At 30.7% G+C, this 121,075-nt stretch overlaps 9 protein-coding genes and 2 long non-coding RNA genes across 21 annotated transcripts in view; 6 read left to right on the forward strand and 5 right to left on the reverse strand.

Moving 5' to 3' along the window:
• Nucleotides 1-7,810, forward strand: part of LOC149887381 (uncharacterized) — a 9,168-nt gene extending 1,358 nt beyond the window's left edge. The window contains exons 2-3 of the mRNA XM_090090642.1: nucleotides 5,400-5,564; nucleotides 5,653-7,810. Coding sequence (XP_089946768.1) covers nucleotides 5,400-5,564; nucleotides 5,653-5,990 — 503 coding nt within the window. The 3' untranslated portion in view covers nucleotides 5,991-7,810. The remainder of the gene's footprint in view (nucleotides 1-5,399; nucleotides 5,565-5,652) is intronic.
• A 463-nt stretch (nucleotides 7,811-8,273) lies between these two features.
• Nucleotides 8,274-15,939, reverse strand: LOC149887382 (uncharacterized). Its single transcript, XM_090090641.1, has 3 exons — nucleotides 15,539-15,939; nucleotides 15,412-15,453; nucleotides 8,274-10,335 (listed from the first exon to the last, which is right to left on the reverse strand). Exons 1-3 carry the CDS (start codon nucleotides 15,608-15,610, stop codon nucleotides 8,614-8,616), a joined length of 1,836 nt encoding a protein of 611 aa, XP_089946767.1. The 5' UTR covers nucleotides 15,611-15,939; the 3' UTR covers nucleotides 8,274-8,613.
• LOC149887383 (uncharacterized) lies at nucleotides 12,150-16,234 on the forward strand. The gene is made up of 2 exons (XM_090090644.1): nucleotides 12,150-14,346; nucleotides 14,389-16,234. The coding sequence occupies exon 1, from the start codon at nucleotides 13,106-13,108 to the stop codon at nucleotides 13,445-13,447; it is 342 nt and encodes a 113-aa protein (XP_089946770.1). The 5' UTR covers nucleotides 12,150-13,105; the 3' UTR covers nucleotides 13,448-14,346; nucleotides 14,389-16,234.
• LOC149887384 (uncharacterized) lies at nucleotides 16,024-34,457 on the forward strand. Its single transcript, XM_090090640.1, has 2 exons — nucleotides 16,024-16,310; nucleotides 29,207-34,457. The coding sequence occupies exon 2, from the start codon at nucleotides 29,216-29,218 to the stop codon at nucleotides 33,494-33,496; it is 4,281 nt and encodes a 1,426-aa protein (XP_089946766.1). The 5' UTR covers nucleotides 16,024-16,310; nucleotides 29,207-29,215; the 3' UTR covers nucleotides 33,497-34,457.
• A 13,728-nt stretch (nucleotides 34,458-48,185) lies between these two features.
• LOC145180789 (uncharacterized) lies at nucleotides 48,186-59,563 on the forward strand. 2 transcript variants are annotated; one of them, XM_090090327.1, is made up of 18 exons: nucleotides 48,186-50,602; nucleotides 51,613-51,667; nucleotides 51,979-52,851; nucleotides 52,955-52,993; nucleotides 53,257-53,301; nucleotides 53,452-53,505; nucleotides 53,787-53,883; nucleotides 53,994-54,159; nucleotides 54,255-54,447; nucleotides 54,562-54,600; nucleotides 55,062-55,211; nucleotides 55,668-55,730; nucleotides 55,889-55,954; nucleotides 56,039-56,083; nucleotides 56,302-56,373; nucleotides 56,557-56,613; nucleotides 56,718-57,797; nucleotides 59,392-59,563. In XM_090090327.1, the coding sequence occupies exons 2-17, from the start codon at nucleotides 51,656-51,658 to the stop codon at nucleotides 57,462-57,464; spliced, it is 2,718 nt and encodes a 905-aa protein (XP_089946453.1). In that variant the 5' UTR covers nucleotides 48,186-50,602; nucleotides 51,613-51,655; the 3' UTR covers nucleotides 57,465-57,797; nucleotides 59,392-59,563. The 2 variants fall into 2 exon arrangements, with proteins under 2 accessions (XP_089946453.1, XP_089946454.1); XM_090090328.1 differs by lacking the exons at nucleotides 48,186-50,602; nucleotides 56,039-56,083; nucleotides 59,392-59,563 and having other exon boundaries at nucleotides 51,501-51,667; nucleotides 56,557-56,721.
• Nucleotides 52,123-64,638, reverse strand: LOC149887385 (uncharacterized). 10 transcript variants are annotated; one of them, XR_016453337.1, is made up of 9 exons: nucleotides 60,998-61,048; nucleotides 59,684-60,025; nucleotides 59,385-59,474; nucleotides 57,719-57,788; nucleotides 57,331-57,382; nucleotides 56,532-56,599; nucleotides 53,101-53,143; nucleotides 52,798-52,846; nucleotides 52,123-52,720 (listed from the first exon to the last, which is right to left on the reverse strand). It is a non-coding gene; the product is annotated as an uncharacterized LOC149887385 (long non-coding RNA). The 10 variants fall into 10 exon arrangements; XR_016453335.1 differs by lacking the exons at nucleotides 57,331-57,382; nucleotides 57,719-57,788 and adding exons at nucleotides 61,976-63,851; nucleotides 64,051-64,638 and having other exon boundaries at nucleotides 59,385-59,726; nucleotides 60,998-61,043; XR_016453329.1 differs by having other exon boundaries at nucleotides 59,385-60,025.
• LOC149887386 (uncharacterized) lies at nucleotides 59,523-61,979 on the forward strand. Its single transcript, XM_090090329.1, has 5 exons — nucleotides 59,523-59,934; nucleotides 60,084-60,221; nucleotides 60,660-60,719; nucleotides 61,329-61,415; nucleotides 61,750-61,979. Exons 1-5 carry the CDS (start codon nucleotides 59,523-59,525, stop codon nucleotides 61,887-61,889), a joined length of 837 nt encoding a protein of 278 aa, XP_089946455.1. The 3' UTR covers nucleotides 61,890-61,979.
• Nucleotides 64,639-75,261: 10,623 nt separating the features above from the next.
• LOC149887387 (uncharacterized) lies at nucleotides 75,262-103,152 on the forward strand. Its single transcript, XR_016453299.1, has 4 exons — nucleotides 75,262-75,326; nucleotides 79,856-79,950; nucleotides 80,755-83,844; nucleotides 102,333-103,152. It is a non-coding gene; the product is annotated as an uncharacterized LOC149887387 (long non-coding RNA).
• LOC149887388 (uncharacterized) lies at nucleotides 80,531-86,970 on the reverse strand. Its single transcript, XM_090090213.1, has 5 exons — nucleotides 86,918-86,970; nucleotides 81,740-84,559; nucleotides 81,441-81,506; nucleotides 81,125-81,181; nucleotides 80,531-80,962 (listed from the first exon to the last, which is right to left on the reverse strand). Exons 2-5 carry the CDS (start codon nucleotides 84,528-84,530, stop codon nucleotides 80,643-80,645), a joined length of 3,234 nt encoding a protein of 1,077 aa, XP_089946339.1. The 5' UTR covers nucleotides 84,531-84,559; nucleotides 86,918-86,970; the 3' UTR covers nucleotides 80,531-80,642.
• Nucleotides 98,002-106,094, reverse strand: LOC149887389 (uncharacterized). The gene is made up of 5 exons (XM_090090211.1): nucleotides 106,023-106,094; nucleotides 100,027-103,047; nucleotides 99,705-99,770; nucleotides 99,387-99,443; nucleotides 98,002-99,229 (listed from the first exon to the last, which is right to left on the reverse strand). Exons 2-5 carry the CDS (start codon nucleotides 103,016-103,018, stop codon nucleotides 98,910-98,912), a joined length of 3,435 nt encoding a protein of 1,144 aa, XP_089946337.1. The 5' UTR covers nucleotides 103,019-103,047; nucleotides 106,023-106,094; the 3' UTR covers nucleotides 98,002-98,909.
• Nucleotides 106,095-118,485: 12,391 nt separating this feature from the next.
• LOC149887390 (uncharacterized) lies at nucleotides 118,486-120,999 on the reverse strand. The gene is made up of 4 exons (XM_090091047.1): nucleotides 119,636-120,999; nucleotides 119,313-119,378; nucleotides 118,995-119,051; nucleotides 118,486-118,838 (listed from the first exon to the last, which is right to left on the reverse strand). The coding sequence occupies exons 1-4, from the start codon at nucleotides 120,987-120,989 to the stop codon at nucleotides 118,519-118,521; spliced, it is 1,797 nt and encodes a 598-aa protein (XP_089947173.1). The 5' UTR covers nucleotides 120,990-120,999; the 3' UTR covers nucleotides 118,486-118,518.
• Nucleotides 121,000-121,075: the final 76 nt, after the last annotated feature.

Consider the following 121,075-nt stretch of genomic DNA (forward strand, 5'->3'; position numbering starts at 1 on the left):
GGGTAAAACTTAAAGATAATATTTACAATTTTATCATTTTCCCTCACAATACTTATTAAACTAAAGTAATGTATTTTAAAAAAATATTTAACAAAGGAACGTTGTTACGTAGAGGTTGTATTTCTTCTTTGCCGACAAATTTTCTCAATCGCTCTTCGTTTTTGACACGAAAATTTTCGACGAACACCTTGATCGCTTTGCAATAAGATAGAAATGTTCCTGTTGCTAAACGTGTTTTTGAAAAGCGATACACTCTTTAAAAATCTTTTGCATTAATTTTTTAAACCTTTATCATCCTTCGGGAACAGAAGGATTAATTTGCTCCACGGACAACATGCCCATTTTGTTTCGAGCATTTAATTCTATTGCTTGATATTGTTCAAAAATGAAACTCTTTCGGCAGAGGGATTTCCTTTGCGTAACTTTTTTTCAACTCTGAAAAACATCAAATGGTTTTTGATAATCCGAAATTCCGAAATAATTTTTATTGAAATTAAGTTGGTACCTCCCTACTGAAATCTAACTTTTAATCTACAACTACTAAAAGCTTGATATCAATTTTTTATATTTGGAAACTCTATTAAAACTAAAAGATAAATGAAAATTGCATGTTTTCTTGCTAAGTCAGCATAACTTCTATAAAATCTCACCTTTACATTCAAACTATCTTTTTTGAACTTGAAGACAAAAGATTTAACAAAACTGAAGATATTTACGTTTTCGTAAGTAAAATACATTAAAACTTGATGGTCATAAAAATTGCCTCTAAAAAAAAATTTAAAAAGAAAAGGTTTTTTTTGTTAAACGTTGCTATGAAGTTGCTGAGGAGTAAGAAATTGCATTAACCAAAGTTATGGCTTTTTTTTTCTTTCTTTTAACTTTTAAAGCAAATATTAGTCAAAGAATAATACGGACTTTGTATTTCAATGGTTGAAATAAAAAAATTCCGAAAAAAAAAAATCCTTTTTTTATTTGATTTTTAAAGGCGATGGTGCCACCTTAAGCAAATTGATGACAAAATGTGTTAAAGCCTGTTATACTGCCGCATGTGGCAACATCAAGTTCTGATTTGACATTCATGTTTAAATATTTACGCAATTTTTTTTAGTCCTTATTTGTAATCCAAATTATTTTTTATGTATTTTTTATCTATCTAATTTTTTAAGCTGAAAGTTTTTTTTTACGTTCAAAATAAATTGTTCATTTTTCTATTAAAGTAAAAATGAATTAAAACAATATCTGGAATCTTTTTTGCTTCTCATGAAACAAATTATTGCTTTTTCTATTGAAAATAAAAAAAGTTAAAAAGCTGTCTCTTGTATCTTTCTTATTTCTCCATCTTTTTTGTATTTTACGGAAAAAATCTTTATTTGATGAAAAAAATGAAGTTAGTCAATTTGCTGAGTCACAACTTTGGAAAGTTTCATCAACTGCCTCATTAAATTTTTAGCTGCCATCTTTTTTGCAATTCTGCTCAGTCTTACTTTTCTTTGTGAATTTACGTTTTTCTGCTTAGCGAAGTCTTTCTTTTAAGAAGTGTCTGTTAAAAATAATGTTTTGCTTTTTTTGCATTATGAGTTCTTTGAAGTTGGAACTTGAAGTTTCAATACCCTGTTATAATAGAGTCTTTTGATTTTGGGCTTTGAAATCAACTTTGCATAATTCAAATGGATGATTAGTGACAAAAAAGCCCAAACAGTCTTCATCACTAAAAACTATAGAACTCAATGGAAAAATCCCTGTAAATCGAAATCCTGACACTCTACTTTTAGGAGTAAATGCTAAAGGGGAAGCAATACCAACCAAGTATAAAATGTCATAAATTGTTTTAGGTTTACCTGGATTGTTCAATAGAGAAGGATTTAAATGGTTCATAGACAGTTCTGTCCTAAAGTTGTTGCTTGTGGCTGGAGTGAGGTGGCACAGTCATCATGATAACCTTTTTTTTCTTTTGCTAGATAAAGCGTCTCAATAGAAAGTGTGGGTCATGATTGTCCAGAATTATTAAGACTGGCTGCTCCTTTGAACATTTTGTTGATGTAATAAAGTGTTTCATAAATAAGTATAAGCTATCAGCTGTCATCCAGCCTCACACACAAGCTGTCCCGACAGTTCCAGGTGAAGCACCGTGTACCATTGAGTCTTTGGAATGCACTCTAGGAAACACCATAAATGGAGGAAATGCATTTCCTACAGCATTTACTGCAGCAAGCGTTGTAATCAGATTACCCCTCTCTGCTGATGTAATTTTTCCTACTTATTACTCTATTTTACAGGCAATGACTTTTATATTTCCTTCATTCTGTACTGTAAAATAACCTGTCTCATTTGCGTTATTGATATCATAAGGATGAAAATTATACTTTCTAAGTATTTCTTCCAGATTTTTTTAAAAGTTCTGAAATATTTTTTTTATTAAAACTTGTTTCACGTGACAAACTGGCTGCTTCTGGTCTGCAAAAAGAAAGATCTTTAAATCTATTCATAAAACCATACAGCCGTCTACTCCAGCAGTCAGGTTTTTTTATCCATGATTGAGGAAAAATTTTCCTGTTGAGTCAGCAAAGTCAAAAGCTAATTTTTTTAAGTGAGTAAAGATAATACCCTAACCCTAACCCTAACCCTAACCCTAACCCTAACCCTAACCCTAACCCTAACCCTAACGTAATATGTCCTGGAGACCTTCACAATCTAATCTTTTAACAATGTTTCTTCTTCGTTAGTGAAAACCTGTCCGCATTTGGCAGTTTTGTGTGTACTTTATTTAATCAAGACCATATTGTTTAGCTTTTTCCAGATACCGACATAAATTCCAAAACGCAATTTTATTTTATGTTTGCTTACAGCAGAAATGCTTTGCCCTTTCTTAAGTACCATACGCACTACATATTTACAGAACTTGTGTTACCGATTTTTTTTCAATCCATTTTCGATTTCTGACCATATTGACTAAAACAAATACAACATAAACAACCATTATTGTTTATAATGAATTTGTGTGGGTATTACTTTGTTAAACTATTTTTTCAGAATAATATACACATTGAATATTATAAAACGATAATGAAATTAAACTTAATTCAAAATTTTTTACTTCATGAAATTAAAAAAAGCTATTCAAAATACATTTTTTATCTATTATATTCATATATTTAAAAGTTGTTAAAATACAAAATAATAATAACACAATTCCTCATAACCTGAAACTATTATATATATACATATATATATATATATATATATATATATATATATATATATATATATATATATATATATATATATATATATATATATATATATATATATATATAATGTACATATATATACATAATGTAAATATGATTTAAGACAAATCTCTGTGCAGTATAATATATTATACAATTCAATATAAAATAAACAATCCTTATTTATTGTCTAAAAAAAAAAGAGAAAAATATATTTTTGTATTTATCTGGAGCAGGTTTAAGCCTGTAACCTCAAAGTTCTAAAATAGTGTTTTTGTAAAGTAACTTAATCATAAAATCATATCCTGTATTTGTGAAGATTCACTTAATAAAAGAAGTTCTAGGTCCTGCAGATACATTCTGTATATTGCTTCAACTTTAGCAAAACCAGGTATATAAAGCAGAACTTTCCAGTAAATTTTTCTAAGTCTTTTTTAAGTTTAAAATTTATGTGAAACAATTTAATTCACAGATTTAAAAATGTTGCAACGAGCCCCGACATGGGGTTGGATTGCAAACAATGGTACCACCACCAGCTTATATTGGCAATACCTTACCACGAGAAATATGGGAGCATAAAAACAGAGGAAGAACAATCTTAATCCTGGGGGCTAAGGTTGATCTTGCTCTGCTTATAAATTCTCATTTGATAACCATGGCTCTAAATAGCTATCTATTGCTCATCGAGGCTTAGCTTATACAACTCATAATTCAGATTTTTTCGGCCACATCTTTTAAACCCCTTTTGTCTGAATTTCTTTTTCCGACTGGCCTCCAGAGTATAGTTCATTTTTGTTCACAGACTAACAAACTTGGCAAAGAAAAGCCCTTTACAATTAGCTTTGAACTTGCCAACGGCCTTTTTGCTTTCCAGGCTGTAATAGGGATTATCCTAAGGGTACTCGCTGAAATCATAATCGTCTGAGAGTGCCTACAAGTCTTCGTAGTCATCTTCATTCTCAAACTTTAACAACAAGCTCTCGTTATTGCTATATAACAAACTAGCCTCGTCGCCAACCTACCCGTAAGATTGCTGTTGCTAAATTCACTTATCAAGAATTAAGATAAGTTAAAAATGCTCAGGATGATATGTATTTGCCTATTCAGATTGAGCTTTTGTTACTACAAACTACTAACAGGTCTCCATTGAATATTTCGTGCAACAGCTAAGCCGGGTCTGCAACGAGGCGACCCATGCTATCTCTTTCATAACCACGGACAAACTCAATCCAATTGCGCTTGCGCTGAATTTCCACAATTTACCTAAAGGCTGCATTTTTTATTATCTTAAACATATCCCCTTTAAATATTAGGCCCTTAATCATCATTCAGCTGAATATTGCGATGCCATTTAGGCCGCCCACCTGAGCTTGACCGCACATTGGATTTTTGTAACATGCATACCATGAGTTTTGGTAATGTACGACAATTCAGGACCAGCTTCCTGTTACTAACTCTAAATGTTTCAGTTCCAGTAGGTAATCACTAAGTGCGTTGTGTTGTGTTCAGGATATTCGATATTAGTCTCAATAATGTATCCATATTCGTCATCGTCAGGAGGAGCCAAAACCTCTACTATATATCTATATTCTGTATCTTCGGAAGTGGCAAACTTCTCGTTAATGGTAAGCCCATTCAGCAATTTTGACCCAGAGAAACCCTCCAGGTTATTAGTACACACTGAGAAGATCCGAAAATTACTAATCCCAAAAACTATCATTGGCGTCCGAGAGAGTAAACTGCTTTTAAAGTTTGTGCTTTTAATTGTAAATGTAAAAAAAAAAATAAGAGATGTTGACGGCTTTTTCTTTTCATAGCTCATTTTAATATCATGTATAGAAAAAGTTCTAAAATATTGCTTTCCATTAAGAAAGCAAAGAAAATAGTTTAAAATTTTTTCTTCTAGAACTAAAGTTTTACAGTATTATTACGGTATTGTAGATTAAACTCTTACGGCAAAAACTTTTTGAAACTTGATGTCAAAAAATTAAAAAGTATGTGGTTAATTGTGTAACAAATTAAAGTAGATAAATATTCTCGAAAAGAGCGCATTTTATTTAGTTTATTATGAAAAAAATTTTTGAAACTTTATTCTTAACAAATTACAAAAAGTTCTAGAGAAAAAATATGTGAAATGCTTTTCCGTTATTGGTCGAAGTATTTTTCATGTAGGTACAAAAACTACTCTAAACAACAACTTGGTGGAAGCCACAACAAAAGACAGAGTTGCCGCTAAAGTAGTTACTATGTTAGACATTGATTCATCTGTTGCTTCTACACATGGAACATTAGGGTTTAAACAAGCACAAGGAGGAAGCCCATTTCCAATCCTTTCAGGTGAATAATATCTTTGTTAGATGATTTTGACTTTTTATTATTTTAGTAAATTAGACAATGTTTCTAAAATTCGCTACTTTACTTGCAGGTTCCGCTAAGTTTGAACACCTCTTACTAGAAAAAGATTACCTAGCAGCTGAGGACATTGGAAAAGTTCACGTGAACACTGGCCTTTCAGATTCTACAGATCAAAAACTTGTTTTTACCTTCAACAATGTGTCACAGACACGAAGTGTAAAAAAAAAAGTTGCACCTAACTTTCAATCTTTCGGGAAACAACTTGCTTCTAAACTTGCACACACTGAAATTATTATTTCCTCAGAAAACAAGTCAACAGCACCAAAAGCAGCTGCACACTACATTTGTGCAAATTCACTTCTTGAACAAACCCATCTCAAACGAGAAGTTTATAAGATCATTTTGTAAAGTTTGCAATTGATAGAGAAGTTGTTATGCACAAAATCAACTTTGGTATCATTGGTTTGCAACAACTTAGCTTAACTGGTCACAAGAAAGCTGCTGACCTTAAAGGATTCATCCATAAACTTTCAGCTTTTGCTTGCTGTTATCGAGAAACTTCCAGAAACCAATGAGAATCTCAAAACCATCTTAGAACTTGTTTATGTGCACCAAATCCGTTTCTCCTTGTGATTTGAAACTTGCAAACTTTAAATATAGAATTCAGTCCCATTTTAGTTCTCACCCTAGAGTTTGTTTTTTTGTTCAAGCAAAGAACATTTCAAGGTATGGAGATTTTAAAAGATTTAAGAAAGTTTATGAAGCCTTTGTCTTCTCTGGTTTAAAATGCCAAAAATCAAAAAGTGCTTCAATACTGTCCATTTTTCATTTATAAAAATGCCTGATGATTTTCTTCTTTTTGATCTTATTCATCCAATTCTCATTATCTTATTCACTCCATCTGCCATTATGAGTTGTGAACCATCTGCTTAAACCACTCAAAGATACATAGCTTAATACTGAAAAGTGGCTGGTTGCACTTTATATTCAAATCAAGCCATGCCACGGTGGTCAGTTGGAAGGACCAAATTGCAGAATGCAGTTAAAGAACAAGACTTGCTTCAACAGTTATCTGAAAGACAATCTGCATTCCAAGTTTTTGGCTTCATTGGCAAATTCGATATTATGTGCCATGGTATTAATCGCAAAAGTTTTAAACGCAACCTTCTTTTCTGAACGCCAATGATTGGTTTTGGAATTTTTTTTTTTTTTGATCCTTAAGGTATGTACTATCAATCGTCCTAAGCGTTTTTCTGAGTGAAAAAGGGTAGTATAAGTTCAATTTTTGGAACAAGGGTACAATACTTACAAAGTCTAATTATCAAGCTTTGAGCTGTCCACAATTCAGGCACTGTGGATTGTTTGCTTTAGCAACACATTAGCGAGTAGTATGACATCAATCTTCAATTATATGTTGAGTAATCACCAACCTCTTTGCAACGGAACGCATTCCAGTATCCATGATTCCAACACCGAGCCTGTAAAGTCTCCCATCACATATATAACAGTGCTGAGCATTATTGAACGCTATTTGGTCAACTTTTGTGATGATCATATCTTTTTGAAGACTCTACGAATCTTTTCCGATTCAACTAGGATAGAATTCAAGTAGTGTTCCACAGCATTTTCACTACGGTACGGTTCAATAGTGACTTTTCATTCTTTCTATCGCTGTAGATTACTATATGTTTAGAGCTGCATGGAACTAGCTTAAAACTATGACAAGTAGTAAACCAAGATGATGAATTTTTGTTTAAACATTAAAATCAAGACATGTGGTATTCACTTTCAATTTCCTGATTTTCTTTTTACGTTTTTGTTTGGCTAAACCTAATCAATGTTAATTCTTCGGTTTCAGCCGCAGTTTTCTTTGGCTTATTCTTCTTCGCTTAAACCGTTATACTCTTCACTGTATGCTTTTGTGGCTTCCAGATATTTTGCTTTAGGAGTTTGTCTTGCTTCACATTGTCAGCATATTGAACTTTAGCTTTTAAAAAATGAACAAGTTGTTAATCTTCCCAATTTGTATTTTAGTTTACAGCTGGAGTTATTGGCTACCCAGAATGCAATAAAATGCGATTGAAAGCTCTCAGGTATGACCGCCACTGACAAATTAAGTCGATGCGGATTGAGTTTCCATGATCAATTACTCCTGCCAACAATTTTAAATTTTTTTTAAAAAAAATAACGCAGTCAAAGCATTTGAAATAGCTTATCAGTATTTGAAATAGCTTATCTTTCTTCTGCAGCGGATGTGTATAAAAAATTGTGTAAAATAACATAACGCAAAAAAAAAAGTTTAAACTTAATTTTCAGTATTAAAAATTTTAAAGTAAAATTTTTTAATACTGAAAAAAAAAAAAAAAAAAAAAAAAAAGAACAAAAAAAACAAACTGCTTTGCAGAAAAGTTTTAAGGCGGTGGACTAAGTTCTAAAACCAAAAGGTTATTTGTTATAAAAAGACCGTTACAATTCAAGTAAAACTAAATTTCAGTGCAGATAAACAAACGTTTCTTCATAAGTCTTGTTCCACGGGTTGGCACTTTTAGATTAAAGATTTTCTTTTTTACAAGAGGATTGTGAAACTGAAAAATGTCACAGAGCATTCATTAAAATGGTCTACTTATCATAAGTTTAGTATTTCTAATATCATTTGTCTCTATGAGTTGGTCAGGAAATAAATGAAAATTAACATAAACAAATTTATTTTCTACTTAACTTAAAAAAGATATATAAAAAAGAATAACATGAGTGTTACCACAAAGTGTGAGATAATAAAGTTAAGCTTGATTAGAAAAACACGAAAGGGAAATATTAAACTAAAGGTGTTAAAATAAATAAACTCTCTTAAAGTGACAAAAACGTGAACAAAGAAATTTTAAAAAACGTCAAGTTTAAGCATTCAGTTGAAATTAACTTATTTAAAAACAAAAGAATGAAGTAAAAAATAAAATCGGATTCAAATATGCGGTTTTAACTATCTTTTTCATATCTGTTTATATCAATTTTTAAATCTTTGCTTTTAAATTCCTTAAGAATAATTCGGTGCTTTCAGATTTATGATTTTAATTGTTTCTTGGATATATTTTCCAGAATGATTAAGACTGTATAATGCATTTATCGTATTTTCAATATCGGCGCAACTCAAGTTGCTTAAGGATTGATTTTTTTTCATTTCAACCTCCAAATATTTAACTTCCTCTTTGTAAGACTCAAGACTTTTTTTCAATGAGAGAAGTTTGTTAACACTTTGCTCGCCATTGAGATTATTTGTTTCTTCTTCTTTAACCAAATAGCTCATGTATTCTACTACTTCATTGTTATAAGGGGCAAGCGCATGGTCTTTTAGGAAAGTAGCGAACTTAATGCTTGCTTTTTCAAGTTCTTGAAGTTCTTGAGTGAAGGTTTCAAGTAAAGTTTGTTTCTTTTTAATCATTTCTTCTTTTAATGTTAATGCAGAGTTTTCGCTTGAAAAACGCTTTTCTATATCTTTATCCACAATAGTTTCAAGAACGGTATACGTTTCGTAATAAATATGCTTGTGTTCCTTATAACTGTGTTGACAACTACCATTAGTACACTGATTGTTTGCCATGCAAGCGCATGATTTTAATCCTTCATCGCCAATAGTCTCCATAGAAACATTGCTTAAATAGCAATGATCATGACAAGCATTATATTGAATTTCATTACCAAAAGTTTTTTTGCAACTTGCGTTTGTGCACACAGTTTTGGGATATGGAATTTCATTTCTTTTCAACACTACTTGCTCACTTTTAAGTTTTTGTTTTAAACTTTCTAAATTAGCTGTTGTAGATTTTAGATCATTGATGCTCTCAGTCATTAGAGTACTGTTACGGAGCATATTATCGCTTACATCTGCTATCGGCCGAATTAGTTTAAAAATCATATCTCTTGCATTATTTAGGGTTAGAGTGCTTCTAACAACATGGGGTTGTAAATTAGAAATATACGTTATCAATCTCCGAGTTTCCTTTGTAGCCTTGTCCCAACTTTCTAAAAAGTTGCTCTTTTCTTTTTCTTCAAAATGCATGGGGTTATGTTTGTTTTTAATAGCAGCTAGATACCTGAAAGACTCACTGTCGAAACAATAAACGGTGTTTTTTTCAAATGTAAACTTAAAATGCATGTTTTGAGAAAAAAATTCTTTTAAGCATTTTAAAGTGGCTCCTGGCTTATAAAAGTTTTCCCTTGAATTCGTAAAACAATAAATAATGTTTTTGCCTGCTTCCTGATGTAAGTGTGTAAGCAACTCTTTTATGCAATATTTAAACATAGCATTTAACCTAGATTCGTTTGCTTTAAACAAAATACAAATACCATGTAACTCTTGAAAGTTAGATATTTCTTCAAGTATATGTTTCATGTTTATTTTGTCTTGATTAATTCCTCTTACGTCGCCAATACCAGGTGTATCAATCAATGTAACCTGAAAATTTTCAAACGGAAACTTATAAGACTTGCACTTTTGAGTTGAAGACTGTCCTATATTATAATTTTCATTAACGTCTTCCCCAGTACACACAGTATATTCATTATAATCATCATCTAACAATGTGAATTTAGTAGGTATGAAAGAGATTAGCTCGTTATATTCTGCTTCCTTCAAGGTTGAATAGCTTAAGTAGTTTATGAATCCATTAATCCATGTAGATTTTCCCACTCCAGTTGCTCCAAGAATCAAAATGTTCAATTCTTTAGAAGCTGTGGGTGTTGTTGAAGCTGCAGTTACCTTACCAAACAAAGTAAAAGAAAAAAATATTTTTATTGGATGTTAAATAACAACAATAATTTGTTAACAAACATAATTGAAAAAACTCGACGTATTTTTGTAATGTTTACAAATTTTAATTATAATATAACAAATTTTACCATATAAATACAACAAATGTAAGGATGACAGGCGTTTGTGACTAACTGTATAATTTTAATCACCGCCTTACATATACGCTTCGCGTATGTTTTAACTAATTTACCTTGAAGTAGCATTAAATTTACAAATAGCTTAACCCTTTCTTGCACTGGGTTGTTGTAGAGCAACAAATTGAAAGTTGATGTTTTTAAGGTGGAAAACCCCTGAAATTTATTTTGAGTAAATGCCAATATTTTATAAACTTAACTTCATATACATAAAGCAAATAACGAAATTAACTGAGAAAAACAAAAAAAAAAATTTTTGGGTAGGATGGTAGCTGTAGCAGGTGCCAAAAATACCAAAATATTGAAAGACTCCGGCCAATGTATCTTAAGATGTACACAATTTTAACAAAATCTTTTTTGCATACTTGTTCTAACAAGGTAGTTCTCTGATATGAACGAAGCAGATTTTTCATAATAATGTTTAATAGGCTAATATATTGGTCCAAAGTACATGTAAAAAGTTTGACCGACTTTTATGACTGTTGACCGATTTAAGGACTGGATTCAATTTTTAAAAAAATCTGTCAGGTTTAAATCCCAGAAGACAGTCAAACAAATTCATACTTAAAATTTTAGCTTAACACAACTTTTAGTTATTTAGCTATGCTGGCCGGCGTCTTAAAAACTCTTCATCTGAGAAAAACAGCTTTTAAAAATGCTAACATAAAAAATTTCAAAATAGTGTAAATAAATATGCAAATCTGTATATAATAGAAAAAGTTAAATCTTAAACTGCACCAGTTTGATATGGGTTTTGCTCTTTTTTAAGAGATTTGTTATATCGACTCTTCTTTTTTCCACGAATTACTTGTCTGCGTTTCTTTGCTCGCTCTGTGTTCTTATATATGGCTAAGTATAATCGCTTTTGATTAATTTTCCAACATCCTTTTAACAAATACTTTCCAGGTCTTAAATTCATTTTTTCTAAAACTAAAACACTAGCTTGTCTACCAATGTTAAAATGGACAACTGCATCAAAAGTGCAACATCAATAACATTGGCCGTTAATTCTTGAGCAGCATCCATCATAGTGTCTTCAGCTACAGATTTTACTGCATTAGTTTTATAACAATTTAAATTATAAATATTAGTAGTCATTGGTTTAGGCATGTCCATTAATGATATAAATCTTTAGAATCCAGAATAGCCTTGACCACATGATCTCATAGTATATACAGCCCTGGTATCAATATCAAAACATTTTTGTATATTCAATGTTGAGGTATAAAATTCTCTTGAATAATCACATAAAAGCAGTTAACATAAAGATAAGACGCTAAACCTTTTCTCTTGTTTTCATTTTCAGAGAGAAACAACTTAGATGACATACATTCCGGACATCTAAGGGTAGAAACTGCAGAATTTAGTATTTCTAAATCTATAAAACGGTATCTAGCAATTATAAACTAGATAATTTTGCTCTTGATGACGACATTTTTTTAATTTTTCTAGCAAAAGCACATAATTCATCAGAATTAAGAAAGTTAAAATCAACTGGTTTCCCCATATTTACATTTACTTCTTCAACACTTGTAGAAACATTTATGTTCATATCTACAATATTCGGTTCCATATTTACATCCATATCAACATTATTTATAACTAAGTTCTTTTTTACATTAAATATTTTTTTCCTTTTATTATTTTTAGCTTTTGTTTAACTCTGCAAGCCTTAGCCATTATACAAGATTTATGATATATTTATCAGCTTTCCAGTAACTATTTTTATACTCAAGCTGTTTTGAACAATTGAAAATACAATTTACTTGATGAGATATATTTTCATATAAAAAAAATAGGATTTTGGACTATTTTTTAGTAAAAGCAAAAAATAGTGCCGTTGTTATAGCGGTTGTTAAGGAAGCATAAAATACTAAGGTTCATTAAAATCTATTTTAATGAAGATCTATAGCGAATTTTCAAAAATGCTTTTCAAATGGTGAATCTCTGATAAATTTTGTACAAAACAAGAAAACAATATTTTTTTTCAAAAATTTCTTATTTCTGAGGGGTTTTCACCTTAAGCAACGCGCATATGAAAAAGCAATGGGTTTTGGTTTATTTGTGTGTATTTTAAAAAACAAAACAAACTTAAACTTGAAATTACATGTGTTTCTAAATGGCGGTTAGAGTTATGAAAATATAGGCTAATTTGGTGTGTAAGGTCCTTACTTTTCTCCGACTAAAATGAGTAAATATCTGGCGCAATATAGTCAAACAGAAAATTTTTAAATCATCTTTAAACTGAATTTTAATCATTGTATAATTTGTATAAGCTTTTGCATAAAAAGTAGCCTAGATAAATGAGTGGAATAAATGAGTTGTATAACTAAAATGCTCTTTAAGGATCATCGATTTTTGAGAATATCAGTAATTATAAAATTATGCTTAAGAGCTACTACTAACTGATTTTGATGTTCTCTTACTGTTATTCTTTTTTTATTTCTATTTTATAAGCACTATTTTACTTTTATATACACTTTACCGATTCAATAAGCATGTGAAAACATATTTAGATATGTTTTTTGAAAAAAAGTAATAATGCAAAAATTGGTATTGCAATTCTTTTTAGGCTAAATGAAATGATTCCTTTTAGAAAACTCTATTGCTCTGCATCCAATAAATTAACAGAATTTAGTAATAGTGATATTTCTGATGTTAATGTTAATGAAAACTTTATACCTAAATTTTTTATTGATAAAGATTGTGACTATGGTGTTTATGAATCAGCTGATAGTAAAAACGATGATTCATGTAAAATTAATGTAAATCAAAATGAAGATAATAAAAAAAGAAAACAAAACCATACTAAAAACATGTCAGGCCATGAGTGTAAGTGGCATAAAGTTACACCTAGTAAAATAAATATTGAGCTTCTTGGGGATCCTTTTCCAGCTCTTACTTTATTTTTCTATTTCCATTAACGGGAATTGTTGTTCAGCAACAATAAATGAAAATCAATTAGAAAGTAATTTTTAACAATGTGGATTATAAATTTTTGTCAAAGTAAGTATTCAAAGTATTTTTATTCTTATGATTAAACGTGATTCAGATTGAGAAACATCTTCATATTAAATTTAGTGTGCGTAAAAATTAATTAGAGTGGTTTGCAAAAATATAGAGTCAGTTGATTTTTAATATGATTTTTTAAATATTTTTTTAAAATTAAAAGCAAAGAAAGCAATTTAGTAATTTACATTTTTTAAATTTTGTTAACAGTGGTTTTATGAATAAAATAAGAAAAATAATTTTTTGAAAAAAAGTAATTTAATATACTTTCTTATGAGAAATATATACAACTGTTAAAAAAAACAAACAAAAAGACAGAGCAAAAATATAGAGTCAGGGTGCATTTTAGTATTTTGTATGCGCACCACGAACTTTCACACATGCACGAATACTTCTAGGCATAGATTTAACTAGTGGATGCATAATTCTCTTGGAAATTCTTTCCAAAGCTTTCCTAAGGTCTGCTGCAATTGCGCAACACTAGCTATGCTCTCTTTGACCCATCTCTTGTCTATCCAAACCTAAATGTCCTCGATGGGATTAAGATCTGGAGAACGAGCTGGCCAATGCATGATCTTAATATTTTTCAGATCAAGCCAGTCTTTAACCGAGATTGCAGTGTGAGCCGTTGCGCCATCGTGCTGAAAAATCCATTGTTGTCGTCTTCCGTAAAAACCTCTGGCTGTTGGCAAAAGTTTACGTTCGAGGGTCTCTTTGTAGTTTTACTGGTTAACTCTGCCGTTACAAATGTTGTATGACCCTGTTTCTTTATGGGAGAAGCATCCCCATTTTTCCACTGATCCTCCTCCGCATTGTATCCTTGGTACACAAAAACGCTCTATGAACTTTTCACGAGCCAGCCTCTTTGTGATTGATCTTGACTTCCAATTTATTACCTCAAAATTGGATTCGTCGCTGAAAATGACTTCTGCCCTGTCATCTGCAGACCAGTAAGTCTTTCTCTACACCACTTTAATTTTTTTAGGCGATCTGAGACACGCGAAAGTGGTTTTTGAGCAGAGACATAGCAATCTAAACCTTTTATATTTAGGCATCTTCGTACAGTCCATCCACTAACATTACCATACCAGGCGTATTTGTGAAATCCTTCAGCAAGTTCGCGTTAAGAAATTTTAGGGTCTTGTCTAACCTTCCGATAGATATAACTTTGGTTTCTTGAAGTTTGCTTTAAAAGCCTACTAAGTCTTAGTAAATCTTTGACACCATTATGTAGCTCGTGGTTTTTCAACGTTGTTTGTACACATTTAACCGAAAAATTGCACACTGGAGCTATTTCTGGTTGGCTTTTTGTTTTATCTTTTAGCAGATCTACAATTTGTCATCGTACAATGTCTGAAGCAGCTTTTCTGCCCATTTTTATCATTTTACTTTACCAAATAATTACCAATGCGAACAGCTCAAGATATAATAATAATAGCTTAATTTTATTTTCAAAAGAACGTTTACATAGTTCGGAAGAAATCAACCACGAAATTTTAGATCGCTCGGATAACATTTCGTTGAGATATTTCAAGTTAAGTGTTAAATTTGAGTTGACTCTTTATTTTTTCTACATTAGAAATACCGGTACGTTCTAATTGCATTAATAATTACTCAAGACTGGTTAACCTAACGAGTTCGAATTATTTACCATTTGATAGAGAATCAATTAATTAAGACATTTAATACGCTTTTAATCGTATTAATTAGTTGCTTTCAAAGATAATTTTGAAAAAAAACAAAATTTCATGCAAAAAAAGTAGTGACTCTATATTTATGCAACCCATTGTACTTTTACTATTTAAATATAAAAGTTATTTTATTGCTGTGATAGGTGTACCATAATGATATCTACATAAGATAAAAGAATTATCTTTACCTTTCTTCCTTGGTACATTCCCAAAGATAGTTGATCACTTATCTAAAGTAAAAATATAAAAGTCCTTTTATTGCTGTGGTAGGTGTACCATAATGATATCTACATAAGATATAAGAATTATCTTTACCTTTTTTCCTAGGTACAATCCAAAAGGTAGTTGATCACTTTTCTTAGCCAGTTGTTCATACATTGAATGCATATTGGTTTTATTTTGAAAACCTTATAAAAAGTTTCACCATTAGCGGTTGTTTCTTGAAGCTCTTATGTTTATATAATCGATATAAGCTCAATTTACTTGCTGACTATGTTTGCAAACTACTATAGTATAGCAACTGAAAGTTTTGACTAACTTAAAGCTTTTATTTTAAACTTGGAGCATAATCTTTATATTATACTCTTCCAATGGCGGCTTTTATCCCAGAATTGTTTTACCACTCCTGCAATTATTTTATTGTTTGTTTGCAGCCATTGTCTTCCACCGAAAAAATGCTTGTGTAACCTTGTAGTTACGTCTAACTGAAAGTATTTTCTTAACCAACAATAATTAGTTTCGATGACTAATCTTTAGAAAATTTCATTTGAGTTTTCAGATAATGCCAAATATTTTAAATTACTTTTAGAGGATTATCTCCATCGAAGCTCGTTAATTTTTTTTGTATGATTGAGGCAGTTTGTATCAGTTAAAAGTGTCTCTAGATATATAGATTCTGTTGGTAAACATTTGGGAAAATAAAAGTTATTTACGCTATCTTTCCAATAAAAAACCATTTCTTAGGGGATCTATTCTGAAGGTTATGAGTTTGATACTTATGTGATTAAAAATCAAAGGGTGGTGTTTTTTAGAAACGTTTGATTGAATAAGAATACATGGAGATATTTGGCTTCCTAAACAGTAAAAGGTGAGATAATAAAAAAATTTATTTATAAATATATATATATATATATATATATATATATATATATATATATATATATATATATATATATATATATATATATATATATATATATATATATATATATATATATGTAATATCACGAGCAGTAATGTTTTATATTTGTTCAATGTTCATTCTTGTCATCAACATGATCTAAAGAATAACTTTATGATAACAATCATGGAAACATACCAGATATTTTTCTTTTTCCGATAAAAGAATGGGGAACCTTACATAACCGGCCCTCAATTTATCTTAAGTTTTAGTAGCTTAATTAAATATGAAGTTTCAATCTCATTTTATTTTCGTAATACACTAGTATGCATATTGAGCAAAGGATGAACAAAACCTAACATTGACTTTCAATTTAAACAAAAGTAAAAAAAAAAATGTTTAAACTAAATAATGTAAGCAAGAAATTATGAACACATTGTATGAGCAAATTATTACATGTAAGCAAATTTTATAAAAAGATATTATTAAACTTAATAAATCAAAGAACTAATTTTAAAAAAGCGACTTAATATAAGAAGAATTTAGATAAATTAATGTAATAAAGTTACCTAAAATGATAAATATTACCTAATAAATTTTAATTTACTTTACGTAACTTATTTACATTGGTTTATCTGAAATAATTACTTACGTTTAGTCATTTATTTTGATAATAATTTATTACAACAAACTTCATGTTAATGAATCAATTTGAATAAATTATTGTAAATAAGGTGAGACAGATAACATAAAACAATCAAATTAGCATAACTAAACCAATATAAATAATTTTTTATGAATAACTAAATGTAACTAAATATATATATCTTCAGTCTTTTAGTAAACAATCTCTATAAGTAAACTTATGTTTATATATTGTTTTTAAGTAATACTTTCAAATTATAAATAATTTGAAGGCGTGTTTTTCTTTTTGAAAGCAGTTAATTTCTAACAATCGCAAAAGCTAATACTTTCTATTCCTAAAAATTGCCTTCAGGCGGTAGGGATGTGAAATGACTATTATCTGCGAATCATTATTATAACCCTTTTTAGTTTAACAAAACTATAAAATACAGTTAATGAAGAAATTTCCGTAACGAAAGCTTTTTTTCTTTTTTTAATATAAATTCTATAATGGCGGAAAAAGTGTGAATTTTAACTATTAAATATGATACTTTTGAAGTAGTGATAAGAAATTAGATTTTTATGTAAAATTTATTATTTTTCAAAAGTATCAGATCAGCATAAACATAATTTTAAATTATTAAGTCTTGTGTTCAATTCTTTCTCCAGTTATCATGTTTTGAGTTAAAGTATCCATAAATTTTACACGGAGAATAATGGAAAACGAAAACAAAATGTTCAAAGTATAAGTTATCTGCTTAGTAAGCACCAGTTTTATATGGATCTACAAACTTTATTATTTTCAATTTATTAACAACTTCTCCTATTCCCTGTCGTCAAATCGCGAGTTTAGAATTATTTTGTTCTATCTCCAATTTTAAACGTTGAGAGAAAGTTTTTGATTTTATTTTTAAAAGTAAAAATTACTTAAAATTTTAGCTTTAATTTTCGAAGAAACAATAACTTATGCTTTATATAATCTATGCTGAAACAAATTATTTAGAAGAAAATTTAAATGGTAAAGCGTATTTTAAAAGTAATCATTACTTACAAAAATTAATAACTTATTTTCTCCCAACCTTTTAAAATGGGAGAGAGAACAAAATAATTCTAACCTCGCCAAATACAACTTTTGTTTAAATTGAGCATTTGACTTTATTTAGGGCCTCGTTTGCATTTCTGAGTTTTTCCATGTAATGATTTAGTTAACAAATCCTCAGCCATTATGTCCTCAAAAATGGGTTGAAGTAGACTCTTTATCGAAAGGGTAAATGTGTTGGAGGGTTTGTGATCATTTTTGTCCTTAGACCAGTATTTGCAGCAGCTATTAGTTTCTCGAAGGTAAAAGTTATAACGCTCAAGCAGACCATTTGTGTTTGTGAAATGAAAGAGTATTGCGTGTATGGCCTTTTTCATAGAACAACCATTCGAAAGCTTTGATCTTATTGCCTACCATAACAACTCTGCATAGAAGCAATCCATTTATTAGTAAGTTGAACTTTTCCAGAAGCAATATTTTTTGCTCGTTTGTAAGATTTAACAAGTTTGCATTATCGGGTTCCTAAGCGTTTCTGCGCAAGTTCAATGCATTCAAGCTTTACATAACGTTGTTGTCCCAAGCAAACCACTTATATCAAAATAATTTAGGCAAATTGCTAATGTCCAAAATTTACAAAATAATGCCTATATTAAAAAAAAAAAAGCTAAGTTATATTAAAAATTGCTTAATGATATTTTACAAGATTATGGAAGTCACAGAGATTTTTGGATGATTATATTATATTGACAAAATAAAGTTTTTCGAATGTCCAATAAAGCTTAGTTTTTTGGACTTACTCGTTTTGCTTGTGACAACGACAATAATTTTTTTTGAAAATGCATTTCAAAGGTAAAAAATGCTGTTCAAAATAACTAGGCTTACCGAGAAAACTATCTTTATTGTAGTTTCTTTTAAATTTTACATTTAGACCGCGTGTATTGTTGTAGTTAGTGCATCAGATAAAAACGTAATTTGATATAGCGCTAAGATTGACATCATCGCTGGGGTTCTGATGGGATTCACAGGCTGCAAATATAAATCCAGCTTCAAAATATAATTTAATGATCCTTGAAATGGAATGAAAAGTTTCAATAATTATAGGAAGGTCGTATAAAAAAAACAATCGGTCAAAAGGCAACTGAATGTTCATAACGAGAATTTTAGAGAACTTTCTCTAACGTTTATCAAATCAGAAAAAAAAAAGACTTTTAAAGCTTGGTCACGGCTAAGTTGCGCTTATTGTTACACTTATTGTCTTTAACCGCTATGTTATTGTTTTTCTGTTTTAAGTTTTGAGCTTTTATTATCGGTTTTCAAATAGCCATATTTTAGTTTTAAAATAGCCGAAAAAAGTGGCACGTTTGTTTACTCATTTCAAATGTAACCTGTTTGAAAATAGTCTTAAAAACACGTTGTGTAAATATGATATAAATTCAATCACAGGTTATCTCTTCATCATTTTAGTATTATCTAAACTTCAACTTGCGTGCAAAAAAAAAATTAAGTTCCTTATTAATAGCTATTGTACTCAATTTCTAATTTGAGCTTAATTTGATTATTAGTTAAATTATTTTCTATAACACAGTCAAAGTATGTTGTTTGGTCAAACAGCATTTTAACAAATTATATTACATAATCTATAATACCTGCTTATTTACCACCTGAGATTCCTTAATTTTTCCCGATACTTTTATTCAAATTAAAATTATATGCCCTTAATTTAGCTTCTTGTTTTAAAGAATTGACATGACGGGTTTTAATGCAAGACTTATGTTATTAGATCTTTCTTAGTAACTTTACTAAGATTCCTGCTTTTTAATAATGTTATTAAGGCGTCTGTTTTCAAAATCAGCTTTGCGTCTGAAATATTTATTACTGCCTCTACAGCAGCATTAGCTATTATCACTAGTACAAGTAATTATAAAAATAAAAATAATAGTTTTCCCCACAAGGTTTTACATTTACTCCGGAAACGAAATTGAGAACCTGAAGGTACATCAATTCGCGCTTTCAATAGTGAACAGTATTTAGGTAACTAAAATATCATTTACCAAAAACAAATATAGGCTCATTTGTTAACGCTTTATTAGTAGATCAGGTAACGCTACAGGGTATAGACATTAATAACATTTATTCATAATTTCTGCGCACTTTGATATCATTATAATATCTTTCTCTAGAAATAAACCTCCTCAACCTTTAGAGGTTAATTTAGATAAACATTGCGGTAATTAGCTGATTGTCATTCTTATCTTGAGAATTACAATCAGCTAAATACCGCAACAAAAACAAAATTAATTTAGAAACAAAGTTGAATATTTTATAAAACATAGCCTCACATTTACGAGGCACTAAATTGTGGATATTTAAAAAACCAGCGAGAAACTCTCGAAATACTAAGAAATGTTGCCACCCTTATGGGTGAAGCTTACACATCAGGTTATTTTGCTATGTTGTTGAGTGATGATTCTACATCAGTGCGTCGATGAAAAACATCTGCATAGTAAATACCACTCCTTATAACTTCATGACAATTTGTGAAAATAAAGCCTATGACCACACCAAGCTCTAAATAAAGTTTCAGATGAATTGGTTTACTAGTTCAGGATTTATGGCAGTTTCAGTTAAGTTTTTTCTTCATTTTTTGACATTTCCGCCTTTAAATGTTTCCGATTATTGTCATTTCTGACCACTATTTTGAACAATTGGGTTTCATGAGGCTTCTACTAGGTTATTGCAAAACTTTTGATTAATATTGTTTTTTTGCTACTTGTTCGATTTTCATTCAATAAGGCAAAATAATGATTCCGCTATTCAGAGCATCATTAGACTTGCCTTTCCCATAATTCCAAAATCTCAGGATTTTCTAAGGTGTAAGCTATTGACAAAATACATTAATATCCACAAAAATGGTTTACAAGCTAGACAAAGGGGTTCCAACAAGAAAACCATATTTTGGAGTCCTTATATACAGCTTTTTGACACTCGAAACCCACTGAAGTACCTAAATCTGCAAAAAATAAGATAACAAAGCTATAGTTTAACTGCTTATTTTGTTCTATTTCTGTGAAGGAGCATTCTCTGATAACATATAAGCTTATATTCTTTAATTTTCTTAAAAAATGTCCTTGGTTTTTGACATGTGTGTCACTCTTTTAGCAGAAATGCTCTGAAACTCTCTTTCTAGCTCTAATTTCTCAATACCTATTTATTTAAAATAAAAAAAATAGCTTTTAAGGATTCAAATGTCTTAATAACTTATGCTAATCTCAAATAAAGAAGGTTCTGCAAGCAGTTGATTAAATATGCATAATATTCAGGTTGGTCAAGCAGCTCAAATATCTTGCTTTGAACTCTGGATGATTTTTTCCTTCTTGCAACTTGGCAAATATTGATAAAAATGTTAATGTGCTGTTTCAATGGATTGTTCAATATAGGGTCCAAAGGAGGATTATTTATGGCTAAGGAAATCCTTGAGGTCGTAGAAGACAGTATGAGTTTTGGGTGTTACGCTTGCACAATCAAATTATCAATTACCATCTCTTTGAAGGTTCGATTATTCCAGAATAATCCGGCTGAAGCAAGCCTTGATAAATGGAATCATGATTGAATACTTCAATCAAGAAAAACATGTTTAGGGACCAAAATTGTCTTAGCAAGTTGCAGTAGAACTTCCATATTGTTTAAAAGCTTTCTGCATTCATTTTCCTCAAACTGACCCCCATGATAGGAGCTCAGTTGAATGTGTGGTTCTGCTAACCACTTCTCAACTTGAAATGATTATTTACAATTCCTAAAAGGAGATGCAACTTCGTTCGTGGGATGATTTACAGAATTAGAGTATAGTCGGGTACGCTGATGATTGGCTTTCGAGTTGAATTGCGTAACTTTTATGAATGTATTTTTGCATCAGCAACATTGATCAAGAGACTGGAGACTAGATTTGATTGAGTGCAGTGTTCGCAAGTTTCCAAAGTGGGCAAGACTTTTGCAGTCTATATCATACCATGCGAATGAGTGCATACTTGAGTGGGTTTGCAGATCACACATTACATTTTCAATCTAAATGTCACAAGCCAAAATCAGTTTAAGTCCATTTGAATTGATCAATGACCAGACTTGATCAATATAAGAGTGTGTTCGTAACAAATCTTCTGATACTACTACGAGAATTTGTGTCTTGACCCTAGTGTCTTCGCCATCCTTTGAGTCAAATGTTGTTTTTGTGGCCCACAAGTTTCTTTTTAAGTATTTTCAATGCTTAAACAAAACTTGAGAGAACATTTGCCCCTGTCGATACCCAAGTTTTCCAAATAACCACCGGAAATCTTACGAAATCGAACGACGTGTGCAACGACTCGAACTGTGCCAGAATTTCCTTTTCCATCTGATATTGTCAAGTTATTATAGATAAAGGTATCATTTAATGTTGACTTGCCTTTAAGAACTTCAGGTAACACTTTGGCTCCACTATCTTGCCGGGTGTGAATAAAATTGGAAGCCCACCGGTTGCACTAGTAGGCACAGCAGTTCTTTGAGGGGATGAGTCCTTGTTGGCTATCAATTGAGATACTGTTTGATCTGCTGCTTTGGTACATTTTGCCGCGAAGGATTGAAGATTTTCTCTTTAAAAGGGGTAGCGCACTTCCAATTTTCTTCATAAGCCCTTCCTTGATTTGGTATTTTGCCAATAAAATCCAAATATAGAATGGGAAACGTAACCAATAACGGATAATTATTTGATTACTTTGCCTCTTACATACAGAAAAGAAAGATATGTACACTAGGAGCGATTCAACTATGTAAACTAGGAATGAGAAAACAAGATATTAACTATGGTAGCAACAAATAGCATCAACACCTCTTAAAAGATATTTATTTTTAAAAAAATTACCCATTTTTTATTATTGTAATGCACTTCATGTATGCCACTTTTTTTTTTTTTTTAATAAGAAATTGTCTAGGAAGTCAACATAATGTAAACTTACTTAGAGTGTTAAGTGAGTTTTCATTATGTTGACTTCCTAGACAATTTCTAATTAAAAGCAATCTGTTTTAATCAAAATTGACAAACTTATTTAATTAAAAGTGATTGCACCTTTAGATAATTTTTATGAAAATTTTCTGTAAACTTTTTTCTTCTTCGACTCTTTTAATTAATTTTGACTAAAAAACTGTTCTTTGAGAATAGAATTTTATTATGGTTGTAGAAAGGGGAGGCAAAAAAATAGTTTAGCTTACAAAAAGGTAATTATAAAACGCAATTGTAATCTCTCAGGTACCTATCCTAACCATCTGTAAGCCCTTAAGTTTTTCAGTTCATACCCTCATGAGTGATTTATATAGGAAAACTATGAAACCAAAGCCGAACTAGTTGTTAAAACAGAGCTTAATTCTCTATCATTCATAATAGTGATAAAAACTGAATGTAAAATAGTAAGTGAGGGTGTTCATTTGTACTTATTCTTGTTGATTGTTGTAAATATAGTATATTGCATAGCTTCTGTTTCATTTTCAGGCCTGAAACCGAAAAAAAGCCAAAACATTCAATTTTCTCGAGTGACGTCATTATAAAGAGGCTTTGGTCAACAGAAAAATTGTTTTGCCAATAAACCTTAACCACTTTATTTAGCAACTTTAAACGACCATTATATCTGGAAATAGTGAAAGGGAATCAATTGAAAATTTATACAGTTTTAAATGACCATAGGCTACACTAGTAGCAACTTTTATTGTTTTGTATGGCGTAATATTTATGTAATTGTTTGGTTTTAGAGCCGATAATCTTTACTTTTCAATTAGAGCAAAAAAACACTCAACTCGAACCTTAAAAAATGAATTTTTGATCTGCGGACGTAATTAAATGATTTCAAAATTTGAAGCACAATGTTTGCTAGGTTGGTCCTATTGGAATCCGTGATATCAGCAACCTGCTATAATATGGGAACAAAATCATTAAAAAACAAGTTCATAAACAGATTTTGTCTAAAATTTAACAAACCTATTTTTTTATTCAAAACTTTTAAAGTTTTAGTTAAAAAATAGACTTTTTTAACTTTTAAATAATAGTAAGCAATAACAGTTTTAAAAACTCACCACGTCTTTTTTATAATTAATATCCTTTGATGACATTTTATCCTTACATTCACCTGAGCTATAACTTCATAAAACATTTGTTAAATAATGCGAATTTAATTACAAAATATGATCATAATTGGTAGTAAGCACTACTTGAAGATCTACCATAGCGTTTTGCTTGTAATTTCCCTTTTCATCTTCTCCACAGCTATCTGTTTTTACTCTTTTAAAATTCTTTTTAATTTGCTCCTTTGCCATCCTTTTTCAATTGTTCTCTTTAAAACGACTTCTTTGGATGATATAAGATAGTAACATTTTGATAACTTGCAGTTTAAGAGGCAACAACGAAAGAATTGAACGTTTTTCACAAAATATTGGTTCAAAAATTAACATTCGCAAAGTAAACACTATTTGAAGAACTTTTTGTGAACAGATTTTAGCTTTTGATTTTTGTTGGGATCAATAAATTTTGGATGTTCTTATTCTTTTTTACTATTTCCAGACTATATTAACAAGTAAAGCATAACTTGAAAAAATAATTGAAGTCGGATACTTTCCTGCAACGTCTCCCAAATTGCGAAAGTGTCTTTTATTTTTTTATCATTCAGCGTCAATAACACGTTACTCAGCATATTCAAAGTATCAGAATCTGCTGCTATAGTTTATTAACTTAAGTTTATCTGTACGATATGTAAACAATAATGCGTTTTTACAATTAAATGTTTGCCTTATTAGGATGATACACGTGATATGTGTATCATCCTAATAAGGCAAACATTTAATTGTAAAATGAGGTATAATATATATCTTTAAATTAAAAGTCCCCGTTTGGACAGATAGAAATATGAATATAAAGATTGAAATGCAGAGAGTTTAATCATAACAAATAATTTTTAAATGAGTACATTATCTTTGAATTACATTAAATCACTTTAGAAATAGTTATATTTGAAATGATTTTATAATATACGATATGTGTTATATGCATATATATATATATATATATATTATTACTATAATACAAACTAAATAATTAGCTTGGTTTATATTACATTACTTAAAGTTTCACGCAATAGCGATCATCAGATGTTATAAACCGTAAAAAGACGTAACGACAAAAAATACGAAAAAAATACGAAAAAAGTGCTATGGAGTGTCTGCTATGATGGCATTAAAGTTTTTTATTAAAAATTTATTTTCATGGCGGCACTTTGATGTTAACTCGCTTCTTTTATTGAGCAAGCCTAGTTTCGACGTAATGATGTGGAACTTTTCAGTCAAGCACAAATTACAGTGATTGCCACCAGGTTTAAATGGTTCTGCCTGATCGAGAATGTTCCACGTAAGGATGGGTTCTAAACCTTTACTTTTACACTCCCATACAAATTTAGAAAGTTCCGTGGAGTTTGCTTTACTTTCATAACGAAAAGAATTCCTATGCTTATACCATCTGTCTTTAAAAGTTTTTTCAGTTAGACCAATGTAATAATGCCCCTTTTCTTGCTGCTGGGTTTTTACATTGCAAATATAAATAAGGTTTTTCTTAAGGCATTTTCCATTTAGTGGGCATGTAGCGGTTTCTCGGCAATTGCATGATTGGCTATTATTGTCAATAGTATAAGATAGTATTCTTTTGTTATGAGCAGTAATAATTTTCTTAACATTTGGGAGGCAGCTGTAACTAACTTTTACGGTGTTCCGGTTAAAAAGTTTGTGGAATTTATGTTCTTTTGGAAAGCATTTATCAATTAAACCCAAAAATGTCTTTGCTACGTTTGTTCTAACGTTCAGTGAGAACGGAGGGTTAAACCAAATAACGTTTCGTTTTCGAGATCTTGCACCACGTTTTGGCATGTTTTGATTGAAAAAAATTTTTTCTTTAAATCCGCAGGAATTGAGAGCGTTGTTATAAAACGGTGCGGCTCCATTAAAAACCTCTTTGTTTGAAGATATATTGCTGATGCGGTTAGAAATCATTTTCGGTATTGATTTGATGATATTAGGTGGGTGATTGGAGTTGACGTTAATATATATAGGGTTATCTCCTGGTTTTCTGTAAGGTTGAAAAGTGCTGTCAAGGAGATTGAGTGTGGTATCGAGGAAGTTTACAATTTTTAAATTAGATCTAATAGTGATAGTAAGGTTGAATTTATCTTTAAAAATGTTAACAAAATTTTTCTTTATTTTTTCTGACTGAGGGCCGCTGATATTATAGAAGCAGCAGAGACCATCATCTCTATATAGTCCTGTGGTGTTGAGCCCGTATTCTCTGGCAATAGTATATAATATGAATAGGCCTACTAACTCGCACAGTTCGGCTCCGTCAAAACTTCCCATTGTAACGTCAAAATCAGGGTCGCCTGATTTTTTACTCCACATATTATTTCCTGTGAAAAGTAAAGTTTTCCTAGTATGGTAGATGATATTGATTGATTCATCAGGAATTATGGTGAACTTCTTAGCGTGTGTTAAAGAATCTTGAAGTAATTGTTTTGAAATAGAAGGGTAAAACTCATTAATGTCGTATTGAATAAAAGTACATAGCTTTTTGTCTGGTATGGACTTGAACCACTCTATTACTTCTCTTGTGTTATGCCATTGGTGCACGAGGGTGGCTTTTCTCACTCTGCTATTAATATCATCTAATAACACTTTGCTAATTTTCCCGAGTTCTGGTTTAGCGGGGTTTATTAAACGGCACTGAGGATTATTGACAAAATTTTCCTTGTGGTCTTTTAGGGTAATAAATGCTGTGTTCATGGCTAGACATTCTATTCTATCGTCTATGTCCAAATTTTTCGCAATTTTTTTAGCCTCAATATTAATACTGTTATACTGTGTTATATCAGACTTTTTGTATGTTTTAGTAATGTTTTCAGTATAAAGCTTCTGATACGAAGGTTTATCTAGCTCATATATGTTTCTAGTTTTATCTGCAAAGACGAACAAGTTATTTGAAGATTTTACTTTTGCAATGTCGTGATGCAATTGTCTTTGAAAATCATTTTGAATATTAGTAAATGAGATATTCTTTATTAGCTTTAGCAAATCATTTTCAAAACTTACGAGATCAGGGTGCTGTGGTGGGGATTTTCTTGATTTGAGATCATAATGGTAAACAGGCTTCTGGTTAGGATCATTTTCGCACATCAAAGCTTTCCATCTCATACGTTTTATAAGTAATTCGACTTTCTCCGTAAAATATTTTAAGTATTGCTTTTTGGATGGTACTGGTACGTTCTTCATCGAATAGTTGAAATAATGTTTCTTCATAATTTATAATTATTTAATGTAACCGAATATATTAGAGAGTGCTCAACTTGAAGGAGCGATAATATAGATTTACTCTTACTGGAAGTATTAACATAATTTCTACAATACTATATATATATATATATATATATATATATATATATATATATATATATATATATATATATATATATATATATATATATATATATATTGCACTACTAATTTAAATGATTTGTAATGTTTTTTAAAACTACGAAATTAAAAATCTTATTTTGTTTTTGTTATTGTCACAAGTTAGAGAATGTTCATTGTTACAAATTACATTGTTATAAATATCGGGAAAAACTGAACAAAATACTGCAATAACTGGGGCTGTATTATTATCAGCTTGTCAGATATTTCAGAAACTATAGTTTGCGATAACTTACAGGTGAATGGTCCATTTAGCCACAAATATTTAGGTCGCCATTGAACACCAATACAAAATGATTGCATGCAGTCTTATAAAAAACCAGTAATCATCCCAAAACTCAACTCTGTCTTAGGTGAATCCCAAAATGATAGGGAGGATCTCTTCTTTGAATCATCCAGATCTCTTCTTTGAAAAAAAAAATTGAATCAGCTCTGTTCGAAGATATAATTTATCTGGGTGTATGATCTTATGACAATATTCTCCGATGCTGTATGCAATACATCCTAAAACAGGCCAGAGACCAGCCTTTAAATTGTTAAATAAAGAATACCATCAATGTTCATATGTAATGTTAGTTGACATATATCAGCCAACCTTTGAGATTCTTTAGTCAATTTTGAAACCAGTACTTTATTCCAAAAAAATGCAAAAGTGTCCTTGCTTCTTTAGGAACATCTAAACCATTTTTTTGCAAAATATTGAGAAGTCCTGTTATAATGCTTTGAGAAACATTGTAATTTGTAGCCCATTTAACAAGGTCATCTTGAATACTAGTAATTCGTTTGCTTCCTCATTAGAAACTTTAAAAGATTCGTTTTCATTCTCTTTATCGGAATCAAAGTAACGATACACCCATTCACAACATTTATCTAACTCCAGACCAGCAAAATTGTAATCCTCTTTCATAGATTCAAAATTAACATTTATATATGTTTTATTAAAACTTTTTGAATCAGCAGTCGACGCTTCAACAACAATAGTTGGACTTTCATCACTTAAAGAAGTAAAAAAATTATCAAAATGAGTTTGAAAATAATCAATAATATTTGCAAAATTGTTTTCTTCATTTATATCAAATGATGCTGATGATGTAAAGTTGTTACTTGATAATTTAATACCGCTAATTTCTTCATTACTTTTGTATTTACTTTTAAGGGAAGTCATCTTTTAACATTAAATAGAAATGGCTTGCGAAGAACACCACATTTGCCTTGTAAAGTATTTTTATAAATTTAATGCATGCACATCATAAGCTTTTATTATAATAAATCGGTTTCACCGATTGGGTCCCTGGTTGAACCCCCTCTAAAATCCGTCTGCAACCCAACCCTATTTCCCAGATAAAAAACACGCGGGTCCCTATAGGTTGTGTTTACTGGAAAGACCTTAACAAACTTATTAAATTCCAAAAGCAAATCTAACTAAGCTATTAAAACCAAGAACCAGAAAGCTAAAAGCTTACAAACGCTGGATTAACAATAGTTAGGTTATAACATTTAAGGGTCAATAATAGTTTAATAAAAGAAAAGCCGATATATTTAGCGTCATCTTAAAATAGTTAAATTATTTAAGCTATTAACATCTTAAAGTATAGATATTTGAACAAAAAGATGATGATTTTCCTTTTTGAACAATTTTCATAAAGGTAATTTACTTTCCTAATTTTAAAAATAGATTAGCTAAATGGACCACCAATCTGACAGTCAAAAAAATGAGCGGAGAGAGAGCAATACAGATGCACCTCATGCAAAAGAAACAAATGTTGAGCAATCAATTATTTATCAGCAAACCACACCAGTTTTAAATGAAAAAGAGTTGACCATTCTAATTCTTAGCGAATCTGGTGCAGGAAAATCGGCTTGGATTAATGGAACTTTGAAGTATGTAAGCTTAATAAATGAAAGGTCAAGTAATCCCGGTGACAAATCTACAATTATTGTAATGGACGACACTAATAAATTGTTTTCTCAACTTTCGATGAACGCTGAGAATTGTTCAAAAGAGGATCAGCGAAAAGGGGAGCATTTTAAATGGAATTTTTTATACAAAAGTTACGCTATTACGTTGGTTGACACGCCCACACTTTGTACTGAAAGTGGCATAGAGCAGTACCAAAAAAATTTAGTGAAAACTCTTAGCACAGCATCAAACAGCATTAAACAGATAAATGGTGTTTGCATTTTTTTGAAGACAAATGGTTCACGACTTGTTAACAAAATTCATGATGTCATTAAGAAAATCTCTAGTTCTCTACAAAATGATTTCACTAAAAATATTGCGTTTTGCTTAGCGAAGACAAGAACTTATTTTTATGGTCTAGGAAATTTCAAAAAGAGTTTAATAGATGTTTTAAATACTCCACAAATGAATATTCCACTTGACGAAAGTAGAGTGTATTGCTTTGAAAACGAATGGATTAAGCTTCTTCACGCTACTAATGAAAAAAATAATCAAGAGCGAATTCCAAAAGATAGGGAATCAATCTATTTGTATAGCTTTCAGAAGTCAGTAGCTGAGATTGACAGATTGTTCAAAGATATTTCTGAAATGCAACCTTTTTTGATGCAATTTGCTCTTGATCAAAAGGATTGCAGTTATAACGAAGTTGTGTGTGGTAATATCAACAATGACTCCGCAAAACCTAAGCATTTTGCAAAGAGTAAAATTAGAATGTCACCTACATACATAAGCTCAGATAACAGAGCATTTTTATCAATTGCTTGCCCTAGTGAACTTTGCGCTCAAACTTCTAAAGCAAGCGGCAATATGAAACTTCCAACAGACACTGAGCACCAATGGTTTTGTCCAAACTGCGAAGAAAAAGTTCAATTTGGATTTGACGGTAATTTTTATTGTCTCTGTGGTAGCGCTTTAATTGATACTTACAAATTTAAGTGTCCGTACAGTGATCACAATAAATATGAAGAACATTACAACCTAAAAGAATTATTGAGAAAGCTTATCCCTTTTGAGAAGATAAATATTTTGATTCTTAGTGAGTCTGGTGTGGGAAAATCAGTATGGATAAATGGATTTGTTAACTACCTCACTTACTTCAGCATAAAAGAACATGAGTTAGGTTCACCCAACAATGTGAAACCATTTTTTATCAACTTAACGGATAAAGAAGTCAATGAAATAGCCGTAAATATTCAAACAGAAACAAGCAATAAACAAAAATCAGAACAATCTTCATATCAAATTTGCAAGCCCTATAGTTTCCCATTCAACAACAATTTAATAAGCTTGATTGATGCTCCAAAAGCCTTGGAGAAAAAAGATATTAGAAGAAAGCAGTATATAACCAGAATTCTAAATATAATTACAACTCTTAAAAAGGTAAATGGTATCTGCTTTTTAATGAAGCCGAAAAAATCCAACCTGATTAACGAAGTGCATAATATCGTTACGGAGCTGCAAAAAGCATTTTCAGATGACCTCTGCAAAAATGTAATGTTTTGTTTTACAAATTCAAGGACTTATTTTTACAGTTCTGAAAACTACGCGAAGTATTTAAAAGAAAATTTTTCAAAATACCCTACTAATAACATACCAATTGAAAAAAGTACTGTATATGACTTTGAAAATGAGGCTTATAGGTTTCTTGAAGCAATCAGAAATGAAAAAGACCGAGCACAGTTTCCTAATGAATTGAAAGCTAATTTTTATTTAAGTTTGGAGAAGTCATTAACAGAGACTCATAGAATGATTGAACACGTTTTTGAACTGAAACCTTGTAGATACAATTTTATGAAATATACATTTTACAACTGGAGCAATTTTTTAAATGCAAATGTATATGTGGGCAATATCAAATCAAAAGTTGGTTCAGTATGGGAAATTCTTAAAGGTATTGGTTCCAACTTATGTCCTATAGAAATTAACATTCTGCTAATTGGTGAATCTGGTGAGGTAGAATCATCTTGGATTGACGCAGTTAAAAACTATTTCCAAAACGCAAGTTCAGAATATAACAAATCAAACGGTTGCTGGAAAATAGACCATATAGTAGAAACTAAATCCAGTAACGAAAAGAAAATGGACGGAGATCAAGAATCACAGGTTGTAAAATGTAAAATTTACAGCTTTCAAAACATTTCTTGGGCAATTAACTTGATTTACACGCCTGCAACTTTATACTATAGAGAAGTTGAGCATATCAAAAGAATTATTGAAAACATTTTCAAAAAACTTTCACCTTTCAGAAATATACATAGTATTTGTTTTTTACTGACATCTAAAGAGTCAAGTTTGATATCCAAAGTTCAACCCATTATTGAAGTGCTTAAAAAATTGGAACAAAATGTTAGCAAAAATATAACGTTTTGTTATACAGACATTAGTTTTGAAAAAAAAAGCGAAGATGCTTTAAAATTAGTTCTTACAAAAAATCAAATTAGTGACCTTGAATTGGCAAACAACACGTTTTGGTTTAATGGGGTCTCAAAGAATTATCAATATGAAAGAAAAGAAATGATTTCGAGAAACTTTTCTCAGGAGGCACGAAGAATGTTTAAATATATTTCCGAATTGCAGCCGATCACTTTAATAAGTGCTGCTAGCAAAAAAATAGGATTGTTAAGTCATCTTGCAAGAAGTAAGTCTGAAATGGTAACAACAGGCTCAAAACCTGTTCAGATAACATATTTATTTATCAACTGCATAGATAAAAACTGCTTTCCAGGTACTAAAGTTCAATGGTTTTGTTCAAAATGTACTGTCAAAATTCTATATGGATTTGACAACATGTTTTATTGCGATTGCGGATACGCTGCGGTCGACACATACGAGTTTATGTGTCTGGGAAATGGTCACGGCCAGGAATATAAAGAATATGCCAACCTAAATGAATTTCTTTCAATACTAGAACCGCTAAAAAAAATGAATATCCTGATTATTGGAGAAACTGGAGTGGGAAAATCTACATGGGTAAACGGGTTTAAAAATTTTAGTGCGTATTCAAGCTTAGAAGATGCTGAGTCAAATGTTCTCCTTAACCTAATACACTGCAAATTTACATTAACGGATAATGATTCTAATGAGATTACAGTATTGACCGGGCACGATTCGAATGAAATCCAACTGTCAGGACAGTCATCAACTCAAATATGTAAAACTTATTGCTTTCCATACGAACGTTACTTCATTACACTGATCGATACCCCTGGTTACGGTGATTCGAGAGGTGTAGATCAAGATATTAAAAACTTTAAAAACATTTTTGATATGCTTTCAAGTTTTGAAGAACTAAGTGCGATTTGTATTTTATTGAAACCAAACAACCGAAGACTTGATATTATATTCAGATACAGTTTAAAGGAGCTTTTGACCTATTTTCATCGCGATGCTGCCAGAAATATCTTGTTCTGTTTTACAAACTCTAGAGGAACAAATTATAAGCCAGGAGACACCTTACCAACCCTCAGAAGTTTCCTTTCGGATTGTCTTCAAGGATTGATAAAATTAGATAAAGCAACCTTGTATTGCTTCGACAGCGAGCCTTACAGGTATCTTGCAGCAAAACAAAATGAAATCCAGCCAGTACAGTTTTCAGAAAAAGAAAAAGCCATTTATTCAGAAAGTTGGATGAAGTCAGTAACAGAGACTCAAAGATTTATAAACTATATCTCTGAAATTGCACCTCATCATGTTCAGAAAACTAAGGAAGTAATTGCAAATAAATATAAGTTTTTAGAACTTAAAAAGGAAATATTTGAATTTCAGGCCCAGCATGAGAGTATCATCAGGAATAAAAATGAAAGAAAAGATGAAGAAAATGTTTCAAGTGAAACTTTACAAACCAAAAGCTCAGATAAAGTATTGAAAGAACTTGCAAAAGAATTAGAAGCTACATGTGATTATCTTCGTAAAAATGCGATTGCAACTTACAACGATGAAGAAACTGAGTTTAAGGAGCACTATCGAGATATTGAAGATGGCACTAAAGGTGAAAGTAATACTTAAAAACATTAAAATTTGCCAATTTGTTGTGATTCTATAGAAAATAGAGTTTCTGGTTTGAGCAAAAATTAATCATGGTAGAAACAAGACAAACACTGCAGTAATGATGAAATTTTTTTAAATAGTAATATTTCATCTTTGTTTTAAGTATGTTAGAGATATATTAGGGAGAAAGGGCGACAAAGTTTTCTTCTGATAAACACATTCTTACATTTTTTTTGTGTGATGATTTGACCTGATAAAAAAACTTCCAACGGACATTGATTTATTATAGCACGAAAAGGCTTACTATCATTTAAATTAGATGCTGGATGGATTTAATCGTTTTTAGTTTTTTTATGTAGACGCTTTTCTGATGGCAGTATACAATCCATGTGTGTTACACTTATTAATAAGAAAAACAATCAATATAAACGATCAATATATTTGCTGCTAATACCTGTGTTTTTAAATCTCTCTAAAATACCAACAATAAAAATGGTGCTAACAATTACAATAATAGCTTGATTAGAAGTTTCTATTATAAGTTTCACAACAATCACTACTACGTGTATGGTGACAATAATACCGGAAATTTTTTGTTTTTATGCATATGTTTAGCTTAACTAGAGCTCAAGAAAGCCAATTCCCGTAGTTCTTGTTAGCTTGGGTATTCGCTGTTTTGAAAGAAATTGTTTTGAAACTAAGGGGATTGAAACCCAAGTAACTTCAGAAACTCATGCTTTGGGGTTAAAAAATAGCCAAAAAAACTATTGGTTAGGCTTAACGGTGTGAAGAAGAGCAATATCGTATAATAAAGTTTTTGAACTTAGCAGTGATGTTTCGAATTAGGCGAACAACACGTTTTCTGGCCACATGGATAATAATTTAATAACAGAAAGTTTATTTAAAGTTTTTTTTTTATTCGGAATAGTAAAGGATATAACAGTATATGTTTAAGGTCGTTGCAACTTTAAAAAAGAAAAAAAAACAAGAACCTTTAGTTGAAACCATCATAAAAAATCTCTTCGACATAAAGAAATGTATCAACAAGCAGGAAATAATTGATTAAACTCATCCGCCAGAAACGAGATGTTTTAATCATCTGGTTGTGCTAGTAAATTATATTAGCATCGGGTAGAGGTTGAAGCTGTTTTTGATTAAAACGAAAACTCTGCGGCGTTCTATAGATTATAAACAACTGTATTGGGAGTAACGTTTTTGATTTCAAAAAGTTTGAACTTTCTTAGTTTCTAGAGTTAAACATTATGCTGCCTTTATTGTTAATTCCTAATAGTTTATCACAAGGTTTTCCGCGGCATTAAAAAAAAGAAAATACAGCATTTTTTCATTTATACCTGATTGGTTTACAACAATTGTACTTTGAACTTGTGTGTGTGTGTTAGGAATGTAATGGTATATAAATCTATCACTTGGTTACAATTTTTATCAAAGATATTGTCATCCATATGCTAGCTATGCCTAAAGAGGCATATTGACCTTTGATTATGTGATGCGCAACGATCGGAGAATTAAAGTGCTCAATATTAGACTTTTTATGTTTTTGTGTAAAAGACATACAGTCAAACGAATAGCTTGTATTACAGTTATTCATTTGACTGTATGTCTTTTACAGCAAACATACAAAAGTTTTCAAGATAATTTCTTTTTTACAGATATGATTATGAACAAAATAAAAAGAATTACAAAACAAAGGGAAACAATGAAAACAACATAAAGTTTATGAAGAAAAAACACTCAATGTTATAAGAACCGAGTTTAATATATATTGAATGACTTTAAAAAGGTTTAATCAAAAAAAGAAGCTCAATCCAAACTAATCATTAAAGTCTAACTGCAACAATAAACAAGTTTTTACGGTAGAAGATGAAAAAAATTTATCAAGTTATTTACTACTTACATTTAAAATGAACTATGGTATTTCAACTAAGCCAACACCTTTATTGGCATTTGATATTGCTTTGAAAAACAATTTGACCGTAAGGATTAGGTTTTGGGTTAGGCTTAAGATTAGATTTTAATCAACAGATCATGTAGCTATAGAAGCGTAACTAGAAGGATTTTAACGAAATCTTTTGGATTCGGATAATTGAGGTTTAAAATTTTTTATGCCCCTTTTTGATCACCAGTTATGTTCAATTCCGTTGTTTCTAGATCTTTGTTTGTCGGTTTCCCAGTGGCTCTGTCCTTTTTTTTGATCTCGGGGTTAGGATTTTGGGATCATTTTGAGATATGTTAATGACAGTTTTTGTTCAAAAAAACAGCTATCGGTTTTATGTTTTTTTTTCCTCAGTGTTAAAAAGTGGAACCAACACATCTTTGCAAAATTCCATCTTTTTTTTTTTAATGAGTATTTAAATCTTAGCTGGCTAAGGGTTTAATGAAGACACATGTTTTATGACACTTTATGGAGCAGCTGTTCGTCTGCACTGCCGTGGAAAGAAATTAACTTTAAACCACTGGGCTTAACATTTCAAAACAGCATGTAGACAATATTTTTGGGGGCTAGATTTAATTTAAGGCAATTATTTCTTAAAACTTAGAGAACGGATGATTTAGCCACACAAACTTTCGAAAAGCATTTGTCTGTTGACAAAGACAGCAATATCCGATGATACTGGTCATAAAACTAAACCTAAAGAACAAAACACCTTAAAACAAATATGAAGACTCTGTCAAAGTTTAAAATATAAATAGAGATTATTGTTACGTATTCCTAGGGAACGAGTTTCACTTAGGATTATCAAAGGACAATATTGGGGAAAATATTGACGAATGGCTATAGGACTATTTATGAAAAATAGTTCCGGAAATTGCATCTGGGAATTGAAAAGGATATTCTTCAAGCTTGCGTTAACGGCTAATTTCTGTCATTTCAAACACATTTAAAAAAATTAAACTGAGCCTAATCTTGGTCTAGCTTGCGAACCAAAAGGATTTTATCTTTCTTAGTTAGTTAGTATAAAATGTTTTTGTAATAGTGCATTAGTCAATACAAAACGGCTAACATTGATCAAACTTTCAGAGCTGTCGGATAAAATGCTACCTTTTTAGCAACCTTATAAAGGTAGAGTGAAATTTACAAAAAAAATGAGGCAGGGGAGAGTTGCCGATTGCAGACCACCTCTTTAATTGGACTTGTTAACTTTATTCCGAAAATAAAACATCTTATACTTTTATGGTATTTTATGAGGACTAATTTTCTTTATGTTTTTTAAACTTTCTAATAGAGTATGTTAAAAGTATAAACTTTAGTGATCAAAATTGTTTCTTTTTTAAAGTTTTTTTATGCGCGATGCAACTTTGTCTTCACATTTAAACTAGTACAGAAGGCAAACAATAGAAGGTTTGATAAATGAATTTTTTAGATAACAAATATGAGGAGTCAACATCTATATTATATAAATTGCTGGCATTGTAAGTTGTTGATTGAACAGAATATTTTGCTGCAACACCATGGTCCTATGTTGAAACAATATTAAAACTTTGTTATTTTAAAACTGTACTACTTGATGTCCGAATTATAAAACATTTGTTCAAAACTGTATCGATAATTAGACATTACTGTTTGTTTTGTCAAAATTGGTATTTAGACTTGTTTTAAGCTATAAAATAATTTACGCAACTTGTTTTGTGGTTTAAAATATGTGAATGTAAAAACTGATCAGAAACATTTGTATTTCTTTTAAACTATAAAGTGTATTTTTTAACGAATAATTGGAAAATAAGATTAGTGGGTTAAGTATGAAGTTTAAAAAATAAGCACAAAGGACAAAGCTAGCAGTCTAATCAATTTAATTAGTTAATCATACGCAATTAACTCAATAAATTTAATTAGTCTACTCTAATGTCTTAACGGTAGACTTTTTTTTATTTTGCTTAAGATGTAAAGACTGCGTAATTATGGTTAATGGAAAGTTGGAAACCTAAAAAGGTCTGTTGAAGAAATAAAAAAAAAAAGAAGCAAAATAAGGTAAAATGAAGCGTCTTATAAATATAGTATTCCAACAACGACATTTATAATACTTGTAAATAAAAAGAACAAGACTGCCATGGCAAATTAAAAACTTCATATTCGAGTTACCAGGTTGCCTTAGTTATTGAACCAGAATTAACTTACCATTCTATGAATTAATGTACTTTAGGTTTATTTGCTTTTTTTGGTTTGTAGCCTACCTTCTCGGTAAGGTTCAGATCTCCCAGGACCCCGGCCACGAATCCAGGGCGATTCACCAGGCCTTACGGCACGGGTCGGCAAAGGTATCGGTCTAACTCGACCAAGCGGTGCGGGTTGGAAGGTCTCCGGTAGCGGTCCACACGGTGCAAACTGATAGAGGTGGTTCCACGGATCGAGCGGCAAGAGTTGACCGGAGACCAGCCGCGAGCCACAAACTGCAAATTTTCCGTAGCAGCTACACCAAACTGAACGCGGTATGGATGGCCGGAAACCAGTCGGGAACCACAAAGTGCAAATTGTCCGAAGCGGTTCGCCAAGCCGAACGATGAGGATTCTACCGGAGCAACCGACCAGAACTGCAAAGTGCAAATTATCCGAAGCAGTTCCCCAGACCAAGGAGCGAGAGTCGACCGGGAACAACGCAATGAGCCGCAAAGTGCAAATTATCCGTAGCAGCTCGCCCAGCCGCTCGGCGAGGACGGTCAGGCATCCAGGATCACATCCCAAAGACCATTGAAGTTCGACTACTCAGGTGGAACGCATACGGCCGTGGAAGCCCAAGTGGAAAGAGAAGGAAGGAACTCGGTTAGATCTAGTGTTAGTGTAGCTTTATTAAAAAATCAAAAACGGACAGGTGTCCAGGGAGAGGTTTATTATGAAGAGAAAGTGTTGGGAGGGATCGAGTACGGACTGTTGGCAAAAAACATCAGGTGATAGAGAATGGGGGAGGTGCGCGTAGGAGCGTGCAAAGGTGCAGGGTGTAGAGTGCTGGGGGTGACTGCGCAGTCAGTGTGGGGGGAGGTGGATGCTCGCGTGGTGCGGGGGGATTAAAGGGAAAGTTCGGACGCTGGTGTAGATCTAGAGATGAGATTTTAGGGTTTTGGTGTATTTTTTATTTATTATTTAATTTTTTTATTATTATTTCTCGTATTTATTGTTTTTTTAGTTTTTATAGTTTATCGCTTATTACTTTTTATTTTGTTGTTATTTGTTATCATTCGTTATATTTATTTTATATGTAATCAATTATTAGTTATTGTAGTATATCGTTTATTATTAGGTATATTATTTTTTATTTGGTATATTGTTAATTATTTGTTATATTATTTTTTATTAGGTATATTGTTTTTATGATTATTGGTTGTGGTTGTTTACTTTTATTATTGTATATTATCTATTGTATATGTGTATGCTATTTTTATTATTATGTATTATCTATTGCTTATTGTGTATGTGTTATGCTGTTATTTGTTACTCATTACATATTGTTATTGTTGTTATATGTAGTATATTATTACTGTTATGTTATTCTTTGTTGTGTGCATACATTGGAATGCAAAAAAAGCTGCGTTTTGCGTTTGCGTTCCGAAATAAAAACTCACACGCAAACTCAAACGCATTTGAAGCAATTTATTGCGTTTAATTACGTAAACGTAAACGCAATTTACGCAAATAACTGCGTTTACGCACGCATTTAATACGCAACTTACTCATATAAAATGCGTTTAAAAACGTAACTCAAACGCAACTTACGCGTATAAATGCGTTTACAAACGGAACTCAAACGGAACGTACGCATATATATATATATATATATATATATATATATATATATATATATATATATATATATATATATATATATATATATATATAAGAGCAGTTTACGTCTACACGAAATGTGAAAGTTTGCTATATTAGGTCTACATATAACTAAGGGCGACATATTTCGTGTAGACCTTAATTCAAGCATAATTTTTCTGACTAATTTTTTTTAGCTGATACTTTTTTCACAATCTGCGTGGTTTTCTTTGATCATTTATAGAGTTTCCATTTAATATTTTTGTTTTTTATTTAAAATTTCGCTAAAAACCAGCGTTTTATTATTAAGCATGTATATCGTACAAATCCTTAAAAGTGAAGATTAGGCCTACACGAATATTTATAACAATTATTTATGTTATTTAAGTCTATATCAAAAAAGTAAAAACTGTTTAATAAAGACTTTTAGAATACTTATTTAAAAAATATTTTGTTTTGTCTTGAAAACGAGTGTGTATCGAAATAAACAAGATATACATTTTCTTACGCCAAAAAAAATTCAATTTGGCACGGAATCAAAGTTACGTCATTTCATAATTTAAAAGTAATGCGTAGATTTTTAAGTAATGAAAATCTTTTTTAAATTAGTTTTTTTAAACAATATTATGCTATATCAATGTAAACAATATTAGTTATACCAATTCAATAACTATCAAGGTTTCTATATAAATCTATCCACATCATCATAGTTTCTTTACATTTTTACCGCGCTTAACAAGAAATGATGCTTGCAATGGACACTTCCTTGTATACTTAAAAACTGTGTTTAACTTAACACCAACCTGTTATTTCTCAACAAAATAATGCAATAACTTCATCCAATGCTACATATTTGTTCTATTGTACTTCAATAAGAATATAATGCTGCGATATCGATATTATTTTGCAATGATGTCGCCTTAAACTGCATATAATTTCGAATACTTCAAATTTGAGATTAGGCTACTAATATACATTCGATTAGATAGTCGAAATTTTTGATGAATGAAAAGTAATATATATAAATAAAACATGATGAATAATAGATAAATTACAATAGGAATAAATAATAAATATAGAATAAATATATTGAATATACTATGTAAAAATATATGCACAATATGCAAAATGGTAAGAAGTATAAATTTATAAAATACGATATATGTATGCAAATCATAATGAATACATGATGTATATCATCAATACAAATCAAATAAATATATATATTACGAATATAAAACAATTAAAAAAAAAATGTTAAAAATTGGAGATTAGGTCTACACGGAACTAACAATATTTTACAGCGTGTCGCCTTAAACTGCATATATACTTTCGAGTATCTAATATTGCAGATTAGGTCTACACGAAATCATTTGAACAACTTACATACTTTCAAGTAATTATTTGAAAGAAATAAAAGAAAAAGTATAAATAAAATACAATAAACAATAAATAAAGTATAATAAATAAAGTATAATGAATACATATAACAAATGATAAATATAGTAAATGATAAAAAAATATGATGAAAACTCAAAGAAAAATAATATAATATAGAAATATATAATAAATATGCCATATAAAAACAAATTATTTTGTGAATTAAATTAGATGCAAATAATTATACTATATGCTATATATTATAGACACAAATCAAATAAAAATGTATATTACGAACATAAAACAATTTAAAAAAAAAAGTTTAAAATTGAAGATTAGGTCTACACGGAACTAACAAATTATTTACAGCTTGTCGCCTTAAACTGCATACATACTTTCGAGTACTTAAAAATGGAGATAAGGTCTACACGAATTTTATACATTTTACAGCGTGTCGCCTTAAACTGCATATATACTTTCGAGTATCTAATATTGCAGATTAGGTCTACACGAAATCAATTGAACAACTTATATATTTTCAAGTAATTATTCGAAAGAAATAAAAGATAAAGTATAAATAAAATACAATAAACAATATATAAAGTTAGGGTGGCCTTCGATTTTTTTCAAAAAAAAACGGGAAAATTGGCAAAAAATACGGGATTTTTGCTAAAAATACGGGACATTAGCTAAAAAAATTTTATTGTAAATATATTGAAGCAAAAAGTAGTTTTTAATTTGTTTTTCAAAATATTTTAAATTTTGTAGTTATTTTTAAAAAGTTCCTCAACATTTTCAGATATAATTTATTTCTTAATGAATGACAAAAGTGCGTTTAAGTAAAAAAAATTGAGAATGCAATCTCAAGTACAACGTTATTGTGCTGCAAAAAAAATTTTTTTTTGTCTAATTTAAAATTTAATTTAATGGCTGAGAAATTCAATAATAACTGTGAGATATTTTTTCAAATAAATTAAGTTTTAAAAATAAATTTACTTTTACTTTATATATTTTTCTTTTGAAATAACATTATTAAGGAAGGAAACATTTCCCTTAATTAGATTATGAAAATGTAAGCATTTTAATTTAGATTTGTAATTAATTGTTGTCAATGAATCAACTGTCTAATATCAAGTCGATTTTTACATTTGCTACTTTGATACAACATCAAAACTGTTCCTTGACTAATTTATTTGATGAAAACATTATTTTAGTGAGACAAAAGAAGTTTAATTTATAAAACAATATTTTGATTTAATAAAATGACAAATTTAGTTTTTCAAATAGAAATGTTTGACAACATCATTATTTGCAAATTGATTTTAAAAAAAAACGTTAAAATTTTCATTAAAAATTCAAAAGTGAAATTTGTACTAATTAATTTAAAAATACGGGACAAATGTGGTCAAATAAAGGACACGGGACATTTTGTAAAAATACGAGACTGTCCTGGCTAAATACTGTGAGGAAGCTAATTCTAAGTAAAACAAGATGTCGTTAATAAAAATAAAACCACCTAAAGCCATTAATTAATAATTTACACAATAACGAATAAAAAATGAAAAGACGCCAACGCCCGAAGCATTGGAACCAATACAAAAAGGGAGATACAAAACAGAAGAATGAGTTGGAGTAGGAATCAGAGAAGAATTAGTTGGGTTTAGTCGGTAAATGAGAGTCAGTCAGTGGTCAGTCAGGAGTTAGTTAAGAGATACGTAAGGAGGGGATACAAGACTCAACTTCAAGAATTACGAAGAGAAGAGTTGGTACAAAGTTTTAGGTTCTTCGGAATATAAGTAGACCGGAGGTTTGATTTTATAAAAGGAGTTTAGAAGAATAAGTATTTATATAATTTTCAAGTGTAGAGATTTCAATAACGATTACGGTATATTAAAGAAAAAGGACTGTTATTATTAGAGTTAAAATAAAAGTTTGCACGTAAAGAAAAGTACGCGTGTTAACAAGAATAAGTCAGAGTGCTACACAGAACCAAGAGGCTTCCCCATATCCCCACACATTTTTAACCCGAACCTCCTAACCTATGCGAAATACCAAAACCCCATCCCCATTCCCTAAAATATACCCATAAGTAAATTATAAAAAGCCCCACCTCACAATACTCGCAGATGGCCACCCTAAATAATGTATAATAAATAAAGTATAATAAATACAAATATAATAAATGATAAATAAATATAAGGAAAACTCAATGAAAAATCTAATATAGAAATATATAATAAATATACTATATATATAAACAAGCATATTTTATGGATTAAATTAGATGTAAGTAAATATACCATATATTATACATTATAATTACTAATGAAATAAAGATATACAATCCGAATATAATACAATAAAAAAAATGTTTAAAATTGGAGATTAGATCTACACGGAACTAACAATATTTTACAGCTTGTCGCCTTAAACTGCATATATATACTTTCGAGTACTTAAAAATATAAGGTCTACACGAATTTTGTAAATTTTTACACGGTGTTGTCTTCAAAAGCATATACACTTTTGAGCAATTGAAATTGGAGATTAACGTCACACAATATAAATAAAATTTTAAAGCGACTCGTCCTTAAATTGCATATATATTTTGAGCGTTTCAAGTTGCAGATAAGGGCTACACGAAATGAGTTTGTAATATCCTACAGCGATATTCGAAATAATTTCTTAGCTGACTTTAAATAAGAAATGATAAAATCAATCTAAATTTAAAGAATCACGCATATTAACAAACGAAACAAAACCACATGAAAAACTCATCGAAAACAAAGACATTTTTATATGCTAGGTTTTATGTGGAAAACTGAATCAGAGCTAAGGCTAATCTCATTAGATAAATGGTGGATCCGAAATGTATTCATACTCAGTATTAGAAATATGCTCACAATTTAAATTTTTGAAAATTTTTTACTATTAATTATATTTATAATGATGATGGGATTTATTTAACTGTTCTATTTTTTAATGGTGTTCTAAAAATTTTCAAACTGCGAAACATTTTATAAAATTCCACTCTAAAGTAGCTAGCTACTTAAAAAAATAATAAAAAAAATATCGTTGTTATTGTAAAGGAAGGAAACTTAATCATAATGAGATTTCGAAAAAAAAACTTCGAATGAACTAAGAATGAAATTACCTTTTGAAGTTTTATTGAAACACTTTTGTAATCATTTGTTCCGATAAGATATTTATGTTCTAATTTTCATTATTAATCTGTATTTTTTTAGAAGAGTATAGTTTATTTTTTTAGTAGTAATCTGCGCACTGATGTACAATGATGCAATTACAGAAGATACTGAATTTCAGTAATGCAATTACAGATGACAAAGAAAAGGCAATTTCGTTAATTTATTATTATATACAAAATATAGTGTAATTTCGGTGAACTATATAGAGAATGTCAAGTTATAAATGGCGTCTTTTTTTATAAATAATATCCGTTTGTAAATATTATTTAATTTAAATTGGTACAAATACGTGCAGAAAGTGTTTTTAGACTCCAAATGTAGAAAGTCTATAACGAAACAAAATCACGACAAATTTCAAACGAAAACTTTTCTTATAAATCAAGTTAAAAAATCTATAATTTCCAATAAGAAAGGACAATTTATAATTTTCAAAAACAAGTGACGGGAATTACACTAAAATATTCTTTAATGCGAAAAAATAATTTTAAACTTAATCATGAAGATGTTATCAAACCTGTTTCAGAAATTTGCAATACTTAAGGCGCAACTGTTGCACTTAGTATTCAATACATAAATGTTACTAAATATAATTATACCTCGGTAAAAAATATTCTAGAGAAAGAAAGAGTTTTAGACAATTTAGTGAAACATGGAAAACTTATTTTCAGAAACTATTTCATAAGGGATAGTATTTCAGTTTTTTAGTTGAATACATTTTGAATAGATTTGAATTATAATGTAGTAGCAGCTGCATTATAAAAAAAATCTATTCTAATAAAGAAAAAACAATAAAGCTATCATTTTATTTTTATCAAGAAAAATTTAAAAAGTAAAGCAGAATGTCAAGCTTGAAATTATGCTGTGGATAAAAATGTAATATCAAATGTGAAAACAAGGCGTTCAGTTGAACATAACAACTTTAACCCTCTCTCTCTCTCTCTCTCTCTCTCTCTCATGAGTTCTTAAATAGATTTAGATAAATTGCGCGTTCAAATGAACAAACCCAAAAACGTAGCATTTTTATGATGAGTTTTTTATATTTAAGTTTTACTTTTCACAATAAAAAAAAACTAAGTTTTATTTTGTTTAAAGCCGTAATAGTTTAAATGAATACTTTTATACATTTAGCTATGCTAAATTTTTATCAATATTCCATCAGAATTGATTAGAGCGGCTTCCACACATAGAGATTTCCAGGTTTATTAAATTTTTATTTTTACGGGAAGCTAATTTCCTCTTACAGTAGTTTTTACTTATGTATAGAAAAAGCTAACTATCAATTCCAGGATTTTATTTGCTTCTGTATAAGCAACTATGCTTTTTCGTGTCGCGCTTCAACTTCTATGAGTATTATTATTTAATTAATGTTTTCATTCTCTCCCTACCTGCCCCCGTGTTTTAAGACAATCAAAAAAATGAGAGTGTAAATGATAAGCTGAATGGCGAAACATAGAGTTCACACGAAAATAGAGTTCACGCGAAATATAGAGTTCACACGAAAAATAATAATTATGAATATATGGAAAATCACGTAGTTATTAAACATCTCCGTAATAGAGAAGTTTAAAATCCATAGTTACAATGTCAAGTTCAAGGTAAAAAGAATTGGGAAACAGCTACCTGGAATATGTTACTTATGAATGCTAACATGGGCGCCAGCAGGATTTTTTACAAGGGGGGGGGGGGGGCAAAACAAAATTTAACAGTGATATTTCAAAAACTACATAAATGTATCAATTTATCAAGTCATTTTATAAGACCAGTGACAACAAAAAATTAAAGAAAATATAAAAATAAAAACACAAGAATTAAATCATTGTTATTCAGTAAATAGAAATTGTAGTCGTCTGCGTTCACTTCCAAACTTATTTACAATTTGTTCCATAAATTCAGATTTTCTGGAGCGTATTTTTTCACAATGCACGCTCATCATGCAAAGGCCAGACAAACGCTCAGATTGCTAATAAAGCTAAATTATACCTAATAATGCTAAATTTTATAATAATATAATGATTAGTTAAAAAACATTAAATGATTTATTACATACAAATTAGACATTCCAAAAAACAAAACAAAAATTAAAATACGCAGGTTAATGCAAGTTAATCAAATTAAATATATATAATTATAATAATCAACATTTAGCAAGCAAAAAACACAAGGTAATAGTATTATTAAAATGAATATAGCACAATAAATTGGAAAAAATAAATAAATAGAAATACAATACAAACAAGAAACATTTTGCCAACAAACAAAAAAACAACAGCATAAAAAAGTAAATGAAACTGACACATTGACATCTTTCTTCGTTAGTTCGAAGTTTATTTGTTTGTGTAAGAACTTTGTTATTGTAATTCGATTTCTTTTTATTATTATTATTATTTCCTATATTTTCCTTTATTTTTCTTCCTCTCTTTTTTTTGTTTTCTATACTTCTCCTTTATCTATTGTTTTTTCTATTTATTCCTTTTTTATTTTTCTATGATCTTTTTCTATCATATATTTTTTTAAACTTTCATTCAAATATCTTTTTTTTAAAACATAAAATATGCCTTTATAAAAAAGCTTCCGCCATCGTGGAAGTCATTGCATTTGATAGTAATATTTGATTTTAAACGGTAGTAGTTTACATTAAAATGTGTAAACTATAAATGAGTTAAATTGATGAGATATCGAAATAAAATCTTCTAACAGTTAAAAGAAATTTTATGAATATTAAGTTTGTTATTTTGTTTTTTCAGGAGGGGGCAACTGCCCCCTCTTGCCCTTGCCTGCCGGCGCCCATGAATGCTAACTTCAATATATTCTATTATCTTTCGAAAAGACATTAAGAGAAAAAAATAACGGTATCTGTAATATACTCCCTAAAATGGACTCAAAATCATGCTAAGCTTCAAAAAAAGAAGGAAAAAAATTTATTTTAATGTTTCCATATTTCTTATAGCTAAAAAATTTAAGTTTTCCAGAGTTTACAATACACTTAACAAAACTCTTAGATAAATTAAATCACTAAAACGTCATTAACAAATTAATGTTGTTTTGTTATGAGTAGTGTGTTTTGTCATGAGTATTATGCTATGTTATAACGCTGATAATTAATGTAATAATAATAATAATAATAATAATAATAATAATAATAATAATAATAATAATAATAATAATAATAATAATAATAATAATAATAATAATAATAATAACAATAATAATAATAATAATAACAACAATAATAATAATAATAATAATAATAATAATAACAATAATAACAATAATAATAATAATAACAATAATAATAATAATAATAATAATAATGATAATAATAATAATAATAATAATAATAATAATAATAATAATAATAATAATAATAATAATAATAATAATAATAATAGTAATAATAACAATAATAGTAACAATAATAACAAAAATAATAGTAATAATAGTAATGATAAAAGAAATAATAATAATAATAACAATAATAATAATAATAATAATAATAATAACAATAATAATAACAATAATAACAATAATAATAGTAATAATAGTAATGATAATAATAATAATAATAATAATAATAATAATAATAATAATAATAATAATAATAATAATAATAATAATAATAATAATAATAATAATAATAATAAGAAGAAGAAGAAGAAGAAGAAGAAGAAGAAGAAGAAGAAGAAGAATAAGAATGATAATAAAAATAATAATAATTACAATAATAATAATAATAATAATAATAATAATAATAATAATAATAATAATAATAAAAACAATAAAAATAATAATAACAAAATAATATTATGTTATGTTAATAATAATAATAATAATGTTAATAATATAATGTTAACATGTTACCAGATAAAGTAATTAGTTCTCCAACTGTCAACAGTTTTAAAGCGAACCTCGATAAGCTTTAATGTTATTACAGCTCGCAGCTTTCCTTAGAGAAAGTTGCAATATGAGCTTCACAAAAACTAACTGTAATCTGATAATCTATAATTTGTATTTTGTCAATTATTATTATTTTTGTTGTAACAAATATATACTACTACTACTACTACTACTAATAATAATAATAATAATAATAGTAATAATAATAATAATAATAATAATAATAATAATAATAATAATAATAATAATAATAATAATAATAATAATAATAATAATAATAATAATAATAATAATAATAATAATAATAATGATAATAATAATAATAGTAATAATAATAATAATAATAATAATAATAATAATAATAATAATAATAATAATAATAAGAATAAGAATAATAATAATAATAATAATAATAATAATAATAATATTAATAATAATAAAAATAATAATAATAACAAAATAATATTAATAAATTTTAGAAACAGTAAAACTAACAATAGGAACAACTTAAACAAAAATAGGTACAACAATACTAATAAGGTGCTTGTGTCAACTTTTTTAGCGCTGTCATAAAAAAAACATCTAAGTCGAGTTAACATAACTTTTTTAAAACTAAAAATATAAAATGGAAAACATCCCAAGAACTTTTATATTCCTAATTCATATTAAAAAATTAAATTACAAATAAATTTAATTACTAAAATGAAACATTTTACAGCTTTTATAATGAACTAAAAACCTTTGCAAAAATAGTTTGTTCTCAGTGTTCGTGTACTCAACGTGAATTTGAATTTGCTAATTTGCCAAACTTAAAACAGTGAATGTAACCTTCAGTATTTTCCATAGGTCACATTTTTATGATAAATGAGTTTTTTATATTTAAGTTTTACTTTTCACAACAAAAAACTTAAGTTTTGTTTTGTTTGTAGCCGTAATAGTTTAAGTGAATGCTTTTATACATTTAACTATGCTAAATTTTTATTAATATTCTATCAGAATTGATTACAGCGGCTTCCGCACATAGAGATTTCCAGATTTATTAAATTTTTATTTTTACGGGAAGCTAATTTCCTCTTACGGATTTTTTAAATTTATGTATAGAAAAAGCTAACTATCAATTCCAGGATTTTATTTGCTTCTGTATAAGCAGCTATGCCTTTTCGTGTCGCGCTCCTACAGTAGAATATCAATACCTTCTATAGAATATCAATACCTTCAATCTTTTTTTAAAACTAAAAATATAAAATGGAAAACATCCCAAGAACTTTTATATTTCTAGTTCATATTAAAAAATTAAATTAAAGATAAATTTAATTACTAAAATGAAACATTTTACAGCTTTTGTAATGAACTAAAAATCTTTGCAAAAATAGTTTGTTCTCAGTGTTTGTGTGCTCAACGTGAACTCGAATTTGCTAATTTGCCAAACTTAAAACAGTGAATATAACCTTCAGTATTTTCCATGGGTTTCCAAACTTCCTCGTGCTATTTGATTCTTATTTGCATTTGTTTAAAAATATAGTTTCAAAGTGTGACCCAATATCAGTGCCGAGTTCAACTTTAGCAGCAGTTTTTTTACAAGGAGAGAAACGCCAAAAAATTTCATTCGTCATCTGTAATTCTTGTGATTAATAAGAAACATTTCTCGAAAGAACGAGTTACTATTGATGAAACCTAGTAACTTGTTACAAATTATGGAAAAAAACCTATTTCGATTTTCGGTAGAATTAACGAAGACCAATCAATTCGACGAATATATAAGGGTTTAAAGAAGAATAGTTTTTTGACAATAATTTATGAGTTTTAGTAGTCGGCGTTCACTCGTAAACATGCGCAGCGAGATAAATTGTTACACTCCTGTAACCAACGATTAGATTACAAGTTGCAAAGTGTTACGATTATGTATAAACCAACTGTTAAACAATTGAAATATTGTGTGCGTTTTTCTATTTGTTCTTACATAATTGTGACTAGATAAATTACAACGAACTAAAAAAGATGCAATTATTCGTAATTTAAAAATATAAAACGCTTTTATTTCAGAAACTGAAGTAAAGGTCTGCCTCATAATTATGAATGACAAGAAGAGTTAATTTATGGCTGTTCCGCAATTTTACTAAAAGGTAAAGAACTTCGCAGACTTAAAGTCATCTATAAGAAATGAATGCAGTATTATATATTTTTGAGTAGTGAAAATGTTGTGGGTAAATTATCATCTTTTAGTACTTGCTTCAAGATTTTCTAAACTGTTGATTCTTGTAACAGTTAACTAACTAGTAAAGTTCAAGAAAGAATTTTAAATTGAGATATCAAATGACTTCTCAAAGATACTATTGAAGATTAACAACACTTTTAAAAAAGCTCACAAAGGAATAATATTTGCGATATTAAAAATGAGGCAGTTGTTAGTAACACTTAGTTTCCGAACCAGAAAACTTAAATTTAACTAGTGATATTTTGCATAATAGTTTGAGGAAGTGAAATCAGATTTTTAACCTAATTAAGAGTGAAAGTGGAAATTGAATTTAAGAACAATTAAGTAGAAGTAAATAAATTAAGAACGGGTTGACAAAAGAAAAGCAGTCAATGACTCTAATACCTTTCGAGTAACCTTTTACTGTTAAAAAGTTGTTATGAAGTTTAAAAGTCGTTAATTTAATAATTCATCTGCTTAATAAGTCGGTAAACATAGAAGTTGGTTTCTATCCATCACTGGAATTTGACTTCATTCTTTTCAAAATGTTTCCGATTTACTTTAATTCTCATTTTAAAAACGTGAAATTGACTCCTTGAAAACGTTTAAATAGCCTTTAGGACATATCATGAGGCATATGTGACCGAAGAAGACTGTGAAGAGTAAGTGATAGAAAGGTATTTCTTATTTTTTAAAAGTTTTGTGTTAGACAATTCGCGAGGTTAGAATAATTTTGTTCTATCTCCATGTTTAAACGTTGGGAGAAAGTTTTTGATTTTTTCTTAAAGTAAAAATTGTTTAAAGTTTTAGCTGTAATTTAAAAAAAAAAAACAACAACTTATGCTTTAAATAATTTGTTTAAGCAAATTATTTAGAAAAAAATGTGTAAAATAAAGCGTGTTTTAAAAGTTATTATTGCTAACTAAAATTAACAACTCATTTTCTCCCAACTTTTAAAACGGGAGATAAAACAAAATAATTCTAACCTCGCGAATTGTTTCTTGATTTTTTATAGAGTATTTCAAAATTACTGTAACTTAATATCAAGAATCTTAGAACAGTAATAAAGGTAACCCAAGTTGAGATTACCTGGTTATAAATGAAACCCATTTTTAAGTTGTTTATGTTTATTCTATATTTACTATCATCTTTCAAATAATTGGAAATGTTTTCAAAAACAAGTGTTTATAATAAAAAATAGACGTGGATTTCAGTTAAACATTGAAGCTTGAGCGTTAAAAAAAACACTTGTTGAGTTTTTAAAAAATGTTTATGGATCTTATTATAAATTTTGCCTAATTTCTACATTGGCTACTGTAATGTGCAACTTTGGAAACCGAATTTCATGGCATATAATTTGAATTTCTTATAAGTTTCAAACTTTGGAAAATTTTTTAAAGAGATGTAAAATCTTTTATTCACCTGTAATTTAACGTAGTTGACTGGATTACTTACAAAAATAAATAAAACTAACAAAAAAATTTATTTATCATTACTGTCATAAACACGCTCTCTTGGTTTATTAGTACAGTGAACAAAATTAAAATAAAGTTTAATAAACAACTAAACATCTGCTTAACATGGTTTTACATTAAGAAGTAGAGAAATTAATGTTTTTTCTACTTTAAAATTATATCACATCAAAAGCCACATCAAAAGCAACATTAACTTAAAACTTTATATTTAGAAATATTTTTAACTGTTTTCCGAAGTTCTGAGGACTATTGAAAATGAGTTCTACGGTAAGCAAATTTACTTTTTAATATAGTATTATTATATAGATAAAATTTCTTGGATAATCAGATATTATTAAATTTCATTACTTACTTATCAAATTTTTAACATTACTTAACTCATTAATAATCAACTGAGTAATTATAAATCTGGTAATACCTGACAAGAAAATCTAAGATAATAAAGGTTTTGGATCACTAATATTTTCAAAAATTCAGTGCAGCATTTACTATTATCTCATCATAAGTTGTTACGTTACTAATTTATAAATTTAGCATAATTAAACTTAAAACGTTATTATTACTGATTTATATTACAGCTTGTAAAAGATGTTGCTGAAACGGACTGCATAAAAAACTATGAAGTATTTGATATGCCTATAAACTTGGTTTCCAAAATAGGTGAAGGAACATCGGCTTCAGTCTTCAAGTATAGCTTAGGAAACAAACAAACGGCCGTGAAGTTGATTAAAACCCAATTTTCTCAAAGAAAAACAATGCTAATTGCAACAAAATTAAAGAAACTACAACATAAAAACGTTGTAAACTTTCTAGGTTATTCTGTAAGGCCAACCGCTTTGTTTTTTGAATTATGCGCCACTAATATTGAACAAATGGAAGTCAATAATCTGTCTCAGCTCATTGATCTCCTAAATGAAGAGAAAATTTTTTTATTTCAACAAAGATTAGATTTTCTTTTACAAATGTCAGAAGGAATTGAATATTTGCACGAACACAATATAGTTCATAGAGATATCAAGCTTTCAAACATTTTAGTGACAGGGCATCAGTACAATGTAACTTTAAAAGTCAGCGACTTTGATGACTTTGTTGATATAAAAGCAACAGTTACATGTAATATGACGAAGCCCAACAATCAAGGAATGACCCTTGCCTACACAAGTCCTGAACTGTGTAATTGTGAGGTGGAATCTCCAAACAAAAAATCCGATATGTACGCTCTTGCAATAACTGCATTCGAGCTTTTTAGCAGTTTTTCCACAGCATGGCATGGTGTTATACCATTGTTTAAAGATATACTTTTGCTTGATGCAATCAAATCTGGAAAACGACCAAACATAAGCCACATTACCGGTTTATATACGGAAAATACAATTAATGTGGTTAAAGTTACTAACCTGATCGAGACTACATGGCAAGACAATCCAACGGCTAGACCAACCATATCTGAGGTAATAAAAAAAGAAAAGCTTTAATTTCACTTTCACTTTGAAATTTAGATATAAAAATATACTAAAGATATATATAACAAGCTCATTAAAAACATTTTTTTAGTGGAGAGAAACAGTGTCAAGTATAATAACATCTGTCATGGTAGGTGACCTTTCATGTTTTAGCTATAGCATTAACAAACATTTTTATTGCAAACTTGTAATTTATTTAATTCAAAAGTTGTTTTTTTAATATGCATCCTCACATACCTATTCATTAAAAATTGACTACCACGCCCACCTTTATACTAGGCTAAAAATAAAACTTCTGAAAATTTATTTCATGCAATGTGAGAGTAACAAGAGTAGTACAATATTCCAAATGTTATTTAACACAGTTCATTATAAATACTTATATTAAATTAGGGTGCACCAATTCAAGCATGTGACATAAATACATCAACATTGCAGGTTTGTTTTTTTTTAAATAGAACATGCAAGCAAGAAAACTTGCAACTTCTACAGACTTTTGAGTAATTCACTTTTAAAGAAGTAGTTCTGAAAATAACCCTTCAATAGCACACAAATTTCTTCCTAACTATTTCAAAAATACAATTATAGGTATCAAGTAGCATTCAGCCATATCATGAAGAGAAGATAGTAAATAAATGTCAGGTAACAAACCCATTAGGTTACTAGCTCAACAATGATAACAACAAAGAGCATTTATATAACTTAGACTTTAGTAATTATCATTATAATATTTATAATAATTAAAATATATATTACAATAATTATAATAAACTTTATATTAAAATTTACTTTTGCTGCAGAATTTTATTCATATAAATCCAGAGGGAAAAAAAAACAACATTTTGACTGTCCTATGTTTTTATATTGTAAATAGCAAGCCAATTTTTTAGGAGAAACTCAGTGATTAAAAATTATAATTTTAGAGAAAACGACTTTCTCCAATTGAGGCAGCAAAGCACTATATTTCATTAAAGGAAGATCCAAGTTATTTAAAAAGAGAATTTATTAACCAAACAAAAGGTCAGAAAACTTGTCAGAAAATATATTTCTACAAACTTTCTAATGTAAAAAAAAGAATATCAGAATGAAATATTACATAACAGATATCAAATATGGTTTTACTTGTATAGGTTTTGGAGTGTTTGCATGCAAAAGCTTAAAAAAAGGAGAATTCATAGTAGAATATAGGGGGGATTTCGTTGCAAAAAGCACACTGGAAAATAAAGAAAAGTTATACGAAGAAACAAATGCTGGCAGTTATGTTTATGACTTTTTACACAAAAATATTGAATACTGGTACTAAACTAAATTTTATTCTAAAATTCATCTAAATTTTATAATGTTTTCTTTATTTATATTGATATTCTTTTAAAACAAAAATTTTTATTTAGCATTGATGCAACTCCATACAATGAATACTTAGGACGCTATGTTAATGACTCAAAATACTTTGCAAATGCATACATGAAAAAGATTTTGCATTGTGATGTTCCTCATTTATGTTTATTTGCTTTGAAAGACATTTGTGTTGGTGATGAAATTCTCTACTTTTATGGAGTTGATAATCTAAAGTGGCATGCTGAGGTTTTTTTTTATTTTCTTCTCAAGTTTTAACTACTTATTTTTATATTTTGCCAATTATTTGCATTCCCTGGTGATTTACTTAAAATGTTACTAAAAAACCTTTTTTTAACTCAGGAATTTCAAATGAAGACAGAGCAAAAAAGAATATCAAAGGTAAAAAAACCTTTTAAAAATTTTATCCACACTTTATAAGATAATAACTGTGTGCACAACGATTTAATAATACCCAAATAAATTGTTTTGTAATAAACAAAGTTTGCTGCACCCTACCTCTAAAATCATTTTCACATTGTTAGAGCTGTTCTGTTTTTAGGGCTATCATAAATTACACTTTTTTTTTTCTTCACAAGGATGAATAATAATTTAAGTGAGAAAGATTTATTTTTGAGAACAATTTACTGATTTTTTTAGTTCTAAAGTTAATTTTTGATTTTGAAGCATTATTTTCTTGTTATCTCAAAGTCAATTTTAAAAAACAAGACATTTTTGAAATTTTTTTTATATTCATGTTATATTCACTCCTGTTACTAAAAAAGTATAATCAAAAAGTGTTTATTTTATATGAGAAAATTGATCATTTTCTTTTTATTGAAAAAAAAACAACAAACATTTAGATTGAAAAATTACAAAGACCGAAAAATGGCATAGAACCAGTTGAGAAAAGTGCACAGTTAGATAAAGACAAAGAAGTCAGAAGTGATGTACAGTTTAATAAAGTCACAAAATTGGCAGCTACAGATTGTGATGAAAAAGACAATATTCAAGTAAATATTTCTAAAAAAAGACTAAATGAATATATAACAAACATACATGATATTATTATTTAAAAGCAAAATTTTTTTGGCAAAAAAAGCAAACTTCCTTCATATGTTTTGCAACATACTTATAACAGATTCATTATTTTAATTATATTACTTCTTGTATTTAATCTTAAAGGTTCATCTGATGTACTCTAACCCTAAAAATATTTTTAATAAAGTAAGGATATTTTAAATATAGGGAGTAATATTTTTTTAAAACCTAGTATTTATAAGCCAAATCAAACTCATAATGAAAATTCAAAAGATATTTGATTTCTACTTTGATTATGTTAATTCTATTTCTTTTTCAATTGTTATTATACTTTTTTCATCATTGGTTTTGGCTAGTGACTTTATCAATTATCAAAAAAAAAAAAAGAAAAAGAAAAAAGAAACATCTTTTTATTTTATTTATAATAGATTTTTTCATCAATCACCCAAGAACATCAAAGTGAAAAAGAGTCTTTACCCCAAACTCCACAGGTATACTGCTTTTGTAAACAAATTCATGCTTTTTAATATTTGAAGATTGATTAAAACTAATTGATCATTTGAGAGCAAAAATATTCAGCATTTCAAACTTTAATGGAAATATTTTATGTGCAACAAATGATATAGATTTTTAAAAATTTAATTTAAAGTCCTGTGATGAAGAAAGAATTGATACTCTAGAAAATGAAAGCACATCAAGATCAGATTCCAGTGAGGTATGTGAAGTTTTAACTTTAATTTACTACCACTTTGCATTTATGATATGATTTGATTTAAACAAAATGCTAATGATTTTTTAGGATGACATTGATTTTGAAGCTCTTAACTACAACTTAGTTTTAGAGGTAAATTTATTATTTTATTTGTTAAGCTGAAAACAATTTTAAATACACAAAATGTTTTTTAAAATACACAAAATGTGTTATTTAATTTAATTTTTTAAATGTTATTTGATTATGAATAACTTTTCCATGTTTAAAGTGATCAAAATCAAGTTAAGTTTATTGCTGTTTGATTTATTTTTGATTAATGTAGCAAATATCTTAATCACATTTCTTTGCAGATATCCGATATTAAAAATGCCAAAATAGCTTCAAGCACTTTTATGATAGATGATGTGACAGACAAATCTCAGGTAAAAATTAAGTTGACTTTTTAATAAAAAATATTTTAAATACTTAACATTTTAAAAACTAAGAAAAACACTGATTTTATACTAAACATATTAAATCTTTCTTAGCATTATATGAAATAAAATCAAGAAAAACTATTAAAAAAGAAAACATCTCTTACTTCATACTATTGTTAAATATTCTAGGTAGGTCAAAACAGCCAACCAAAATTGCCTGATGAAGAAATGCCTAAAAAAGTTAAGGTACCTTTGAAAAATACATTTTTTTTACACAATTTATAAATCAATCTGAATAAAGTTAAATCCCAAAATTTTCAGAAATTGAAATTTAAAATTCTAAACTTTAGAATGTAAGAAAAAAGAAGCCACATCGATTTTGCATTTTTTATAAAAAGTTTACATCATATTTAACAAGACACATAAAGCTTATGCACAAAAGTCATCCAGAAGTTGAAGTTGCATCATCAATTAAATCAAAAAAAGAAAGAGATGAAGCTTTTGGAATGTTTAAAAGAAAAGGGATTTTGGAAGTCAATGTAGCTGAAGCTGGAAAAGCGGAACCAAAATATGAAAGAGAACGAGAGGCTCAAAAATATAAGGAAATTAGTTATTGCAGTCAATGCCTTGTGTTTGTTTCAAAACGATTCTGGCACAATCATGTGAAGTCGTGTCAAAAACACTCATGTCAAAAAGTTCTTCCTGTTCCAGTGGGGCTTCTAAGATTACCTGAAGAAGCAAGATTAAGTGATGAATTTAAAAAAAACATTTTATCACATTTTCGAACAGATAAAATTGGTCAGATTTGCCTAAAAGACATAACAATTCTTAAAATTGGTTCAGTCTTTTATGATAAAGAAAAGAGGAAACTTGATAAAGTTATGGAAGCAAGAAGCTCTGTCAGAAACGCCATGAGACAATTGGCACATCTTTACAACCTATTTTTACACTGCAAAAACTTACCAACACAAAGTAATGATTCTAGTAGTATGTTTTTGCGCTCTAACTTCTTTGCCTTAAGAGAAGCAATAGATATTTTTACAAAAAAGGCAGATTCAGGCATCAAAGCTGGTTTAAACAAAATTTATTTTATTTAATAAAACGTGCTGCAAAAGTTCTTAAAGCATTATATTTATCAGAAGCAAATGACAATGATGCTAGTGAAACTGACAAGTTTGTTAGTGTTTTAGAAATGTGGGAGGACTTTATCTTTGGAGATGCCACTTACCAACTAAATAAAAACAAAAACGTAAAATCTCGTAAACCATCTGAACTTCCAGTTGAAGAAGATGTGATTGCTTTTCGCAATTTTGTAATTACAAAAATGGCAGATTTAGCAAAATATTCCTACCAATGGTTTGACTCTGAATGTTTTGTTGAGCTTCGGGATTGCGCATGTGCAAGACTTACATTGCTAAATGCTAGAAGAGGTATGGAATTACAACTATTGTTTTTATACTATTTAACAAATTCTAAAATAATATCAGCTATTAACATCATATCATTTCAGGATGAACTACTTCCATATAACTTGCATAATCTTAGTTTGTTATAATTACAAATACAATTTTATCTAAGCTTAAGAAAAAAAAAATTAGAGCTTGTAACTGATGTTAATGTAATTTTAAATAGTGTTAATTTAGCAACATAACCTTGTGGTTTTTTACTATAAAAGATATTTTGTAAAACATAAAGGTTTTCAACTAATATTTGTGAGATTGACATAAAAGCTTGTTGTTCTCACAAACTTTGTGGCTTTAAAATCTGTTTACTTCATTTTTTATGTTATTTGTATACAAGATCTTTTTTTAAAATCTATGCCTACTTTTTAAGTGATATAACAAGGTCAAGAATTATAACACATGATTAATAAATCAATAGTTTCTGCTAAAAAATAAAAAATAAAAAAAAAAAAAAACAAGAATCCTCATAAAACAGTATTTGAGATTTTTCTTTGATTAAAGTAAAATTGTTCTTTGAATAGAATATTAACAGATTTAAATAATACAAATAATTAATTATATTGGTAAACTAAACAAACCTAGTATATTAAACATATGAAATGGTAGATCATTATTATAAATATATGGCAAAAATATAAAGGCTAAGTGTCAATAAATATCTTCTTTTTTTTTTTACTTTTATAATAATAATAACAGTAGTAGTAATAATTATTATTATTATTATTATTTTACTTTTAATGTATTTTATTTAATAATATCATTATAACTTTATATATTTTATTTAATAATATTATTTTTAATATTACTATTTATTATTATTACTATTATTATTATCTTTATTATTACTATTATTACTATTATTATTATTAGTATTATTTTTGTTATTATTATTATTATTATTATTATTATTATTATTATTATTATTATTATTATTATTATTATTATTATTATTATTATTATTATTATTATTATTATTATTATTATTATTATTATTATTATTATTATTTTTATCGATACTATTATTACTACTATTATTGTTATTATTGTTATTATTATTATTAATATTATTTTATTATTATTGTTATTATTATTATTATTATTATTTTATTATTATTGTTATTATTATTATTATTATTATTATTATTATTATTATTATTATTATTATTATTATTATTATTATTATTATTATTATTATCATTATTATTATTATTATTATTATTATTATTATTATTTTTATTGTTATTGTTATTATTATTATTATTATTATTGTTATTATTATTATTATTATTGTTATTCTTATTATTATTATCATTACTATTATTATTATCATCATTATTACTACTAAGGACAATAATGATAACTATTATTATCATTATTGTCCTTATTCAAATGTCTTAATATTAAATTTAGTGTTTATATATACAAAATGTGATATATATTAGAAAAACAAATAAAAGGATAATCTAATTAAAAAAAATTAAAATTTTGAAGCTTTTTTTTTTTTATAAAAGTAGTTATATAAAACAAACTTTAAATTTTATATTTGCATTTTACATATAAGGTGGTGAACCAGCCAGGCTTCATCTTGATGAATACCAACAAGCTATTGAAAACACATGGATAGACAAACAACGCTTGCTTGATCTAGATGAGATTGATCAAAAGCTAGTTGAAACTTTAAAAATAACTTTTATGTCTGGAAAAGGAAACAATCATCTAGTTCCTGTTCTTATTCCTCCAGATACCCTTCCAGCATTAAAAATTATAGCTAATAGCGATATAAGAAGAGAGGTAAATATACCAGAAGGAAATAAGTTTTTATTTGCATGTACAAGAAATTCTGAAGGACATACATCTGGTTGGAATGCTGTTCATAGTGTCATTCAAAAATTAAATCTAAAAAAACCAGAAAACTTGAAAGCCACTACAAATCGACATAGAGTGAGTACATTATTTTCTGCCCTTGATTTACCTGAAAAGGATAGAGCAGTATTTTTTAAGCATATGGGCCATTCAAAAGAAATAAATGAAAACACCTACCAAGTACCACTTGCCTTGATGGAGATAACTAAAGTTGGAAGACATCTTCTTAATTTTGATTCAAGTAGGTTTAACTTTTTATTATAATTTGAGAATTTATCATACAGATGTTTGATGTAGGAAAAAGAGCACTTAAGCTCAGCTCTTAGAAAAAACTAGAAAAAAAAAAAATTTTAAAAACTTATATCTTTTTGATTTTATTTTCTTAAAAAGATGGAAGTTGTTCCAAGACACTTAATGAGAGCTCAAGTTTCCCTCAAACTATTAATCTTGTATCTAACAAAGCTGATGTTGAACCTAAAAATGACATAGATAAAGCTTATGCAGATTCATCAGCTGAAAGTCAAAAAGGTAGTTACAGTTTTTGTTAAATTTGTGGTAAAGTATTTTATGTTTTCTTAATAATATAAGAAAAAGTCTTTTTGCATAAATTTGCACAAAAAGTCCAAACTTATGCAGAAATTTAAGCATTTAAGAGCTGTTCTAATGTTTCTAAATTTACTGTTTTTACTTTAGTTTCCATAATATCCCATAAATTTTATCTTATATTTTGGCTAAAACTTTTTCATTTAATTCAGCTTTTAATAAATAAAAGTACTTTGTTTCAAAAGTTTCGCATTCTTATTTAAATTTAAGCTACCTTTTGAAATCAAGTAAAAGGTCAAAAATTACCTCAGTGTAACTGAATGATCTACATTCAAAATTCTAAACACTGTTCTTAATTTGACTGTCAGATTTTAGTATTGTTTATTATTTATTTTTTGTAACTTGTATCATTTGTTCTCTTAGAAATTGTGAAAAGAAACAAAAAGAGACAAAAAGTGGAAGAACCACAAAAAGATTTGGCAGGTATCTAATTATTTAGTAACAAATATAATTTTTAATTAGTTTTTTTGAAATGGTTAACTGTTTGAATGTTTCTGAGATATAAATAAAACTATCTGTAAACTAGAGAATCATATTTATAATAAATAATGTTTCTATAAAATTTGGCAGCCAACAATTATTGGCTTAGAAAAAAAAAAAAAATTTTAAAGCTTTTTAAAACATTTTAAAGCTTTTTAAAGATTAAACAAACAAAACAAAACAAAACAAAAAAACAAATGACTGAAATAAAAGAGAAATACCTCAAGACACATGGCGCTCCAGTGTTATTCATCACATTTTTATTTGCTAAAATAAAAAAAACAAAAACAAAACATACAGAATAAATGAAAAAATTAAAATATATTAAACATTTAAAAAAAGTCATAACAAATAAACCAGATTTAACATGACTAAACTTCTCCTAATAGTTATATATATACTCTACACAAGTATCATGTAAACATGATAGTGGTGTAGAGTATAAATACATATATATATGTGTGTGTATCTTTTTTTTGAAAAATATTTCTTTTTTATTTTGCACAAATATGCTCTAATTATTATTATCATTTTTTTCTTTTTATTTTTTAGAAAGAGAGTATCATGTTTGGGTGCAAAGAGATGAAAAAATACTGCTGGACAAATTTCAAAGTTGCATTGATGACAACAAAATGCCAAGTAATCTCCATTTTTAAAAACTATGAAATCTTTTACGCTAAGAACTATGCTTTTGATTATGTTTTACAATCTGAAACATAATCATGAGCATAAAAAATAACAAATAAATATTTTAAAACCATAGTTCTATATAAATTATAGATATACATTTATAAATAATTATTGATAATCTTAATTTCTGCTTAACTAATAAAAAATATAAAACAAACAAATAAGAGATATAAAAAGGCAATATTTCAAACTACATCATGAAAAAAAAAAGATTTAGAACACTAACTGTTTTTTTATTTGGATGTGCTAGCAAAGAAGATCTCTAACTTATTTTTTTTTTTAGGTAAACAAGAGTTGCTTGAGTTTTTGGAAGAGTTTTTGAAGGAAATTCCATATAAAACAGCTCGAACCAAACTTACAAATGAACGAATGAAAAGTTTAAATAAAAAGAAAGAACGTTTAAAAGATATTAACATTTTATAATCATAGTTATTTTTCCTTTCTTGCGATTTTTGATTCTATTAGGGATCCTAAAAATGAATTACTTGCTTGTATTTGAGTTTAGTCACCTAGATTTGCTTTAACACTTTGCCTTTGTCTAACAGATGCTTTAATTAATGCTACAGCAGCAAATAATCAGAATTGGAAAATATGTGTATTAACTTGAACTGCTAACAAACAAAAGCGCGTCAAAGATTATCGCATCGTGCTAATTTCTTTCCTTGTAATGCTGTTGAATTTATTATAAAAGTTCTCAAAGAACTTTGTTTTTTATTTCACGGCAACCGAAATTTTTTAAACATTTGAACGGAGAGGTCGTTTTCTTGTAATAGGGAAAGATGTTTTTGAAGCATAAAAGTTGTTACAAAAAGCCTACAAATCTGGTGGCGGATTTTAAAATTCGTTAGATATTAAAAGTCGGGCTCATAAAAAACTTAATTTTCATATTCAAGTTTTTTTTTTCGTGCCACGTACCTTTTTCCTCAAATAAAAACTTGTTCTTCTAATTTTTAATTTCTAAGTCAAACGATTTCAAATTTATGTAGGCTTATGCAAACAAAGTGTTTTGCTAATTGGCTTAAATTTTTTTCAAAATGACAAAATAAAAATTTTTGATCAAGATTCAAAAAAGAAAGCTGACATGCTATTGTTTTTTTACATGGTCGCTTTAAACTTTTTCTATTAATCTTTTGATAATGGCTCCTTTTCCATTACTTGGTAATCTTTCATGACTTGTGACACAAAGTAAAATTCAAATGTAATATCATAATAATTCATTAATTGACCTAAGTTATAAAACTTAGTGCAACTTTTTTAACTTTACACATCTATCCGTAAAATAATTTTCTAATTAGGAAATCGTCCTTTGAGTGAAAATATTTCTTTATTAAATTTAAATTTAAGATTAGAAGCGAACTTTATCTATTTAAAAGTAAAATTTTGCATGTTGGTGATAATTTTTACATTTTTTCAAACATGCCAGAATTTGAACAACATTTAAAAGAAAACTAAAACTGACTGCAACATAAGCTATTTGCTCATTTTTAAAAACATCCCAAATTGTGTTTAAACATTTTTTAATTATTGCAGTAAACTGTTTTCTTTCTCTTTTACCTCTTATCGTCATTATCCTATGATTTTCTTAAACATCATTTCATAATATCAGAAATTCTATTTCCTTTGTATTTGCACATACTAGTTGAGACCGAGGAGTAGCTGCCTCTCGGAAGAAATAAAATAAGTTTTAAGATTAGAAATAGTAAAAATGTTTTTGGGGAGATGTCTAGACTCACGGAGATGAATAAGTTTAACTGCTATGCATAGTTGACAAACATACACAACAAAACACCGGATTGTTTTATATATGCTTGTCTTTTTACAATGTTAACACGTACTAAAGTTTAATGAGCGCGGTTAAAAGAATTTAAAATTTATATAACCCAAAAGAAACATTTTTGTATAACGCAGGTTTAATTCGAACCTTAAACGCGGTTTGATCAGAATTAGAACCATCCACTATGCCACGCGAACTTTAGGATAAGTTGTTGTTATTTTAAATATGTACGCATTTTCCAAACAAAAACTTCCTTCACTGTATTACTGCTAACAAAGAAGATTTACGAAATCATATACACAAAAATTTTTTTTACACTAAATTTTATGCTAATAATAAATTGTAGGGGATGAGATGGGGAAAAAGAAAAACATCTGTGCTTTGTAATACATATATGTCCTCAGGCCCATAATTGTGTCACAGAGGGGTTTCGAAGAGACTACAGCACTAACAGCCATAATCTACACCACCGTTTAATTCCACAACTAGGGTAAAATGAGCACGTATTCAAATTTTGAAAGCTATTATCTATTTATTGTTTTAATTTTTTTCTTTCTCTTCTTCTTTTCATCATCATATATTTCAATGATCATCTTAAATGCTATCCTTTCCTAACATCAAAAATTTTTTTTTTTACTTTTTACTTTTTACATGTTGCCTAAATAAATAAATAAATAAAACTGATTAAGATATTATAAAGATATTCAATTTTAATCGAGTAAAGATATAACTTTCAGAAATACTTTCGAGACAATTTTTTTCTCGTACGATGAACATTCAAGCAATTTAAGAAAAAAATAACCTACTTACGGCTTCGTGTTTATTGACGTCCATTTACTGTTTGCAGAACTGTTTTCAAACTTTAAAAAAAAATTAATTTATTCCAAACAGTATAAACAAAGTGTATAAAAGTTATGAAGGTTTATAAATAATGAGTCGTATAACATTTTTTTACTTTTTTTTTTTTGCAAAAAATATCGACCAAGAGACAACATTAACATAATCAGACAATTCCGTGTATTTATTTATCTATTTTTTTTTATTTAGTAATTCTTTTGATAATAACCAAACAAACAAAAAAAATCAAAAAAATGCGGTTTCATTAATTCTTATTAATTAATTTTATAAAGGAAGATGTTTTGCAGTCGGAAACATGCGACGCATTAAAACAAACTTTTATATACGTGTAGTCCTAGTATAGCTTTTAAAGATATTTTTTATTAAGGTCTACATAAAAAAATCAGAAAAATTAAGGGCTACACGAAGTTTTTAGAAAATATTATTAAAACTTTTTTTTTATATCAAGTTTACATAAAAGCTATAAACAAAGACGTTAATAGGCCAAAATTAAAATTTAATGAATATTTTAGCTAAAACACAGTGTCGCCCTTAACGCGGTTTCTTTACCATGAAGACCTAATAGCGCTCTTAGAAGTATATATATATATTTATATATATATATATATATTCCGTATCATAAAATTTACAGTAAGAAAGATCGTGTATATATAGCATATATATGTACGATATATACTAAAGTTACTTACTTTGACTCAGTCTTCTCCCCCTTCGTTCGTTGCACCTTACAGTTTAATTTTTTCATTTCATTTTTTTTAACAATTGTTTTTATTCTCTTCTTTTGCTTTCTTATTTTTTCAAGTTTAGGATAGGGTGGGGCAAGATGTCCATAAAGTCAACATTATTAATTTACCTAGGTCTCACAAATGCGCAAGGGACTTGACTTTAAGAACATCTTGCTTCACTAAAATATACAGAAAATTAGTTGTATTATTTGTGTGATTGTAATAAAGAAATATTTGTTTTGTGGGTAATTTATTCCACAATATTCCAAGTATAAAAACTTTAAAACTCAATCAATAAAACTAGTTTATTTGCAATTAGCTGGTTTTGGATGAAGAAAAATGCCCTTTTATGTGGGGGGCAAAACGTCCTGTGATTATTTAGTGCTTAAAACTTTTAGGTAAGTTTATTTCTTTTGAAACAAAACATAAATAATTAAACTAAATATATACAGGGCGTTTTATATGTAAGAAAGATTGCTTAAAACGGGCAATTAACCACAAAAACACTATGTTATTGGTCAGCCCACGAGTACACTTTAAAAATTGCTTAAAACAAAGGAAAACTCATTTTCCGCTCACAAATTGAACACAATAATACTCAGTTGTATACGGTACTATTATTTTAATTAAAACTATTTTTAGAAAAAAGTATAGCTTAATACCTTTAACTAGCAAGCTCATTTCAATTATTATAAAAATCTGGCTATATTCACTCAATTTAAAAACATAATTCACTCATTTTAAAAGGAGCCATTATAATGAGAAATTAAATATCATTTTTAACAAATTTGATTAATAATTATTTTTTAAATTCGTTATAAAATGACCTAAATACATGTAAAACACGTAATAATTTGTTTTAAGGGATATGTCTAATAGCATTTCCTTATAGCTTAAGGAAGTTCCTATAGGCATTTCCTTATGGTATGCAGCTTATACATAAAAGTATAAAAAAAAATAGTTTAGGAAACAAAACCAAGTTTTACTAAATCGTTTCATAAATATCTAATTTAATATGACACATCAATCTCGCAAGAGTAAAATCTATCATGAGGATATCATAAAGTCTAGTTCAAAAAAGCAACATGAAGAAGATATATTGCAATCACAACAGTTGCAATTGCAACCTTATTTATCTCAAAGTTCGTCTGCATCTAAATCTGGAGAAGCAATTTCAAAAAGAACAAGATCTGTAAATCCTACAAAAACGACGAAATCTACTATACAGACAACAAGTGCTGCGTTGACATCATTATCGGGAGAGTCTTCGAATAATACTTCAGTTTCCAATATCTCTATTCCTCCTATTCAGCAAGACCCGAGATTAAGGTTTCAGGGTTATAGTCTTTTGGCAAAATTATCTGAAGACTCGTGTAATTTGATAAAGAAAATGCAAGATTTTGGTCAAAGAAACATTTTTCCCAAAAAGAAGTTTATTGTAAATTTAACTGAACGGGTAATTAAATTACTTTTTCTTAGATTTAAAATGTTATTAAGAACAATGTAGCGTATGATTTTTATATATTTTAGGAGTATACTTCTTATCTTCATTTCACTACATCTGATACTCAAATAAATAAATCACAAAATAATGTTGAGTTTTTCTGCATATTGTGTAATCAAAAGTTTACTGCTCGTATTGGTCGAAAATCCAACATTAAGAAGCATTTACAAAGAAAACATCATGACATTTTGGGTAAGTGGTTTGACTCATACGATACACTAAACAAATCAAATAAAAAGCGAAACGTGCTAGATGCCGATACTTTGAACGCTATCAAGTTCTTTATTACACCAAACTGCTCGATTAATGCATTTAATAATCCCTTTTTGAGGAAAATAGTCAAAGTTCCACTTCCTTGTGCAAAAAGTTTTAGAGAAAACTTGATACCAGAAACGATGGCAAAATTATCAAACATAATTAACGAAAAATTAGACGATGTCCTGGTTGTCACTTTTTTTAGTGATATATGGACATCTCCTGAAATGTTGGACTTTATTGCAGTTGGTGCAACATTAACGAACAGTGATTTAAAAAAAGAAATCATCATTATTGGTATGGAACAGATGACGGGACTTCACAATGCAGAAAATATTAAATTAGGGATTGAAAAGATTATAAATACCTTTACCTTCAATAAATCAAAAATAAATGTAATTTTTTTAAAACTTTATAGCTTTAATTACTGTAAATACAATGAATTTATAGATTACTTAAGTTATATTTATTTAATAGCTATTACATGTGATGAAGGGAGCTCATTTGTCAGACTATTTAAGCAATTATTTGAAAAGTCTCAAGAAGATAGAGTTGAAGAGACGAAAGGAGGCGATAGTGCATTTGAAAATGATCCATTGCTGAACCAAGAGGTTGCCCTTTATATTGAAGAAGCAGATAATGAGCAGCTAAAAATATGTGAAGATGAAGTCTTAAGTATTGAAATTCAAACCTCTGATGAACTTCTTGAAGTGCTATTAACTGAATCAAGGAAGCTTACTTTTACAAATGTTATTCAGTTAGCCAAAACAGCTGAGGATGTAAACATCACTTATGACTTTAACGAAGATAACGAATACGATCTTCATAGTGCTGAACTAATTAAAGATTTTGAAATTGAATTGGGAACATCGAAACTACCGCGGTTTTCTTGCGCAGCTCATAAAACAAACATCGCTGTACGAATCGCTATTAAGAAACAAAAATATATGTGTCGTTTACTTGCGATGCTTTCAAAGTACGCAAGAAGCATCAATCAATCTATAAATAGCGTTCAATACCACATAAAAAATGAAGCTAAATTACAAACAAGCTGTGATGGAATTCGTTGGTCAGCTGCTTTCCTAATGTTACAGAGTTTTCAAAAGGCTTACAAAAGAAATGCATTTGATTCGGAAAATCAATGCCCAATCGAATTAGATAAGATTGAACTATACCTACAAATCCTTCTTCCAGCATACCAGTTCAACTTAATTGTACAAAAAAATCTTTCATTGATTGCTGATGTTTTGCCTGCATTGACTATTATGATTTCAAAATGGAGTAGAATGGAGTTACAAGGAAATGGAAAAGAATTTGCTAACTTGTTAATTTCTTCCTTTAAATTAAAGTTTGAGTACGAACTTAACTCAGGAATTTATCAAGTAGCATCACTGTTGAATATCTCAAAGCTTAAATTGTGGTTCTTTAGACCTGATTGTCAATTTATTGTTAAAGGTATTTACTTATAAGGTTTTATTAATTAATTAAGACAAAGAAAAAGTTTTAAAATTTAGTTTAAAAAATAGTTCTTCAAAACCTAATTTATAAGTTTAACTACTTTTATATATTAATTTATTATATTAAAGTTTGTATCGCAACCTAAAATTATTTAGGAGCAGTAGAAAAGCTACGCGAAGTTCTGAAATTCTTTACACCACGTAATATTTATCAAAGTGCTTTAGAATCGCAACCAGGATGTGAGCTTACACAAGCGAAAGAACGATTGAGCTCAAATGATCAGCAAACTGATTCGCTCAGCGGATTTATGCTAGATGATAACTATTGCCCAGAAGCTCGGCAGCCTAATTTACAACTCTATTTACTTGAAATCGAAAAAGAAAAACTTTACTTTTTTAAGCAAATTGAAGAGAAAGGACTTGCTGTATCTGTGTATCCTTCTTATGATTTTTGGTTCAAAAATTCTAAAATGCCAATTTTACGAAATCTATTTGTCACCTTACTAAATATTCCATCATCAGCAGCTTTTATAGAGAGATATTTTAGTACTTCTGGTTTTGTATGTGAAAAGAGACGAGGCAACATGACTGCTGATCTGATTATCAGTCGCTCATTGTTAAAAGTAAACTTAAAACTTCTTGAAAGTTTAAATGATTTTTCGGACGACGATGACTCAGATAGTGAAATGTAAACTTATCATATAAAGATAATATATTTTTTGAACTTGAAAACCACAAAAATAAAATGAATATACAATGCAATAGTTTCAATAGTAACACAACGGTTTAAATAAAAAGTTATATAATATCTTTGAATTAAAAAGTAAAAATTAATTACTTAACTATTCGCGTTTTCTTAAAAAGACACATTTTTTATAATAGATTAGGTAAGTCGCATATGTGTCAAGTTTGCAAACCCATTTATTCGCGTAAGTTGCGTTTGAGAAAAGGTGATAAACTATTAGGAAGTAAAAAAGTGCGAAAAGAAAGATGAGAAACGATTAGGAAATAACTAGTGCGTATATGCAGGATGCGTTGGAAGGTGAGAATGCAAAAAGATGTACGGGTGTGTATATCTCATTTTGTTCTATTTTTATGCAGTTTATTTTGTTTTATTTTATTCTATTTTTATGTAGTTTATTTTGTTTTATTCTATTTTTATGTTAAGATGTGCGGGTGTGTGTATTTTATTTTTATATTAAGATGTGCGGGTGTGTGCATTTTATTCTTATGTTATATGTTTTATTCCTTCTTTATGTTGTATGTTTATTTTTTATTTTTCTGTTAAGATGTGTGGGTGTGTATATTTTATTTTATTTTTCTTTTATATTTTGTTAAGATGTGCGGGTGTGTATATTTTATTCTAATTTATTTATTCTTCCGTTAAACTGTGCGGGTGTGTATATTCTATTTTATTTTAATTTATTTTTCTGTTCAGATGTGCGGGTGTTCTAATGTAGTTTCTATATTTTTCTGTTAAGATGTGCGGGTGTGTATATTCTACTCTGCTTTTTTATTTCTTATTCTTCTGTTAAGATGTGCGGATGTGTATATTTTATTTTGTTTTATTATATTTTATTGATTTGTTAAGATGCGCGGGTTTGTATATCTTATTATCTATCTTATATATTTATTAATATGTTGTGATGTGCGTGTGTGTATATTTTATTTTATTTTAATTTACTTTTTATTTCTTATTCTTCTGTTAAGATGTTCGGGTGTGTATATTTTATTTTTATTTTATTTTTATGTAGTCTAGTTTATTTTGTTTTATTTTTATTTTCCGTAAAGGTGTGCGGGTGTGTATGTAAAACTTCTTATACCGTGATTTTATTTTTTAATCTTCTGTTAAGATGTGCGGGTGTGTTACATTTTATTTTATTTTGTTCTATTTTATTTTATTTTTCTGTTAAGATGTGCGGGTGTGTATGTTTTATTTTTCTGTTAAGGTGTGCGGGTGTGCATATTTTATTTTATTTTATTTTTTATTCTTCTGTTAAGATGTTCGGGTGTGTATATTTTATTTATTTTATTTTATTTGTTTTATTTGTTCTTCTGTTAAGCTGTGCGGGTGTGTATATTTTATTTTATTTTAATTTATTTATTCTTCTGTTAAGCTGTGCGGGTGTGTATGTTTCATTTTATTTTATTTTATTTTTCTATTAAGATGTGCGGGTGTATATATTTTATTTTGTTTTTATTTTTATGTAGTTTGTTTTATTTTATTTTGTTTTATTTTTATTTTCTGTAAAGGTGTGTGGGTGTGTTTGTAAAACTTCTTATACCGTGCTTTTATTTTTTATTCTTCTGTTAAGGTGTGCGGGTTTGTTATATTTTATTTTATTTTGTTTTATTTTACTTTATTTTTCTGTTAAGATGTGCGGGTGTGCATATTTTATTTTATTTTAGTTTTTATTTCTTATTCTTCTGTTAAGATGTGCGGGTGTGTATATTTTATTTTATTTTATTTTATTTTATCTGTTCTTCCGTTAAGCTGTGCGGGTGTGTATATTTTATTTTATTTCTTCTTATGTTAAGCTGTGCGGGTTTGTATGTTTTATATTATTTTATTTTTTATTTCTGTTAAGATGTGCGGGTATATATATTTTATTTTGTTTTATTTTTTATTTCTTATTCTTCTGTTAAGATGTGCGTGTGTTTATGTTTTATTTATTCTTCTGTTAAGCTGTGCGGGTGTGTATTTTATTTTGTTTTATTTTATTTTGTTTTTCTTTTTTCATTTTTATTTTTCTGTTCAGATGTGCGGGTGTGTGTATTTCACTCTGCATTAGGATGCGGGTGTGTGTATTTCATTCTGTTAGGATGCGCGGGTGTGTGTGCTTATTCTTCTTTTTCTGTTAAGAAGTGCGGGTGTGTATGTTTTACTTTATTTTATTTTATTTTATTTATGTGCGGGTGTGTGTGTTTTATTTGGTTTTTATTTTTATGTGGTTTATTTTATTTTTTATTTTTCTGTTAAGATGCGCGGGTGTGTATATTTTATTTAGTTTTTATTTTTATGTAGTCTATTTTATTTTGTTTTATTTCTATTTTCTGTAAAGGTGTGCGGAAGTGTATGTAAAACTTCTTATCCCGTGCTTTTATTTTTTACATCTTCTGTTAAGATGTGCGGGTGTGTTATAATTTTTTTTAATTTGTTCTATTTTATTTTATTTTTCTGTTAAGATGTGTGGGTGTGTATGTTTTATTTTTCTGTTAAGGTGTGCGGGTGTGCATATTTTTATTTTATGTTATTTTTTATTCTTCTGTTAAGATGTGCGGGTGTGTATATTTTATTTTATTTTATTTTATTTCTTCTTATGTTAAGCTGTGCGGATGTGTATGTTTTAGGTTATTTTATTTTTTATTTGTGTTAAGATGTGCGGGTATCTAACCCTAACAGTATAAGAAGTTTTACATACACACCCACACACCTTTACAGAAAATAAAAATAAAACAAAATAAAATAAAACAAACTACATAAAAATAAAAACAAAATAAAATATACACACCCGCATAGCTTAACAGAAGAATAAATAAAATATAATAAAATAAAATATTTACACCGCATATCTTAACAGAAGAGTAAGAAATAAAAAGTAAAATAAAATAAAATAAAATATACACCCCCGCACATCACAACATAATAATAATTATATAAGATCTTCGCATCTTAACATATCAGTAAAATATAATAATACAAAACAAAACAAAATAAAATAAATTAAACTAAAACATACACACCCGCACTTCTTAACAGAAAAAGAAGAATAAGCACACACACCCGAGCATCCTAACAGACTAATAAGATGTAATAAAACAAAATACAATATAATAATGCAGAGTGAAATACACACACCCGCACTTCTGAACAGAAAAATAAAAAAGAAAAAAGAAAAAAGAAAAACAAAATAAAATAAACACACCCGCACAGCTTAACAGAAGAATAAATAAAACATACACACACGCACATCTTAACAGAAGAAAAAGAAATTAAAAAATAAAATAAAATAAAATATACAAGATGTGCGTGTGTGTATGTTTTATTTATTCTTCTTTTAAGCTGTGCGGGTGTGTATATTTTATTTTGTTTTATTTATTCTTCTGTTAAGCTGTGCGGGTGTGTATTTTATTTTGTTTTTCTCTTTTCTTTTTTCTTTTTTATTTTTCTGTTCAGATGTGCGGGTGTGTGTATTTTATTTTGTTTTGGTGTAGTTTCTATATATTTTTTTTCTATATTTTTGCGGGTGGGCAAATTTTATTTTATTTTATTTTATTTCTTCTTATGTTAAGCTGTGCAGGTTTTCTTTTATTTTATTTTTTATTTCTGTTAAGATGTGCGGGTATGTATATTTTATTTTATTTTATTTTTTGATTTCTTTTTCTTCTGTTAAGATGTGCGTGTGTGTATGTTTTATTTATTCTTCTGTTAAGCTGTGCGGGTGTGTATATTTTATTTTGTTTTTCTTTTTTCTTTTTTCTTTTTTATTTTTCTGTTCAGAAGTGCGGGTGTGTGTATTTCACTCTGCATTATTATATTTTGTTTTGTTTTATTACATCTTATTAGTCTGTTAGGATGCGCGGGTGTGTGTGTTTATTCTTCTTTTTCTGTTAAGAAGTGCGGGTGTGTATGTTTTAGTTTATTTTATTTTATTTTATTTTGTATTATTATATTTTATTGATATGTTAAGATGCGCGGGTGTGTATATCTTTTTATCTATCTTATATAATTACTATTATGTTGTGATGTGCGGGTGTGTATATTTTATTTTACTTTATTTTACTTTTTATTTCTTATTGTTCTGCTAAGATGTGCAGTGTGTATATTTTATTTTATTATATTTTATATATTTTTCTGTTAAGCTATGCGGGTGTGTATGTTTTAATTTATTTTATTTTATTTTTCTGTTAAGATGTGCGGGTGTGTATATTATATTTTGTTTTAATTTTTATGTAGTTTGTTTTCTTTTATTTTGTTTTATTTTTATTTTCTGTAAAGGTGTGTGGGTGTGTATGTAAAACTTCTTAAACTGTTAGGGTTAGGGTTAGGGTTAGGGTTAGGGTTAGGGTTAGGGTTAGGGTTAGGGATAGGGTTAGGGTTAGGGTTAGGGTTAGGGTTAGGGTTAGGGTTAGGGTTAGGGTTAGGGTTAGGGTTAGGGTTAGGGTTAGGGTTAGGGCCCACGAGGGGCGTCCTTCAATTGTAAAATGCCTTTAGACGCACGTGTCTAGTCGTCTCGTTGCATCGACCTAGAGGAGTTTTCTGATAGATCTTGCGCTTTGGGCTCAGTTAATCGGTCTGTATCCATTGTAAACACGGTGTCTGCCGTTAGAAAATCGTTAACCAGGCGTTTGTGAGCTTTAACAACCATCCCTTTGAGTTTAAAACGAACGTTTCTTTAAAAGCCACTCGAGATGGAGGTACTCACGGAGGTTTGTTACGGTAACAACCCTGTGGTTTGCCATCTTCTTTCTTTCCGCAGCGTCGCAAACGCATCGGCCGGTCTCTTAGGTGACGAAAAAACGTCTGATCTCTCGACTGGAATGCTTAACGTACTAAGATTAGTAGAGTTAGTACTAAGAGTTGCATCTGGCCGCCGTAATTTTCTTCGATGATGTCTTGAAAATTTCGTGACGTCGTTTTCAAACCTCTAGGGTCGATTTTAACCTTCGACCTTAAAGTCGATTTTAGCCTTCGGTGTGGCTCTGTACAACTTTTGCGGTGAAAAAGCTTGCGCGGAGTCTACAGTTGTATTTAGCCGACAGACGCTGGCAACGCAGAAACAGAATGAATCTTGGGCGGCGCAAACCGAGCGTTCAGCAAATTTCTAGCATTTTACGTCAAAGCGGACAATCTGCACGACAAATAAAGCTAACTTTCTCGTTGCAACAGTTAGTCACTGGACGTTGGACGAGTGTGTACAGCTGTTTTGCGTCGAAAGCCGACCGGTGGTCGGATGCGACTCTTCTTTTCATTCGAAAATCAGAACCTGGCCATCAGTCGTGTATCACCATCGAATGCTTAATGTAGTGATTTCTCGAAACGACAAAAGCTTGTAAATCAAACAGCCTCGCTGTACTGTTGCCTAATATGTTAACGGATGGCCAGGAACAACCTTGGTCTGTAATGTATGAGTTCGTTTTTCCATTCGAGGCACTAATTACTGCAGTTTTAAAAGTCACCTAAAGTATAAGCTCATCTCTCCATTCAAGAAAAACAAGCATCAGAGTTTCGGAAAGTTTGCATGCACGACACCACCATCGATGATACTTAAACAAACAGAAAATGAATTGCAAAACAGAACCACTGAATTGCAAAACATAACAACGGACAGCTTGTAAAAAGCATGGTGATGAGCTTCTTCAATCCAATCAAGGAACCAAGCATCACAGTTTCGGCAATGGTGCATGTGCAAATCAGCAAACTGTGATACTTAATCAAACAACTTCACTGTTTTGCTTAGTTTAAGAATGGATGGCTAAGAACAACCTCGTTAGTGAGTATGAAGTCATCTCTTCATTCAAGGAATTAATAATCAGAGTTTTAGAAGTCTCTTACGTGCGATACTACTATCAACGGTACTTAATCAAACAGCCTCTCAGAATGGCCTAGTTTGAGAACGGAAGGCTTGGAACAACCTTAGTAGTGGGTCATCAGTTCAACTTTTCATTCAAGGAATTAAGCATCTAAAATCTGAAAAATAAAAAGAAGAGCTCTTTGTTAGAAGTTCTTATTTTTATTTTTCCTCAACTTCTATTTCTTTTCTTTTTTTCTTTTTTTTTTTTAATGATAGTTTTTCTTTTTTTTTATCTATTTTGTTCGTTTAAATTAATACAACAGGCGTTTTAGGTCGTTTCTGTAACATTATTTAACACTTTAAATTGTAATAAATATTTGAACAGAAGAAAATCCTTTTCGTAACGTTAAAATGTCATAAGAACATTTCATCTTTACCAAATACGCTTGTAAAAATAGTTTCACTTTTAAAGTTTGTTGTATATGTCTTTTAATTTAGTGAATCGCAATTTGGATTTTCTTAGGCGCACATCTACTTTAGTTGCTTTTTCTTAAAGAAAGGTCACCAGAGTTTTCTTACACAGCCCCTGCAGCATAATCTTTAACAAAATACTCTTTTGAAAAGTTTTACATTGAAATAAACAAAAGCCATTTGCGTAAGTAGAGATAAATTAGAGAATAAAAAGTGCATAAACGCCTCGCTACTTTGATGAAGAAGAAACGGATGACTAGATGCAACTTTTTAATTTCGTGTGCTATCTCTTTCGATTAAGGTACTTTTTGAATATTTTTTCAAAGAAATGTTAGCGTAGTTTTCATCTATTAAATCTAAATCATGTTTAAAGGTAGTTTTTGAATGTTTTTTCAAAGAAATGTTAGCGTAGTTTTCATCTATTAAATCTAAATCATGTTTAAAGGTAGTTTTCGAATATTTTTTCAAAGAAATGTTAGCGTAGTTTTCCTCTTTTAGATCTAGCTTATGTTTAAGGTAGTTTTTAAATTTTTTTTTAAAGAAAAGTTGGCATAGTTTTCCTCTTTTGGATATAGCTTATGTTTAAGGTAGTTTTTAAATATTTTTTTAAAGAAAAGTTAGCGTAGTTTTCCTCTTTTAGATCTAGCTTATAATTCAGGTAGTTTTTGAATATTTTTTCAAATAAAAATTAGCAAAGTATAGTTTATTTAGCATGACATCATAAAATACTAAACTCAAAAAGGCAAGATAAAGTATAAGATAAACGTAAAATAAGATATAGATGAAAAAAATGTTAGGCTGCATAAAATCAAAAACTGCATTGCCTATCATAAACACAAATGTCTAGTGAGAGCTTTTAAAGTTCGTTCTTTTCGTCTTTTAATTTGGTGAATCGCGATTTGAATTTTCTAAGGCGCACATGTCTTTCAGTTGCTTTTTTCTTGAGGCAAGGTCGCCAGAGTTTTTTTACGCAGCTCCTGCAGCATAATCTTTAACAAAATACTCTTTTGTATTTCATTACATAGAAATAAACAAAAACCATATGCGTAAACAGAGATAAATTAGAACGCAAAAGTGCATAAAAAGCCTCGCTACTTTGCTATAGAAGAAGTGGATGACTAGATACAACTTTGTAAATTCGTGTACTATCTCAATGGATTAAGGTATTTTTCGAAAGTTTTTTAAAAGCATAAATAGCGTAGTCTTCCTCTTTTAAATCTAGCTTATGTCTATGGCAGTTTTTGAATAGATTTTCAAAGAAAGGTTAGCGTAGTTTTCCACTTTTAAGTTTAGCTTATGTAGCTTGACAAAACAACACACAAAAAGACAAGATAAAATATCAGATAAACGTAAAATAAAATATAAATGAAACTAAAGTTAGGCTGCATAAAAAACAAACAACTTAATAATCTACTAGACATGTTTAAGTTGAATTAAGTAAAGTCCTTTGCGCAAATTTGGGTAAATAAGAGAGTAAAAATCCATAAAAAGCCTCGATACTTTGCTGAAGAAGAAGATGACTATATGCAACTTTTTAAAATCGTGAGCTATCTATATCGATTTAGGTCCTTTTTGAATAGTTTTTCAAAGAAAGGTTAGCGTAGTTTTCCTCTTTAAAGTTTAGCTTATGTAGCTTGACATCACAGAACACAAAAAGATAAAATAAAATATAAGACAAACGTAAAATGAAAAATAGATGTAGCTGAAGTTAGGCTGCATAAAAAACCAACAACATAATAATCTACTAGGCATGTTTAAATTGAATTAAATAAAATCCTTTGCGCAAAAATAGGTATGTTAGAGAGTAAAAGTGCATAGAAAGCCTCGCTACTTTGCTGTGAAAGAAGTGGATGACTAGATACAACTTTTTAAAATCCTGTGCTATCTCTATCGATTAAGGTAGTTTTCGAAAGTTTTTTCAAAGCAAAAATAGCGTAGTCTTCCTCTTTTAAATCTAGATTATGTCTAAGGTAGTTTTTGAACAGCTTTTCAAAGAAAGGTTAGCGTAGCTTTCCTCTTTTAAGTTTAGCTTATGTAGCTTGACATCACAAAACACAAAACTCAAAAAGACAAAATAAAATATAAGATAAACGTAAAATAAAATATAGATGAAGCTAAAGTTAGACTGCATAAAAAAACAACAACGTAATAATCTACTAGAATCTAATAAAACCCTAGGCGCAAATGTAGGTATGTTAGAGAGTAAAAGTGCATAAAAAGCCTCGCTACTTTGTTTAAGGTAGTTTTTGAATAGTTTTTCAAAGAAAGCTTAGCGTAGTTTTCCTCTTTAAAGTTTAGCTTATGTAGCTTGACATCACAAAACACAAAACACTAAAAGGAAAGGTAATATAAAAGTTAATCGTAAAATAAAATGTAGGTGAAATAATAATCTTCTATATATGTTTGGATTGAATTAAATGAATTCTTTTGCGTAAATATAAGCAAACTAGTGAGAAAAAGTGCATAAAGAGCCTCGCTACTTTGCTGCAGAAGAAGTGGATGACTATATGCAATTTTTTAAAATCGTGTGCTATCTCTATCGATTAAGGTAGTTTTCGAAAGTTTTTTCAAAGTAAAAATAGTGTAGTTTTCCTCTTTTAAATCTAGCTTTTGTCTAGGGTAGTTTATGAATAGATTTTCAAAGAAAGGTTAGCGTAGCATTCCACTTTTAAGTTTAGCTTAAGTTGCTTGGCATCACAAAACTCAAAACTCAAAAAGAAAAGATAAAATATATGATAAACCTAAAACATAATATAGATGAAACTAAAGTTAGGCTGCATAAAAAACCAACAACATAATAATCTACTAGGCATGTTTAAATTGAATTAAATAAAATCCTTTGCGCAAATGTAGGTATGTTAGAGAGTAAAAGTGCATGAAAAGCCTCGCTACTTTGTTAAAGGTAGTTTTTGAGTAGTTTTTCAAAGCAAGTTTAGCGTAGTTTTCCTCTTTTATGTTTAGACTATGTAGCTTGACATCACAAAACACAAAGCTCAAAAAGGCAAGATAAAATATAAGTTAATCGTAAAATATAGATGAAACAAAGTTTAGACTGCATAAAAAACCAACAACATAATAATCTACTAGGCATGTTTAAGTTGAATTAAATAATGTCCTTTGCGCAAATTTGGGTAAATAAGAGAGTAAAAATCCATAAAAAGCCTCGATACTTTGCTGAAGAAGAAGATGACTATATGCAACTTTTTAAAATCGTGAGCTATCTATATCGATTTAGGTCCTTTTTGAGTACTTTTTCAAAGAAAAGTTAGCGCAGTTTTCCCCTTTTAAGATTAGATTATGAAGCTTGACATAACAAAACACAAAACTAACAAAGGCAAGATAAAATATAAGGTAAACGCAATATAAAGCATAGACGAAACTAAAGTTAGGCTGCATAAAATAAACGGGTAACAATACTCTTCTATGTATGTTTACATTGAGTTAAATAAAATCCTTTGCGCAAATATAGGTATGTTAGAGAATAAAAGTGCATAAAAAGCCTCAGTACTTTGCTGTAGAAGAAGTGGATGAGTAGATACAATTTTTTAAATTTGTGTGCTATCTCTATCGAATAAGTTAGTTTTCGAGAGTTTTTTCAAAGCAAAATTAGCGTAGTGTTCCTCTTTTAAATCTAGATTATCTCAAAAATAGATTTCGAATAGTTTTTCAAAGAAAGGTTAGCGCAGCTTTCCTCTTTTAACATTAGCTTATGTAGCTTGACATCACAGAACACAAAAAGATAAAATAAAATATAAGACAAACGTAAAATGAAAAATAGATGTAGCTAAAGTTAGGCTGCATAAAAAACCAACAACATAATAATCTACTAGGCATGTTTAAATTGAATTAAATAAAATCCTTTGCGCAAAAATAGGTATGTTAGAGAGTAAAAACGCATAAAAAGCCTCGCTACTTTGTTAAAGGTAGTTTTTGAATAGTTTTTCAAAGACAGGTTAGCGTAAATTTCCTCTTTAAAGTTTAGCTTATGTAGCTTGACATCACAAAATATAAAACTCAAAAAGACAAGATAAAATATAAGATAAACGCAAAATAAAATATAGATGAAACTAAAGTTAGGCTGCATACAAAACCAACAACATAATATTCTACTAGTTATGTTTAAATTGAATTAAATAAAATCCTTTACGCAAATATAGGTAAGTTAGAGAGTAAAAGTGCATAAAAAGCTTTACTTTGCTGAAGAAGAAGATGAATAGATGCAACTTTTTAAATTCGTGAGCTATCTCTATCGGTGTAAGGTAGTTTTTGAACAATTTTTCAAAGAAAAGTTAGCCTAGTTTTCTTCTTTTAAGTTTAAATTATGTAGCTTGACATCACAAAATACAAAACTCAAAAAGACAAGATAAAATATAAGATAAACGCAAAATAATAAAATATAGATGAAACTAAAGTTAGGCTGCATACAAAACCAACAACATAATATTCTACTAGAAAAGTTAGCCTAGTTTCCTTCTTTTAAGTTTAGATTATGTAGCTTGACATCACAAAACACAAAAAGGCAAGATAAAATACAAGGTAAACGTAAAATAAAATAGAAGTCAAACAAAAGTTAGGTTGCATAAATACAAAAACTGCATTGCCAAAAATAGAATTTGTTGTCTAGAAAGACCTTTTAAAGTTTGTTTCTTTCGTCTATTGACTTAGTGAATCGCGATCTGGTTTTTCTTAGGCGCGCTTGTTTCTTAGTTGTTTGTTTTTGTAAAGAAACTTTATTCAGACGTTTTTTTTACGCAACTCCTTTAAAATTATTTTTAACAAAGTATTCTTTTATACGTGTTTACATTGAAATAAAACCCTTTGCGTAAATAGAGATAAATTAGAGAGCAAAAGTACATAAAAAGCCTCGCTACTTTGCAGAAGAAGAATTGAATGGCAAGATTCGTGTGCTTTCTCTTTCGTTTAAGGTACTTTTTGAATATTTTTTCAAAGAAAAGTTAGCGTAGTTTTCCTCTTTTAAGTTTAGCTTACGCAGCTTGACATCACAAAACGCAAAAACCAATAAGGCATGATAAAATACAAGATAAACGTAAAATAAAATAGAAGTGAAACAAAAGTTAGACTGCATAAAAAAAAACAAACAAACAAAAAACATAATATACTTCTATGTATGTTTACATTGAACTAAATAAAATCCTTTGTGTAAATATATGAAAAAATAGAGAGTAAGAGTTCATAAAAAAGCCTCGCTATTTTGCTGAAGAAGAAATGGATGTCTAGATCTTTTAAAATAAGGAACGTTTTGATTTCTTTTTCCGAAAAATGTTTGGAGCAGTTTTCCTTTTTTAAATTTCACTTATGCAGTTTAACATCACAGGAAATATTATTTTGCTTTTTAACAAACTCTTAAAAACATCAGAAGTAATTCTAAATGCAACTCTATTAAAAGTTTTCACAGAATAACAAAACGACTTCTTTTTTTTTTAAAGATAAAAAAAAGTTTGAACTATCTTTAAATAAGAAATGTGAGAACAGTTTAACAGAACTTCTTGTTTATTATGTCTTTAGCGAAACAGATAAAAATATTTGCAAAAGCATAGATAAAACAAACTACACAAAAGGCCCATCTTTATTGCCAAACTGAACAAACTTATCTAAACTACATAAATGGTCTCACGATATTGCCATATTGAACAAACTTTTCTAAACTACCCTCTTTTTGAATTTTTAGCTTCATGTTTTTAATTTTGTCTTTAATATGGCTTTGGTAGGAGTACTTTTGCAAGACATGAATGAGCTTGTCACTGCTATGATTTGCCAAGATGCCAAGGTAATCTTTGTACGAGCAACTTGAGCTTACATCTGTAAACACGTCTTGCAAGATGTATGCCAACACCAAAGCTGCACATCGTGGAAAACTTCTGGTGTTGAACCATTCGTTGTGGCCAGGGCAAGCATTCAGCTTTTCAACTATTTCATCTAAAATTTTACAAACTCAAGTCATAACACAAAGTGATTAAATCAAATATTCATTTGGTTCTGAAGTAAGACAAGATTTATTCTGTTTTTTTTTTTATTTATTTTTTTTTTGTTGACCTTATTGTTTGCACTGATAGCAATAACTGGTTTTTGAAAGATTACCTAAATGGCATTGGCTAACTTCTGCTTTGTTTTCCTTTGTTCTTGGCTGAGTTGATCCTGAAATAAAATAAAACCATGTTCATTTTTCTAATTCATAAAAACCATCAACAGTTTCTAAGTGTTAGAGATGATAACAAGCTGTGCATGATTTCTAACGGTCATGTTTCTAACTTCATCATTAGAAATCGGGTAGACACAACTTTCTAAAAGTGCACTTAGCAATGATGGCTAGTTTTTGTTAACAGTTAACCATCTGAAATTGTGCAAGAAGAGGTTTGTGTTTATATATCTTTGTATAAATTAGGTTTTACATTACCGATGAGTTCTTGAGTGAAAGATGGCATTTCCAACTTGATTTTTTTTCTTCTTGGATCTTTTACTTCTAAAACATAATCAGTTTAAGTATCATTCACTTGTATAAACATTTAAGCAATCACAGAATTAGTCCTGCAACAAATACATACACACTTCTGTGTTGTTTTTTTGGTTTGTTTTGTTTTTTTTACAGCTTTAACAATAAAAATAGGGCAAGGAGTTGATTTGGGCATTTTCATTTTTTGAAAGCTTGTTGAGATTTGCATAAAAATCAAAAATCAAAAATCAAAAAGAATTTACCTCTGGATGTAGAGGCAAGACTTTGGCTAAATAGGCTACCAACAGATTGAACAGCATAAGGTGAGAGCTGCTTTGCAAGAACAGTACCAGCCTGTTGGACTGGAACAGCTGAAACTGGATCAGATGAAAGAAACAAACTGGGTTTGGCCAATGTTTGCTGAAAAGCAACAAGGCTAGGAGTCAGAGGAACAGAAAAGACCTCTTTTGAAGGACAGAAAGCGACTTGCTGAGAAGGAGAAGCAGAAACAGGTTTGGCAACCACTTGCTCACTAAAGTAAACTGGAGAAAGATTTGCATGGTGTTCAATAAAATCCGGTTCATCAGGAAATAATGTTAATGCAAGAGGAGAACAAGCTGTGCCAACAGGAACAGCTAGAGTCTGATCTACATCCATACAAACAGTTTGTTCATTAGGAACTAGTTGTGCAAGAGCAGGGGATAGTTCAAGAACTGGACCAGCGATTGTTTGTTCAGATGGAACAGACGAAACAGGAGTTGAGGTAGGTTCACACAAGAAATCTACAGCATGGTCGTTGCTATCCTCTAAAGGAACATTGTTTTCTACAGCTGGAGCAAACGGAACCACTGTGGTACAGCTGAAAGTAGCAGCACATTCTTCAGAGTCAGAACCGGAGTCTAAATCTTCCTCAAAGATGTCCTCAACCTCATGAAAACCGTACTCCTCTGCATTAGTTTGGAGCCAGTCCATCACATCCTTCTCCTTCTTTGGTGGTCTCTCAGACTTTTCAACAGTCAAAGACTCTATGACTCCGAAGGACTGTCCGATGCCCAGGGCAAAGCGCAACTCCTCTGCAGCGTTCCACTGGGACACATAAAAGCTATCCATTGTGTTCCTGCTGTGCTTCATGTAGAGTGTAGCGAACCGCTCGCGATCTTCTTTGCTGTTGTTGGCAAAGTAAGTGGCTATCGAACCGCGAATGCAAGTGGGAGTAAGACGCTTCATGGGAATGTTTACTTGGCTTTTTCTGAAGCAGGACGTCAGGCAAGAGGAGATAGCAGAGGAACCCATCTGGTAAACAGGCACTCTAGTTGCACCGAGTGTCACACATTCGTCTTTGTTGGGTCTCATCGATGGAAAAAGGGGCCTGTAGCAGTCGCTCAACTCCAAAACAGTCTTGGTGTCTGCAGCCATGTAGTGAGAGTCGTTGACAAGAAGGTCTCTGTATCTCAGCAAATAAATATCGATCAACACTTTCAAGTCGTTCGGCACTAGAATGTTTTTGGCTCCGTACTTGTATGCTGTTTTGTAGCGCTCTTGCACAATGCAATATCCACACTCACTCTTCTCAGCAGCCATGTAGTCTCTAATGTTTAAAAGAGCAATGTTAGATTTTCTTAAACTGTTAATTACAGTGACAGAGAGCAGAAGATGGTTTCGTAGAGACACAGCATTGTCTCTAGTCGGTGTAAGAGACGGCTTTCTAATCGATTCCACTAACTCTCTTACGTATGCAGACTTGCCATATTCGGTCAGCAAACTGACATTGATGATGTTGATGCATTTTTTGCTTTTCACAAGGCTCCTCCTCAAAGAACGAAAGGGCCTCAGCACTTTTTGTAACTCCTCCACCTTGCAGCGCAAACGTCGGATGGCCTCATGAGAAAGTCCGAAATAGACATTCCTGGCTTCACTGAAACGAAACAGGAGACAAAGGTAGACGAGGCGGTTGTACAACGTGTGACAAGACATGGCTTTTGTTTGGTCAAGTTCACTCAGCTTGGAATTGAGCTGAATGTTTTTAAAGTGCATGGAAAAGTATCTATCCTCCAAAACGTTGGAATTGGTGAGAGCGTTCGGGTGCAGCGTCAGCGTGCTGTCACAACATGTCAATATTTCAACAACTGCATTTTTGTAGATCTTTGCTTGTGACAAAGTGTTGTTGTTGGCTACCACAAGCCACTTTTCAAAATCTCTGAAGAGCTCATCTGCTGACTGGTAATAAAAGTGAAAAGCATCTTTGTCCAGCTGAAACAAGAGTCTCTTATCTTCTGTCAAGACGGAGGAGTTGGAAACCAAGTGCTTTAAGCAATTAAAATCAGAGTCTAGGACGGATTCGGTGTTCAGCTCTTTGTTTTCTACAGAGGTGCAGTGGTTTGCAGAAGGAGCCTCGGACGAACCAGCAACTGATGAGGGCAAGCTTAAAAGAGGATCAGAGGAAAGAACCGGAGAAGAAAAAGAGGAGGAAGGCCCAGGAGCAGAGGATGCAGAGCCTGATGCAGACGCTTGTTCAGCTACTGGCTTAATACCAAAGAAGGCAGGTCGAATAAATTGAGGGACATAGAGCTTGTCGTTGTCGTACCGCTTTGCCTCTGCAATCTTTTGTTTGATCGTCTTGGAATCGTAGAAATGAGTCTCTTTCAAGTGTATGTCCAGTCGGTCGTAATACTTCCAACATTGCAAACAGGGGTAAGGTTTTGGACAGCCGGACTTGCGTTCGAGACGAGCATGCTGAAACTTCCTGACCATTGCAGAGTAAAAGATGGAAGCTTCATCCAAAGTCCAAGAATGATCTTTTTTAGTCAAGTGTCTTTTAATGCTTGTGGAGGAATGTTTGCACAAAGGCATCGGACAGCTAACAGCGTACCTCTTCTTGGTACCATAGAAAGGTACAACCCTGTTTACGGAGCCACACGCTGCAACTAATGCGGCCCTGACTTTGTTTTTGAGCTTTAAGTCTCTCTGTTCTTGTGACTGCCTTCTTTTCTTTTTTTTCGCTTTAGAGTTCGGAGAAGGGGCAACAACAGTGTTGTTTTCTTGTGAAGAAGACATGTTCAGGTGTTTGTTTGCAACGGTTTATGCTAAAAAAAAGAAAACAGTTAGTGAGAGTGTTTTTCTTCTGCCTGCATCCAATCCTGGAATGTTTACAACTGCAGGGAAGAGCTGTGTTTTTTCGAATCCTCTGCAAAAGAGAAAAAAGAAAGAAAAGAGAGCAACAAGAAGAAACAAAGTTTCCACTAGCAAATGAAAAAGAATGAGAGCAACTAGCATTACATGCATGGTGGCAGCAGTGATTGCTATTATGAGAAGGAGAATGAGAAAAAAAAAAAAAAAGAAACAAATAAATAAAGAGATGGAGTTTGAGAGGATCTCGCAACCATATGACTCAAAGAAAGAAACTGTGTTGAAAAAAGGCAAGAGAGGGCAAATAGAACTTGCTAACAAGGACAAATGACAGACATAACTACAACAGTAACAACTCTCATTGCAAGCATAATAACAACAGCATCAGCATCACTGACTCAGAGAGTGTTGACAAAACAAAACAGATTAAAAAAACAAGCAATGTGGCTGAACCGTAACAACAATCATTGCATGTATAACAACAACAACAACAACAACAACAACAACAACAACAACAACAACAACAGCAACAGCATCACTGACTCAGAGGGTATTGATAAAAAAAAACAAGCAAAACAAAAACAAACAAAAAAAAAAAAAACAAATAAAAAAACAAAACAAGCAAATTGGGTGAACAGTAACAACTCTCATTGCAAGCATAATAACAACAACAGCATCAGCATCACTGACTCAGAGAGTGTTGACAAAATAAAATAGATAATAAACAAGCAAAGTGGGTGAACAGTAACAACTCTCACTGCAAGCATAATAACAACAACAGCATCAGCATCAGCATCACTGACTCAGAGAGTGTTGATAAAATAAAACAGACTATAAACAAACAAAGTGGGTGAACAGTAACAGCTCTCATTGAAAGCATAATAACAACAACAGCATCAGCAACAGCATCACTAACTCAGAGGATATATAAAAAAACAAACAAACAAACAAACAAACAAAAAAAACAAGCAAAGTGGCTGAACAGTAACAGCTATCATTGCAAGTAAAATAACAACAACAGCATCAGCAACATCATCACTGACTCAGAGAGTGGTGATAAAATAAAACAGATTAAAAAACAAGCAAAGTGGCTAAACAGTAACAACTATAACTACAAGTAAAATAACAAAAGCAGCAACAGCATCACTAACTCGCAGGGTGTTGATAAAAAAACAACAACAAACAAATAAAGCAAGCAAAGTGGGTGAACATTAACACTCATTGCAACTATAATAACACCAACAGCAACAGCATCAGTGACTCAAAGGGTGTTGATAAACAAAAACAAAAGCACAAACAAAACAAGCAAAGTGGGTGAACATTAACAACACTTATTGCAAGCATAATAACAACAACACCATCAGCATCACTGACTCAGAGAGTGTTGATAAAATAAAATAATTTATAAACAAGCCAAGTTGGTGAACATTAACAAACACTCATTGCAGCTATAATAAGAATAAGAACAACAGCAACAGCAACACCATCACTGACTCAGAGAGTGTTGATAAAATAAAATAGATTATAAACATGCCAAGTTGGTGAACATTAACAAACACTCATTGCAACTATAACAACGACTACAGCAACAGCATCACTTACTCAGAGAGTGTTGAGAAAAAAAAAAAAAAAAAACAAAAAAACAAACAAAACAGAAAACAAAAATACAAGCCAAGTGGGGGAACATTAACAAACACTCATTGCAACTATAACAACAACAACAGCAACAGCATCACTTACTCAGAGAGTGTTTATAAATAAAACAAAAAACAAAAACAAAAAACAAAAATACAAGCCAAGTGGGTGATTACTAACAGCGCTAACAGCAGCAATAACAGTGTCCTTAGAAACAACAAACAAGTACAACAGCAACAACTGCTTTTACAGAGTATAACAATAACAACAACATGGCTGACACAAGTGTCAATGGCACTAACAACAACACAAGGGTTGGAATAAAAACCTATAGGCAAAAGGAGAGCTGCATTCAGACAAGATCGATTACAAAGAGGCTCTTCTTTTTGGACAGAGGAGAAACTGCTTTTGAGGGACAGAGGGATTTTTGTTGTTGTTGTTGTACAGAAACCAACAAACTTTTATTGAACCGAATATAACCGAACATAACCGAAAGTCTTGTTTGCTTCTGTTTTGTGCCATCAAGAAGGGAAAACAAAACATCACGAAACAAACGAAGCAAACGAAACAAACAAACAAACAAACGAACGAAACAAACAAAAATACAATTAAATAAATAAACAAACAAACGAAACAAACAAACAAACAAAAACAAATAGGAAAAATAGAAAACGCAGTACCGAAACCTCGCCATTTTTATCCTTCCTCGAGCTTTCTTTGGGCGCCAAAGACCGAGAAAGTTGAGCAAACGTGACGTTGAGGGGGGGGGGTACTTAAGGCCAGCAGACCGACCAATGGCAAGCTTAGGAGAGACCCACGTGAATGTTACATTTTCTTTCTATGTACGCTGAATCCGCTCAAAGTCTGGAATTTCCAGCATTCACGTGTCATCACTCCAGCCACCAGATTGGCCCACACTTTGCACACTTTCAAGACTAGAACTTCACTTAATCACAAATTGAGCCAAAAAAAAACTAAGTCTCGCATGGCGACAACTTTTCCAAAAGCAAACAAAGGCAAACGAAGGCAAACGAAGAAAAAACAAAAACAAGTAAACAAAAACAAAACCGAAAAGGGAGAGAGAGAGAGAGAGAGTGAGTCGACTCATTTCTTTCGACTGCCTTAAACGAGAAGTCTAAAACGTTTAAAAGTTGAAAACTAAGTTTTTTAAATGAACTGCACCGAAAAAACTTTACGACAGTTTAGCTGGTTAAAAACGCAGAGGAAAATATTTTATAAAATTTAAGCGTTCTAAAGATGTTCATTTTTGTTTTTGTTTTTTTTATTTTGGTTTGTTTCTGGCTTGTTTCTTTTTTTTAAATTCTAGCGATCGAGCATATTTGAACGGTTTCATCAACCTGTTGGCGCACGTGCTCGAGAGCTAGAACTTCGATTGCTTTTGTTGTTGAGAATGGAGAATGTCCGAGCAGGTTTTTTTATCGATTTCATCGCTTGTGGCGAGGCAAAAATCAAAACGCTTTTTGGACGAAAGAAAAGAGATTAAAAGGAAAAAAGAGAAGAAAAAAAAAAACAAAAAAATAGGTTATGTGTCATAAACATTTATTTTCTCACGCGATGACGTCTAGTTTTGTTACAGTAATTAAAATATGGTATCAAGTTTGTAATTTCTATCTTATTTTTAGTTACGGATAATTGCCAATTATGTCACGTTTAGTATACACAACGCTGTTTTCTTAATAGCAATATGATACAAACAAGTTATATAAAAAAAAAGCGTTCGCTCGATCTTCCTTAGTCAGTTGAACAAAAAGAAATTTTCACAACATATGATTGATTTGGTTGTCCTAGCAAGCTGTTTTAGCAAACGGCTAGAGGTTGCAACTGTTGTTCATTGAAAACGAAAAATCTAGCGTCCGCAAGAAATTTTTGAATACATAATGTACACAAAAGTGGCACTAACAAATGGAAATGTAAAAAAACTGTTTACCTTGATGCCAGACTCGCAGAGATGTTGTCGCTCGTTGCTATCGACTGCGAACAGCTTTGTTGTTTTTCGAAGTGCCTCTTTACTCTACTTATAGCCGAAGTTTTGGCTTTGAAAAAAAATACGAACGTCGTTAAGCTCAACGAGCTGCTTTAATTGTTGTTCGTGCGAAAACGAAATGCTTAAAACGGATTAAAGTGTTGGCGTAATTACACTTTTCGACCGCGATGCAGTTTGTCAACTCTAGCGTATTTTTTTGGCTCGTGGAGCAAAAGCCTCATGATAATAGCAAAGGCTTAAAATGTCTTAACATGTCAGCAAAGGCTTAATATGCTTAATAAACTGTGGTTAAGTTTTTGCGGTGCAGTTCATTTACAACTTAATTTGCAACTTGCTGGCACAAGCAAACGTTTATGACTTCTCGTTTAAGACAGTTGAGCGAAATCAGTCGACTCACTCATTCTCCCTTTTCTGTTTTGTTTTTTTGTTTTTGTTTGTTTTTTTTCTTTGTTTGTCTTTTGTTTAAAATGTAAAAAACTCGAAAGGAAAGTTGTTGCTTTGTTTGCTTATTGAAAGTTTTCGCCAGTTGCAAGACTTTGTTTTGTTTTTTTTTACTTATTAAAATATCGAGGAAAATATTTGAGGACATCGCATTCTAATGGTGCCTTTATAACAACATCTAACGATTTAACGTTTAATGTTGTGCTCAAAAAAAAAATTATTTTTATATCTCTCAATGGTCTCCAACGATAAAACTGCCGACCAATCGCAACGATTAAACAGCCAACCAATGGCAGCTCAGTGGTTTGAGAAGTGAGATCATTCGATTTCCTTTTATTATCTCCAGTTTGAACTAGTGCTTGGCTTGTGGTGCAGAAACTAAAACTTCCCGTTTTTGTATTTTGTTTTGAATTTCTTTGCTTTGAGCTTTTTAATCGATCGATAGCTTTAGGAGAAAAGAAGAAACCCCTCTGACGAAGTCTTGGCTTTTTTAAAAACGCTCAAATTTTGGCAAACAAATCTCATACGAAACGCTACTTTGATGTCAAGCTTTCGTTACTCCCTACTCCCTTCTAGCGGAGGGCGGCAAAAAGGTATTGCATCCTAGAGCTAAAAGGGAGGAGGGAAGCAAGTTTTTTTTCGTTTTGTTTGCTTTTTTATGTTTTTTGTTTTTTTGAGGGGGGAGAGTTAGAGGGTAAGGGGGTTAGGATTAGAGGGGGTTGGGGTTACGGTTTGGAAACCTGGGGACGAGGATATCAAGCAGGAGTTTAGTGTCCACGAGGGGCGTCCTTCGGTTGTAACGTGCCGCTAGGTGCACGCGTCTAGTAGTTTCGTTGCATCGACCTAGAGGAGTTCTCCGAAAGGTCTTGCGCTTTGGGCTCGGGCAAACGGCCTGCATCCATTGTAAACACGGTCTCTGCCGTTAGAAAATCGTTAACCAGGCTTTTGTGAGCTTTAACAACCATCCCTTTGAGTTTAAAACGAACGTTTCCCCAAAAGCCATTCGAGATGGAGGTACTCACGGAGGTTTGTTACGGTAACAACCCTGTGGTTTGCCATCTTCTTTCTTTCCGCAGCGTCGCAAACGGATCGGCCGGTCTCTTAGGTGACGAAAAAACGTCTGATCTCTCGACTGGAATGCTTAACGTACTAAGATTAGAAGAGTTAGTACTAAGAGTCGCATCTGGCCGCCGTAATTTTCTTCGATGATGTACTTGAAAATTTCGTGACGTCGTTTTCAAAGCTCTAGGGTCGATTTTAACCTTCGACCTTAAAGTCGATTTTAGCCTTCGGTGTGGCTCTGTACAACTTTTGCGGTGAAAAAGCTTGCGCGGAGTCTACAGTTGTATTTAGCCGACAGACGCTAGCAACGCAGAAACAGAATGACTCTTGGGCGGCGCAAACAGAGCGTTCAGCAAATTTGTCGCATTTTACGTCAAAGCGGACAATCTGCACGACAAATAAAGCTAACTTTCTCCTTTGCCTAATATGTTAACGGATGGCCAGGAACAACCTTGGTCTGTAATGAATGAGTTCGTTTTTCCATTCGAGGCACTAATTACTGCAGTTTTAAAAGTCACCTAAAGTATAAGCTCATCTCTCCATTCAAGAAAAACAAGCATCAGAGTTTCGGAAAGTTTGCATGCACGACACCACCATCGATGGTACTTAAACAAACAGAAAATGAATTGCAAAACAGAACCACTGAATTGCAAAACATAACAACGGACAGCTTGTAAAAAGCATGGTGATGAGCTTCTTCAATCCAATCAAGGAACCAAGCATCACAGTTTCGGCAATGGTGCACGTGCAAATCAGCAAACTGTGATACTTAATCAAACAACTTCACTGTTTTGCATAGTTTGAGAACGGATGGCTAAGAACAACCTCGTTAGTGAGTATGAAGTCATCTCTTCATTCAAGGAATTAATAATCAGAGTTTTAGAAGTCTCTTACGTGCGATACTACTATCAACGGTACTTAATCAAACAGCCTCTCAGAATTGCCTAGTTTGAGAACGGAAGGCTAGGAACAACCTTAGTAGTGGGTCATCAGTTCAACTTTTCATTCCAAGGAATTAAGCATCTAAAATCTGAAAAATAAAAAGAAAAGCTCTTTGTTAGAAGTTCTTATTTTTGTTTTTCCTCAATTTCTATTTCTTTTCTTTTTTTCTTTTTTTTTTAAATGATAGTTTTTCTTTTTTTTTTATCTATTTTGTTCGTTTAAATTAATATAACAGGCGTCTTAGGTCGTTTCTGTAACATTATTTAACACTTTAAATTGTAATAAATATTTGAACAGAAGAAAATCCTTTTCGTAACGTTAGAATGTAATAAGAACATTTCATCTTTACAAAATACGCTTGTAAAAATGGTTTCACTTTTAAAGTTTGTTGTTTTTGTCTTTTAATTTAGTGAATCGCAATTTGGATTTTCTTCGGCGCACATCTATTTTAGTTGCTTTTTCTTAAGGAAAGGTCACCAGAGTTTTTTTACACAGCTCCTGCAGCATAATCTTTAACAAAATACTCTTTTGAAAATTTTTAAATTGAAATAAACAAAAGCCATTTGCGTAAGTAGAGATAAATTAGAGAATAAAAAGTGCATAAACGCCTCGCTACTTTGATGAAGAAGAAACGGATGACTAGATGCAACTTTTTAAATTCGTGTGCTACTTTGATGATGAAGAAGAAACGGATGACTAGATGCAACTTTTTAAATTCGTGTGCTATCTCTTTCGATTAAGGTACTTTTTGAATATTTTTTCAAAGAAATGTTAGCGTAGTTTTCCTTTTTTAAATTTAAATCATGTTTAAAGGTAGTTTTTGAATATTTTTTCAAAGAAAAGTTAGCGTAGTTTTCCCCTTTCAGATCTAGCTTATGTTTAAGGTAGTTTTTGAATATTTTTTCAAAGAAAAGTTAGCGTAGTTTTCCTCTTTTAGATCTAGCTTATGTTTAAGGTAGTTTTTAAATATTTTTTCAAAGAAATGTTAGCGTAGTTTTCCTTTTTTAAATTTAAATCATGTTTAAAGGTAGTTTTTGAATATTTTTTCAAAGAAAAGTTAGCGTAGTTTTCCCCTTTCAGATCTAGCTTATGTTTAAGGTAGTTTTTGAATATTTTTTCAAAGAAAAGTTAGCGTAGTTTTCCTCTTTTAGATCTAGCTTATGTTTAAGGTAGTTTTTAAATATTTTTTCAAAGAAATGTTAGCGTAGTTTTCCTTTTTTAAATTTAAATCATGTTTAAAGGTAGTTTTTGAATATTTTTTCAAAGAAAAGTTAGCGTAGTTTTCCCCTTTCAGATCTAGCTTATGTTTAAGGTAGTTTTTGAATATTTTTTCAAAGAAAAGTTAGCGTAGTTTTCCTCTTTTAGATCTAGCTTATGTTTAAGGTAGTTTTTAAATATTTTTTCAAAGAAATGTTAGTGTAGTTTTCATCTTTTAAATCTAAATCATGTTTAAAGGTAGTTTTTGAATAATTTTTCAAAGAAAAGTTAGCGTAGTTTTTCTCTTTCAGATCTAGCTTGTTTAAGGTAGTTTTTGAATATTTTTTCAAAGAAAAGTTAGCGTAGTTTTCCTCTTTTAGATCTAGCTTATGTTTAAGGTAGTATTTAAATATTTTTTCAAAGAAAAGTTAGCGTAGTTTTCCTCTTTTAGATCTAGCTTATGTTTAAGGTAGTTTTTAAATATTTTTTCAAAGAAATGTTAGTGTAGTTTTCATCTTTTAAATCTAAATCATGTTTAAAGGTAGTTTTTGAATAATTTTTCAAAGAAAAGTTAGCGTAGTTTTTCTCTTTCAGATCTAGCTTATGTTTAAGGTAGTTTTTGAATATTTTTTCAAAGAAAAGTTAGCGTAGTTTTCCTCTTTTAGATCTAGCTTATGTTTAAGGTAGTTTTTAAATATTTTTTCAAAGTAATGTTAGTGTAGTTTTCATCTTTTAAATCTAAATCATGTTTAAAGGTAGTTTTTGAATAATTTTTCAAAGAAAAGTTAGCGTAGTTTTTCTCTTTTAGATATAGCTTATGTTTAAGGTAGTTTTTAAATATTTTTTCAAAGAAATGTTAGTGTATTTTTCATCTTTTAAATCTAAATCATGTTTAAAGGTAGTTTTTGAATAATTTTTCAAAGAAAAGTTAGCGTAGTTTTTCTCTTTCAGATCTAGCTTATGTTTAAGGTAGTTTTTGAATAATTTTTCAAAGAAAAGTTAGCGTAGTTTTTCTCTTTCAGATCTAGCTTATGTTTAAGGTAGTTTTTGAATATTTTTTCAAAGAAAAGTTAGCGTAGTTTTCCTCTTTTAGATCTAGCTTATGTTTAAGGTAGTTTTTAAATATTTTTTCAAAGAAAAGTTAGCGCAGTTTTCCTCTTTTAGATCTAGCTTATAATTCAGGTAGTTTTTGAATATTTTTTCAAATAAAAATTAGCAAAGTTTAGCTTATTTAGCATGACATCACAAAATACTAAACTCAAAAAGGCAAGATAAAGTATAAGATAAACGTAAAATAAGATATAGATGAAACAAATGTTAGGCTGCATAAAATCTAAAACTGCATTGCCTATCATAAACACAAACGTCTAGTAAGAGCTTTTAAAGTTCGTTCTTTTCGTCTTTTAATTTGAAGAATCGCGATTTGAATTTTCTAAAGCGCACATGCCTCTCAGTTGCTTTTTTCTTAAGGAAAGGTCACCAGAGTTTTTTTACGCAGCTCCTGCAGCATAATCTTTAACAAAATACTCTTTTGTATATCATTACACAGAAATAAACAAAAACCATTTGCGTAAACAGAGATAAATTAGAACTCAAAAGTGCATAAAAAGCCTCGCTACTTTGCTATAGAAGATGTGGATGACTAGATACAACTTTGTAAATTCGTGTACTACCTCGATGGATTAAGGTATTTTTCGAAAGTTTTTTTAAAGCAAAAATAGCGCAGTCTTCCTCTTTTAAATCTACCTTATGTCTAAGGCAGTTTTTGAATAGATTTTCAAAGAAAGGTTAGCGTAGTTTTCCACTTTTAAGTTTAGCTTATGTAGCTTGACAAAACAACACACAAAAAGACAAGATAAAATATCAGATAAACGTAAAATAAAATATAAATGAAACTAAAGTTAGGCTGCATAAAAAACAAACAACTTAATAATCTACTAGACATGTTTAAGTTGAATTAAGTAAAGTCCTTTGCGCAAATTTGGGTAAATAAGAGATTAAAAGTCCATAAAAAGCCTCGATACTTTGCTGAAGAAGAAGATGACTATATGCAACTTTTTAAAATCGTGAGCTATCTATATCGATTTAGGTCCTTTTTGAGTACTTTTTCAATGAGAAGTTAGCGCAGTTTTCCTCTTTTAAGATTGGATCATGAAGCTTGACATAACAAAACACAAAAGTAACAAAGGCAAGACAAAATATAAGGTAAACGCAATATAAAATATAGATGAAACTAAAGTTAGGCTGCATAAAATAAACGGGTAACAATACTCTTCTATGTATATTTACATTGAGTTAAATAAAATCCTTTGCGCAAATATAGGTATGTTAGAGAGTAAAAGTGCATAAAAAGCCTCGCTACATTGCTGTAGAAGAAGTGGATGACTAGATACAAACTTTTAAATTTGTGTGCTGTCTCTATCGAATAAGGTAGTTTTCGAAAGTTTTTTCAAAGCAAAAATAGCGCAGTGTTCCTCTTTTAAATTTAGATTATCTCAAAGGTAGATTTTGAATAGTTTTTCAAAGAAAGGTTAGCGTAGCTTTCCTCTTTTAAGTTTAGCTTATGTAGCTTGACATCACAAAACACAAAGCTCAAAAAGACAAAATAAAATATAAGATAAACGTAAAATAAAATACAGATGAAGCTAAAGTTAGACTGCATAAAAAACCAACAACATAATAATCTACTAGGTATGTTTACATTAAATTAAATAAAATCCTATGCGCAAATATAGGTATGTTAGAGAGAAAAAGCCTCGCTACTTTGTTAAAGGTAGTTTTTGAATAGTTTTTCAAAGAAAGGTTAGCGTAGCTTTCCTCTTTTAAGTTTAGCTTATGTAGCTTGACATCACAAAACACAAAGCTCAAAAAGACAAAATAAAATATAAGATAAACGTAAAATAAAATACAGATGAAGCTAAAGTTAGACTGCATAAAAAACCAACAACATAATAATCTACTAGGTATGTTTACATTAAATTAAATAAAATCCTATGCGCAAATATAGGTATGTTAGAGAGAAAAAGCCTCGCTACTTTGTTAAAGGTAGTTTTTGAATAGTTTTTCAAAGAAAGGTTAGCGTAGTTTTCCTCTTTAAAGTTTAGTTTATGTAGCTTGATATCACAAAACACAAAACTCAAAAAAGAAAAGTAAGATAAAAGTTAATCGTAAAATAAAATATAGGTGAAATAATTGTTAGGCTGCATAAAAGAAAAAAAAAATCATAGCATAATAATCTTCTATATATGCTTGGATTGAATTAAATGAATTCCTTTGCGTAAATATAAGCAAACTAGTGAGAAAAAGTGCATAAAAAGCATCGCTACTTTGCTGCAGAAGAAGTGGATGACTATATGCAACTTTTTAAAATTGTGTGCTATCTCTATCGATTAAGGTGGTTTTCGAAAGTTTTTTCAAAGCAAAAATAGCGTAGTTTTCCTCTTTTAAATCTAGCTTTTGTCTAAGGTAGTTTATGAATAGATTTTCAAAGAAAGGTTAGCGTAGCATTCCTCTTTTAAGTTTAGCTTAAAATTCTTGGCATCACAAAACACAAAACTCAAAAAGATAAGATAAAATATAAGATAAACCTAAAACATAATATAAATGAAACTAAAGATAAGCTGCATAAAAAACTAACAACATAATAATCTACTAGGCATGTTTAAATTGAATTATATAAAATCCTTTGCGCAAATATAGGTATGTTAGTAAAAAAGCATTAAAAGCCTCGCAACTTTGTTAAAGTAAAAATCCATAAAAAGCCTCGATACTTTGCTGAAGAAGATGACTATATGCAACTTTTTAAAATCGTGAGCTATCTATATCGATTTAGGTCCTTTTTGAGTACTTTTTCAATGGAAAGTTAGCGCAGTTTTCCTCTTTTAAGATTAGATTATGAAGCTTGACATAATAAAACACAAAACTAACAAAGGCAAGATAAAATATAAGGTAGTTTTCGAATGTTTTTTCAAAGCAAAATTAGCGTAGTGTTCCTCTTTTAAATCTAGATTATCTCAAAGGTAGATTTTGAATAGTTTTTCAAAGAAAAGTTAGCGTAGCTTTCCTCTTTTAACATTAGCTTATGTAGCTTGACATCACAGAACACAAAAACATAAAATAAAATATAAGACAAATAGATGTAGCTAAAGTTAGGCTGCATAAAAAACCAACAACATAAAATATCTACTAGGCATGTTTAAATTGAATTAAATAAAACCCTTTGCGCAAAAATAGAGAGTAAAATGCATAATGTTAGAGAGTAAAAGTGCATAGAAAGCCTCGCTACTTTGCTGTAGAAGAAGTGGATGACTAGATACACTTTTTTAAATTTGTGTGCTATCTCTATCGAATAAGGTAGTTTTCGAGAGTTTTTTCAAAGCAAAATTAGCGTAGTGTTCCTCTTTTAAATCTAGATTATCTCAAAAATAGATTTCGAATAGTTTTTCAAAGAAAGGTTAGCGTAGCTTTCCTCTTTTAACATTAGCTTATGTAGCTTGACATCACAGAACACAAAAACATAAAATAAAATATAAGACAAACGTAACATGAAAAATAGATGTAGCTTAAGTTAGACTGCATAAAAAACCAACAACATAATAATCTAACAGGTATGTTTAAGTTGAATTAAATAAAACCCTCTGCGCAAATATAGGTATGCTAGAGAGTAAAAAGGCATAAAAAGCCTCGCTACTTTGTTAAAGGTAGTTTTTGAATAGTTTTTCAAAGACAGGTTAGCGTAAATTTCCTCTTTAAAGTTTAGCTTATGTAGCTTGACATCACAAAATATAAAACTCAAAAAGACAAGATAAAATATAAGATAAACGCAAAATAAAATATAGATGAAACTAAAGTTAGGCTGCATAAAAAACCAACAACATAATAATCTACTAGGCATGTTTAAATTGAAATAAATAAAACCGTTTGCGCAAAAATAGCTATGTTAGAGAGTAAAAGTGCATAGAAAGCCTCGCTACTTTGGTGTAAAAGAAGTGCATGACTAGATACAACATTTTAAAATCGTGTGCTATCTCTATCGATTAAGGTAGTTTTCGAAAGTTTTTTCAAAGCAAAAATAGCGTAGTCTTCCTCTTTTAAATCTAGATTATGTCTAAGGTAGTTTTTGAACAGTTTTTCAAAGAAAGGTTAGCGTAGCTTTCCTCTTTTAACATTAGCTTATGTAGCTTGACATCACAAAACACAAAACTCAAAAAGACAAAATAAAATATAAGATAAACGTAAAATAAAATGTAGATGAAGCTAAAGTTAGGCTGCATGAAATAAACGGGTAACAATATTTTTCTATGTATGTTTACATTGAGTTATATAAAATCCTCTGCGCAAATATAGGTATGTTAGAGAGTAAAAGTGCATAAAAAGCCTCGCTACTTTGTTAAAGGTTGTTTTTGAATAGTTTTTCAAAAAAAGGTTAGCGTAGTTTTCCTCTTTTAACATTAGCTTATGTAGCTTGACATCACAAAGCACAAAACTCAAAAAGACAAAATAAAATATAAGATAAACGTAAAATAAAATACAGATGAAGCTAAAGTTAGGCTGCATAAAATAAACGGGTAACAATATTTTTCTACGTATGTTTACATTGAGTTAAATAAAATCCTCTGCGCAAATATAGGTATGTTAGAGAGTAAAAGTGCATAAAAAGCCCCGCTACTTTGTTAAAGGTAGTTTTTGAATAGTTTTTCAAAAAAAGGTTAGCGTAGTTTTCCTCTTTAAAGTTTAGCTTATGTAGCTTGACATCACAAAACACAAAACTCAAAAAGACAAGATAAAATATAAGATAAACGCAAAACAAAATATAGATGAAACTAAAGTTAGGCTGCATATAAAACCAACAACATAATATTCTACTAGCCTAGTTTTCCTCTTTTAAGTTTAGATTATGTAGCTTGACATCACAAAACGCAAAAAGGCAAGACAAAATACAAGGTAAACGTAAAATAAAGTAGAAGTGAAACAAAAGATAGGTTGCATAAATACAAAAACTGCATTGCCAAAAATAGAATTTGTTGTCTAGAAAGACTTTTTAAAGTTTGTTTCTTTCGTCTATTGACTTAGTGAATCGCGATCTGGTTTTTCTTAGGCGCGCTTGTTTCTTAGTTGTTTTTTTTTGTAAAGAAAGTTTATTCAGACGTTTTTTTTACGCAACTCCTTTAACATTATTTTTAACAAAGTATTCTTTTATACGTGTTTACATTGAAATAAAACCCTTTGCGTAAATAGAGATAAGTTAGAGAGCAAAAGCCTCACTACTTTGCAGAAGAAGAATTGGATGGCAAGATACAACTTTTTAAATTCGTGTGCTTTCTCTTTTAAGGTACTTTTTGAATATTTTTTCAAAGAAAAGTTAGCGTAGTTTTCCTCTTTTAAGTTTAGCTTACGCAGCTTGACATCACAAAACGCAAAAACCAATAAGGCATGATAAAATACAAGATAAACGTAAAATAAAATAGAAGTGAAACAAAAGTTAGACACCATAAAAAAAAAAAAAACAAAAAAAAAACATAATATACTTCTATGTATGTTTACATTGAACTAAATAAAATCCTTTGTGTAAATATATGAAAAAATAGAGAGTAAGAGTTCATAAAAAAAGCCTCGCTATTTTGCTGAAGAAGAAATGGATGTCTAGATCTTTTAAAATAAGGAACTTTTTGATTTCTTTTTCCGAAAAATGGTTGGAGCAGTTTTCCTTTTTTAAATTTCACTTATGCAGTTTAACATCACAGAAAATATTAATTTGCTTTTTAACAAACTCTTAAAAACATCAGAAATAATTCTAAATGCAACTCTATTAAAAGTGTTAACAGAATAACAAAACGACTTTTTTTTTTTTTTAAAGATAAAAAAAGTTTGAACTATCTTTAAATAAGAAATGTGAGAACAGTTTAACAGAACTTCTTGTTTATTATGTATTTAGCGAAACAGATAAATATATTTGCAAAAGCATAGAGAAAACAAACTACACAAAAGGCCCATCTTTATTGCCAAACTGAACAAACTTTTCTAAACTACATAAATGGTCTCACTATATTGCCATATTGAACAAACTTTTCTAAACTACCCTCTTTTTGAATTTTTAGCTTCATGTTTTTAATTTTGTCTTTAATATGGCTTCGGTAGGAGTACTTTTGCAAGACATGAATGAGCTTGTCACTGCTATGATTTGCCAAGATGCCAAGGTAATCTTTGTACGAGCAACTTGAGCTTACATCTGTAAACACGTCTTGCAAGATGTATGCCAACACCAAAGCTGCACATCGTGGAAAACTTCTGGTGTTGAACCATTCGTTGTGGCCAGGGCAAGCATTCAGCTTTTCAACTATTTCATCTAAAATTTTACAAACTCAAGTCATAACACAAAGAGATTAAATCGAATATTCATTTGGTTCTGAAGCATGACAAGATTAATTTTGTTTTTTTATTTGTTTTTTTTTGTTGACCTTATTGTTTGCACTGATAGCAACAACTGGTTTTTGAAAGATTACCTAATTGGCATTGGCTAACTTCTGCTTTGTTTTCCTTTGTTCTTGGCTGAGTTGATCCTGAAATAAAATAAAACCATGTTCATTTTTCTAATTCATAAAAAAACCATCAACAGTTTCTAAGTGTTAGAGATAATAACAAGCTGTGCATGATTTCTAACGGTGAAGTTTCTAACTTCATCATTAGAAATCGGGTAGACACAACTTTCTAAAAGTGCACTTAGCAATGATGGCAAGTTTTTATTAACAGTTAACCATCTGAAATTGTGCAAGAAGAGGTTTGTGTTTATATATGTTTGTATAAATTAGGTTTTACATTACCGATGTGTTCTTGAGTAAAAGATGGCATTTCCAACTTGATTTTTTTTCTTCTTGGATCTTTTACTTCTAAAACATAATCAGTTTTAGTATCATTCACTTGTGTAAACATTTAAGCAATCACAGAATTAGTCCTGCAACAAATACATACACACTTCTGTGTTGTTTTTTTTGTTTTTTTTTTGTTTTTTTTATTGTTTTTCTTTTTTTTTTTTTTTTTTACAGCTTTAACAATAACAATAGGGCAAGGAGTTAATTTGGGCATTTTTATTTTTTGAAAGCGTGTTGAGATTTGCATAAAAATCAAAAATCAAAAAGAATTTACCTCTGGATGTACAAGCAAGACTTTGGCTAAATAGACTACCAACAGATTGAACAGCACCAGGTGAGGGCTGTTTTTCAAGAACAGTACCAGCCTGTTGGACTGGAACAGCTGAAAGAAACAAACTGGGTTTGGCCATCGTTTGCTGACGAGCAACAAGATTAGGAGCCAGAGGAACAGAAAAGACCTCTTTTGAAGGATTAAAAACAACTTGCAGAGAAGGAGCAACATGAACAGGTTTGGCAACCACTTGCTTATGAGCAGGTTCAAGAAGAGCAGGTTCAAGAAGAGCAGGTTCAAGAAGAGCAGCTTCAGGAGGAGCATGGAAAACACGTGTGACAGCCATAAGATTATCTTGCTGTGAAGCAACATTAGACACTGTTTCCAGCAGAACAGAAAAAACCTCTTTTGAAGGACTGAAAGCAACTTGTTCAGCAGGAGCAGCAGAAACAGGTTTGGCAACCACTTGCTCACTAAAGTAAACTGGAGAAAGTTGTGCATGGTGTTCAATAAAATCCGGTTCATCAGGAAATAATGTTAATGCAAGAGGAGAACAAGCTGTGCCAACAGGAACAGCTAGAGTCTGATCTACATCCATACAAACAGCTTGTTCATTAGGAACTAGTTGTGCAAGAGCAGAGGATAGTTCAAGAACTGGACCAGCGATTGTTTGTTCAGAAGGAACAGACGAAACAGGAGTTGAGCTAGGTTCACACAAGAAATCTACAACATGTTCGTTGCTGTCCTCTAAAGGAGCATTGTTTTCTACAGCTGGAGAAAATGGAACCACTGTGGTACAACCGAAAGTAGCAGCACATTCTTCAGAGTCAGAACCGGAGTCTGAATCTTCCTCAAAAATGTCCTCAACATCATGAAAACCGTACTCCTCTGCATTAGTTCGGAGCCAGTCCATCACATCCTTCTCCTCCTTTGGTGGTCTCTCAGACTTTTCAACAGTCAAAGACTCTATGACTCCGAAGGACTGTCCGATGCCCAGGGCAAAGCGCAACTCCTCTGCAGCGTTCCACTGGGACACATAAAAGCTATCCATTGTGTGTCTGCTGTGCTTCATGTAGAGTGTAGCAAACCGCTCGCGATCTTCTTTGCTGTTGTTGGCAAAGTAAGTGGCTATCGAACCGCGAATGCAAGTGGGAGTAAGACGCTTCATGGGAATGTTTACTTGGCTTTTTCTGAAGCAGGACGTCAGGCTAGAGGTGATAGCAGAGGAACCCATCTGGTAAACAGGCACTCTAGTTGCACCTAGTGTCACACCTTCGTCTTTGTTGGCTCTCACCGAAGGAAAAAGGGGCCTGTAGCAGTCGCTCAACTCCAAAACAGTCTTGGTGTCTGCAGCCATGTAGTGAGAGTCGTTGACAAGAAGGTCTCTGTATCTCAGCAAATAAATATCGATCAACACTTTCAAGTCGTTCGGCACTAGAATGTTTTTGGCTCCGTACTTGTATGCTGTTTTGTAGCGCTCTTGCACAATGCAATATCCACACTCACTCTTCTCAGCAGCCATGTAGTCTCTAATGTTTAAAAGAGCAATGTTAGATTTTCTTAAACTGTTAATTACAGTGACAGAGAGCAGAAGATGGTTTCGTAGAGACACAGCATTGTCTCTAGTCAGCGGAAGAGACGCCTTTCTAATCGATTCCACTAAGTCTCTTACGTATGCAGACTTGCCATATTCGGTCAGCAAACTGACATTGATGATGTTGATGCTTTTTCTTCTTTTCACAAGGCTCCTCCTCAAAGAACGAAAGGGCCTCAGCACTTTTCGCAACTCATCCACCTTGCAGCGCAAACGTCGGATGGCCTCATGAGAAAGTCCGAAATAGACGTTTCTGGCTTCACTGAAACGAAACAGGAGACAAAGGGAGACGAGGCGGTTGTACAACGTGTGACAAGACATGGCTTTTGTTTGGTCAAGTTCACTCAGCTTGGAATTGAGCTGAATTTTCTTAAAGTGCAAGGAGAAGTATCTATCCTCCAAAACATTGGAATTGGTGAGGGCGTTTGGGTGCAGCGTCAACGTGCTGTCACAACAAGTCAATATTTCCACAACTGCATTTTTGTAGATTTTTGCTTGTGACCAAGTGTTGTTGTTGGCTACCACAAGCCACTTTTCAAAGTCTCTGAAGAGCTCATCTGCTGACTGGTAATAAAAGTGAAAAGCATCTTTGTCCAGCTGAAACAAGAGTCTCTTTTCTTCGGTCAAGACATAGGAGCTGGAAACCAAGTGCTCTAAGGAATCGAAATCAGAGTCAAGGACGGATTCGGTGTTCAGCTCTTTGTTTTCTACAGAGGTGCATTGGTTTGCAGAAGGAGCCTCGGACGAACCAGCAACTGGTGAGGGCAAGCTTAAAAGAGGATCAGAGGAAAGAACCGGAGAAGAAAAAGAGGAGGAAGGCCCAGGAGCAGAGGATGCAGAGCCTGATGCAGACGCTTGTTCAGCTACTGGCTTAATACCAAAGAAGGCAGGTCGAATAAATTGAGGGACATAGAGCTTCTCGTTGTCGTATCGCTTTGCCTCTGCAATCTTTTGTTTGATCATCTTGGAATCGTAGAAATGAGTCTCTTTCAAGTGTATGTCCAGTCGGTCGTAATACTTCCAACATTGCAAACAGGGGTAAGGTTTTGGACAGCCGGACTTGCGTTCGAGACGAGCATGCTGAAACTTCCTGACCATTGCAGAGTAAAAGATGGAAGCTTCATCCAAAGTCCAAGAATGATCTTTTTTAGTCAAGTGTCTTTTAATGCTTGTGGACGAATGTTTGCACAAAGGCATCGGACAGCTAACAGCGTACCTCTTCTTGGTACCATAGAAAGGTACAACCCTGTTTACGGAGCCACACGCTGCAACTAATGCGGCCCTGACTTTGTTTTTGAGCTTTAAGTCTCTCTGTTCTTGTGACTGCTTTCTTTTCTTTTTTTTTGCTTTAGAGTTTGGAGAAGAAGCAACAACAGAGTTGTTTTCTTGTGAAGAAGACATGTTCAGGTGTTTGTTTGCAACGGTTTAAGCTAAAAAAAAAAGAAAACAGTTAGTGAGAGTTTTTTTTCTTCTGCCTGTATCCAATCCTGGAATGTTGCGTGGATTGATGAGAAACACAACTACAGCGAAGAGCTGTGTTTTTTCGAGTCCTCTGCAAAAGAGCAAGAAGAAAGTAAAGAGAGCAACAAGAAGAAACAAAGCTTGCACTAGCAAAAGAAGAAGAACGAGAGCAACTAGCATTACATGCATGGTGGCAACAGTGATTGCTATTATGAGAAGGAGAATGAGAAAAAAAAAAGAAACAAATAAATAAAGAGATGGAGTTTGAGAGGATCTCGCAACCATATGACTCAAAGAAAGAAACTGTGTTGAAAAAAGGCAAGAGAGGGCAAATAGAACTTGCTAACAAGGACAAATGACAGACATAACTACAACAGTAACAACTCTCATTGCAAGCATAATAACAACAACAGCATCAGCATCACTGACTCAGAGAGTGTTGAAAAAACAAAACAGATTAAAAAAAACAAGCAAAGTGGCTGAACAGTAACAACAACCATTGCATGTATAACAACAGCAACAGCATCACTTAATCAGAGGGTATTGATAAAAAAAACAAACAAAACAAAAACAAAAAAGAAAAAAAAACAAAACAAATAAAAAAACAAAACAAGCAAACTGGGTGAACAGTAACAACTCTCATTGCAAGCATAATAACAACAACAACATCACTGACTCAGAGAGTGTTAACAAAATAAAATAGATTATAAACAAGCAAAGTGGGTGAACAGTAACAACTCTCATTGCAAGCATAAAAACCAACTACAGCAACAGCAGCATCAGCAACAGCATCACTGACTCAGAGGATATTGATAAAAAAAAAACAACTAACAAACACACAAACAAAAACGAATAAAAGCAAAGTTGCTGAACAGTAACAACTATCATTGCAAGTAAAACAACAACAACAGCATCAGCAACATCATCACCGAATCAGAGAGTGGTGATAAAATAAGATAGATTAAAAAACAACCAAAGCGGCTGAACAGTAACAACTCTAATTACAAGTAAAATAACAAAAGCAGCATCACTGACTCACAAGGTTTTGATAAAACAAAAAACAAAAAACAAACAAAGCAAGCCAAGTCGGTGAGCATTAACAAACACTCATTGCAACTATAATAACAACAACAGCAACAGCATCACTGACTCAATGGGTGTTAATAAACAAAAACAAAAACACAAACAAAGCAAGCAAAGTGGGTGAACATTAATAAGACTCATTGCAACTATAACAACGACAACAGCAACACTATCACTGACTCAGAGGGTGTTGATGAAAAAAAAGCTAACAAAAACACAAACAAAGCAAGCAAAGTGGGTGAACATTAATAAGACTCATTGCAACTATAACAACGACAACAGCAACACTATCACTGACTCAGAGGGTGTTGATGAAAAAAAAGCTAACAAAAACACAAACAAAACAAGCAAAGTGGGTGAATATTATTAAGACTCATTGCAACTATAACAAAAACAACAGCAACACTATCACTGACTAGGAGGGTGTTGATGAAAAAAAAACAAACAAAAACACAAACAAAACAAGCAAAGTGGGTGAACATTAATAAGACTCATTGCAACTATAACAACGACAACAGCAACACTATCACTGACTCAGAGGGTGTTGATGAAAAAAAAGCTAACAAAAACACAAACAAAACAAGCAAAGTGGGTGAATATTATTAAGACTCATTGCAACTATAACAAAAACAACAGCAACACTATCACTGACTAGGAGGGTGTTGATGAAAAAAAAAACAAACAAAAACACAAACAAAACAAGCAAAGTGGGTGAACATTAATAAGACTCATTGCAACTATAACAACGACAACAGAAACAGCATCACTGACTCAAAGGGTATTGATAAACAAAAACAAAAACACAAACAAAACAAGCAAAGTGGGTGAACATTAACAAACACTCATTGCAGCTATAACAAAAACAACAGCAACAGCATCACTGGCTCAAAGGGTGTTGGTAAAATAAAAAAATTAATAAAAACAAAACAAGCAAAGTGGGTGAACATTAACAACACTCATTGCAGCTATAACAAAAACAACAGCAACAGCATCACTGGCTCAAAGGGTGTTGGTAAAATAAATAAATTAAAAAAAACAAAACAAGCAAAGTGGGTGAACATTAACAACACTCATTGCAGCTATAACAAAAACAACAGCAACAGCATCACTGGCTCAAAGGGTGTTGATAAAATAAAGAAATAAAAACAAAACAAGCAAAGTGTGTGAACATTAACAAACACTCATTGCAGCTCTAACAAAAACAACAGCAACACCATCACTGACTCAGAGAGTGTTGATAAAATAAAATAGATTATAAACAAGCAAAGTGGGTGAACATTAACAAACACTCATTGCAAGCATAAAAACTTACTCAGAGAGTGTTTATAAATAAAACAAAAAACAAAAAACAAAAATACAAGCCAAGTGGGTGATTACTAACAGCGCAAACAGCAGCAACAACAGTGTCTTTAGAAACAACAAACAAGTACAACAGCAACAACTGCTTTTACAGAGTATAACAATAACAACAACATGGCACTAACAACAACAAAAGGGTTGGAATAAAAACCTATAGGCAAAAGGAGAGCTGCATTCAGACAAGATCGATTACAAAGAAGCTCTTCTTTTGGACAGAGGAGAAACTGCTTTTGAGGGACAGAGGGACTTTTGTTGTTGTTGTTGTGCAGAAACCAACAAACTTTTATTGAACCGAATATAACCGAACATAACCGAAAGTCTTGTTTGCTTCTGTTTTGTGCCATCAAGAAGGGAAAACAAAACATCACGAAACAAACGAAGCAAACGAAACAAACAAACAAACGAACGAAACAAACAAAAAAACGATTAAATAAATAAACAAACAAACGAAACAAACAAACAAACAAACAAAAACAAATAGGAAAAACAGAAAACGCTGTACCGAAACCTCGCCATTTTTATCCTTCCTCGAGCTTTCTTTGGGCGCCAAAGACCGAGAAAGTTGAGCAAACGTGACGTTGAGGGGGGGGGGGGTACTTAAGGCCAGCAGACCGACCAATGGCAAGCTTAGGAGAGACCCACGTGAATGTTACTTTTTCTTTCTATGTACGCTGAATCCGCTCAAAGTCTGGAATTTCCAGCATTCACGTGTCATCACTCCAGCCACCAGATTGGCCCACACTTTGCACACTTTCAAGACTAGAACTTCACTTAATCACAAATTGAGCCAAAAAAAAACTAAGTCTCGCATGGCGACAACTTTTCCAAAAGCAAACAAAGGCAAACGAAGGCAAACGAAGAAAAAACAAAAACAAGTAAACAAAAACAAAACCGAAAAGGGAGAGAGAGTGAGTCGACTCATTTCTTTCGACTGCCTTAAACGAGAAGTCTAAAACGTTTAAAAGTTGAAAACTAAGTTTTTTAAATGAACTGCACCGAAAAAACTTTACGACAGTTTAGCTGGTTAAAAACGCAGAGGAAAATATTTTATAAAATTTAAGCGTTCTAAAGATGTCCATTTTTGTTTTTGGCTTTTTTTTATTTTGGTTTGTTTCTGGCTTGTTTCTTTTTTTAAATTCTAGCGATCGAGCATATTTGAACGGTTTCATCAACCTGTTGGCGCACGTGCTCGAGAGCTAGAACTTTGATTGCTTTTGTTGTTGAGAATTGAGAATGTCCGAGCAGGTTTTTTTATCGATTTCATCGCTTGTGGCGAGGCAAAAATCAAAACGCTTTTTGGACGAAAGAAAAGAGATTAAAAGGAAAAAAGAGAAGAAAAAAAAAAACAAAAAAATAGGTTATGTGTCATAAACATTTATTTTCTCACGCGATGACGTCTAGTTTTGTTACAGTAATTAAAATATGGTATCAAGTTTGTAATTTCTATCTTATTTTTAGTTACGGATAATTGCCAATTATGTCACGTTTAGTATACACAACGCTGTTTTCTTAATAGCAATATGATACAAACAAGTTATAAAAAAAAAAGCGTTCGCTCGATCTTCCTTAGTCAGTTGAACAAAAAGAAATTTTCACAACATATGATTGATTTGGTTGTCCTAGCAAGCTGTTTTAGCAAACGACTAGAGGTTGCAACTGTTGTTCATTGAAAACGAAAAATCTAGCGTCAGCAAGAAATTTTTGAATACATAATGTACACAAAAGTGGCACTAACAAATGAAAATGTAAAAAAAAATGTTTACCTTGATGCCAGACTCGCAGAGATGTTGTCGCTCGTTGCTATCGACTGCGAACAGCTTTGTTGTTTTTCGAAGTGCCTCTTCATTCTACTTATAGCCGAAGTTTTGGCTTCGAAAAAAAATACACGAACGTCGTTAAGCTCAACGAGCTGCTTTAATTGTTGTTCGTGCGAAAACGAAATGCTTAAAACGGATAAAAGTGTTGGCGTAATTACACTTTTCGACCGCGATGCAGTTTGTCAAACTCTAGCGTACTTTTTTGGCTCGTGGAGCAAAAGCCTCATGATAATAGCAAAGGCTTAAAATGTCCTAACATGTCAGCAAAGGCTTAATATGCTTAATAAACTGTGGTTAAGCTTTTGCGGTGCAGTTCATTTACAACTTAATTTGCAATTTGCTGGCACAAGCAAACGTTTATGACTTCTCGTCTAAGGCAGTTGAGCGAAATCAGTCGACTCACGTTTTTGTTTTTGTTTTTGTTTTTGTTTGTGTTTTTGTTTTTGTTTGTGTTTTTGTTTTTGTTTGTGTTTTTGTTTTTGTTTGTGTTTTTGTTTTTGTTTGTGTTTTTGTTTTTGTTTGTGTTTTTGTTTTTGTTTGTGTTTTTGTTTGTTCGTCTTCGTTTAAAATATAAAGAATTCGAAAGGAAGGTTGTTGCTTTGTTTGCTTATTGAAAGTTGTCGCCAGTTGTGAGGCTTAGTTTTGTATTTGTTTACTTTTTAAAATATCGAGGAAAATATTTTAGGACATCGCATTCTAAAGGTGCCTTTTTAATAAAACATCTAACGATTTAGCTTTTAACGTTATGCTCAAAAGAATGCCCGTTTCGGTTTCTTTTTTCTTTTTTTTCTTTTTTTTCCTTTGTTTCAATTGGGCAGAGTGCTCATTTGAGCAGCCCACCCATGATCCAAAATTATGAACTCTGTACAAGATACGTTTCATGGACTGTAGAAATTTCAGGAAACCAACACAGTGACTAGTTCGTAGTGTGTGTTAGTTCCACCTTTATTCACGGTAGAGCGGACCTGTTCGAGTACTCGAACATTGGGTCACGTCTGAAACGTGAGAATGCTAGAGTGCGTTTTACTAACAATTTTATCGCTTGTGGCCAGGAAAGCAAAACTTTCCGTTTTTGTCTTTTGCATCCTAAAGGAGCCTTTTTAATAAAACCTCTAACGATTTAGCTTTTAACGTTATGCTCAAAAGAATGCCCGTTTCGGTTTCATTTTTTTTTTTTTTTCTGTTTGTTTTGGTTTTTGTTTTTTTTTTTCAATTCGGCATTCTAAGGGTGCCTTTGTAACAAGATCTAACGATTAAGCGTTTAATGTTGTGCTCAAAAAAAAAAAAAAAGTGCCTTTTATATCTCTCAATGGTCTCCAACGATAAAACTGCCGACCAATCGCAACGATTAAACAGCCGACCAATGGCAGCTCAATAGTCTCCAAACATGAAACTGCCGACCAATGGCAGCTCAGTGGTTTGAGAAGTGAGATCATTCGACTTCGTTTTATTATCTCCAGTTTGAACTAGTGCTTGGCTTTCATAAAAATTGTCAAATTTTTCCAAACAAATCTTATACGAAACGCTACTTTGATGTCAAACCTTCGTTACTCCCTATTCCCTTCTAGCGGAGGGCCGGCTAAAAGCTAGAAAAAAAGAGAGAAGGAAACTTTTTTTTTTTTATTAAGAGGGGTGGGGGGGGGGGGGGGGAAAGAGTAAGAAAATTACGGGGTTAGGATTGGAGGGGGATGGTTTTACGGTTTGGAAGCCTGGGGACAATGAAAAATTGCGTTCGTATAGTGTCCACGAGGGGCGTCCTTCGGTTGTAACGTGCCGCTAGGTGCACGCGTCTAGTAGTTTCGTTGCATCGACCTAGAGGAGTTCTCCGAAAGGTCTTGCGCTTTGGGCTCGGGCAAACGGCCTGCATCCATTGTAAACACGGTCTCTGCCGTTAGAAAATCGTTAACCAGGCTTTTGTGAGCTTTAACAACCATCCCTTTGAGTTTAAAACGAACGTTTCCCCAAAAGCCATTCGAGATGGAGGTACTCACGGAGGTTTGTTACGGTAACAACCCTGTGGTTTGCCATCTTCTTTCTTTCCGCAGCGTCGCAAACGGATCGGCCGGTCTCTTAGGTGACGAAAAAACGTCTGATCTCTCGACTGGAATGCTTAACGTACTAAGATTAGAAGAGTTAGTACTAAGAGTCGCATCTGGCCGCCGTAATTTTCTTCGATGATGTACTTGAAAATTTCGTGACGTCGTTTTCAAAGCTCTAGGGTCGATTTTAACCTTCGACCTTAAAGTCGATTTTAGCCTTCGGTGTGGCTCTGTACAACTTTTGCGGTGAAAAAGCTTGCGCGGAGTCTACAGTTGTATTTAGCCGACAGACGCTAGCAACGCAGAAACAGAATGACTCTTGGGCGGCGCAAACAGAGCGTTCAGCAAATTTGTCGCATTTTACGTCAAAGCGGACAATCTGCACGACAAATAAAGCTAACTTTCTCCTTTGCCTAATATGTTAACGGATGGCCAGGAACAACCTTGGTCTGTAATGAATGAGTTCGTTTTTCCATTCGAGGCACTAATTACTGCAGTTTTAAAAGTCACCTAAAGTATAAGCTCATCTCTCCATTCAAGAAAAACAAGCATCAGAGTTTCGGAAAGTTTGCATGCACGACACCACCATCGATGGTACTTAAACAAACAGAAAATGAATTGCAAAACAGAACCACTGAATTGCAAAACATAACAACGGACAGCTTGTAAAAAGCATGGTGATGAGCTTCTTCAATCCAATCAAGGAACCAAGCATCACAGTTTCGGCAATGGTGCACGTGCAAATCAGCAAACTGTGATACTTAATCAAACAACTTCACTGTTTTGCATAGTTTGAGAACGGATGGCTAAGAACAACCTCGTTAGTGAGTATGAAGTCATCTCTTCATTCAAGGAATTAATAATCAGAGTTTTAGAAGTCTCTTACGTGCGATACTACTATCAACGGTACTTAATCAAACAGCCTCTCAGAATTGCCTAGTTTGAGAACGGAAGGCTAGGAACAACCTTAGTAGTGGGTCATCAGTTCAACTTTTCATTCCAAGGAATTAAGCATCTAAAATCTGAAAAATAAAAAGAAAAGCTCTTTGTTAGAAGTTCTTATTTTTGTTTTTCCTCAATTTCTATTTCTTTTCTTTTTTTCTTTTTTTTTTAAATGATAGTTTTTCTTTTTTTTTTATCTATTTTGTTCGTTTAAATTAATATAACAGGCGTCTTAGGTCGTTTCTGTAACATTATTTAACACTTTAAATTGTAATAAATATTTGAACAGAAGAAAATCCTTTTCGTAACGTTAGAATGTAATAAGAACATTTCATCTTTACAAAATACGCTTGTAAAAATGGTTTCACTTTTAAAGTTTGTTGTTTTTGTCTTTTAATTTAGTGAATCGCAATTTGGATTTTCTTCGGCGCACATCTATTTTAGTTGCTTTTTCTTAAGGAAAGGTCACCAGAGTTTTTTTACACAGCTCCTGCAGCATAATCTTTAACAAAATACTCTTTTGAAAATTTTTAAATTGAAATAAACAAAAGCCATTTGCGTAAGTAGAGATAAATTAGAGAATAAAAAGTGCATAAACGCCTCGCTACTTTGATGAAGAAGAAACGGATGACTAGATGCAACTTTTTAAATTCGTGTGCTACTTTGATGATGAAGAAGAAACGGATGACTAGATGCAACTTTTTAAATTCGTGTGCTATCTCTTTCGATTAAGGTACTTTTTGAATATTTTTTCAAAGAAATGTTAGCGTAGTTTTCCTTTTTTAAATTTAAATCATGTTTAAAGGTAGTTTTTGAATATTTTTTCAAAGAAAAGTTAGCGTAGTTTTCCCCTTTCAGATCTAGCTTATGTTTAAGGTAGTTTTTGAATATTTTTTCAAAGAAAAGTTAGCGTAGTTTTCCTCTTTTAGATCTAGCTTATGTTTAAGGTAGTTTTTAAATATTTTTTCAAAGAAATGTTAGCGTAGTTTTCCTTTTTTAAATTTAAATCATGTTTAAAGGTAGTTTTTGAATATTTTTTCAAAGAAAAGTTAGCGTAGTTTTCCCCTTTCAGATCTAGCTTATGTTTAAGGTAGTTTTTGAATATTTTTTCAAAGAAAAGTTAGCGTAGTTTTCCTCTTTTAGATCTAGCTTATGTTTAAGGTAGTTTTTAAATATTTTTTCAAAGAAATGTTAGCGTAGTTTTCCTTTTTTAAATTTAAATCATGTTTAAAGGTAGTTTTTGAATATTTTTTCAAAGAAAAGTTAGCGTAGTTTTCCCCTTTCAGATCTAGCTTATGTTTAAGGTAGTTTTTGAATATTTTTTCAAAGAAAAGTTAGCGTAGTTTTCCTCTTTTAGATCTAGCTTATGTTTAAGGTAGTTTTTAAATATTTTTTCAAAGAAATGTTAGTGTAGTTTTCATCTTTTAAATCTAAATCATGTTTAAAGGTAGTTTTTGAATAATTTTTCAAAGAAAAGTTAGCGTAGTTTTTCTCTTTCAGATCTAGCTTGTTTAAGGTAGTTTTTGAATATTTTTTCAAAGAAAAGTTAGCGTAGTTTTCCTCTTTTAGATCTAGCTTATGTTTAAGGTAGTATTTAAATATTTTTTCAAAGAAAAGTTAGCGTAGTTTTCCTCTTTTAGATCTAGCTTATGTTTAAGGTAGTTTTTAAATATTTTTTCAAAGAAATGTTAGTGTAGTTTTCATCTTTTAAATCTAAATCATGTTTAAAGGTAGTTTTTGAATAATTTTTCAAAGAAAAGTTAGCGTAGTTTTTCTCTTTCAGATCTAGCTTATGTTTAAGGTAGTTTTTGAATATTTTTTCAAAGAAAAGTTAGCGTAGTTTTCCTCTTTTAGATCTAGCTTATGTTTAAGGTAGTTTTTAAATATTTTTTCAAAGTAATGTTAGTGTAGTTTTCATCTTTTAAATCTAAATCATGTTTAAAGGTAGTTTTTGAATAATTTTTCAAAGAAAAGTTAGCGTAGTTTTTCTCTTTTAGATATAGCTTATGTTTAAGGTAGTTTTTAAATATTTTTTCAAAGAAATGTTAGTGTATTTTTCATCTTTTAAATCTAAATCATGTTTAAAGGTAGTTTTTGAATAATTTTTCAAAGAAAAGTTAGCGTAGTTTTTCTCTTTCAGATCTAGCTTATGTTTAAGGTAGTTTTTGAATAATTTTTCAAAGAAAAGTTAGCGTAGTTTTTCTCTTTCAGATCTAGCTTATGTTTAAGGTAGTTTTTGAATATTTTTTCAAAGAAAAGTTAGCGTAGTTTTCCTCTTTTAGATCTAGCTTATGTTTAAGGTAGTTTTTAAATATTTTTTCAAAGAAAAGTTAGCGCAGTTTTCCTCTTTTAGATCTAGCTTATAATTCAGGTAGTTTTTGAATATTTTTTCAAATAAAAATTAGCAAAGTTTAGCTTATTTAGCATGACATCACAAAATACTAAACTCAAAAAGGCAAGATAAAGTATAAGATAAACGTAAAATAAGATATAGATGAAACAAATGTTAGGCTGCATAAAATCTAAAACTGCATTGCCTATCATAAACACAAACGTCTAGTAAGAGCTTTTAAAGTTCGTTCTTTTCGTCTTTTAATTTGAAGAATCGCGATTTGAATTTTCTAAAGCGCACATGCCTCTCAGTTGCTTTTTTCTTAAGGAAAGGTCACCAGAGTTTTTTTACGCAGCTCCTGCAGCATAATCTTTAACAAAATACTCTTTTGTATATCATTACACAGAAATAAACAAAAACCATTTGCGTAAACAGAGATAAATTAGAACTCAAAAGTGCATAAAAAGCCTCGCTACTTTGCTATAGAAGATGTGGATGACTAGATACAACTTTGTAAATTCGTGTACTACCTCGATGGATTAAGGTATTTTTCGAAAGTTTTTTTAAAGCAAAAATAGCGCAGTCTTCCTCTTTTAAATCTACCTTATGTCTAAGGCAGTTTTTGAATAGATTTTCAAAGAAAGGTTAGCGTAGTTTTCCACTTTTAAGTTTAGCTTATGTAGCTTGACAAAACAACACACAAAAAGACAAGATAAAATATCAGATAAACGTAAAATAAAATATAAATGAAACTAAAGTTAGGCTGCATAAAAAACAAACAACTTAATAATCTACTAGACATGTTTAAGTTGAATTAAGTAAAGTCCTTTGCGCAAATTTGGGTAAATAAGAGATTAAAAGTCCATAAAAAGCCTCGATACTTTGCTGAAGAAGAAGATGACTATATGCAACTTTTTAAAATCGTGAGCTATCTATATCGATTTAGGTCCTTTTTGAGTACTTTTTCAATGAGAAGTTAGCGCAGTTTTCCTCTTTTAAGATTGGATCATGAAGCTTGACATAACAAAACACAAAAGTAACAAAGGCAAGACAAAATATAAGGTAAACGCAATATAAAATATAGATGAAACTAAAGTTAGGCTGCATAAAATAAACGGGTAACAATACTCTTCTATGTATATTTACATTGAGTTAAATAAAATCCTTTGCGCAAATATAGGTATGTTAGAGAGTAAAAGTGCATAAAAAGCCTCGCTACATTGCTGTAGAAGAAGTGGATGACTAGATACAAACTTTTAAATTTGTGTGCTGTCTCTATCGAATAAGGTAGTTTTCGAAAGTTTTTTCAAAGCAAAAATAGCGCAGTGTTCCTCTTTTAAATTTAGATTATCTCAAAGGTAGATTTTGAATAGTTTTTCAAAGAAAGGTTAGCGTAGCTTTCCTCTTTTAAGTTTAGCTTATGTAGCTTGACATCACAAAACACAAAGCTCAAAAAGACAAAATAAAATATAAGATAAACGTAAAATAAAATACAGATGAAGCTAAAGTTAGACTGCATAAAAAACCAACAACATAATAATCTACTAGGTATGTTTACATTAAATTAAATAAAATCCTATGCGCAAATATAGGTATGTTAGAGAGAAAAAGCCTCGCTACTTTGTTAAAGGTAGTTTTTGAATAGTTTTTCAAAGAAAGGTTAGCGTAGCTTTCCTCTTTTAAGTTTAGCTTATGTAGCTTGACATCACAAAACACAAAGCTCAAAAAGACAAAATAAAATATAAGATAAACGTAAAATAAAATACAGATGAAGCTAAAGTTAGACTGCATAAAAAACCAACAACATAATAATCTACTAGGTATGTTTACATTAAATTAAATAAAATCCTATGCGCAAATATAGGTATGTTAGAGAGAAAAAGCCTCGCTACTTTGTTAAAGGTAGTTTTTGAATAGTTTTTCAAAGAAAGGTTAGCGTAGTTTTCCTCTTTAAAGTTTAGTTTATGTAGCTTGATATCACAAAACACAAAACTCAAAAAAGAAAAGTAAGATAAAAGTTAATCGTAAAATAAAATATAGGTGAAATAATTGTTAGGCTGCATAAAAGAAAAAAAAAATCATAGCATAATAATCTTCTATATATGCTTGGATTGAATTAAATGAATTCCTTTGCGTAAATATAAGCAAACTAGTGAGAAAAAGTGCATAAAAAGCATCGCTACTTTGCTGCAGAAGAAGTGGATGACTATATGCAACTTTTTAAAATTGTGTGCTATCTCTATCGATTAAGGTGGTTTTCGAAAGTTTTTTCAAAGCAAAAATAGCGTAGTTTTCCTCTTTTAAATCTAGCTTTTGTCTAAGGTAGTTTATGAATAGATTTTCAAAGAAAGGTTAGCGTAGCATTCCTCTTTTAAGTTTAGCTTAAAATTCTTGGCATCACAAAACACAAAACTCAAAAAGATAAGATAAAATATAAGATAAACCTAAAACATAATATAAATGAAACTAAAGATAAGCTGCATAAAAAACTAACAACATAATAATCTACTAGGCATGTTTAAATTGAATTATATAAAATCCTTTGCGCAAATATAGGTATGTTAGTAAAAAAGCATTAAAAGCCTCGCAACTTTGTTAAAGTAAAAATCCATAAAAAGCCTCGATACTTTGCTGAAGAAGATGACTATATGCAACTTTTTAAAATCGTGAGCTATCTATATCGATTTAGGTCCTTTTTGAGTACTTTTTCAATGGAAAGTTAGCGCAGTTTTCCTCTTTTAAGATTAGATTATGAAGCTTGACATAATAAAACACAAAACTAACAAAGGCAAGATAAAATATAAGGTAGTTTTCGAATGTTTTTTCAAAGCAAAATTAGCGTAGTGTTCCTCTTTTAAATCTAGATTATCTCAAAGGTAGATTTTGAATAGTTTTTCAAAGAAAAGTTAGCGTAGCTTTCCTCTTTTAACATTAGCTTATGTAGCTTGACATCACAGAACACAAAAACATAAAATAAAATATAAGACAAATAGATGTAGCTAAAGTTAGGCTGCATAAAAAACCAACAACATAAAATATCTACTAGGCATGTTTAAATTGAATTAAATAAAACCCTTTGCGCAAAAATAGAGAGTAAAATGCATAATGTTAGAGAGTAAAAGTGCATAGAAAGCCTCGCTACTTTGCTGTAGAAGAAGTGGATGACTAGATACACTTTTTTAAATTTGTGTGCTATCTCTATCGAATAAGGTAGTTTTCGAGAGTTTTTTCAAAGCAAAATTAGCGTAGTGTTCCTCTTTTAAATCTAGATTATCTCAAAAATAGATTTCGAATAGTTTTTCAAAGAAAGGTTAGCGTAGCTTTCCTCTTTTAACATTAGCTTATGTAGCTTGACATCACAGAACACAAAAACATAAAATAAAATATAAGACAAACGTAACATGAAAAATAGATGTAGCTTAAGTTAGACTGCATAAAAAACCAACAACATAATAATCTAACAGGTATGTTTAAGTTGAATTAAATAAAACCCTCTGCGCAAATATAGGTATGCTAGAGAGTAAAAAGGCATAAAAAGCCTCGCTACTTTGTTAAAGGTAGTTTTTGAATAGTTTTTCAAAGACAGGTTAGCGTAAATTTCCTCTTTAAAGTTTAGCTTATGTAGCTTGACATCACAAAATATAAAACTCAAAAAGACAAGATAAAATATAAGATAAACGCAAAATAAAATATAGATGAAACTAAAGTTAGGCTGCATAAAAAACCAACAACATAATAATCTACTAGGCATGTTTAAATTGAAATAAATAAAACCGTTTGCGCAAAAATAGCTATGTTAGAGAGTAAAAGTGCATAGAAAGCCTCGCTACTTTGGTGTAAAAGAAGTGCATGACTAGATACAACATTTTAAAATCGTGTGCTATCTCTATCGATTAAGGTAGTTTTCGAAAGTTTTTTCAAAGCAAAAATAGCGTAGTCTTCCTCTTTTAAATCTAGATTATGTCTAAGGTAGTTTTTGAACAGTTTTTCAAAGAAAGGTTAGCGTAGCTTTCCTCTTTTAACATTAGCTTATGTAGCTTGACATCACAAAACACAAAACTCAAAAAGACAAAATAAAATATAAGATAAACGTAAAATAAAATGTAGATGAAGCTAAAGTTAGGCTGCATGAAATAAACGGGTAACAATATTTTTCTATGTATGTTTACATTGAGTTATATAAAATCCTCTGCGCAAATAAGGTATGTTAGAGAGTAAAAGTGCATAAAAAGCCTCGCTACTTTGTTAAAGGTTGTTTTTGAATAGTTTTTCAAAAAAAGGTTAGCGTAGTTTTCCTCTTTTAACATTAGCTTATGTAGCTTGACATCACAAAGCACAAAACTCAAAAAGACAAAATAAAATATAAGATAAACGTAAAATAAAATACAGATGAAGCTAAAGTTAGGCTGCATAAAATAAACGGGTAACAATATTTTTCTATGTATGTTTACATTGAGTTAAATAAAATCCTCTGCGCAAATATAGGTATGTTAGAGAGTAAAAGTGCATAAAAAGCCTCGCTACTTTGTTAAAGGTAGTTTTTGAATAGTTTTTCAAAAAAAAGGTCTTTAAAGTTTAGCTTATGTAGCTTGACATCACAAAACACAAAACTCAAAAAGACAAGATAAAATATAAGATAAACGCAAAACAAAATATAGATGAAACTAAAGTTAGGCTGCATATAAAACCAACAACATAATATTCTACTAGCCTAGTTTTCCTCTTTTAAGTTTAGATTATGTAGCTTGACATCACAAAACGCAAAAAGGCAAGACAAAATACAAGGTAAACGTAAAATAAAGTAGAAGTGAAACAAAAGATAGGTTGCATAAATACAAAAACTGCATTGCCAAAAATAGAATTTGTTGTCTAGAAAGACTTTTTAAAGTTTGTTTCTTTCGTCTATTGACTTAGTGAATCGCGATCTGGTTTTTCTTAGGCGCGCTTGTTTCTTAGTTGTTTTTTTTTGTAAAGAAAGTTTATTCAGACGTTTTTTTTACGCAACTCCTTTAACATTATTTTTAACAAAGTATTCTTTTATACGTGTTTACATTGAAATAAAACCCTTTGCGTAAATAGAGATAAATTAGAGAGCAAAAGCCTCACTACTTTGCAGAAGAAGAATTGGATGGCAAGATACAACTTTTTAAATTCGTGTGCTTTCTCTTTTAAGGTACTTTTTGAATATTTTTTCAAAGAAAAGTTAGCGTAGTTTTCCTCTTTTAAGTTTAGCTTACGCAGCTTGACATCACAAAACGCAAAAACCAATAAGGCATGATAAAATACAAGATAAACGTAAAATAAAATAGAAGTGAAACAAAAGTTAGACACCATAAAAAAAAAACAAACAAAAAAAAAAACATAATATACTTCTATGTATGTTTACATTGAACTTAATAAAATCCTTTGTGTAAATATATGAAAAAATAGAGAGTAAGAGTTCATAAAAAAAGCCTCGCTATTTTGCTGAAGAAGAAATGGATGTCTAGATCTTTTAAAATAAGGAACTTTTTGATTTCTTTTTCCGAAAAATGGTTGGAGCAGTTTTCCTTTTTTAAATTTCACTTATGCAGTTTAACATCACAGAAAATATTAATTTGCTTTTTAACAAACTCTTAAAAACATCAGAAGTAATTCTAAATGCAACTCTATTAAAAGTGTTAACAGAATAACAAAACGACTTTTTTTTTTTTTTAAAGATAAAAAAAGTTTGAACTATCTTTAAATAAGAAATGTGAGAACAGTTTAACAGAACTTCTTGTTTATTATGTATTTAGCGAAACAGATAAATATATTTGCAAAAGCATAGAGAAAACAAACTACACAAAAGGCCCATCTTTATTGCCAAACTGAACAAACTTTTCTAAACTACATAAATGGTCTCACTATATTGCCATATTGAACAAACTTTTCTAAACTACCCTCTTTTTGAATTTTTAGCTTCATGTTTTTAATTTTGTCTTTAATATGGCTTCGGTAGGAGTACTTTTGCAAGACATGAATGAGCTTGTCACTGCTATGATTTGCCAAGATGCCAAGGTAATCTTTGTACGAGCAACTTGAGCTTACATCTGTAAACACGTCTTGCAAGATGTATGCCAACACTAAAGCTGCACATCGAGGAAAACTTCTGGTGTTGAACCATTCGTTGTGGCCAGGGCAAGCATTCAGCTTTTCAACTATTTCATCTAAAATTTTACAAACTCAAGTCATAACACAAAGAGATTAAATCGAATATTCATTTGGTTCTGAAGCATGACAAGATTAATTTTGTTTTTTTATTTGTTTTTTTTGTTGACCTTATTGTTTGCACTGATAGCAATAACTGGTTTTTGAAAGATTACCTAATTGGCATTGGCTAACTTCTGCTTTGTTTTCCTTTGTTCTTGGCTGAGTTGATCCTGAAATAAAATAAAACCATGTTCATTTTTCTAATTCATAAAAAAACCATCAACAGTTTCTAAGTGTTAGAGATAATAACAAGCTGTGCATGATTTCTAACGGTGATGTTTCTAACTTCATCATTAGAAATCGGGTAGACACAACTTTCTAAAAGTGCACTTAGCAATGATGGCTAGTTTTTATTAACAGTTAACCATCTGAAATTGTGCAAGAAGAGGTTTGTGTTTATATATGTTTGTATAAATTAGGTTTTACATTACCGATGTGTTCTTGAGTAAAAGATGGCATTTCCAACTTGATTTTTTTTCTTCTTGGATCTTTTACTTCTAAAACATAATCAGTTTTAGTATCATTCACTTGTGTAAACATTTAAGCAATCACAGAATTAGTCCTGCAACAAATACATACACACTTCTGTGTTGTTTTTTTTGTTTTTTTTTTTGTTTTTTTTATTGTTTTTCTTTTTTTTTTTTTTTTTTACAGCTTTAACAATAACAATAGGGCAAGGAGTTAATTTGGGCATTTTTATTTTTTGAAAGCGTGTTGAGATTTGCATAAAAATCAAAAATCAAAAAGAATTTACCTCTGGATGTACAAGCAAGACTTTGGCTAAATAGACTACCAACAGATTGAACAGCACCAGGTGAGGGCTGTTTTTCAAGAACAGTACCAGCCTGTTGGACTGGAACAGCTGAAAGAAACAAACTGGGTTTGGCCATCGTTTGCTGACGAGCAACAAGATTAGGAGCCAGAGGAACAGAAAAGACCTCTTTTGAAGGATTAAAAACAACTTGCAGAGAAGGAGCAACATGAACAGGTTTGGCAACCACTTGCTTATGAGCAGGTTCAAGAAGAGCAGGTTCAAGAAGAGCAGGTTCAAGAAGAGCAGCTTCAGGAGGAGCATGGAAAACACGTGTGACAGCCATAAGATTATCTTGCTGTGAAGCAACATTAGACACTGTTTCCAGCAGAACAGAAAAGACCTCTTTTGAAGGACTGAAAGCAACTTGTTGAGCAGGAGCAGCAGAAACAGGTTTGGCAACCACTTGCTCACTAAAGTAAACTGGAGAAAGTTGTGCATGGTGTTCAATAAAATCCGGTTCATCAGGAAATAATGTTAATGCAAGAGGAGAACAAGCTGTGCCAACAGGAACAGCTAGAGTCTGATCTACATCCATACAAACAGCTTGTTCATTAGGAACTAGTTGTGCAAGAGCAGAGGATAGTTCAAGAACTGGACCAGCGATTGTTTGTTCAGAAGGAACAGACGAAACAGGAGTTGAGCTAGGTTCACACAAGAAATCTACAACATGTTCGTTGCTGTCCTCTAAAGGAGCATTGTTTTCTACAGCTGGAGAAAATGGAACCACTGTGGTACAACCGAAAGTAGCAGCACATTCTTCAGAGTCAGAACCGGAGTCTGAATCTTCCTCAAAAATGTCCTCAACATCATGAAAACCGTACTCCTCTGCATTAGTTCGGAGCCAGTCCATCACATCCTTCTCCTCCTTTGGTGGTCTCTCAGACTTTTCAACAGTCAAAGACTCTATGACTCCGAAGGACTGTCCGATGCCCAGGGCAAAGCGCAACTCCTCTGCAGCGTTCCACTGGGACACATAAAAGCTATCCATTGTGTGTCTGCTGTGCTTCATGTAGAGTGTAGCAAACCGCTCGCGATCTTCTTTGCTGTTGTTGGCAAAGTAAGTGGCTATCGAACCGCGAATGCAAGTGGGAGTAAGACGCTTCATGGGAATGTTTACTTGGCTTTTTCTGAAGCAGGACGTCAGGCTAGAGGTGATAGCAGAGGAACCCATCTGGTAAACAGGCACTCTAGTTGCACCTAGTGTCACACCTTCGTCTTTGTTGGCTCTCACCGAAGGAAAAAGGGGCCTGTAGCAGTCGCTCAACTCCAAAACAGTCTTGGTGTCTGCAGCCATGTAGTGAGAGTCGTTGACAAGAAGGTCTCTGTATCTCAGCAAATAAATATCGATCAACACTTTCAAGTCGTTCGGCACTAGAATGT

Source organism: Hydra viridissima, unplaced genomic scaffold, assembly GCF_058129835.1.
Source record: "Hydra viridissima isolate aposymbiotic clone 2 unplaced genomic scaffold, HvirCarnegie_v1 scaffold_6, whole genome shotgun sequence".
NCBI classification, from domain to species: Eukaryota; Metazoa; Cnidaria; class Hydrozoa; order Anthoathecata; family Hydridae; genus Hydra; species Hydra viridissima.

Bases quoted from the DNA above. Each gene is read 5' to 3' on its own strand.
- LOC149887389 (XM_090090211.1), bottom strand. From the start codon at position 103,018: ATGTCTTCTTCACAAGAAAACAACTCTGTTGTTGCTTCTTCTCCAAAC. The intron at 99,771-100,026 runs GTAAATTCTTTT...ATTATGTTTTAG, and splicing joins TCTTGCTTGTACATCCAGAG to AAGTAAAAGATCCAAGAAGA. The intron at 99,230-99,386 runs GTAATCTTTCAA...GTAAAATTTTAG, and splicing joins AGTTAGCCAATGCCAATTAG to ATGAAATAGTTGAAAAGCTG.
- LOC149887382 (XM_090090641.1), bottom strand. From the start codon at position 15,610: ATGCATTCAATGTATGAACAACTGGCTAAGAAAAGTGATCAACTACCT. The intron at 15,454-15,538 runs GTAAAGATAATT...TTTTTACTTTAG, and splicing joins GATTGTACCTAGGAAAAAAG to ATAAGTGATCAACTATCTTT. The intron at 10,336-15,411 runs GTAAAGATAATT...TTGTTTGGTAAG, and splicing joins GAATGTACCAAGGAAGAAAG to GTAACTGCAGCTTCAACAAC.
- LOC149887388 (XM_090090213.1), bottom strand. From the start codon at position 84,530: ATGTCTTCTTCACAAGAAAACAACACTGTTGTTGCCCCTTCTCCGAAC. The intron at 81,507-81,739 runs GTAAATTCTTTT...ATTATGTTTTAG, and splicing joins TCTTGCCTCTACATCCAGAG to AAGTAAAAGATCCAAGAAGA. The intron at 80,963-81,124 runs GTAATCTTTCAA...GTAAAATTTTAG, and splicing joins AGTTAGCCAATGCCATTTAG to ATGAAATAGTTGAAAAGCTG.
- LOC149887384 (XM_090090640.1), top strand. From the start codon at position 29,216: ATGGACCACCAATCTGACAGTCAAAAAAATGAGCGGAGAGAGAGCAAT.
- LOC149887383 (XM_090090644.1), top strand. From the start codon at position 13,106: ATGATTCCTTTTAGAAAACTCTATTGCTCTGCATCCAATAAATTAACA.
- LOC145180789 (XM_090090327.1), top strand. The intron at 52,852-52,954 runs GTAATAAAAAAA...ACATTTTTTTAG, and splicing joins CTAGACCAACCATATCTGAG to TGGAGAGAAACAGTGTCAAG. The intron at 56,614-56,717 runs GTACCTTTGAAA...TCTAAACTTTAG, and splicing joins AAATGCCTAAAAAAGTTAAG to AATGTAAGAAAAAAGAAGCC.
- LOC149887386 (XM_090090329.1), top strand. From the start codon at position 59,523: ATGTCTGGAAAAGGAAACAATCATCTAGTTCCTGTTCTTATTCCTCCA. The intron at 59,935-60,083 runs GTAGGTTTAACT...TTTCTTAAAAAG, and splicing joins TCTTCTTAATTTTGATTCAA to ATGGAAGTTGTTCCAAGACA. The intron at 60,720-61,328 runs GTATCTAATTAT...TTTATTTTTTAG, and splicing joins ACCACAAAAAGATTTGGCAG to AAAGAGAGTATCATGTTTGG.
- LOC149887390 (XM_090091047.1), bottom strand. From the start codon at position 120,989: ATGGCTGCAGACACCAAGACTGTTTTGGAGTTGAGCGACTGCTACAGG. The intron at 119,379-119,635 runs GTAAATTCTTTT...ATTATGTTTTAG, and splicing joins TCTTGCTTGTACATCCAGAG to AAGTAAAAGATCCAAGAAGA. The intron at 118,839-118,994 runs GTAATCTTTCAA...GTAAAATTTTAG, and splicing joins AGTTAGCCAATGCCAATTAG to ATGAAATAGTTGAAAAGCTG.